This window comes from Saccoglossus kowalevskii, chromosome 3 (genome assembly GCF_978046115.1).
Source record: "Saccoglossus kowalevskii chromosome 3, keSacKowa6.1, whole genome shotgun sequence".
NCBI lineage: Eukaryota > Metazoa > Hemichordata > Enteropneusta > Harrimaniidae > Saccoglossus > Saccoglossus kowalevskii.
In genome coordinates this window covers 3,803,328-3,947,506 of record NC_140643.1, presented here as the reverse complement: position 1 = coordinate 3,947,506, position 144,179 = coordinate 3,803,328, and positions in this window count along the sequence as shown.

Genomic DNA, 144,179 nt, shown 5'->3' with positions numbered 1-144,179 from the left:
GAGAGTTTTTGCGCTCATTTGCAAACCTAAAATCCTAACAGAAAACAAGATGTCAGAAAATCAATATAGCACTCCTATGAATTGGGTGCCAAACGTTGATCAAACAAGATCTGAAGCTAATAAAAAATTTGTTTAGTCCAAAGTTATCAAATCAAAAACAATACATAAAAAATACATAAAAAGCAAAACGTTGCATCCACATTTTGAAAAGAAAATTGTACTCAAAAATAGGTATTCTGTATTTGACAAACAGTTCATTCGACAAATGAAAATTCACAGGAATTTGTTTAAGCTATTAGAACAGAATGATAGAGTTTTTATAATACTAATTTAAAAAGCACTTCAAAAATTGCAGTGTTTAAAGATGTAGATTCTCAGCCGCAACAGTACTGTTGACTTCTCTCTCCACTGGACACCGACTAACTGTTTAAGTTGATTTGCATACAAAGCAGAGCTTGCAACATGATAGCTATTCAATACAGTATAAATAATACAATAGTCACACAATGAATATAATAAGGCAGTTCATATTTGTCTCAGTGAATCATTAATTTTTGACATACACCTGTACAAAATACTTGGACTAAAGCCAGCTAAATTTTTCTGTTATCTTGCATGTTTTATGAATCTATTCTCATCTAAATGCAGCTTTTTTTTTCTGGGATGAGGCATTTGTTTTTATACTAAAATATCTGAATTACTTTGAATAAAGCTGGAAATTATGTCCCTGCAAATTAGGCACCAATGTTTTTGCAAGATATTTACATCTGTCAAGGACATTTGGTAGACTGCTTCTCCACTGTTGTTTCAACCCCAAAACCTGTTTGTATTCAAAATTAATTATGACAATGCATATTCATATTGAAACAAACTATGATTAAGGGAATAATATTATATATCAAAGGGCATGGTCACCAGAGTTCAACTATGTTGTATAATTAGCCAGTTTTTGTTTTTTTACACAGATATTCCAAATTATAATCACATTTCAATGAAACTTGCTACATAGATGGTTTGTGACATTTTGCAGCTCATATTAGTATCACATTAATTAATTAATTACTTGATTTACATAATAGTCAGTCTTCAGTTTTTCCATCAATATCAAGTCTTTTTTCAAGAATTAATCATCACATAATTAAACTTGGTACATACGTACCCTGGAACAATACATAGACTTTATTAGTTTTGAGTTGGAATATATGCATAACAATTAGCTAATTTGCATAATAGTTACCCAATTTCCAACCTATATCTCATAAACCAATTATTGCATTTCAATGAGAATTGGTATATGAAGTGCATGGGAACAATGCTAAAGACCAAATTAGTATTGGATTGAAATTTGAGTATACTAATTGCCTAATTTGCATAGTCATCACATTTCATTGAAATTTGTTTCATAGGTGCTCTGGGCTAATCCAAAGACGTGATTAGTTTAATGTTAAAAAATATGCATATTGATTATTAATTAGCTAATTTCTGATATCTCAAAAAAAAACACACAGATTTAAATCGAACTTGTAGTAAAGGTGAATAAATTAGACTGAAAACCACAGATGTGAAATGAAATCATTTTCTGTAAGTATTATAAACTTTGTGCACCCCAAATAGCAAGCAGAATTAGTTGCCAAGCTTCTTGCTTGAAAGGCAAGTCCTAGATTTTTAATTAATTTTTAATATTCTCCAAAACTCTCAAGCACAAACGGATGTCTTTCTAAGCTTTCTTTGATTCACATTTGGTGCTGTTGTTGGCAAACAGTCGTGTCACCATACTACGGAACAATTCGTTATGTGAGAGTTTATGAAAATGTTTTAGAGTAAACAATGGTGAACATATTCCTAGTGGGTAAATGCATGCACTCTAATTAAATTCAATAAAGGGAAAGGGAGACAACTGATAGTGTATCATCGGTATACAAATTAATGTTTGTAATTGTGTGTGTATACTACTAGAATTCGACTAGCGTCAACAACACGTATTTATGACGCAAATGGACTATATTAAAAGAGTAAATATACCCCAAAGCTATCATTTCTACTAGTATTACATTCATATGATAAAAGAAATGATAATAGAATCATTGTAAACTGTACGTCCGCTGGCAAATATGATGTTTCGCTCACTAAAGCCACAACACATAATAAGAACCCGTTTATTCAGTCAGCCAGCAGTGGCGGATCCAGAGGGGGGGGGCATGCCCCCCCAAACGCATGACGATTCATATCATCTGGATTACGCATAGCTTCTCTGCGATTTTCGCTCCGTATATCTTAAGCGAAGCTTGCCCCCCCCCCCCCCATACATTTTGCTGGATCCGCCACTGTCAGCCAGCTAGGTGTCGAGTAGTCTGCTACTGCTCCAACAGAGTACACAATTTGCATAACTCTCATTGTAACTAAGTTGTTTACAAATGACTAAGAAAGAATATCATGGTTAGATTGTTGTCTGAGTAGAACACATTAAACAAAATAAATTAATAGTACATTTTTATGGAATGACATAAATGGCCTTGCTGGGCAAATGGATGATACAAATAACGTATGACCACATGGTCCATATTTTTCTCCCACTGTAAAATAATTGGGTAATTGTAAGGGTTCACTATATCGTATGGTTCACATTCACATCTGCTGCCGCACTGCCATTCAATATTGAAACCCACATTTCTAATACATAACTAATCAGGAGAACTGTGGTAAATTTAAAAATGCTAATGTGTACGTAGTAATTCAGTTTAACACCTTTATTGCATTTCATAAACCAAAATAGATATGTAATTCGTTCTATAAGGTTGTAATAAAGAATTATCTTATCTTATCTTATCTATCTATCTATATATATATATATATATATATATATATATATATATATATATATATATATATATATATATATATATATATATATATATATATATATATATATATATATATATGTATAAACCCTTAAGCAATAGAGCGCTTAAAATCATGGTCCGTGACACTTTGGACTTCTATGTAACGAGCGGAGTATGTAACTGGCGTTTTAATTGATCGAGTTGTTTCAGTCTGATTAAAACTTCCTTTATTAATCGATTGATTCATTCGATATTATGCAATTATTGACGCATGCACATTCTAGTGTGCAAGCTGTATTTAGTATTTCATGGTAAGTAAAAAAAAAAACACACTACAGAATGATTTGGAAAAAGATAATTATACTATTTGCATACTTTAGGTCTATTGTGCTGTTATTGAGATAATATCTAACATGCTTCATCAAAAGGTTGAAGGCAATGATAGAAATATTTGCTAATATTTACTACCTTGTTTTTTTATAAAATGATGAGTTCGGACCATCAATGCCAGGTGTGATACTTCCTATTTACACTAGAGTTTCCACATTACACACCCTTACTATTTTGGTTTAGATTAGACAATTTCTCCCAGGGGAGATTGTTTTTATTCTTTTACTACTCCCTCCAAATTTGATAAAGGTGTCTGACAATAATTCCCGTTTTTTGCCGCTGAAATAAAAGATGATATGTAAATGTGAACATCATTAAGAAGTAAAACAATAACAACTGTTAATTAAGAGAATATTATGTTTAAGGTAAAAATCGATAGGGGTTGGCTAAATGCAAATGATATCACATAATTTGCCACCAATAGTGGTTAGCAACATTTCTAGCGATATTAATGTAAATGAAATTCTGTCACGTCTGAAACAATTCTGACAAAATTAAAATTATAACAAATATACTATTTAACTTTTAAATATCCGAACTTGCCGAATCCATAATTTTATTCTCATAGCTGAGTTGTCCTCATTCCCTCAATGTAACTATGTCTCAATTATAATGGCGTAACGGTTGTATATGTGTGTAAACTATAACACGAAACCATCTACTAGATGGTTGAAACAGCACCACCCGCGAATCAGCTGATAATCTATACAATGAGTAGTGTAATTTCATTCGTGTTTTGGGCGATATAAGGCCATCGCTCATTCTCGATAGAATACAAGGAAAGCAGCAGCAATACTGAGTTTCGTGTACCCAAACTGACCTCAGTAGATGGTGTTCCAAGAACACAGAATTACCATATCAAGTGGTTTGTGGTTATCGGCACATGAATACTAAAACAATCTTAAACTGCAATAGAGGTTTGAATTATAAATGGTCCATAGTGTCAAAGATAATTATGATGTAATAAAGATGATGTAATAATAAACAAGATTGGCAACTATATTCGTAATGCATTTCAATCAAGAAATAAAAATGCCATTTGATATGTAACACTTGCTTTATCTTTTTTTTTTAACAACTAACTTTCTTTTTGTAGTAGTAGTTATCACAACTAATCTTTATTGCTATTAACTGATAGAAACATTGTATTTCTAAGGATGCAATAAAGTTATTATTATTATTATTATTATTATTATAAGATGGTTTCCGGAGTAGAGTATTGGGGGGGGGGGGTTACTTACTTTATATCAGAGTCACGTGTATTCAGAAATGACTTTTTTGCACACAATTCTATGTGGTTTTTATAATGAACTGGATGTATTTTATTAAGGTTTATATCTATATTCAGTGGAGTCTGATAGAAATCGAGTCACTATGTTTGTAATAGTAAAACTGACGAGTGTATTGTATTATTAAAATATTGTGCTGTGTTTCCGGTATAAGTGCATATTACGTTGTTTATACCCCTAGCCAAAAACGAAGTCATCGCGCTAGTTTGACCACATATATAAACATTATGTATTCAAGCAGTCAAAATTCATATATATAATGGCTACATCACTTCACACAATTTGTTTATTTGTGACAACACTATACTGACTATCATTCATTAGTCAAATGCCTGTAGTCTTTCAGTCTAGTGATAAAGACGAGTAACACTTATTATATATTATCCACACCACGACAACAGTTGTGAAAGTTATACTTCATATCACCACTATCAAGTACCCAGATATTTTACACAGACTTGTCTGCTGTATGTTGCCTCCCGCGGATAATTATCTTACAAAATGACAACTTGAATATGATAGGAATTGTATTTTGCCAAACTTTAACGTGTGTTTGAATAAAAAAACACGTGGTGCATATTCACACCCCGTCATGTACGTATGACAACAGCTTAGCAACACAAGCCGTAACTACATATTCGTTCAATTAGTCAACGTAAATATTTGTCCGTATTTAATGTTCCAAGATACAATACAACAATAGTGCAAGTAGTAATATATTCTGCGATCTCAGCGTAAAGTTGCTGATAACCTATTATTCCATAATTAAAACATTGTCGCGCCTCCAGTTAAGTATGAAATCCCACTATTTTGACGTCACAGTAGAGGTTGGGAAGGAAAGAGTCAAGTTCCCGTGGAAACGGTTGTCAGCCAAATATTATTGAGATTGGATTGAACGTATGGTTGATTGAGTGCGCATGTTCAGTTCGTCGAAGACAAGATATATCTATTAAGCGTGAGTTTTCTCAATGTTGAGATTAGAAGGAACTGTTGAGCAAGCTGACAAAATCACACCATCGTCGCTTAACGGCTGTTTTACCAAATGTGAGTTATGCAACGGTCATTCATAATAATTTCAAACTCTTGTCGATATATCGATTCATTCTATACGCGCCTTTCCTGGCTTCGTCGATTCGTTAAAATTGAGATCGTAATATGATGATACCTAGATAGTTTTCCCGACTGTAAACACCGCGTTTGACTTTATTGTTCGTTATTTGTGAATTTCTTTCTAGAAGACCCGGCTAATTTAATTGTGATCATATCAGCTAAGTATGGCAGGTTTTGTATCGCCATACAACTTGTTACAGTATCTGCAGACTTTGTTCATTGTGTTGGCGTCTATCTCACATCTTATTGAACCACGACTTGTATGTCCAACAAACTGCCGTTGTGTCAACGGCCAGCATGAAACTGGAAAAACTGTCGAATGCACGAATTTGTATTCGAAGGAAGATATTGTGGAGCTCTTTCAAAGTTTACCAACTGACACATACACCCTGTAAGTAAGAATCATCTAAATTTTATTTGGAGTTTATTATTACGCAATATTGTTAGTTTCGTTTTGGTTCTGCGATATGCCATACTATCGGTGGTTTTACGTATTCACAATCAGCTATAGAGAGTGAGACAGGGCAACGCGAAATGTAATCTTTTCTCTCAACTCAAACAAATTGTAGGAACTTGAATAACAAGTGATGCAAGAATACAATAGTTCAGTATAACCCCGGCACACCGCACGAAGTGGGAATATAAAACCCAGTGTGTTGAATAACATGGCATAGTATTTTCGAACTAGTCAATATTTAAGTTCAGTTTAATATGTTAGAATAATCAATGAAATATGCCTACGCTAACTACATTGATTGTCTCCATTCTTGTAACAGGCATATTTAATATCAGTGAACGATGCAATAATAAAAGTGTTCAAAAGATAATACTGACAACTTAATAATGTAAAAACAAATAACGTCATACAGTCACAAATACACTAAATAACACTGGTGAACGTTCACCCTGATAGATAAACACATTTACAATTGTATTCATTTAAATACATTCACATGCTTTGCTGCAAATACATACTATAAGCTGTGTGTGTATGGGGGGGGGGGGTAGTACTCTTCTCGTAAGTATGGTTGTGTCTAGTTGACAGCCGCTGCTGTAGATGTCCTACATCAAACATACAATGCACGAGTTCAGCTAAATTACGGAAACACAGAAATGAGTTGTCTGTGACTGCTACTCAAAGTAAGAGCGCATTTCCGACTTGATGGATTTGATTGCTATTAAATACTGTTGGCATTGCTATCTTTGTATAATGGCCGTAGATTGACCATCATCAAACCCATTTGTTTGCTAATAAAACTCTACATTTTAAATTGACTTCTATTTCGAGGCAACTAAATACTAATTGCAAGCTGACTTTTAATCACCGTGACGATGGCTTTTCCGTTCCCCGCAGGTTATATTTGGACGTATTGTTCTATTTGTGTATAGATATCAAAAAAAGAAACATAAGTTAGCAATAAAAGAATTTCTCAGTAATTATAATATTAGTTGTGTTCAGGTAACACTGTAGTACAGGTTAAGGTTAAAGCTAATATTTACATATCGACTAGACCCTGTTGCATTTATGCACGGCCGGGGACAATAATTAGTACGGACTAAGTGACGACCAAACTTACTAAGAATATACAATTTTCCGGTCTCGTTGATTTCTCATTACAGTAGCTCAGGTGGTATAAATTATAAAACAATAACAATGCAAAAGCCGGAAGTACAAGTTACAGAACAACAGGAAGTATAGTAGTCTCAACATTTTTTTCTTGAGAACAAGATACACTGACGTTGCTTGTCATGTTGGAAACAATGTAGCGAAATAAATGTTTATAACAGTATTAGTTTTAAACGAACAACGAATACAGCGCTATTTTGTTGCCATGTTTCGTGTCAGTGGACGCTTACATCGTTAGCCCGAACTGGTCTTAAATGTCAGTCAGATTTACATTTTCATGTGATCTCTACACAAGAGACAGAAAAAAACAGCTGTTATCACCCCACATTTAGCAAAAAATAAAGAAAAACTACAATATGTTTTAAATAATAAAAATGAGAAAACAATAGTACAAATAGAAAACTACATAGAAAACTGTTTCAAAACAAAAGAGAAAAAAATCAAAACAATATAGTCAGCTATCTCAATATAAGGTCATATACCAAACATTCACCGACACAAACATGGAAAGCCATCCAATTTACTTTACCATTATTTTTTTCCCTACTTTTATTTGCTTGTCATTTTATTTTCCTGTGTGTATTTTTATTCTCACTTTAATTGTTTGTTTTTCTTAATTCACATCTGTATTGCATTTTAGTCAAAATCCCAATGGGGATACGAACGCAATAAAATATTATTAATAATAATAATAATAATTATTATTATTATTACATTTGCGGTTTTTTAGCCCGTACTAATGCACGTTTTCTTAGCCCGTACTAATGCACGTTTTCTTAGCCCGTACCAATGCACGTTTTCTGAGCCCGTACTATTGCACGTTTTCTTAGCCCGTACTATTGCACGTTTTCTTAGCCCGTACTAATGCACGTTTTCTTAGCCCGTACTAATGCACGTTTTCTTAGCCCGTACTAATGCACGTTTTCTTAGCCCGTACTATTGCACGTTTTCTTAGCCCGTACTAATGCACGTTTTCTTAGCCCGTACTAATGCACGATTTCTTAGCCCGTACTAATGCACGTTTTCTTAGCCCGTACTAATGCACGTTTTCTTAGCCCGTACCAATGCACGTTTTCTTAGCCCGTACTAATGCACGTTTTCTTGGCCCGTACTAATGCACGTTTTCTTAGCCCGTACTAATGCACGTTTTCTTAGCCCGTACTAATGCACTTTTCTTAGCCCGTACTAATGCCCGTACTAATGCACGTTTTCTTAGCCCGTACTAATGCACGTTTTCTTAGCCCGTACTAATGCACGTTTTCTTAGCCCGTACTAATGTCCGTATTAATGCACGTTTTCTTAGCCCTACTAATGCACGTTTTCTTAGCCCGTACTAATGCACGTTTTCTTAGCCCGTACTAATGCACGTTTTCTTAGCCCGTACTAATGCACGTTTTCTTAGCCCGTACTAATGCACGTTTTCTTAGCACGAGCTAACGTTTCTGACCGATTAACCCGTGTAAAGTAGCTGTGCACGAACGCAGCTATTCTCTTAATATACGACGCATTAGTTTAGTTTAAGATACGCGTTTGAAATAAACATGAGTATAGTGCAGTGTTGCACGTTTGTTTGATTCAATTTCAATCATTTTAAACGATATTTGATGTCATGAATCGAATATGACATGCTTATCAAATGGAGGATGTACTTGCAAATATATAGACATATTACTCATGTACGATGTTATCAGTAATATCGTCACACTGGGATACCCTGATGAATTAGACTTGTATTCATCTCACGTTTGTTTGTATATACAACTAAAAATCTCGAATAAAAAAAAACCTATTTCATTAATTACAATCCAAGATTAATTTGCGTAAAAGTTCAGACCCACAGTGCAATGGTTACAACTGTCAACCGTGTTTCTAATAGTGAGTTTCATTGTACTCTGGTACTCTCAGTATTATATTTCAATGAATCAAACTACTTAGCAAAAATATACGAGATCAGCCAGACGCCGTAATGTAAAGTGCAATTCACATTGAATAAATTGATGTGACGTCACATGCTTCGTCTTACCGGCTCCACGTATAGTTGGCATGTGTGATTGATATATTTCACTATTTCACGTTGTTGAAACAATACACTAAGTCAAAATGTGTTTTAGAAATAGTTATCTTAACTTTCCAATGGCACCAATTTTAGAACTTGTTTTAATATGCTCTTTCAATATTAGGGGCTATCTAAAACGACGCCAAGATAAATAGAATGCAGTACATATCCAGTATGTTGATTGTTAATTGCGGGTGCCATTCAGTATTGAGAGACCTTTGATTTGTTTTTAAAATAGTGTCATTTGTTTTGCATTACATCAATTAGTGACTTTACCAAGTAGGGACGTGTTCGTCAGCGAACAGTCAGAACGTATAACGTTGATGTAAATTAGAAAAAGCAGAAAGTTCAAGATGGAAACCTTGTGGGAGTCTGCATAAAATAGGTTGGCGATCTGACAGGCATCAATTTAAACAAACGTAATTGTAAATTGGATTGAAATTATTTCAAAATAGCATCTCGAAAATCGTAGTATTCAAGTTTGTAAAACTAGGTACACTGGTTGATGATATGCAAGGCTTTCTTCAAAGTGGTACATTGTGCATATACTCAGCTATATACGCAAAGTGGTACATTGTACATATACTCAGCTATTTACGCAAAGTGGTACATTGTACATATACTCAGCTATATACGCAAAGTGGTACATTGTACATATACTCAGCTATATACGCAAAGTGGTACATTGTGCATATACTCAGCTATATACGCAAAGTGGTACATTGTGCATATACTCAGCTATATACGCAAAGTGGTACATTGTGCATATACTCAGCTATATACGCAAAGTGGTACATTGTGCATATACTCAGCTATATACGCAAAGTGGTACATTGTGCATATACTCAGCTATATACGCAAAGTGGTACATTGTGCATATACTCAGCTATATACGCAAAGTGGTACATTGTGCATATACTCAGCTATATACGCAAAGTGGTACATTGTACATATACTCAGCTATATACGCAAAGTGGTACATTGTGCATATACTCAGCTATATACGCAAAGTGGTACATTGTGCATATACTCAGCTATATACGCAAAGTGGTACATTGTGCATATACTCAGCTATATACGCAAAGTAGTACATTGTGCATATACTCAGCTATATACGCAAAGTGGTACATTGTACATATACTCAGCTATATACGCAAAGTGGTACATTGTACATATACTCAGCTATATACGCAAAGTAGTACATTGTGCATATACTCAGCTATATACGCAAAGTGGTACATTGTACATATACTCAGCAATATACGCAAAGTGGTACATTGTACATATACTCAGCTATATACGCAAAGTGGTACATTGTGCATATACATGTACTCAGCTATATACGCAAAGTGGTACATTGTACATCTACTCAGCTATATACGCAAAGTGGTACATTGTGCATATACTCAGCTATATACGCAAAGTGGTACATTGTACATATACTCAGCTATATACGCAAAGTGGTACATTGTACATATACTCAGCTATATACGCAAAGTGGTACATTGTGCATATACTCAGCTATATACGCAAAGTGGTACATTGTGCATATACTCAGCTATATACGCAAAGTGGTACATTGTGCATATACTCAGCTATATACGCAAAGTGGTACATTGTGCATATACTCAGCTATATACGCAAAGTGGTACATTGTGCATATACTTAGCTATATACGCAAAGTGGTACATTGTGCATATACTCAGCTATATATGCAAAGTAGTACATTGTGCATATACTCAGCTATATACGCAAAGTGGTACATTGTGCATATACTCAGCTATATACGCAAAGTGGTACATTGTGCATATACTCAGCTATATACGCAAAGTGGTACATTGTGCATATACTCAGCTATATACGCAAAGTGGTACATTGTGCATATACTCAGCTATATACGCAAAGTGGTACATTGTGCATATACTCAGCTATATACGCAAAGTGGTACATTGTACATATACTCAGCTATATACGCAAAGTGGTACATTGTGCATATACTTAGCTATATACGCAAAGTGGTACATTGTGCATATACTCAGCTATATATGCAAAGTAGTACATTGTGCATATACTCAGCTATATACGCAAAGTGGTACATTGTGCATATACTCAGCTATATACGCAAAGTGGTACATTGTGCATATACTCAGCTATATACGCAAAGTGGTACATTGTACATATACTCAGCTATATACGCAAAGTGGTACATTGTGCATATACTCAGCTATATACGCAAAGTGGTACATTGTACATATACTCAGCTATATACGCAAAGTGGTACATTGTGCATATACTCAGCTATATACGCAAAGTGGTACATTGTACATATACTCAGCTATATACGCAAAGTGGTACATTGTACATATACTCAGTTATATACGCAAAGTGGTACATTGTGCATATACTCAGCTATATACGCAAAGTGGTACATTGTACATATACTCAGCTATATACGCAAAGTGGTACATTGTACATATACTCAGCTATATACGCAAAGTGGTACATTGTACATATACTCAGCTATATACACAATGTGGTACATTGTGCATATACTCAGCTATATACGCAAAGTGGTACATTGTGCATATACTCAGCTATATACGCAAAGTGGTACATTGTGCATATACTCAGCTATATACGCAAAGTGGTACATTGTGCATATACTCAGCTATATACGCAAAGCGGTACATTGTGCATATACTCAGCTATATACGCAAAGTGGTACATTGTGCATATACTCAGCTATATACGCAAAGTGGTACATTGTACATATACTCAGCTATATACGCAAAGTGGTACATTGTGCATATACTCAGCTATATACGCAAAGTGGTACATTGTGCATATACTCAGCTATATACGCAAAGTGGTACATTGTACATATACTCAGCTATATGCAAAGTGGTACATTGTGCATATACTCAGCTATATACGCAAAGTGGTACATTGTACATATACTCAGCTATATACGCAAAGTGGTACACTGTACATATACTCAGCTATATACGCAAAGTGGTACATTGTGCATATACTCAGCTATATACGCAAAGTGGTACATTGTACATATACTCAGCTATATACGCAAAGTGGTACATTGTACATATACTCAGCTATATACACAAAGTGGTACATTGTGCATATACTCAGCTATATACGCAAAGTGGTACATTGTGCATATACTCAGCTATATACGCAAAGTGGTACATTGTGCATATACTCAGCTATATACGCAAAGTGGTACATTGTGCATATACTCAGCTATATACGCAAAGTGGTACATTGTGCATATACTTAGCTATATACGCAAAGTGGTACATTGTGCATATACTCAGCTATATATGCAAAGTAGTACATTGTGCATATACTCAGCTATATACGCAAAGTGGTACATTGTACATATACTCAGCTATATACGCAAAGTGGTACATTGTACATATACTCAGCTATATATGCAAAGTGGTACATTGTACATATACTTAGCTATTTACGCAAAGTGGTACATTGTGCATATACTCAGCTATATACGCAAAGTGGTACATTGTGCATATACTCAGCTATATACGCAAAGTGGTACATTGTACATATACTCAGCTATATACGCAAAGTGGTACATTGTACATATACTCAGCTATATACGCAAATTGGTACATTGTACATATACTCAGCTATATACGCAAAGTGGTACATTGTGCATATACTCAGCTATATACGCAAAGTGGTACATTGTGCATATACTCAGCTATATACGCAAAGTGGTACATTGTGCATATACTCAGCTATATACGCAAAGTGGTACATTGTGCATACACTCAGCTATATACGCAAAGTGGTACATTGTGCATATACTCAGCTATATACGCAAAGTGGTACATTGTACATATACTCAGCTATATACGCAAAGTGGTACATTGTGCATATACTCAGCTATATACGCAAAGTGGTACATTGTACATATACTCAGCTATATACGCAAAGTGGTACATTGTACATATACTCAGCTATATACACAAAGTGGTACATTGTGCATATACTCAGCTATATACGCAAAGTGGTACATTGTGCATATACTCAGCTATATACGCAAAGTGGTACATTGTGCATATACTCAGCTATATACGCAAAGTGGTACATTGTGCATATACTCAGCTATATACGCAAAGTGGTACATTGTGCATATATTTAGCTATATACGCAAAGTGGTACATTGTGCATATACTCAGCTATATATGCAAAGTAGTACATTGTGCATATACTCAGCTATATACGCAAAGTGGTACATTGTACATATACTCAGCTATATACGCAAAGTGGTACATTGTACATATACTCAGCTATATATGCAAAGTGGTACATTGTACATATACTTAGCTATATACGCAAAGTGGTACATTGTGCATATACTCAGCTGTATACGCAAAGTGGTACATTGTGCATATACTCAGCTATATACGCAAAGTGGTACATTGTACATATACTCAGCTATATACGCAAAGTGGTACATTGTACATATACTCAGCTATATACGCAAAGTGGTACATTGTACATATACTCAGCTATATACGCAAAGTGGTACATTGTGCATATACTCAGCTATATACGCAAAGTGGTACATTGTGCATATACTCAGCTATATACGCAAAGTGGTACATTGTGCATATACTCAGCTATATACGCAAAGTGGTACATTGTGCATACACTCAGCTATATACGCAAAGTGGTACATTGTGCATATACTCAGCTATATATGCAAAGTAGTACATTGTGCATATACTCAGCTATATACGCAAAGTGGTACATTGTACATATACTCAGCTATATACGCAAAGTGGTACATTGTACATATACTCAGCTATATATGCAAAGTGGTACATTGTACATATACTTAGCTATTTACGCAAAGTGGTACATTGTGCATATACTCAGCTATATACGCAAAGTGGTACATTGTGCATATACTCAGCTATATACGCAAAGTGGTACATTGTACATATACTCAGCTATATACGCAAAGTGGTACATTGTACATATACTCAGCTATATACGCAAATTGGTACATTGTACATATACTCAGCTATATACGCAAAGTGGTACATTGTGCATATACTCAGCTATATACGCAAAGTGGTACATTGTGCATATACTCAGCTATATACGCAAAGTGGTACATTGTGCATATACTCAGCTATATACGCAAAGTGGTACATTGTGCATACACTCAGCTATATACGCAAAGTGGTACATTGTGCATATACTCAGCTATATACGCAAAGTGGTACATTGTACATATACTCAGCTATATACGCAAAGTGGTACATTGTGCATATACTCAGCTATATACGCAAAGTGGTACATTGTACATATACTCAGCTATATACGCAAAGTGGTACATTGTACATATACTCAGCTATATACACAAAGTGGTACATTGTGCATATACTCAGCTATATACGCAAAGTGGTACATTGTGCATATACTCAGCTATATACGCAAAGTGGTACATTGTGCATATACTCAGCTATATACGCAAAGTGGTACATTGTGCATATACTCAGCTATATACGCAAAGTGGTACATTGTGCATATATTTAGCTATATACGCAAAGTGGTACATTGTGCATATACTCAGCTATATATGCAAAGTAGTACATTGTGCATATACTCAGCTATATACGCAAAGTGGTACATTGTACATATACTCAGCTATATACGCAAAGTGGTACATTGTACATATACTCAGCTATATATGCAAAGTGGTACATTGTACATATACTTAGCTATATACGCAAAGTGGTACATTGTGCATATACTCAGCTGTATACGCAAAGTGGTACATTGTGCATATACTCAGCTATATACGCAAAGTGGTACATTGTACATATACTCAGCTATATACGCAAAGTGGTACATTGTACATATACTCAGCTATATACGCAAAGTGGTACATTGTACATATACTCAGCTATATACGCAAAGTGGTACATTGTGCATATACTCAGCTATATACGCAAAGTGGTACATTGTGCATATACTCAGCTATATACGCAAAGTGGTACATTGTGCATATACTCAGCTATATACGCAAAGTGGTACATTGTGCATACACTCAGCTATATACGCAAAGTGGTACATTGTGCATATACTCAGCTATATACGCAAAGTGGTACATTGTGCATATACTCAGCTATATACGCAAAGTGGTACATTGTGCATATACTCAGCTATATACGCAAAGTGGTACATTGTGCATATACTCAGCTATATACGCAAAGTGGTACATTGTGCATATACTCAGCTATATACGCAAAGTGGTACATTGTGCATATACTCAGCTATATACGCAAAGTGGTACATTGTGCATATACTCAGCTATATACGCAAAGTGGAACATTGTGCATATACTCAGCTATATACGCAAAGTGGTACATTGTACATATACTCAGCTATATACGCAAAGTGGTACATTGTGCATATACTCAGCTATATACGCAAAGTGGTACATTGTGCATATACTCAGCTATATACGCAAAGTGGTACATTGTGCATATACTCAGCTATATACGCAAAGTGGTACATTGTGCATATACTCAGCTATATACGCAAAGTGGTACATTGTGCATATACTCAGCTATATACGCAAAGTGGTACATTGTGCATATACTCAGCTATATACGCAAAGTGGTACATTGAGCATATACTCAGTTATATACGCAAAGTGGTACATTGTGCATATACTCAGCTATATACGCAAAGTGGTACATTGTGCATATACTCAGCTATATACGCAAAGTGGTACATTGTACATATACTCAGCTATATACGCAAAGTGGTACATTGTGCATATACTCAGCTATATACGCAAAGTGGTACATTGTGCATATACTCAGCTATATACGCAAAGTGGTACATTGTGCATATACTCAGCTATATACGCAAAGTGGTACATTGTGCATATACTCAGCTATATACGCAAAGTGGTACATTGTGCATATACTCAGCTATATACGCAAAGTGGTACATTGTACATATACTCAGCTATATACGCAAAGTGGTACATTGTGCATATACTCAGCTATATACGCAAAGTGGTACATTGTACATATACTCAGCTATATACGCAAAGTGGTACATTGTACATATACTCAGCTATATACGCAAAGTGGTACATTGTGCATATACTCAGCTATATACGCAAAGTGGTACATTGTGCATATACTCAGCTATATACGCAAAGTGGTACATTGTACATATACTCAGCTATATACGCAAAGTGGTACATTGTGCATATACTCAGCTATATACGCAAAGTGGTACATTGTGCATATACTCAGCTATATACGCAAAGTGGTACATTGTGCATATACTCAGCTATATACGCAAAGTGGTACATTGTGCATATACTCAGCTATATACGCAAAGTGGTACATTGTGCATATACTCAGCTATATACGCAAAGTGGTACATTGTGCATATACTCAGCTATATACGCAAAGTGGTACATTGTACATATACTCAGCTATATACACAATGTGGTACATTGTGCATATACTCAGCTATATACGCAAAGTGGTACATTGTGCATATACTCAGCTATATACGCAAAGTGGTACATTGTGCATATACTCAGCTATATACGCAAAGCGGTATATTGTGCATATACTCAGCTATATACGCAAAGTGGTACATTGTACATATACTCAGCTATATACGCAAAGTGGTACATTGTACATATACTCAGCTATATACGCAAAGTGGTACATTGTGCATATACTCAGCTATATACGCAAAGTGGTACATTGTACATATACTCAGCTATATACGCAAAGTGGTACATTGTACATATACTCAGCTATATACGCAAAGTGGTACATTGTGCATATACTCAGCTATATACGCAAAGTGGTACATTGTGCATATACTCAGCTATATACGCAAAGTGGTACATTGTACATATACTCAGCTATATACGCAAAGTGGTACATTGTACATATACTCAGCTATATACGCAAAGTGGTACATTGTGCATATACTCAGCTATATACGCAAAGTGGTACATTGTACATATACTCAGCTATATACGCAAAGTGGTACATTGTGCATATACTCTGCTATATACGCAAAGTGGTACATTGTACATATACTCAGCTATATACGCAAAGTGGTACATTGTACATATACTCAGCTATATACGCAAAGTGGTACATTGTGCATATACTCAGCTATATACGCAAAGTGGTACATTGTGCATATACTCAGCTATATACGCAAAGTGGTACATTGTGCATATACTCAGCTATATACGCAAAGTGGTACATTGTGCATATACTCAGCTATATACGCAAAGTGGTACATTTTACATATACTCAGCTATATACGCAAAGTGGTACATTGTACATATACTCAGCTATATACGCAAAGTGGTACATTGTGCATATACTCAGCTATATACGCAAAGTGGTACATTGTACATATACTCAGCTATATACGCAAAGTGGTACATTGTACATATACTCAGCTATATACGCAAAGTGGTACATTGTACATATACTCAGCTATATACGCAAAGTGGTACATTGTACATATACTCAGCTATATACGCAAAGTGGTACATTGTACATATACTCAGCTATATACGCAAAGTGGTACATTGTACATATACTCAGCTATATACGCAAAGTGGTACATTGTACATATACTCAGCTATATACGCAAAGTGGTACATTGTGCATATACTCAGCTATATACGCAAAGTGGTACATTGTACATATACTCAGCTATATACGCAAAGTGGTACATTGTGCATATACTCAGCTATATACGCAAAGTGGTACATTGTACTTATACTCAGCTATATACGCAAAGTGGTACTATGTACATATACTCAGCTATATACGCAAAGTGGTACATTGTGCATATACTCAGCTATATACGCAAAGTGGTACATTGTGCATATACTCAGCTATATACGCAAACTGGTACATTGTGCATATACTCAGCTATATACGCAAAGTGGTACATTGTGCATATACTCAGCTATATACGCAAAGTGGTACATTGTGCATATACTCAGCTATATACGCAAAGTGGTACATTGAGCATATACTCAGCTATATACGCAAAGTGGTACATTGTACATATACTCAGCTATATACGCAAAGTGGTACATTGTGCATATACTCAGCTATATACGCAAAGTGGTACATTGTGCATATACTCAGCTATATACGCAAAGTGGTACATTGTACATATACTCAGCTATATACGCAAAGTGGTACATTGTACATATACTCAGCTATATACGCAAAGTGGTACATTGTGCATATACTCAGCTATATACGCAAAGTGGTACATTGTACATATACTCAGCTATATACGCAAAGTGGTACATTGTACATATACTCAGCTATATACGCAAAGTGGTACATTGTGCATATACTCAGCTATATACGCAAAGTGGTACATTGTGCATATACTCAGCTATATACGCAAAGTGGTACATTGTACATATACTCAGCTATATACGCAAAGTGGTACATTGTGCATATACTCAGCTATATACGCAAAGTGGTACATTGTACATATACTCAGCTATATACGCAAAGTGGTACATTGTACATATACTCAGCTATATACGCAAAGTGGTACATTGTACATATACTCAGCTATATACGCAAAGTGGTACATTGTGCATATACTCAGCTATATACGCAAAGTGGTACATTGTACATATACTCAGCTATATACGCAAAGTGGTACATTGTACATATACTCAGCTATATACGCAAAGTGGTACATTGTGCATATACTCAGCTATATACGCAAAGTGGTACATTGTGCATATACTCAGCTATATACGCAAAGTGGTACATTGTACATATACTCAGCTATATACGCAAAGTGGTACATTGTACATATACTCAGCTATATACGCAAAGTAGTACATTGTGCATATACTCAGCTATATACGCAAAGTGGTACATTGTACATATACTCAGCTATATACGCAAAGTGGTACATTGTGCATATACTCTGCTATATACGCAAAGTGGTACATTGTACATATACTCAGCTATATACGCAAAGTGGTACATTGTACATATACTCAGCTATATACGCAAAGTGGTACATTGTGCATATACTCAGCTATATACGCAAAGTGGTACATTGTGCATATACTCAGCTATATACGCAAAGTGGTACATTGTGCATATACTCAGCTATATACGCAAAGTGGTACATTGTGCATATACTCAGCTATATACGCAAAGTGGTACATTTTACATATACTCAGCTATATACGCAAAGTGGTACATTGTACATATACTCAGCTATATACGCAAAGTGGTACATTGTGCATATACTCAGCTATATACGCAAAGTGGTACATTGTGCATATACTCAGCTATATACGCAAAGTGGTACATTGTACATATACTCAGCTATATACGCAAAGTGGTACATTGTACATATACTCAGCTATATACGCAAAGTGGTACATTGTGCATATAATCAGCTATATACGCAAAGTGGAACATTGTGCATATACTCAGCTATATACGCAAAGTGGTACATTGTACATATACTCAGCTATATACGCAAAGTGGTACATTGTGCATATACTCAGCTATATACGCAAAGTGGTACATTGTGCATATACTCAGCTATATACGCAAAGTGGTACATTGTGCATATACTCAGCTATATACGCAAAGTGGTACATTGTGCATATACTCAGCTATATACGCAAAGTGGTACATTGTGCATATACTCAGCTATATACGCAAAGTGGTACATTGTGCATATACTCAGCTATATACGCAAAGTGGTACATTGTGCATATACTCAGCTATATACGCAAAGTGGTACATTGTGCATATACTCAGCTATATACGCAAAGTGGTACATTGTGCATATACTCAGCTATATACGCAAAGTGGTACATTGTGCATATACTCAGCTATATACGCAAAGTGGTACATTGTGCATATACTCAGCTATATACGCAAAGTGGTACATTGTGCATATACTCAGCTATATACGCAAAGTGGTACATTGTGCATATACTCAGTTATATACGCAAAGTGGTACATTGTGCATATACTCAGCTATATACGCAAAGTGGAACATTGTGCATATACTCAGCTATATACGCAAAGTGGTACATTGTACATATACTCAGCTATATACGCAAAGTGGTACATTGTGCATATACTCAGCTATATACGCAAAGTGGTACATTGTGCATATACTCAGCTATATACGCAAAGTGGAAGATTGTGCATATACTCAGCTATATACGCAAAGTGGTACATTGTACATATACTCAGCTATATACGCAAAGTGGTACATTGTGCATATACTCAGCTATATACGCAAAGTGGTACATTGTGCATATACTCAGCTATATACGCAAAGTGGTACATTGTGCATATACTCAGCTATATACGCAAAGTGGTACATTGTGCATATACTCAGCTATATACGCAAAGTGGTACATTGTGCATATACTCAGCTATATACGCAAAGTGGTACATTGTGCATATACTCAGCTATATACGCAAAGTGGTACATTGTGCATATACTCAGTTATATACGCAAAGTGGTACATTGTGCATATACTCAGCTATATACGCAAAGTGGTACATTGTGCATATACTCAGCTATATACGCAAAGTGGTACATTGTACATATACTCAGCTATATACGCAAAGTGGTACATTGTGCATATACTCAGCTATATACGCAAAGTGGTACATTGTGCATATACTCAGCTATATACGCAAAGTGGTACATTGTGCATATACTCAGCTATATACGCAAAGTGGTACATTGTGCATATACTCAGCTATATACGCAAAGTGGTACATTGTGCATATACTCAGCTATATACGCAAAGTGGTACATTGTACATATACTCAGCTATATACGCAAAGTGGTACATTGTGCATATACTCAGCTATATACGCAAAGTGGTACATTGTACATATACTCAGCTATATACGCAAAGTGGTACATTGTACATATACTCAGCTATATACGCAAAGTGGTACATTGTGCATATACTCAGCTATATACGCAAAGTGGTACATTGTGCATATACTCAGCTATATACGCAAAGTGGTACATTGTACATATACTCAGCTATATACGCAAAGTGGTACATTGTACATATACTCAGCTATATACGCAAAGTGGTACATTGTGCATATACTCAGCTATATACGCAAAGTGGTACATTGTGCATATACTCAGCTATATACGCAAAGTGGTACATTGTGCATATACTCAGCTATATACGCAAAGTGGTACATTGTGCATATACTCAGCTATATACGCAAAGTGGTACATTGTGCATATACTCAGCTATATACGCAAAGTGGTACATTGTACATATACTCAGCTATATACACAATGTGGTACATTGTGCATATACTCAGCTATATACGCAAAGTGGTACATTGTGCATATACTCAGCTATATACGCAAAGTGGTACATTGTGCATATACTCAGCTATATACGCAAAGTGGTACATTGTGCATATACTCAGCTATATACGCAAAGTGGTACATTGTGCATATACTCAGCTATATACGCAAAGTGGTACATTGTACATATACTCAGCTATATACACAATGTGGTACATTGTGCATATACTCAGCTATATACGCAAAGTGGTACATTGTGCATATACTCAGCTATATACGCAAAGTGGTACATTGTGCATATACTCAGCTATATACGCAAAGCGGTACATTGTGCATATACTCAGCTATATACGCAAAGTGGTACATTGTACATATACTCAGCTATATACGCAAAGTGGTACATTGTACATATACTCAGCTATATACGCAAAGTGGTACATTGTGCATATACTCAGCTATATACGCAAAGTGGTACATTGTACATATACTCAGCTATATACGCAAAGTGGTACATTGTACATATACTCAGCTATATACGCAAAGTGGTACATTGTGCATATACTCAGCTATATACGCAAAGTGGTACATTGTGCATATACTCAGCTATATACGCAAAGTGGTACATTGTACATATACTCAGCTATATACGCAAAGTGGTACATTGTACATATACTCAGCTATATACGCAAAGTGGTACATTGTGCATATACTCAGCTATATACGCAAAGTGGTACATTGTACATATACTCAGCTATATACGCAAAGTGGTACATTGTGCATATACTCAGCTATATACGCAAAGTGGTACATTGTGCATATACTCAGCTATATACGCAAAGTGGTACATTGTGCATATACTCAGCTATATACGCAAAGTGGTACATTGTGCATATACTCAGCTATATACGCAAAGTGGTACATTGTACATATACTCAGCTATATACGCAAAGTGGTACATTGTGCATATACTCAGCTATTTACGCAAAGTGGTACATTGTGCATATACTCAGCTATATACGCAAAGTGGTACATTGTGCATATACTCAGCTATATACGCAAAGTGGTACATTGTGCATATACTCAGCTATATACGCAAAGTGGTACATTGTGCATATACTCAGCTATATACGCAAAGTGGTACATTGTGCATATACTCAGCTATATACGCAAAGTGGTACATTGTACATATACTCAGCTATATACGCAAAGTGGTACATTGTGCATATACTCAGCTATATACGCAAAGTGGTACATTGTGCATATACTCAGCTATATACGCAAAGTGGTACATTGTGCATATACTCAGCTATATACGCAAAGTGGTACATTGTGCATATACTCAGCTATATACGCAAAGTGGTACATTGTGCATATACTCAGCTATATACGCAAAGTGGTACATTGTGCATATACTCAGCTATATACATCGTTAAGAGTACGAGGGCTAATCTTGTACTGTGTTTGGCACCAACACGAATCGGGTTTTGTAAAGCATGTCAAGTTTCTCTAGATAAGAACAGAGCTGCTTAATAATAAGCGATATGAATATTTTTGTAGATACACGTGTTATATATTGAGATAGGACGGTAGTTTCCGAATTATGACGCTGAGCTTTTTACATACAAATGAATTACATTTACAATTTTTAATTTTTCGGGAAATATCATTTTTAGTAATGAACAATTTAGTATATAGGATGAATGATCAGAGATGCAATCTGCGAAAGTTTTTTTTGAAAAGTTGACTTCAATGTATGTGAGAGAGTATGGTATGGATGTTGTTTTATGTCATTGTAAATAACAATTTACATATAAATAACAATAACATATAAAATAAGTGCATATTTTTGAATACATTGTATCATAAATAAATGTCTTCGTCGATGAATTCAAGCTAATATACAATTATCGTTACAATTGAATGGATCGATTGTACGTAGGTGTTGACACGTGCTCATGACACTGTCAACTAACAAAGTTTATTCAATACACGGACCACATGTAATTAACACCTATTTTATAACACAATGTTACTAAACTGATTGTTAATTTCAAAATCACTCTATAGTAAAGGATTCGGCTTTCATTTACGACAATTTTTGCAAATATCAAATAATTTGAGTAATTATTTTTAATTATCATGTCCAGAACGTATAAATTATACCCAGCAGTTTATTTTGCTCAAGATGGCAATACACTATTTCCACAGACGTTTTCTTTTTTCAAATCGCAGTGATAAAACCATTAAATTTGACTGTAATCATCTGTTAATGACGTCGTTAATCAGTCTCAAGGTACCCTGCATAAACCTTATAAGACGTATACATGATTCCAGTATTGTCAATTTACAGGATACGAAAAATTTGTGTCTGCTTATTGTAAGAGCAAAGACGGCGAGTACAGTAAAATCAATACTAATAACAATAGTTTTATTTTTATAAAAACGACAGTAGCAGTAGTGTTAGTCAACAAGTTAATCGAGCTTTGCACTCGTGACTCTAAAACTATGTACAGAGGCCTTTCATAATATAACTGTCATCGTGACGCAGATCAGGGAAAGAATTAGAATGGACGCGATTGATGATAGAGATTGTGGAACACTATTTTAGGGATCCAACACAAGACATGTTTTTCTTCGCTATCAATTGAGTTCGTGAAGCACGTGGCGCTCCTCGTCCCACAGACACGTGCATTATAAATACAATTGGTTGTCTATAGAATGAATTAGACACAGATGATGAGAAGTGGTATTTTATAACCCTTTATGTTTTTTATATTAAGCACAAAAGGGAAAATGTATACTAAAACAGAAAAAAGGGAAGGGAGTTTATACAAAGGGCAGAGATGTGTGCCTATTTGATATTTTTTATTGTTTATTTATTAATATTTAATAAAAAAGCCTTGTTGCTGCAATAACTCTAAGTATGATATTTTGTAACTGAAACATTTTATGTGTCTGTCAAGAAGTGTTTTAATATACCTGACATAGACCATATTAACCAAAACTATACCTTGACGTTGGGAATTCTCAAGTGAACATCACTACTCATATTATGTAGATGTTGATATTAACAACATTACTACTCATATCATGTCAATGTTGATATTAACAACATTACTACTCATAGTATGTCGATGTTGATATTAACAACATTACTACTCATAGTATGTCAATGTTGATATTAACAACATTACTACTCATATTATGTCGATGTTGATATTAACATTACTACTCATATTATGTCGATGTTGATATTAACAACATTACTACTCATATTATGTCGATGTTGATATTAACAACATAACTACACATATTATGTCGATGTTGATATTAACAACATTACTACTCATATTATGTCGATGTTGATATTAACAACATTACTACTCATATTATGTCGATGTTGATATTAACAACATTACTACTCATATTATGTCGATGTTGATATTAACAACATTACTACTCATATTATGTCGATGTTGATATTAACAACATTACTACTCATATTATGTAGATGTTGATATTGACAACATTACTACTCATATTATGTCGATGTTGATATTAACAACATTACTAATCATATTATGTAGATGTTGATATTAACAACGTTACTACTCATATTATGTCGATGTTGATATTAACAACATTACTACTCATATTATGTCGATGTTGATATTAACAACATTACTACTCATATTATGTCGATGTTGATATTAACAACATTACTACTCATATTATGTAGATGTTGATATTAACAACATTACTACTCATATTATGTAGATGTTGATATTGACAACATTACTACTCATATTATGTCGATGTTGATATTAACAACATTACTAATCATATTATGTAGATGTTGATATTAACAACGTTACTACTCATATTATGTCGATGTTGATATTAACAACATTACTACTCATATTATGTCGATGTTGATATTAACAACATTACTACTCATATTATGTAGATGTTGATATTAACAACATTACTACTCATATTATGTAGATGTTGATATTAACAACGTTACTACTCATATTATGTCGATGTTGATATTAACATTACTACTCATATTATGTAGATGTTGATATTAACAACAGTACTACTCATATTATGTCGATGTTGATATTAACAACATTACTACTCATATTATGTCGATGTTGATATTAACAACATCACTACTCATATTATGTCGATGTTGATATTAACAACATCACTACTCATATTATGTCGATGTTGATATTAACAACATTACTACTCATATTATGTCGATGTTGATATCAACAACATTACTACTCATATTATGTCGATGTTGATATTAACAACATTACTACTCATATTATGTCGATGTTGATATTAACAACATTACTACTCATATTATGTCGATGTTGATAGTAACAACATTACTACTCATATTATGTCGATGTTGATATTAACAACATTACTACTCATATTATGTCGATGTTTATATTAAGAACATCACTACTCATATTATGACGATGTTGATATTAACAACATTACTACTCATAGTATGTCGATCTTGATATTAACAACATTACTACTCATATTATGTAGATGTTGATATTAACAACATTACTACTCATATTATGTCAATGTTGATAGTAACAACATTACTACTCATATTATGTAGATGTTGATATTAACAACATTACTACTCATAGTATGTCGATCTTGATATTAACAACATTACTACTCATATTATGTCGACGTTGATATTAACAACATTACTACTCATATTATGTCGATATTGATATTAACAACATTACTACTCATATTATGTCGATGTTGATATTAACAACATTACTACTCGTATTATGTAGATGTTGATATTAACAACATTACTACTCATATTATGTCGATCTTGATATTAACAACATTACTACTCATATTATGTCGATGTTGATAGTAACAACATTACTACTCATATTATGTCGATGTTGATATTAACAACATTACTACTCATATTATGTCGACGTTGATATTAACAACATTACTACTCATATTATGTAGATGTTGATATTAACAACATTACTACTCATATTACGTCGATCTTGATATTAACAACATTACTACTCATATTATGTCGATCTTGATATTAACAACATTACTACTCATATTATGTAGATGTTGATATTAACAACATTACTACTCATAGTATGTCGATGTTGATATTAACAACATTACTACTCATTGTATGTCGATCTTGATATTAACAACATTACTACTCATAATATGTCGATCTTGATATTAACAACATTACTACTCATATTATGTCGATGTTGATATTAACAACATTACTATTCATATTATGTCGATGTTGATATTAACAACATTACTACTCATATTATGTCGATGTTGATATTAACAACATTACTACTCATATTATGTAGATGTTGATATTAACAACATTACTACTCATAGTATGTCGATGTTGATATTAACAACATTACTACTCATATTATGTAGATGTTGATATTAACAACATTACTACTCATATTATGTCAATGTTGATAGTAACAACATTACTACTCATATTATGTAGATGTTGATATTAACAACATTACTACTCATAGTATGTCGATCTTGATATTAACAACATTACTACTCATATTATGTCGACGTTGATATTAACAACATTACTACTCATATTATGTCGATATTGATATTAACAACATTACTACTCATATTATGTCGATGTTGATATTAACAACATTACTACTCGTATTATGTAGATGTTGATATTAACAACATTACTACTCATATTATGTCGATCTTGATATTAACAACATTACTACTCATATTATGTCGATGTTGATAGTAACAACATTACTACTCATATTATGTCGATGTTGATATTAACAACATTACTACACATATTATGTCGACGTTGATATTAACAACATTACTACTCATATTATGTAGATGTTGATATTAACAACATTACTACTCATATTACGTCGATCTTGATATTAACAACATTACTACTCATATTATGTCGATCTTGATATTAACAACATTACTACTCATATTATGTAGATGTTGATATTAACAACATTACTACTCATAGTATGTCGATGTTGATATTAACAACATTACTACTCATTGTATGTCGATCTTGATATTAACAACATTACTACTCATAATATGTCGATCTTGATATTAACAGCATTACTACTCATATTATGTCGATGTTGATATTAACAACATTACTATTCATATTATGTCGATGTTGATATTAACAACATTACTACTCATATTATGTCGATGTTGATATTAACAACATTACTACTCATATTATGTAGATGTTGATATTAACAACATTACTACTCATAGTATGTCGATGTTGATATTAACAACATTACTACTCATATTATGTAGATGTTGATATTAACAACATTACTACTCATAGTATGTCGATGTTGATGTTAACATTACTACTCATATTATGTCGATGTTGATATTAACAACATTACTACTCATATTATGTCGATGTTGATATTAACATTACTACTCATATTATGTAGATGTTGATATTAACAACATTACTAATCATATTATGTAGATGTTGATATTAACAACGTTACTACTCATATTATGTCGATGTTGATATTAACAACATTACTACTCATATTATGTCGATGTTGATATTAACAACATTACTACTCATATTATGTAGATGTTGATATTAACAACATTACTACTCATATTATGTAGATGTTGATATTAACAACGTTACTACTCATAGTATGTCGATGTTGATATTAACATTACTACTCATATTATGTAGATGTTGATATTAACAACAGTACTACTCATATTATGTCGATGTTGATATTAACAACATTACTACTCATATTATGTCGATGTTGATATTAACAACATTACTACTCATATTATGTAGATGTTGATATTAACAACATTACTACTCATATTATGTAGATGTTGATATTAACAACGTTACTACTCATATTATGTCGATGTTGATATTAACATTACTACTCATATTATGTAGATGTTGATATTAACAACAGTACTACTCATATTATGTCGATGTTGATATTAACAACATTACTACTCATATTATGTCGATGTTGATATTAACAACATCACTACTCATATTATGTCGATGTTGATATTAACAACATTACTACTCATAGTATGTCGATCTTGATATTAACAACATTACTACTCATATTATGTAGATGTTGATATTAACAACATCACTACTCATATTATGTCGATGTTGATATTAACAACATTACTACTCATATTATGTCGATGTTGATATCAACAACATTACTACTCATATTATGTCGATGTTGATATTAACAACATTACTACTCATATTATGTCGATGTTGATATTAACAACATTACTACTCATATTATGTCGATGTTGATAGTAACAACATTACTACTCATATTATGTCGATGTTGATATTAACAACATTACTACTCATGTTATGTCGATGTTTATATTAAGAACATCACTACTCATATTATGACGATGTTGATATTAACAACATTACTACTCATAGTATGTCGATCTTGATATTAACAACATTACTACTCATATTATGTAGATGTTGATATTAACAACATTACTACTCATATTATGTCAATGTTGATAGTAACAACATTACTACTCATATTATGTAGATGTTGATATTAACAACATTACTACTCATAGTATGTCGATCTTGATATTAACAACATTACTACTCATATTATGTCGACGTTGATATTAACAACATTACTACTCATATTATGTCGATATTGATATTAACAACATTACTACTCATATTATGTCGATGTTGATATTAACAACATTACTACTCGTATTATGTAGATGTTGATATTAACAACATTACTACTCATAATATGTCGATGTTGATATTAACAACATTACTACTCATATTATGTCGATCTTGATATTAACAACATTACTACTCATATTATGTCGATGTTGATAGTAACAACATTACTACTCATATTATGTCGATGTTGATATTAACAACATTACTACTCATAGTATGTCGATGTTGATATTAACAACATTACTACTCATAGTATGTCGATCTTGATATTAACAACATTACTACTCATAATATGACGATCTTGATATTAACAACATTACTACTCATATTATGTCGATGTTGATATTAACAACATTACTACTCATATTATGTAGATGTTGATATTAACAACATTACTACTCATATTATGTAGATGTTGATATTAACAACGTTACTACTCATAGTATGTCGATGTTGATATTAACATTACTACTCATATTATGTAGATGTTGATATTAACAACAGTACTACTCATATTATGTCGATGTTGATATTAACAACAGTACTACTCATATTATGTCGATGTTGATATTAACAACATTACTACTCATATTATGTCGATGTTGATATTAACAACATTACTACTCATATTATGTAGATGTTGATATTAACAACGTTACTACTCATATTATGTCGATGTTGATATTAACATTACTACTCATATTATGTAGATGTTGATATTAACAACAGTACTACTCATATTATGTCGATGTTGATATTAACAACATTACTACTCATATTATGTCGATGTTGATATTAACAACATCACTACTCATATTATGTCGATGTTGATATTAACAACATCACTACTCATATTATGTCGATGTTGATATTAACAACATTACTACTCATATTATGTCGATGTTGATATCAACAACATTACTACTCATATTATGTCGATGTTGATATTAACAACATTACTACTCATATTATGTCGATGTTGATATTAACAACATTACTACTCATATTATGTCGACGTTGATATTAACAACATTACTACTCATATTATGTCGATATTGATATTAACAACATTACTACTCATATTATGTCGATGTTGATATTAACAAATTACTACTCGTATTATGTAGATGTTGATATTAACAACATTACTACTCATAATATGTCGATGTTGATATTAACAACATTACTACTCATATTATGTCGATCTTGATATTAACAACATTACTACTCATATTATGTCGATGTTGATAGTAACAACATCACTACTCATATTATGTCGATGTTGATATTAACAACATTACTACTCATAGTATGTCGATGTTGATATTAACAACATTACTACTCATAGTATGTCGATCTTGATATTAACAACATTACTACTCATAATATGTCGATCTTGATATTAACAACATTACTACTCATATTATGTCGATGTTGATATTAACAACATTACTACTCATATTATGTCGATGTTGATATTAACAACATTACTACTCATATTATGTCGATGTTGATATTAACAACATTACTACTCATATTATGTAGATGTTGATATTAACAACATTACTACTCATAGTATGTCGATGTTGATATTAACAACATTACTACTCATATTATGTAGATGTTGATATTAACAACATTACTACTCATAGTATGTCGATGTTGATATTAACATTACTACTCATATTATGTCGATGTTGATATTAACAACATTACTACTCATATTATGTCGATGTTGATATTAACATTACTACTCATATTATGTAGATGTTGATATTAACAACATTACTAATCATATTATGTAGATGTTGATATTAACAACGTTACTACTCATATTATGTCGATGTTGATATTAACAACATTACTACTCATATTATGTCGATGTTGATATTAACAACATTACTACTCATATTATGTAGATGTTGATATTAACAACATTACTACTCATATTATGTAGATGTTGATATTAACAACGTTACTACTCATATTATGTCGATGTTGATATTAACATTACTACTCATATTATGTAGATGTTGATATTAACAACATTACTAATCATATTATGTAGATGTTGATATTAACAACGTTACTACTCATATTATGTCGATGTTGATATTAACAACATTACTACTCATATTATGTCGATGTTGATATTAACAACATTGCTACTCATATTATGTAGATGTTGATATTAACAACATTACTACTCATATTATGTAGATGTTGATATTAACAACGTTACTACTCATATTATGTCGATGTTGATATTAACATTACTACTCATATTATGTAGATGTTGATATTAACAACAGTACTACTCATATTATGTCGATGTTGATATTAACAACATTACTACTCATATTATGTCGATGTTGATATTAACAACATCACTACTCATATTATGTCGATGTTGATATTAACAACATCACTACTCATATTATGTCGATGTTGATATTAACAACATTACTACTCATATTATGTCGATGTTGATATCAACAACATTACTACTCATATTATGTCGATGTTGATATTAACAACATTACTACTCATATTATGTCGATGTTGATATTAACAACATTACTACTCATATTACGTCGATGTTGATAGTAACAACATTACTACTCATATTATGTCGATGTTGATATTAACAACATTACTACTCATATTATGTCGATGTTGATATTAAGAACATCACTACTCATATTATGACGATGTTGATATTAACAACATTACTACTCATAGTATGTCGATCTTGATATTAACAACATTACTACTCATATTGTGTAGATGTTGATATTAACAACATTACTACTCATATTATGTCGACGTTGATATTAACAACATTACTACTCATATTACGTCGATCTTGATATTAACAACATTACTACTCATATTATGTCGATCTTAATATTAACAACATTACTACTCATATTATGTAGATGTTGATATTAACAACATTACTACTCATAGTATGTCGATGTTGATATTAACAACATTACTACTCGTAGTATGTCGATCTTGATATTAACAACATTACTACTCATAATATGTCGATCTTGATATTAACAACATTACTACTCATATTATGTCGATGTTGATATTAACAACATTACTACTCATATTATGTCGATGTTGATATTAACAACATTACTACTCATATTATGTCGATGTTGATATTAACAACATAACTACTCATATTATGTAGATGTTGATATTAACAACATTACTTTTCATAGTATGTCGATGTTGATATTAACAACATTACTACTCATATTATGTAGATGTTGATATTAACAACATTACTACTCATAGTATGTCGATGTTGATATTAACATTACTACTCATATTATGTCGATGTTGATATTAACAACATTACTACTCATATTATGTCGATGTTGATATTAACATTACTACTCATATTATGTAGATGTTGATATTAACAACATTACTACTCATATTATGTCGATGTTGATATTAACAACATTACTACTCATATTATGTCGATGTTATTATTAACATTGCCACTCATATTATGTCGATGTTGATATTAACAACATTACTACTCATATTATGTCGATGTTGATATTAACAACATTACTACTCATATTATGTAGATGTTGATATTAACAACATTACTACTCATATTATGTAGATGTTGATATTAACAACATTACTACTCATATTATGTCGATGTTGATATTAACATTACTACTCATATTATGTCGATGTTGATATTAACAACATTACTACTCATATTATGTAGATGTTGATATTAACAACATTACTACTCATATTATGTCGATGTTGATATTAACATTACTACTCATATTATGTCGATCTTGATATTAACATCATTACTACTCATATTATGTCGATGTTGATATTAACAACATTACTACTCACATTATGTCGATGTTGATATTAACAACATCACTACTCATATTATGTAAATGTTGATATTAACAACATTACCACTCATATTATGTCGATGTTGATATTAACAACATCACTACTCATATTATGTCGATGTTGATATTAACATTACTACTCATATTATGTCGATGTTGATATTAACAACATTACTACTCATATTATGTCGATGTTGATATTAACAATATTACTACTCATATTATGTCGATGTTGATATTAACAACATTACTACTCATATTATGTCGATGTTGATATTAACATTACTACTCATAGTATGTCGATCTTGATATTAACAACATTACTACTCATATTATGTCGACGTTGATATTAACAACATTACTACTCATATTATGTCGATATTGATATTAACAACATTACTACTCATATTATGTCGATGTTGATATTAACAACATTACTACTCGTATTATGTAGATGTTGATATTAACAACATTACTACTCATAATATGTCGATGTTGATATTAACAACATTACTACTCATATTATGTCGATGTTGATATTAACAACATTACTACTCATATTATGTCGATGTTGATATTAACAACATTACTACTCATATTATGTAGATGTTGATATTAACAACATTACTACTCACATTATGTAGATGTTGATGTTAACAACATTACTACTCATATTATGTCGATGTTGATATTAACATTACTACTCATATTATGTCGATGTTGATATTAACAACATTACTACTCATATTATGTAGATGTTGATATTAACAACATTACTACTCATATTATGTCGATGTTGATATTAACATTACTACTCATATTATGTCGATCTTGATATTAACATCATTACTACTCATATTATGTCGATGTTGATATTAACAACATTACTACTCACATTATGTCGATGTTGATATTAACAACATCACTACTCATATTATGTAGATGTTGATATTAACAACATTACCACTCATATTATGTCGACGTTGATATTAACAACATCACTACTCATATTATGTCGATGTTGATATTAACATTACTACTCATATTATGTCGATGTTGATATTAACAACATTACTACTCATATTATGTCGATGTTGATATTAACAATATTACTACTCATATTATGTCGATGTTGATATTAACAACATTACTACTCATATTATGTCGATGTTGATATTAACATTACTACTCATATTATGTCGATGTTGATATTAACAACATTACTACTCATATTATGTCGATGTTGATATTAACAACATTACTACTCATATTATGTCGATGTTGATATTAACAACATTACCACTCATATTATGTCGATGTTATTATTAACATTACCACTCATATTATGTCGATGTTGATATTAACAACATTACTACTCATATTATGTCGATGTTGATATTAACATTACTACTCATATTATGTCGATGTTGATATTAACAACATTACTACTCATATTATGTCGATGTTGATATTAACATTACTACTCATATTATGTCGATGTTGATATTAACAACATTACTACTCATATTATGTCAATGTTGATAGTAACAACATTACTACTCATATTATGTAGATGTTGATATTAACAACATTACTACTCATATTATGTCGATGTTGATATTAACATTACTACTCATATTATGTAGATGTTGATATTAACAACATTACTACTCATATTATGTCGATGTTGATATTAACAACATTACTACTCATATTATGTCGATGTTATTATTAACATTGCCACTCATATTATGTCGATGTTGATATTAACAACATTACTACTCATATTATGTCGATGTTGATATTAACAACATTACTACTCATATTATGTAGATGTTGATATTAACAACATTACTACTCATATTATGTAGATGTTGATATTAACAACATTACTACTCATATTATGTCGATGTTGATATTAACATTACTACTCATATTATGTCGATGTTGATATTAACAACATTACTACTCATATTATGTAGATGTTGATATTAACAACATTATTACTCATATTATGTCGATGTTGATATTAACATTACTACTCATATTATGTCGATCTTGATATTAACATCATTACTACTCATATTATGTCGATGTTGATATTAACAACATTACTACTCACATTATGTCGATGTTGATATTAACAACATCACTACTCATATTATGTAAATGTTGATATTAACAACATTACCACTCATATTATGTCGATGTTGATATTAACAACATCACTACTCATATTATGTCGATGTTGATATTAACATTACTACTCATATTATGTCGATGTTGATATTAACAACATTACTACTCATATTATGTCGATGTTGATATTAACAATATTACTACTCATATTATGTCGATGTTGATATTAACATTACTACTCATAGTATGTCGATCTTGATATTAACAACATTACTACTCATATTATGTCGACGTTGATATTAACAACATTACTACTCATATTATGTCGATATTGATATTAACAACATTACTACTCATATTATGTCGATGTTGATATTAACAACATTACTACTCGTATTATGTAGATGTTGATATTAACAACATTACTACTCATAATATGTCGATGTCGATATTAACAACATTACTACTCATATTATGTCGATGTTGATATTAACAACATTACTACTCATATTATGTCGATGTTGATATTAACAACATTACTACTCATATTATGTAGATGTTGATATTAACAACATTACTACTCATATTATGTAGATGTTGATGTTAACAACATTACTACTCATATTATGTCGATGTTGATATTAACATTACTACTCATATTATGTCGATGTTGATATTAACAACATTACTACTCATATTATGTAGATGTTGATATTAACAACATTACTACTCATATTATGTCGATGTTGATATTAACATTACTACTCATATTATGTCGATCTTGATATTAACATCATTACTACTCATATTATGTCGATGTTGATATTAACAACATTACTACTCACATTATGTCGATGTTGATATTAACAACATCACTACTCATATTATGTAGATGTTGATATTAACAACATTACCACTCATATTATGTCGACGTTGATATTAACAACATCACTACTCATATTATGTCGATGTTGATATTAACATTACTACTCATATTATGTCGATGTTGATATTAACAACATTACTACTCATATTATGTCGATGTTGATATTAACAATATTACTACTCATATTATGTCGATGTTGATATTAACAACATTACTACTCATATTATGTCGATGTTGATATTAACATTACTACTCATATTATGTCGATGTTGATATTAACAACATTACTACTCATATTATGTCGATGTTGATATTAACAACATTACTACTCATATTATGTCGATGTTGATATTAACAACATTACCAGTCATATTATGTCGATGTTATTATTAACATTACCACTCATATTATGTCGATGTTGATATTAACAACATTACTACTCATATTATGTCGATGTTGATATTAACATTACTACTCATATTATGTCGATGTTGATATTAACAACATTACTACTCATATTATGTCGATGTTGATATTAACATTACTACTCATATTATGTCGATGTTGATATTAACAACATTACTACTCATATTATGTCGATCTTGATATTAACATCATTACTACTCATACTATGTAGATGTTGATATAAACAACATTACTACTCATAGTATGTCGATCTTGATATTAACAACATTACTACTCATATTGATATTAACATTACTACTCATATTATGTCGATGTTGATATTAACAACATTACTACTCATATTATGTCGATGTTGATATTAACAACAGTACTACTCATATTATGTCGATGTTGATATTAAGAACATCACTACTCATATTATGACGATGTTAATATTAACAACATTACTACTCATAGTATGACGATCTTGATATTAACAACATTACTACTCATATTATGTAGATGTTGATATTAACAACATTACTACTCATATTATGTCAATGTTGATAGTAACAACATTACTACTCATATTATGTAGATGTTGATATTAACAACATTACTACTCATAGTATGTCGATGTTGATATTAACAACATTACTACTCATATTATGTCGACGTTGATATTAACAACATTACTACTCATATTATGTCGATATTGATATTAACAACATTACTACTCATATTATGTCGATGTTGATATTAACAACATTACTACTCATAGTATGTCGATCTTGATATTAACAACATTACTACTCATATTGATATTAACATTACTACTCATATTATGTCGATGTTGATATTAACAACATAACTACTCTTATTATGTCGATGTTGATATTAACAACATACTGCTCATATTATGTCGATGTTGATATTAAGAACATCACTACTCATATTATGTTGATGTTGATATTAACAACATTACTACTCATATTATGTCGATGTTGATATTAACAACATTACTACTCATATTATGTAGATGTTGATATTAACAACATTACTACTCATATTATGTAGATGTTGATATTAACAACATTACTACTCATATTATATCGATGTTGATATTAACATTACTACTCATATTATGTCGATGTTGATATTAACAACATTACTACTCATATTATGTCGATGTTGATATTAACAACATTACTACTCATATTATGTCGATGTTGATATCAACAACATTACTACTCATATTATGTCGATGTTGATATTAACAACATTACTACTCATATTATGTCGATGTTGATATTAACATTACTACTCATAGTATGTCGATCTTGATATTAACAACATTACTACTCATATTATGTCGACGTTGATATTAACAACATTACTACTCATATTATGTCGATATTGATATTAACAACATTACTACTCATATTATGTCGATGTTGATATTAACAACATTACTACTCGTATTATGTAGATGTTGATATTAACAACATTACTACTCATAATATGTCGATGTCGATATTAACAACATTACTACTCATATTATGTCGATGTTGATATTAACAACATTACTACTCATATTATGTCGATGTTGATATTAACAACATTACTACTCATATTATGTAGATGTTGATATTAACAACATTACTACTCATATTATGTAGATGTTGATGTTAACAACATTACTACTCATATTATGTCGATGTTGATATTAACATTACTACTCATATTATGTCGATGTTGATATTAACAACATTACTACTCATATTATGTAGATGTTGATATTAACAACATTACTACTCATATTATGTCGATGTTGATATTAACAACATTACTACTCATATTATGTCGATGTTGATATTAACATTACTACTCATATTATGTCGATGTTGATATTAACAACATTACTACTCACATTATGTCGATGTTGATATTAACAACATCACTACTCATATTATGTAGATGTTGATATTAACAACATTACCACTCATATTATGTCGACGTTGATATTAACAACATCACTACTCATATTATGTCGATGTTGATATTAACATTACTACTCATATTATGTCGATGTTGATATTAACAACATTACTACTCATATTATGTCGATGTTGATATTAACAATATTACTACTCATATTATGTCGATGTTGATATTAACAACATTACTACTCATATTATGTCGATGTTGATATTAACATTACTACTCATATTATGTCGATGTTGATATTAACAACATTACTACTCATATTATGTCGATGTTGATATTAACAACATTACTACTCATATTATGTCGATGTTGATATTAACAACATTACCAGTCATATTATGTCGATGTTATTATTAACATTACCACTCATATTATGTCGATGTTGATATTAACAACATTACTACTCATATTATGTCGATGTTGATATTAACATTACTACTCATATTATGTCGATGTTGATATTAACAACATTACTACTCATATTATGTCGATGTTGATATTAACATTACTACTCATATTATGTCGATGTTGATATTAACAACATTACTACTCATATTATGTCGATCTTGATATTAACATCATTACTACTCATACTATGTAGATGTTGATATAAACAACATTACTACTCATAGTATGTCGATCTTGATATTAACAACATTACTACTCATATTGATATTAACATTACTACTCATATTATGTCGATGTTGATATTAACAACATTACTACTCATATTATGTCGATGTTGATATTAACAACAGTACTACTCATATTATGTCGATGTTGATATTAAGAACATCACTACTCATATTATGACGATGTTAATATTAACAACATTACTACTCATAGTATGACGATCTTGATATTAACAACATTACTACTCATATTATGTAGATGTTGATATTAACAACATTACTACTCATATTATGTCAATGTTGATAGTAACAACATTACTACTCATATTATGTAGATGTTGATATTAACAACATTACTACTCATAGTATGTCGATGTTGATATTAACAACATTACTACTCATATTATGTCGACGTTGATATTAACAACATTACTACTCATATTATGTCGATATTGATATTAACAACATTACTACTCATATTATGTCGATGTTGATATTAACAACATTACTACTCATAGTATGTCGATCTTGATATTAACAACATTACTACTCATATTACGTAGATCTTGATATTAACAACATTACTACTCATATTATGTAGATGTTGATATTAACAACATTACTACTCATAGTATGTCGATCTTGATATTAACAACATTACTACTCATATTGATATTAACATTACTACTCATATTATGTCGATGTTGATATTAACAACATAACTACTCTTATTATGTCGATGTTGATATTAACAACATACTGCTCATATTATGTCGATGTTGATATTAAGAACATCACTACTCATATTATGTTGATGTTGATATTAACAACATTACTACTCATATTATGTCGATGTTGATATTAACAACATTACTACTCATATTATGTAGATGTTGATATTAACAACATTACTACTCATATTATGTAGATGTTGATATTAACAACATTACTACTCATATTATGTCGATGTTGATATTAACATTACTACTCATATTATGTCGATGTTGATATTAACAACATCACTACTCATATTATGTCGATGTTGATATTAACAACATTACTACTCATATTATGTCGATGTTGATATTAACAACATTACTACTCATATTATGTCGATGTTGATATTAACAACATTACTACTCATATTATGTCGATGTTGATATTAACAACATTACTACTCATATTATGTCGATGTTGATATTAACATTACTACTCATATTCTGTCGATGTTGATATTAACATTACTACTCATATTATGTCGATCTTGATATTAACAACATTACTACTCATATTATGTCCATGTTGATAATAACAACATTACTACTCATATTATGTAGATGTTGATATTAACAACATTACTACTCATATTATGTCGATGTTGATATTAACATTACTACTCATATTATGTCGATGTTGATATTAACAACATTACTACTCATATTATGTCGATGTTGATATTAACAACATTACTACTCATATTATGTCGATGTTGATATTAACATTACTACTCATATTATGTCGATGTTGATATTAACAACATTACTACTAATATTATGTCGATGTTGATATTAACAACATTACTACTCATATTATGTCGATGTTGATATTAACATTACTACTCATATTATGTCGATCTTGATATTAACAACATCACTACTCATATTATGTAGATGTTGATATTAACAACATTACCACTCATATTATGTCGATGTTGATATTAACAACATCACTACTCATATTATGTCGATGTTGATATTAACATTACTACTCATATTATGTCGATGTTGATATTAACAACATTACTACTCATATTATGTCGATGTTGATATTAACAACATTACTACTCATATTATGTCGATGTTGATATTAACAACATTACTACTCATATTATGTCGATGTTGATATTAACAACATTACTACTCATATTATGTCGATGTTGATATTAACAACATTACTACTCATATTGATATTAACATTACTACTCATATTATGTCGATGTTGATATTAACAACATTACTACTCATATTATGTCGATGTTGATATTAACAACAGTACTACTCATATTATGTCGATGTTGATATTAAGAACATCACTACTCATATTATGACAATGTTGATATTAACAACATTACTACTCATAGTATGTCGATCTTGATATTAACAACATTACTACTCATATTATGTAGATGTTGATATTAACAACATTACTACTCATATTATGTCAATGTTGATAGTAACAACATTACTACTCATATTATGTCGACGTTGATATTAACAACATTACTACTCATATTATGTCGATATTGATATTAACAACATTACTACTCATATTATGTCGATGTTGATATTAACAACATTACTACTCGTATTATGTAGATGTTGATATTAACAACATTACTACTCATATTATGTCGATGTTGATATTAACAACATTACTACTCATATTATGTCGATCATGATATTAACAACATTACTACTCATATTATGTCGATGTTGATAGTAACAACATTACTACTCATATTATGTCGATGTTGATATTAACAACATTACTACTCATATTATGTCGATGTTGATATTAACAACATTACTACTCATATTATGTAGATGTTGATATTAACAACATTACTACTCATATTACGTCGATCTTGATATTAACAACATTACTACTCATATTATGTCGATCTTGATATTAACAACATTACTACTCATATTATGTAGATGTTGATATTAACAACATTACTACTCATAGTATGTCGATGTTGATATTAACAACATTACTACTCATAGTATGTCGATCTTGATATTAACAACATTACTACTCATATTATGTCGATGTTGATATTAACAACATTACTACTCATATTATGTCGATGTTGATATTAACAACATTACTACTCATATTATGTCGATGTTGATATTAACAACATTACTACTCATATTATGTCGATGTTGATATTAACATTACTACTCATATTCTGTCGATGTTGATATTAACATTACTACTCATATTATGTCGATCTTGATATTAACAACATTACTACTCATAGTATGTCCATGTTGATAATAACAACATTACTACTCATATTATGTAGATGTTGATATTAACAACATTACTACTCATATTATGTCGATGTTGATATTAACATTACTACTCATATTATGTCGATGTTGATATTAACAACATTACTACTAATATTATGTCGATGTTGATATTAACAACATTACTACTCATATTATGTCGATGTTGATATTAACATTACTACTCATATTATGTCGATCTTGATATTAACAACATCACTACTCATATTATGTAGATGTTGATATTAACAACATTACCACTCATATTATGTCGATGTTGATATTAACAACATCACTACTCATATTATGTCGATGTTGATATTAACATTACTACTCATATTATGTCGATGTTGATATTAACAACATCACTACTCATATTATGTCGATGTTGATATTAACAACATTACTACTCATATTATGTCGATGTTGATATTAACAACATTACTACTCATATTATGTCGATGTTGATATTAACAACATTACTACTCATATTATGTCGATGTTGATATTAACAACATTACTACTCATATTATGTCGATGTTGATATTAACATTACTACTCATATTCTGTCGATGTTGATATTAACATTACTACTCATATTATGTCGATCTTGATATTAACAACATTACTACTCATATTATGTCCATGTTGATAATAACAACATTACTACTCATATTATGTAGATGTTGATATTAACAACATTACTACTCATATTATGTCGATGTTGATATTAACATTACTACTCATATTATGTCGATGTTGATATTAACAACATTACTACTCATATTATGTCGATGTTGATATTAACAACATTACTACTCATATTATGTCGATGTTGATATTAACATTACTACTCATATTATGTCGATGTTGATATTAACAACATTACTACTAATATTATGTCGATGTTGATATTAACAACATTACTACTCATATTATGTCGATGTTGATATTAACATTACTACTCATATTATGTCGATCTTGATATTAACAACATCACTACTCATATTATGTAGATGTTGATATTAACAACATTACCACTCATATTATGTCGATGTTGATATTAACAACATCACTACTTATATTATGTCGATGTTGATATTAACATTACTACTCATATTATGTCGATGTTGATATTAACAACATTACTACTCATATTATGTCGATGTTGATATTAACAACATTACTACTCATATTATGTCGATGTTGATATTAACAACATTACTACTCATATTATGTCGATGTTGATATTAACAACATTACTACTCATATTATGTCGATGTTGATATTAACAACATTACTACTCATATTGATATTAACATTACTACTCATATTATGTCGATGTTGATATTAACAACATTACTACTCATATTATGTCGATGTTGATATTAACAACAGTACTACTCATATTATGTCGATGTTGATATTAAGAACATCACTACTCATATTATGACAATGTTGATATTAACAACATTACTACTCATAGTATGTCGATCTTGATATTAACAACAATACTACTCATATTATGTAGATGTTGATATTAACAACATTACTACTCATATTATGTCAATGTTGATAGTAACAACATTACTACTCATATTATGTCGACGTTGATATTAACAACATTACTACTCATATTATGTCGATATTGATATTAACAACATTACTACTCATATTATGTCGATGTTGATATTAACAACATTACTACTCGTATTATGTAGATGTTGATATTAACAACATTACTACTCATATTATGTCGATGTTGATATTAACAACATTACTACTCATATTATGTCGATCATGATATTAACAACATTACTACTCATATTATGTCGATGTTGATAGTAACAACATTACTACTCATATTATGTCGATGTTGATATTAACAACATTACTACTCATATTATGTCGATGTTGATATTAACAACATTACTACTCATATTATGTAGATGTTGATATTAACAACATTACTACTCATATTACGTCGATCTTGATATTAACAACATTACTACTCATATTATGTCGATCTTGATATTAACAACATTACTACTCATATTATGTAGATGTTGATATTAACAACATTACTACTCATAGTATGTCGATGTTGATATTAACAACATTACTACTCATAGTATGTCGATCTTGATATTAACAACATTACTACTCATATTATGTCGATCTTGATATTAACAACATTACTACTCATATTATGTCGATGTTGATATTAACAACATTACTACTCATATTATGTCGATGTTGATATTAACAACATTACTACTCATATTATGTCGATGTTGATATTAACAACATTACTACTCATATTATGAAGATGTTGATATTAACAACATTACTACTCATAGTATGTCGATGTTGATATTAACAACATTACTACTCATATTATGTAGATGTTGATATTAACAATATTACTACTCATAGTATGTCGATGTTGATATTAACATTACTACTCATATTATGTCGATGTTGATATTATCATTACTACTCATATTATGTAGATGTTGATATTAACAACATTACTACTCATATTATGTCGATGTTGATATTAACAACATTACTACTCATATTATGTAGATGTTGATATTAACAACATTACTACTCATATTATGTAGCTGTTGATATTAACAACATTACTACTCATATTATGTCGATGTTGATATTAACATTACTACTCATATTATGTCGATGTTGATATTAACAACATTACTACTCATATTATGTTGATGTTGATATTAACAACATTACTACTCATATTATGTGGATGTTGATATTAACAACATTACTACTCATATTATGTCGATGTTGATATTAACATTACTACTCATATTATGTCGATGTTGATATTAACAACATTACTACTCATATTATGTCGATGTTGATATTAACATTACTACTCATATTATGTCGATGTTGATATTAACAACATTACTACTCATATTATGTCGATGTTGATATTAACAACATTACTACTCATATTATGTCGATGTTGATATTAACATCATTACTACTCATATTATGTAGATGTTGATATTAACAACATTACTACTCATAGTATGTCGATCTTGATATTAACAACATTACTACTCATATTGATAATAACATTACTACTCATATTATGTCGATGTTGATATTAACAACATTACTACTCATATTATGTCGATGTTGATATTAACAACAGTACTACTCATATTATGTCGATGTTGATATTAAGAACATCACTACTCATATTATGACGATGTTGATATTAACAACATTACTACTCATAGTATGTCGATGTTGATATTAACAACATTACTACTCATATTATGTCGATGTTGATATTAACAACATTACTACTCATATTGATATTAACATTACTACTCATATTATGTCGATGTTGATATTAACAACATTACTACTCATATTATGTCGATGTTGATATTAACAACAGTACTACTCATATTATGTCGATGTTGATATTAAGAACATCACTACTCATATTATGACAATGTTGATATTAACAACATTACTACTCATAGTATGTCGATCTTGATATTAACAACATTACTACTCATATTATGTAGATGTTGATATTAACAACATTACTACTCATATTATGTCAATGTTGATAGTAACAACATTACTACTCATATTATGTCGACGTTGATATTAACAACATTACTACTCATATTATGTCGATATTGATATTAACAACATTACTACTCATATTATGTCGATGTTGATATTAACAACATTACTACTCGTATTATGTAGATGTTGATATTAACAACATTACTACTCATATTATGTCGATGTTGATATTAACAACATTACTACTCATATTATGTCGATCATGATATTAACAACATTACTACTCATATTATGTCGATGTTGATAGTAACAACATTACTACTCATATTATGTCGATGTTGATATTAACAACATTACTACTCATATTATGTCGATGTTGATATTAACAACATTACTACTCATATTATGTAGATGTTGATATTAACAACATTACTACTCATATTACGTCGATCTTGATATTAACAACATTACTACTCATATTATGTCGATCTTGATATTAACAACATTACTACTCATATTATGTAGATGTTGATATTAACAACATTACTACTCATAGTATGTCGATGTTGATATTAACAACATTACTACTCATAGTATGTCGATCTTGATATTAACAACATTACTACTCATATTATGTCGATCTTGATATTAACAACATTACTACTCATATTATGTCGATGTTGATATTAACAACATTACTACTCATATTATGTCGATGTTGATATTAACAACATTACTACTCATATTATGTCGATGTTGATATTAACAACATTACTACTCATATTATGAAGATGTTGATATTAACAACATTACTACTCATAGTATGTCGATGTTGATATTAACAACATTACTACTCATATTATGTAGATGTTGATATTAACAATATTACTACTCATAGTATGTCGATGTTGATATTAACATTACTACTCATATTATGTCGATGTTGATATTATCATTACTACTCATATTATGTAGATGTTGATATTAACAACATTACTACTCATATTATGTCGATGTTGATATTAACAACATTACTACTCATATTATGTAGATGTTGATATTAACAACATTACTACTCATATTATGTAGATGTTGATATTAACAACATTACTACTCATATTATGTCGATGTTGATATTAACATTACTACTCATATTATGTCGATGTTGATATTAACAACATTACTACTCATATTATGTTGATGTTGATATTAACAACATTACTACTCATATTATGTGGATGTTGATATTAACAACATTACTACTCATATTATGTCGATGTTGATATTAACATTACTACTCATATTATGTCGATGTTGATATTAACAACATTACTACTCATATTATGTCGATGTTGATATTAACATTACTACTCATATTATGTCGATGTTGATATTAACAACATTACTACTCATATTATGTCGATGTTGATATTAACAACATTACTACTCATATTATGTCGATGTTGATATTAACATCATTACTACTCATATTATGTAGATGTTGATATTAACAACATTACTACTCATAGTATGTCGATCTTGATATTAACAACATTACTACTCATATTGATAATAACATTACTACTCATATTATGTCGATGTTGATATTAACAACATTACTACCCATATTATGTCGATGTTGATATTAACAACAGTACTACTCATATTATGTCGATGTTGATATTAAGAACATCACTACTCATATTATGACGATGTTGATATTAACAACATTACTACTCATAGTATGTCGATGTTGATATTAACAAAATTACTACTCATATTATGTAGATGTTGATATTAACAACATTACTACTCATATTATGTCAATGTTGATAGTAACAACATTACTACTCATATTATGTCGATGTTGATATTAACAACATTACTACTCATATTATGTCGATGTTGATATTAACAACATTACTACTCATATTATGTCGATGTTGATATTAACAACAGTACTACTCATATTATGTCGATGTTGATATTAAGAACATCACTACTCATATTATGACGATGTTGATATTAACAACATTACTACTCATATTATGTCGATGTTGATATTAACAACATTACTACTCGTATTATGTAGATGTTGATATTAACAACATTACTACTCATATTATGTCGATGTTGATATTAACAACATTACTACTCATATTACGTCGATCTTGATATTAACAACATTACTACTCATATTATGTCGATGTTGATATTAACAACATTACTACTCATATTATGTAGATGTTGATATTAACAACATTACTACTCATAGTATGTCGATCTTGATATTAACAACATTACTACTCATATTGATATTAACATTACTACTCATATTATGTCGATGTTGATATTAACAACATAACTACTCTTATTATGTCGATGTTGATATTAACAACATACTGCTCATATTATGTCGATGTTGATATTAAGAACATCACTACTCATATTATGTTGATGTTGATATTAACAACATTACTACTCATATTATATCGATGTTGATATTAACAACATTACTACTCATATTATGTAGATGTTGATATTAACAACATTACTACTCATATTATGTGGATGTTGATATTAACAACATTACTACTTATATTATGTCGATGTTGATATTAACATTACTACTCATATTATGTCGATGTTGATATTAACAACATTACTACTCATATTATGTCGATGTTGATATTAACAACAGTACTACTCATATTATGTCGATGTTGATATTAAGAACATCACTACTCATATTATGACGATGTTGATATTAACAACATTACTACTCATATTATGTCGATGTTGATATTAACATTACTACTCATATTATGTCGATGTTGATATTAACAACATTACTACTCATATTATGTCGATGTTGATATTAAGAACATCACTACTCATATTATGACGATGTTGATATTAACAACATTACTACTCATAGTATGTCGATCTTGATATTAACAACATTACTGCTCATATTATGTAGATGTTGATATTAACATTACTACTCATATTATGTCGATGTTGATATTAACAACATTACTACTCATATTATGTCGATGTTGATATTAACATTACTACTCATATTATGTCGATGTTGATATTAACAACATTACTACTCATATTATGTCGATGTTGATATTAACAACATTACTACTCATATTATGTAGATGTTGATATTAACAACATTACTACTCATATTATGTCGATGTTGATATTAACAATATTAGTACTCATATTATGTCGATGTTGATATTAACATTACTACTCATATTATGTCGATGTTGATATTAACAACATTACTACTCATATTATGTCGATGTTGATATTAACATTACTACTCATATTATGTCGATGTTGATATTAACAACATTACTACTCATATTATGTCGATGTTGATATTAACAACATTACTACTCATATTATGTCGATCTTGATATTAACATCATTACTACTTATATTATGTAGATGTTGATATTAACAACATTACTACTCATAGTATGTCGATCTTGATATTAACAAGATTACTACTCATATTGATAATAACATTACTACTCATATTATGTCGATGTTGATATTAACAACATTACTACTCATATTATGTCGATGTTGATATTAACAACAGTACTACTCATATTATGTCGATGTTGATATTAACAACATCACTACTCATATTATGACGATGTTGATATTGACAACATTACTACTCATAGTATGTCGATCTTGATATTAACAACATTACTACTCATATTATGTAGATGTTGATATTAACAACATTACTACTCATATTATGTCGATGTTGATATTAACAACATTACTACTCATATTATGTCGATGTTGATATTAACATTACTACTCATATTATGTCGATGTTGATATTAACAACATTACTACTCATATTATGTCGATGTTGATATTAACAACATTACTACTCATATTATGTCGATGTTGATATTAACATTACTACTCATATTATGTCGATGTTGATATTAACAACATTACTACTCATATTATGTCGATGTTGATATTAACAACATTACTACTCATATTATGTAGATGTTGATATTAACAACATTACTACTCATATTATGTCGATGTTGATATTAACAATATTAGTACTCATATTATGTCGATGTTGATATTAACATTACTACTCATATTATGTCGATGTTGATATTAACAACATTACTACTCATATTATGTCGATGTTGATATTAACATTACTACTCATATTATGTCGATGTTGATATTAACAACATTACTACTCATATTATGTCGATGTTGATATTAACAACATTACTACTCATATTATGTCGATGTTGATATTAACAACATTACTACTCATATTATGTCGATCTTGATATTAACATCATTACTACTTATATTATGTAGATGTTGATATTAACAACATTACTACTCATAGTATGTCGATCTTGATATTAACAAGATTACTACTCATATTGATAATAACATTACTACTCATATTATGTCGATGTTGATATTAACAACATTACTACTCATATTATGTCGATGTTGATATTAACAACAGTACTACTCATATTATGTCGATGTTGATATTAACAACATCACTACTCATATTATGACGATGTTGATATTAACAACATTACTACTCATAGTATGTCGATCTTGATATTAACAACATTACTACTCATATTATGTAGATGTTGATATTAACAACATTACTACTCATATTATGTCGATGTTGATATTAACAACATTACTACTCATATTATGTCGATGTTGATATTAACAACATTACTACTCATATTATGTCGATGTTGATATTAACAACATTACTACTCATATTATGTCGACGTTGATATTAACAACATTACTACTCATATTATGTCGATATTGATATTAACAACATTACTACTCATATTATGTCGATGTTGATATTAACAACATTACTACTCGTATTATGTAGATGTTGATATTAACAACATTACTACTCATATTATGTCGATGTTGATATTAACAACATTACTACTCATATTATGTCGATCTTGATATTAACAACATTACTACTCATATTATGTCGATGTTGATAGTAACAACATTACTACTCATATTATGTCGATGTTGATATTAACAACATTACTACTCATATTATGTCGACGTTGATATTAACAACATTACTACTCATATTATGTAGATGTTGATATTAACAACATTACTACTCATATTACGTCGATCTTGATATTAACAACATTACTACTCATATTATGTCGATCTTGATATTAACAACATTACTACTCATATTATGTAGATGTTGATATTAACAACATTACTACTCATAGTATGTCGATCTTGATATTAACAACATTACTACTCATATTGATATTAACATTACTACTCATATTATGTCGATGTTGATATTAACAACATAACTACTCTTATTATGTCGATGTTGATATTAACAACATACTGCTCATAATATGTCGATGTTGATATTAAGAACATCACTACTCATATTATGTTGATGTTGATATTAACAACATTACTACTCATATTATGTCGATGTTGATATTAACAACATTACTACTCATATTATGTAGATGTTGATATTAACAACATTACTACTCATATTATGTAGATGTTGATATTAACAACATTACTACTCATATTATGTCGATGTTGATATTAACATTACTACTCATATTATGTCGATGTTGATATTAACAACATTACTACTCATATTATGTAGATGTTGATATTAACAACATTACTACTCATATTATGTCGATGTTGATATTAACATTACTACTCATATTATGTCGATGTTGATATTAACAACATTACTACTCATATTATGTCGATGTTGATATTAACAACATTACTACTCATATTATGTCGATGTTGATATTAACAACATTACTACTCATATTATGTCGATGTTGATATTAACATTACTACTCATAGTATGTCGATGTTGATATTAACAACATTACTACTCATATTATATCGATGTTGATATTAATATTACTACTCATAGTATGTCGATGTTGATATTAACAACATTACTACTCATATTATGTAGATGTTGATATTAACAACATTACTACTCATAGTATGTCGATGTTGATATTAACAACATTACTACTCATATTATGTCGATCTTGATATTAACAACATTACTACTCATATTATGTCGATGTTGATATTAACAACATTACTACTCATATTATGTCGATGTTGATATTAACAACATTACTACTCATATTATGTCGATGTTGATATTATCAACATTACTACTCATATTATGTAGATGTTGATATTAACAACATTACTACTCATAGTATGTCGATGTTTCTATTAACAACATTACTACTCATATTATGTAGATGTTGATATTAACAACATTACTACTCTTAGTATGTCGATGTTGATATTAACAACATTACTACTCATAGTATGTCGATGTTGATATTAACAACATTACTACTCATATTATGTCGATCTTGATATTAACAACATTACTACTCATATTATGTCGATGTTGATATTAACAACATTACTACTCATATTATGTCGATGTTGATATTAACAACATTACTACTCATATTATGTCGATGTTGATATTATCAACATTACTACTCATATTATGTAGATGTTGATATTAACAACATTACTACTCATAGTATGTCGATGTTGATATTAACAACATTACTACTCATATTATGTAGATGTTGATATTAACAACATTACTACTCTTAGTATGTCGATGTTGATATTAACATTACTACTCATATTATGTCGATGTTGATATTATCATTACTACTCATATTATGTAGATGTTGATATTAACAACATTACTACTCATATTATGTCGATGTTGATATTAACAACATTACTACTCATATTATGTAGATGTTGATATTAACAACATTACTACTCATATTATGTAGCTGTTGATATTAACAACATTACTACTCATATTATGTCGATGTTGATATTAACATTACTACTCATATTATGTCGATGTTGATATTAACAACATTACTACTCATATTATGTTGATGTTGATATTAACAACATTACTACTCATATTATGTGGATGTTGATATTAACAACATTACTACTCATATTATGTCGATGTTGATATTAACATTACTACTCATATTATGTCGATGTTGATATTAACAACATTACTACTCATATTATGTCGATGTTGATATTAACATTACTACTCATATTATGTCGATGTTGATATTAACAACATTACTACTCATATTATGTCGATGTTGATATTAACAACATTACTACTCATATTATGTCGATGTTGATATTAACATCATTACTACTCATATTATGTAGATGTTGATATTAACAACATTACTACTCATAGTATGTCGATCTTGATATTAACAACATTACTACTCATATTGATAATAACATTACTACTCATATTATGTCGATGTTGATATTAACAACATTACTACTCATATTATGTCGATGTTGATATTAACAACAGTACTACTCATATTATGTCGATGTTGATATTAAGAACATCACTACTCATATTATGACGATGTTGATATTAACAACATTACTACTCATAGTATGTCGATGTTGATATTAACAACATTACTACTCATATTATGTCGATGTTGATATTAACAACATTACTACTCATATTGATATTAACATTACTACTCATATTATGTCGATGTTGATATTAACAACATTACTACTCATATTATGTCGATGTTGATATTAACAACAGTACTACTCATATTATGTCGATGTTGATATTAAGAACATCACTACTCATATTATGACAATGTTGATATTAACAACATTACTACTCATAGTATGTCGATCTTGATATTAACAACATTACTACTCATATTATGTAGATGTTGATATTAACAACATTACTACTCATATTATGTCAATGTTGATAGTAACAACATTACTACTCATATTATGTCGACGTTGATATTAACAACATTACTACTCATATTATGTCGATATTGATATTAACAACATTACTACTCATATTATGTCGATGTTGATATTAACAACATTACTACTCGTATTATGTAGATGTTGATATTAACAACATTACTACTCATATTACGTCGATCTTGATATTAACAACATTACTACTCATATTATGTCGATCTTGATATTAACAACATTACTACTCATATTATGTAGATGTTGATATTAACAACATTACTACTCATAGTATGTCGATGTTGATATTAACAACATTACTACTCATAGTATGTCGATCTTGATATTAACAACATTACTACTCATATTATGTCGATCTTGATATTAACAACATTACTACTCATATTATGTCGATGTTGATATTAACAACATTACTACTCATATTATGTCGATGTTGATATTAACAACATTACTACTCATATTATGTCGATGTTGATATTAACAACATTACTACTCATATTATGAAGATGTTGATATTAACAACATTACTACTCATAGTATGTCGATGTTGATATTAACAACATTACTACTCATATTATGTAGATGTTGATATTAACAATATTACTACTCATAGTATGTCGATGTTGATATTAACATTACTACTCATATTATGTCGATGTTGATATTATCATTACTACTCATATTATGTAGATGTTGATATTAACAACATTACTACTCATATTATGTCGATGTTGATATTAACAACATTACTACTCATATTATGTAGATGTTGATATTAACAACATTACTACTCATATTATGTAGATGTTGATATTAACAACATTACTACTCATATTATGTCGATGTTGATATTAACATTACTACTCATATTATGTCGATGTTGATATTAACAACATTACTACTCATATTATGTTGATGTTGATATTAACAACATTACTACTCATATTATGTGGATGTTGATATTAACAACATTACTACTCATATTATGTCGATGTTGATATTAACATTACTACTCATATTATGTCGATGTTGATATTAACAACATTACTACTCATATTATGTCGATGTTGATATTAACATTACTACTCATATTATGTCGATGTTGATATTAACAACATTACTACTCATATTATGTCGACGTTGATATTAACAACATTACTACTCATATTATGTCGATATTGATATTAACAACATTACTACTCATATTATGTCGATGTTGATATTAACAACATTACTACTCGTATTATGTAGATGTTGATATTAACAACATTACTACTCATATTATGTCGATGTTGATATTAACAACATTACTACTCATATTACGTCGATCTTGATATTAACAACATTACTACTCATATTATGTCGATGTTGATATTAACAACATTACTACTCATATTATGTAGATGTTGATATTAACAACATTACTACTCATATTATGTCGATGTTGATATTAACAACATTACTACTCGTATTATGTAGATGTTGATATTAACAACATTACTACTCATATTATGTCGATGTTGATATTAACAACATTACTACTCATATTACGTCGATCTTGATATTAACAACATTACTACTCATATTATGTCGATGTTGATATTAACAACATTACTACTCATATTACGTCGATCTTGATATTAACAACATTACTACTCATAGTATGTCGATCTTGATATTAACAACATTACTACTCATATTATGTCGACGTTGATATTAACAACATTACTACTCATATTATGTCGATATTGATATTAACAACATTACTACTCATATTATGTCGATGTTGATATTAACAACATTACTACTCGTATTATGTAGATGTTGATATTAACAACATTACTACTCATATTATGTCGATGTTGATATTAACAACATTACTACTCATATTACGTCGATCTTGATATTAACAACATTACTACTCATATTATGTCGATGTTGATATTAACAACATTACTACTCATATTATGTAGATGTTGATATTAACAACATTACTACTCATAGTATGTCGATCTTGATATTAACAACATTACTACTCATATTGATATTAACATTACTACTCATATTATGTCGATGTTGATATTAACAACATAACTACTCTTATTATGTCGATGTTGATATTAACAACATACTGCTCATATTATGTCGATGTTGATATTAAGAACATCACTACTCATATTATGTTGATGTTGATATTAACAACATTACTACTCATATTATATCGATGTTGATATTAACAACATTACTACTCATATTATGTAGATGTTGATATTAACAACATTACTACTCATATTATGTGGATGTTGATATTAACAACATTACTACTCATATTATGTCGATGTTGATATTAACATTACTACTCATATTATGTCGATGTTGATATTAACAACATTACTACTCATATTATGTCGATGTTGATATTAACAACAGTACTACTCATATTATGTCGATGTTGATATTAAGAACATCACTACTCATATTATGACGATGTTGATATTAACAACATTACTACTCATATTATGTCGATGTTGATATTAACATTACTACTCATATTATGTCGATGTTGATATTAACAACATTACTACTCATATTATGTCGATGTTGATATTAAGAACATCACTACTCATATTATGACGATGTTGATATTAACAACATTACTACTCATAGTATGTCGATCTTGATATTAACAACATTACTACTCATATTATGTAGATGTTGATATTAACATTACTACTCATATTATGTCGATGTTGATATTAACAACATTACTACTCATATTATGTCGATGTTGATATTAACATTACTACTCATATTATGTCGATGTTGATATTAACAACATTACTACTCATATTATGTCGATGTTGATATTAACAACATTACTACTCATATTATGTCGATGTTGATATTAACAACATTACTACTCATATTATGTCGATGTTGATATTAACATTACTACTCATATTATGTCGATGTTGATATTAACAACATTACTACTCATATTATGTCGATGTTGATATTAACATTACTACTCATATTATGTCGATGTTGATATTAACAACATTACTACTCATATTATGTCGATGTTGATATTAACAACATTACTACTCATATTATGTCGATCTTGATATTAACATCATTACTACTTATATTATGTAGATGTTGATATTAACAACATTACTACTCATAGTATGTCGATCTTGATATTAACAAGATTACTACTCATATTGATAATAACATTACTACTCATATTATGTCGATGTTGATATTAACAACATTACTACTCATATTATGTCGATGTTGATATTAACAACAGTACTACTCATATTATGTCGATGTTGATATTAACAACATCACTACTCATATTATGACGATGTTGATATTAACAACATTACTACTCATAGTATGTCGATCTTGATATTAACAACATTACTACTCATATTATGTAGATGTTGATATTAACAACATTACTACTCATATTATGTCAATGTTGATAGTAACAACATTACTACTCATATTATGTCGATGTTGATATTAACAACAGTACTACTCATATTATGTCGATGTTGATATTAACAACATTACTACTCATATTATGTCGACGTTGATATTAACAACATTACTACTCATATTATGTCGATATTGATATTAACAACATTACTACTCATATTATGTCGATGTTGATATTAACAACATTACTACTCGTATTATGTAGATGTTGATATTAACAACATTACTACTCATATTATGTCGATGTTGATATTAACAACATTACTACTCATATTATGTCGATCTTGATATTAACAACATTACTACTCATATTATGTCGATGTTGATAGTAACAACATTACTACTCATATTATGTCGATGTTGATATTAACAACATTACTACTCATATTATGTCGACGTTGATATTAACAACATTACTACTCATATTATGTAGATGTTGATATTAACAACATTACTACTCATATTACGTCGATCTTGATATTAACAACATTACTACTCATATTATGTCGATCTTGATATTAACAACATTACTACTCATATTATGTAGATGTTGATATTAACAACATTACTACTCATAGTATGTCGATCTTGATATTAACAACATTACTACTCATATTGATATTAACATTACTACTCATATTATGTCGATGTTGATATTAACAACATAACTACTCTTATTATGTCGATGTTGATATTAACAACATACTGCTCATATTATGTCGATGTTGATATTAAGAACATCACTACTCATATTATGTTGATGTTGATATTAACAACATTACTACTCATATTATGTCGATGTTGATATTAACAACATTACTACTCATATTATGTAGATGTTGATATTAACAACATTACTACTCATATTATGTCGATGTTGATATTAACAACATTACTACTCATATTATGTCGATGTTGATATTAACATTACTACTCATATTATGTCGATGTTGATATTAACAACATTACTACTCATATTATGTAGATGTTGATATTAACAACATTACTACTCATATTATGTCGATGTTGATATTAACATTACTACTCATATTATGTCGATGTTGATATTAACAACATTACTACTCATATTATGTCGATGTTGATATTAACAACATTACTACTCATATTATGTCGATGTTGATATTAACAACATTACTACTCATATTATGTCGATGTTGATATTAACAACATTACTACTCATATTATGTCAATGTTGATAGTAACAACATTACTACTCATATTATGTCGATGTTGATATTAACAACATTACTACTCATATTATGTAGATGTTGATATTAACAACATTACTACTCATATTATGTCGATGTTGATATTAACAACATTACTACTCATATTATGTCGATGTTGATATTAATATTACTACTCATAGTATGTCGATGTTGATATTAACAACATTACTACTCATATTATGTAGATGTTGATATTAACAACATTACTACTCATAGTATGTCGATGTTGATATTAACAACATTACTACTCATATTATGTCGATCTTGATATTAACAACATTACTACTCATATTATGTCGATGTTGATATTAACAACATTACTACTCATATTATGTCGATGTTGATATTAACAACATTACTACTCATATTATGTCGATGTTGATATTAACAACATTACTACTCATATTATGTCGATGTTGATATTAACATTACTACTCATAGTATGTCGATGTTGATATTAACAACATTACTACTCATATTATGTCGATGTTGATATTAATATTACTACTCATAGTATGTCGATGTTGATATTAACAACATTACTACTCATATTATGTAGATGTTGATATTAACAACATTACTACTCATAGTATGTCGATGTTGATATTAACAACATTACTACTCATATTATGTCGATCTTGATATTAACAACATTACTACTCATATTATGTCGATGTTGATATTAACAACATTACTACTCATAGTATGTCGATGTTTCTATTAACAACATTACTACTCATATTATGTAGATGTTGATATTAACAACATTACTACTCTTAGTATGTCGATGTTGATATTAACAACATTACTACTCATAGTATGTCGATGTTGATATTAACAACATTACTACTCATATTATGTCGATGTTGATATTAACAACATTACTACTCATATTATGTCGATGTTGATATTAACAACATTACTACTCATATTATGTCGATGTTGATATTAACAACATTACTACTCATATTATGTCGATGTTGATATTATCAACATTACTACTCATATTATGTAGATGTTGATATTAACAACATTACTACTCATAGTATGTCGATGTTGATATTAACAACATTACTGCTCATATTATGTAGATGTTGATATTAACAACATTACTACTCTTAGTATGTCGATGTTGATATTAACAACATTACTACTCATATTATGTCGATCTTGATATTAACAACATTACTACTCATATTATGTCGATGTTGATATTAACAACATTACTACTCATATTATGTCGATGTTGATATTAACAACATTACTACTCATATTATGTCGATGTTGATATTATCAACATTACTACTCATATTATGTAGATGTTGATATTAACAACATTACTACTCATAGTATGTCGATGTTTCTATTAACAACATTACTACTCATATTATGTAGATGTTGATATTAACAACATTACTACTCTTAGTATGTCGATGTTGATATTAACAACATTACTACTCATAGTATGTCGATGTTGATATTAACAACATTACTACTCATATTATGTCGATCTTGATATTAACAACATTACTACTCATATTATGTCGATGTTGATATTAACAACATTACTACTCATATTATGTCGATGTTGATATTAACAACATTACTACTCATATTATGTCGATATTATCAACATTACTACTCATATTATGTAGATGTTGATATTAACAACATTACTACTCATAGTATGTCGATGTTGATATTAACAACATTACTACTCATATTATGTAGATGTTGATATTAACAACATTACTACTCTTAGTATGTCGATGTTGATATTAACAACATTACTACTCATATTATGTCGATCTTGATATTAACAACATTACTACTCATATTATGTCGATTTTGATATTAACAACATTACTACTCATATTATGTCGATGTTGATATTAACAACATTACTACTCATATTATGTCGATGTTGATATTAACAACATTACTACTCATATTATGTAGATGTTGATATTAACAACATTACTACTCATAGTATGTCGATGTTGATATTAACAACATTACTACTCATATTATGTAGATGTTGATATTAACAACATTACTACTCATAGTATGTCGATGTTGATATTAACATTACTACTCATATTATGTCGATGTTGATATTAACATTACTACTCATATTATGTAGATGTTGATATTAACAACATTACTACTCATATTATGTCGATGTTGATATTAACAACATTACTACTCATATTATGTCGATGTTATTATTAACATTGCCACTCATATTATGTCGATGTTGATATTAACAACATTACTACTCATATTATGTCGATGTTGATATTAACATTACTACTCATATTATGTCGATGTTGATATTAACAACATTACTACTCATATTATGTCGATGTTGATATTAACAACATTACTACTCATATTATGTCGATGTTGATATTAACAACATTACTACTCATATTATGTCGATGTTGATATTAACATTACTACTCATATTATGTCGATGTTGATATTAACAACATTACTACTCATATTATGTCGATGTTGATATTAACAACATTACTACTCATATTATGTAGATGTTGATATTAACAACATTACTACTCATATTACGTCGATGTTGATATTAACAATATTAGTACTCATATTATGTCGATGTTGATATTAACATTACTACTCATATTATGTCGATGTTGATATTAACAACATTACTACTCATATTATGTCGATGTTGATATTAACATTACTACTCATATTATGTCGATGTTGATATTAACAACATTACTACTCATATTATGTCGATGTTGATATTAACAACATTACTACTCATATTATGTCGATCTTGATATTAACATCATTACTACTTATATTATGTAGATGTTGATATTAACAACATTACTACTCATAGTATGTCGATCTTGATATTAACAAGATTACTACTCATATTGATAATAACATTACTACTCATATTATGTCGATGTTGATATTAACAACATTACTACTCATATTATGTCGATGTTGATATTAACAACAGTACTACTCATATTATGTCGATGTTGATATTAACAACATCACTACTCATATTATGACGATGTTGATATTAACAACATTACTACTCATAGTATGTTGATCTTGATATTAACAACATTACTACTCATATTATGTAGATGTTGATATTAACAACATTACTACTCATATTATGTCAATGTTGATAGTAACAACATTACTACTCATATTATGTCGATGTTGATATTAACAACAGTACTACTCATATTATGTCGACGTTGATATTAACAACATTACTACTCATATTATGTCGATATTGATATTAACAACATTACTACTCATATTATGTCGATGTTGATATTAACAACATTACTACTCGTATTATGTAGATGTTGATATTAACAACATTACTACTCATATTATGTCGATGTTGATATTAACAACATTACTACTCATATTATGTCGATCTTGATATTAACAACATTACTACTCATATTATGTCGATGTTGATAGTAACAACATTACTACTCATATTATGTCGATGTTGATATTAACAACATTACTACTCATATTATGTCGACGTTGATATTAACAACATTACTACTCATATTATGTAGATGTTGATATTAACAACATTACTACTCATATTACGTCGATCTTGATATTAACAACATTACTACTCATATTATGTCGATCTTGATATTAACAACATTACTACTCATATTATGTAGATGTTGATATTAACAACATTACTACTCATAGTATGTCGATCTTGATATTAACAACATTACTACTCATATTGATATTAACATTACTACTCATATTATGTCGATGTTGATATTAACAACATAACTACTCTTATTATGTCGATGTTGATATTAACAACATACTGCTCATATTATGTCGATGTTGATATTAAGAACATCACTACTCATATTATGTTGATGTTGATATTAACAACATTACTACTCATATTATGTCGATGTTGATATTAACAACATTACTACTCATATTATGTAGATGTTGATATTAACAACATTACTACTCATATTATGTAGATGTTGATATTAACAACATTACTACTCATATTATGTCGATGTTGATATTAACATTACTACTCATATTATGTCGATGTTGATATTAACAACATTACTACTCATATTATGTAGATGTTGATATTAACAACATTACTACTCATATTATGTCGATGTTGATATTAACAACATTACTACTCATATTATGTCGATGTTGATATTAACAACATTACTACTCATATTATGTCGATGTTGATATTAACATTACTACTCATATTATGTCGATGTTGATATTAACAACATTACTACTCATATTATGTCGATGTTGATATTAATATTACTACTCATAGTATGTCGATGTTGATATTAACAACATTACTACTCATATTATGTAGATGTTGATATTAACAACATTACTACTCATAGTATGTCGATGTTGATATTAACAACATTACTACTCATATTATGTCGATCTTGATATTAACAACATTACTACTCATATTATGTCGATGTTGATATTAACAACATTACTACTCATATTATGTCGATGTTGATATTAACAACATTACTACTCATATTATGTCGATGTTGATATTAACAACATTACTACTCATATTATGTCGATGTTGATATTATCAACATTACTACTCATATTATGTAGATGTTGATATTAACAACATTACTACTCATAGTATGTCGATGTTTCTATTAACAACATTACTACTCATATTATGTAGATGTTGATATTAACAACATTACTACTCTTAGTATGTCGATGTTGATATTAACAACATTACTACTCATAGTATGTCGATGTTGATATTAACAACATTACTACTCATATTATGTCGATCTTGATATTAACAACATTACTACTCATATTATGTCGATGTTGATATTAACAACATTACTACTCATATTATGTCGATGTTGATATTAACAACATTACTACTCATATTATGTCGATGTTGATATTATCAACATTACTACTCATATTATGTAGATGTTGATATTAACAACATTACTACTCATAGTATGTCGATGTTGATATTAACAACATTACTACTCATATTATGTAGATGTTGATATTAACAACATTACTACTCTTAGTATGTCGATGTTGATATTAACAACATTACTACTCATATTATGTCGATCTTGATATTAACAACATTACTACTCATATTATGTCGATTTTGATATTAACAACATTACTACTCATATTATGTCGATGTTGATATTAACAACATTACTACTCATATTATGTCGATGTTGATATTAACAACATTACTACTCATATTATGTAGATGTTGATATTAACAACATTACTACTCATAGTATGTCGATGTTGATATTAACAACATTACTACTCATATTATGTAGATGTTGATATTAACAACATTACTACTCATAGTATGTCGATGTTGATATTAACATTACTACTCATATTATGTCGATGTTGATATTAACATTACTACTCATATTATGTAGATGTTGATATTAACAACATTACTACTCATATTATGTCGATGTTGATATTAACAACATTACTACTCATATTATGTCGATGTTGATATTAACAACATTACTACTCATATTATGTCGATGTTGATATTATCAACATTACTACTCATATTATGTAGATGTTGATATTAACAACATTACTACTCATAGTATGTCCATGTTGATATTAACAACATTACTACTCATATTATGTAGATGTTGATATTAACAACATTACTACTCTTAGTATGTCGATGTTGATATTAACAACATTACTACTCATATTATGTAGATGTTGATATTAACAACATTACTACTCATAGTATGTCGATGTTTCTATTAACAACATTACTACTCATATTATGTAGATGTTGATATTAACAACATTACTACTCTTAGTATGTCGATGTTGATATTAACAACATTACTACTCATAGTATGTCGATGTTGATATTAACAACATTACTACTCATATTATGTCGATCTTGATATTAACAACATTACTACTCATATTATGTCGATGTTGATATTAACATTACTACTCATATTATGTCGATGTTGATATTAACAACATTACTACTCATATTATGTCGATGTTGATATTATCAACATTACTACTCATATTATGTAGATGTTGATATTAACAACATTACTACTCATAGTATGTCGATGTTGATATTAACAACATTACTACTCATATTATGTAGATGTTGATATTAACAACATTACTACTCTTAGTATGTCGATGTTGATATTAACAACATTACTACTCATATTATGTCGATCTTGATATTAACAACATTACTACTCATATTATGTCGATTTTGATATTAACAACATTACTACTCATATTATGTCGATGTTGATTTTAACAACATTACTACTCATATTATGTCGATGTTGATATTAACAACATTACTACTCATATTATGTAGATGTTGATATTAACAACATTACTACTCATAGTATGTCGATGTTGATATTAACAACATTACTACTCATATTATGTAGATGTTGATATTAACAACATTACTACTCATAGTATGTCGATGTTGATATTAACATTACTACTCATATTATGTCGATGTTGATATTAACATTACTACTCATATTATGTAGATGTTGATATTAACAACATTACTACTCATATTATGTCGATGTTGATATTAACAACATTACTACTCATATTATGTCGATGTTATTATTAACATTGCCACTCATATTATGTCGATGTTGATATTAACAACATTACTACTCATATTATGTCGATGTTGATATTAACATTACTACTCATATTATGTCGATGTTGATATTAACAACATTACTACTCATAGTATGTCGATGTTTCTATTAACAACATTACTACTCATATTATGTAGATGTTGATATTAACAACATTACTACTCTTAGTATGTCGATGTTGATATTAACAACATTACTACTCATAGTATGTCGATGTTGATATTAACAACATTACTACTCATATTATGTCGATCTTGATATTAACAACATTACTACTCATATTATGTCGATGTTGATATTAACAACATTACTACTCATATTATGTCGATGTTGATATTAACAACATTACTACTCATATTATGTCGATGTTGATATTATCAACATTACTACTCATATTATGTAGATGTTGATATTAACAACATTACTACTCATAGTATGTCGATGTTGATATTAACAACATTACTACTCATATTATGTAGATGTTGATATTAACAACATTACTACTCTTAGTATGTCGATGTTGATATTAACAACATTACTACTCATATTATGTCGATCTTGATATTAACAACATTACTACTCATATTATGTCGATTTTGATATTAACAACATTACTACTCATATTATGTCGATGTTGATATTAACAACATTACTACTCATATTATGTCGATGTTGATATTAACAACATTACTACTCATATTATGTAGATGTTGATATTAACAACATTACTACTCATAGTATGTCGATGTTGATATTAACAACATTACTACTCATATTATGTAGATGTTGATATTAACAACATTACTACTCATAGTATGTCGATGTTGATATTAACATTACTACTCATATTATGTCGATGTTGATATTAACATTACTACTCATATTATGTAGATGTTGATATTAACAACATTACTACTCATATTATGTCGATGTTGATATTAACAACATTACTACTCATATTATGTCGATGTTATTATTAACATTGCCACTCATATTATGTCGATGTTGATATTAACAACATTACTACTCATATTATGTCGATGTTGATATTAACAACATTACTACTCATATTATGTAGATGTTGATATTAACATTACTACTCATATTATGTAGATGTTGATATTAACAACATCACTACTCATATTATGACGATGTTGATATTAACAACATTACTACTCATAGTATGTTGATCTTGATATTAACAACATTACTACTCATATTATGTAGATGTTGATATTAACAACATTACTACTCATATTATGTCAATGTTGATAGTAACAACATTACTACTCATATTATGTCGATGTTGATATTAACAACAGTACTACTCGTATTATGTCGATGTTGATATTAACAACATTACTACTCATATTATGTCGATGTTGATATTAACAATATTAGTACTCATATTATGTCGATGTTGATATTAACATTACTACTCATATTATGTCGATGTTGATATTAACAACATTACTACTCATATTATGTCGATGTTGATATTAACATTACTACTCATATTATGTCGATGTTGATATTAACAACATTACTACTCATATTATGTCGATGTTGATATTAACAACATTACTACTCATATTATGTCGATCTTGATATTAACATCATTACTACTTATATTATGTAGATGTTGATATTAACAACATTACTACTCATAGTATGTCGATCTTGATATTAACAAGATTACTACTCATATTGATAATAACATTACTACTCATATTATGTCGATGTTGATATTAACAACATTACTACTCATATTATGTCGATGTTGATATTAACAACAGTACTACTCATATTATGTCGATGTTGATATTAACAACATCACTACTCATATTATGACGATGTTGATATTAACAACATTACTACTCATAGTATGTTGATCTTGATATTAACAACATTACTACTCATATTATGTAGATGTTGATATTAACAACATTACTACTCATATTATGTCGATGTTGATATTAACAACATTACTACTCATATTATGTCGATGTTGATATTAACAACATTACTACTCATATTATGTAGATGTTGATATTAACAACATTACTACTCATAGTATGTCGATGTTGATATTAACAACATTACTACTCATATTATGTAGATGTTGATATTAACAACATTACTACTCATAGTATGTCGATGTTGATATTAACATTACTACTCATATTATGTCGATGTTGATATTAACATTACTACTCATATTATGTAGATGTTGATATTAACAACATTACTACTCATATTATGTCGATGTTGATATTAACAACATTACTACTCATAGTATGTCGATGTTGATATTAACAACATTACTACTCATATTATGTCGATCTTGATATTAACAACATTACTACTCATATTATGTCGATGTTGATATTAACAACATTACTACTCATATTATGTCGATGTTGATATTAACAACATTACTACTCATATTATGTCGATGTTGATATTATCAACATTACTACTCATATTATGTAGATGTTGATATTAACAACATTACTACTCATAGTATGTCGATGTTGATATTAACAACATTACTACTCATATTATGTAGATGTTGATATTAACAACATTACTACTCTTAGTATGTCGATGTTGATATTAACAACATTACTACTCATATTATGTAGATGTTGATATTAACAACATTACTACTCATAGTATGTCGATGTTTCTATTAACAACATTACTATTCATATTATGTAGATGTTGATATTAACAACATTACTACTCTTAGTATGTCGATGTTGATATTAACAACATTACTACTCATAGTATGTCGATGTTGATATTAACAACATTACTACTCATATTATGTCGATCTTGATATTAACAACATTACTACTCATATTATGTCGATGTTGATATTAACAACATTACTACTCATATTATGTCGATGTTGATATTAACAACATTACTACTCATATTATGTCGATGTTGATATTATCAACATTACTACTCATATTATGTAGATGTTGATATTAACAACATTACTACTCATAGTATGTCGATGTTGATATTAACAACATTACTACTCATATTATGTAGATGTTGATATTAACAACATTACTACTCTTAGTATGTCGATGTTGATATTAACAACATTACTACTCATATTATGTCGATCTTGATATTAACAACATTACTACTCATATTATGTCGATTTTGATATTAACAACATTACTACTCATATTATGTCGATGTTGATATTAACAACATTACTACTCATATTATGTCGATGTTGATATTAACAACATTGTCACAGGGTGCTAGTTGGGTTGAGCTAAGGTTTCAAATTGTCCCAAACAAATGACACCCATAACACCCCTGTGAACTGGGTCCTTTAATAATTCGAAACTTAGGACAGTTATATAATTTATATGCGACATAAACAACAAGTACACGCTACACGTGTAAGGTTTAAACAACGTACTTTATTCCACACACCTAAAAGATGGGCAGGAAATGCCTGACCCGTTACAAGGGGTAGTGGGGTACACGTTGTTTTGTTACACAAAAAATATAACACTAGAAATATAATTCAGTAATAATATTGTAATATTTCTACACGGGAAAAGGGTAGTGGATTACGTTATACTATTACGAGGAAATGCCTAAATCGATAATGTAAATAATTGTCTAACATAGAATCTTGCATGCATGCATAAAACTAAGAGACAAACATACATAACAAACAACGGACGCAAATAATATACTGGCGATCGGACACAGCCCTACCTACATACAGTTTCTTCAAACTAGATGAAAACGGGTCTTTGCGTGATAACGGTGTATTTTCCAGCGAGTCTGTGCTAACGGTGGCGACGACGGTAATTACAAAACGCAGTCAGAAGCACTGTAGTCGTAGAATACACGCTGCACACTCAGTCGAGCACGATACCAATCAATTACAGAGTTTATCTGTCCAATATTCGTAACTTGTAGAAGGAGAGTGGTCCGGGTGGATTCCCTTGCACCGCAGTACACCTCCGTAGCCAGTAACATAAATTAGAAGGCGCATCCAGTTCAGAACCAAAATCGGGAATGTCATTCACTGGCGAGTTTCCCCACTCGTTAACTGCAGTAGGCCGGAATTGGCCAATAGAATTATCTTTATGATGCACATTCCGTAGATCACAATACATTAATTTGTATGACAATACACAATGTATTGTTCTAACGTTACTTGCAAACGCGTGATTAGTGGACACGTAAAAAATGGTATACTGCCAACAACGGCGAACCGACGTCCTCCAGAATAGATCACAAACTCCCATGATGCAATATTATTCAATGGCTTACTGTGGTACCTACAAGATCGGACATCCACATTTGATCACATGAACGTTCAGATCGGGTTCTATCAAAGTCCGCTTCCCTAGTGCTGACTAAAAGAAACATCTTGCCACTCTATATTTAACAATTATCTATCGCCAAAAACAACATTGCCTATCTATCGCCGTAAGACAAACACAAAACGCCACCATCACGACATACAACATAAACATGATTTAATGTTTGACATTCGTGACAAACATTACTACTCATATTATGTAGATGTTGATATTAACAACATTACTACTCATAGTATGTCGATGTTGATATTAACAACATTACTACTCATATTATGTAGATGTTGATATTAACAACATTACTACTCATAGTATGTCGATGTTGATATTAACATTACTACTCATATTATGTCGATGTTGATATTAACATTACTACTCATATTATGTAGATGTTGATATTAACAACATTACTACTCATATTATGTCGATGTTGATATTAACAACATTACTACTCATATTATGTCGATGTTATTATTAACATTGCCACTCATATTATGTCGATGTTGATATTAACAACATTACTACTCATATTATGTCGATGTTGATATTAACATTACTACTCATATTATGTCGATGTTGATATTAACAACATTACTACTCATAGTATGTCGATGTTTCTATTAACAACATTACTACTCATATTATGTAGATGTTGATATTAACAACATTACTACTCTTAGTATGTCGATGTTGATATTAACAACATTACTACTCATAGTATGTCGATGTTGATATTAACAACATTACTACTCATATTATGTCGATCTTGATATTAACAACATTACTACTCATATTATGTCGATGTTGATATTAACAACATTACTACTCATATTATGTCGATGTTGATATTAACAACATTACTACTCATATTATGTCGATGTTGATATTATCAACATTACTACTCATATTATGTAGATGTTGATATTAACAACATTACTACTCATAGTATGTCGATGTTGATATTAACAACATTACTACTCATATTATGTAGATGTTGATATTAACAACATTACTACTCTTAGTATGTCGATGTTGATATTAACAACATTACTACTCATATTATGTCGATCTTGATATTAACAACATTACTACTCATATTATGTCGATTTTGATATTAACAACATTACTACTCATATTATGTCGATGTTGATATTAACAACATTACTACTCATATTATGTCGATGTTGATATTAACAACATTACTACTCATATTATGTAGATGTTGATATTAACAACATTACTACTCATAGTATGTCGATGTTGATATTAACAACATTACTACTCATATTATGTAGATGTTGATATTAACAACATTACTACTCATAGTATGTCGATGTTGATATTAACATTACTACTCATATTATGTCGATGTTGATATTAACATTACTACTCATATTATGTAGATGTTGATATTAACAACATTACTACTCATATTATGTCGATGTTGATATTAACAACATTACTACTCATATTATGTCGATGTTATTATTAACATTGCCACTCATATTATGTCGATGTTGATATTAACAACATTACTACTCATATTATGTCGATGTTGATATTAACATTACTACTCATATTATGTCGATGTTGATATTAACAACATTACTACTCATAGTATGTCGATGTTGATATTAACAACATTACTACTCATATTATGTCGATGTTGATATTAACAACATTACTACTCATATTATGTCGATGTTGATATTAACAACATTACTACTCATATTATGTCGATGTTGATATTAACAACATTACTACTCATATTATGTCGATGTTGATATTAACATTACTACTCATATTATGTCGATGTTGATATTAACAACATTACTACTCATATTATGTTGATGTTGATATTAACAACATTACTACTCATATTATGTAGATGTTGATATTAACAACATTACTACTCATATTATGTCGATGTTGATATTAACAATATTAGTACTCATATTATGTCGATGTTGATATTAACATTACTACTCATATTATGTCGATGTTGATATTAACAACATTACTACTCATATTATGTCGATGTTGATATTAACATTACTACTCATATTATGTCGATGTTGATATTAACAACATTACTACTCATATTATGTCGATGTTGATATTAACAACATTACTACTCATATTATGTCGATCTTGATATTAACATCATTACTACTTATATTATGTAGATGTTGATATTAACAACATTACTACTCATAGTATGTCGATCTTGATATTAACAAGATTACTACTCATATTGATAATAACATTACTACTCATATTATGTCGATGTTGATATTAACAACATTACTACTCATATTATGTCGATGTTGATATTAACAACAGTACTACTCATATTATGTCGATGTTGATATTAACAACATCACTACTCATATTATGACGATGTTGATATTAACAACATTACTACTCATAGTATGTTGATCTTGATATTAACAACATTACTACTCATATTATGTAGATGTTGATATTAACAACATTACTACTCATATTATGTCAATGTTGATAGTAACAACATTACTACTCATATTATGTCGATGTTGATATTAACAACAGTACTACTCATATTATGTCGATGTTGATATTAACAACATTACTACTCATATTATGTCGACGTTGATATTAACAACATTACTACTCATATTATGTCGATATTGATATTAACAACATTACTACTCATATTATGTCGATGTTGATATTAACAACATTACTACTCGTATTATGTAGATGTTGATATTAACAACATTACTACTCATATTATGTCGATGTTGATATTAACAACATTACTACTCATATTATGTCGATCTTGATATTAACAACATTACTACTCATATTATGTCGATGTTGATAGTAACAACATTACTACTCATATTATGTCGATGTTGATATTAACAACATTACTACTCATATTATGTCGACGTTGATATTAACAACATTACTACTCATATTATGTAGATGTTGATATTAACAACATTACTACTCATATTACGTCGATCTTGATATTAACAACATTACTACTCATATTATGTCGATCTTGATATTAACAACATTACTACTCATATTATGTAGATGTTGATATTAACAACATTACTACTCATAGTATGTCGATCTTGATATTAACAACATTACTACTCATATTGATATTAACATTACTACTCATATTATGTCGATGTTGATATTAACAACATAACTACTCTTATTATGTCGATGTTGATATTAACAACATACTGCTCATATTATGTCGATGTTGATATTAAGAACATCACTACTCATATTATGTTGATGTTGATATTAACAACATTACTACTCATATTATGTCGATGTTGATATTAACAACATTACTACTCATATTATGTAGATGTTGATATTAACAACATTACTACTCATATTATGTAGATGTTGATATTAACAACATTACTACTCATATTATGTCGATGTTGATATTAACAACATTACTACTCATAGTATGTCGATGTTGATATTAACAACATTACTACTCATATTATGTAGATGTTGATATTAACAACATTACTACTCTTAGTATGTCGATGTTGATATTAACAACATTACTACTCATATTATGTCGATCTTGATATTAACAACATTACTACTCATATTATGTCGATTTTGATATTAACAACATTACTACTCATATTATGTCGATGTTGATATTAACAACATTACTACTCATATTATGTCGATGTTGATATTAACAACATTACTACTCATATTATGTCGATGTTGATATTAACAACATTACTACTCATATTATGTCGATGTTGATATTATCAACATTACTACTCATATTATGTAGATGTTGATATTAACAACATTACTACTCATAGTATGTCGATGTTGATATTAACAACATTACTACTCATATTATGTAGATGTTGATATTAACAACATTACTACTCTTAGTATGTCGATGTTGATATTAACAACATTACTACTCATATTATGTCGATCTTGATATTAACAACATTACTACTCATATTATGTCGATTTTGATATTAACAACATTACTACTCATATTATGTCGATGTTGATATTAACAACATTACTACTCATATTATGTCGATGTTGATATTAACAACATTACTACTCATATTATGTAGATGTTGATATTAACAACATTACTACTCATAGTATGTCGATGTTGATATTAACAACATTACTACTCATATTATGTAGATGTTGATATTAACAACATTACTACTCATAGTATGTCGATGTTGATATTAACATTACTACTCATATTATGTCGATGTTGATATTAACATTACTACTCATATTATGTAGATGTTGATATTAACAACATTACTACTCATATTATGTCGATGTTGATATTAACAACATTACTACTCATATTATGTCGATGTTATTATTAACATTGCCACTCATATTATGTCGATGTTGATATTAACAACATTACTACACATATTATGTCGATGTTGATATTAACAACATTACTACTCATATTATGTAGATGTTGATATTAACAACATTACTACTCATATTATGTCGATGTTGATATTAACATTACTACTCATATTATGTCGATGTTGATATTAACAACATTACTACTCATATTATGTAGATGTTGATATTAACAACATTACTACTCATATTATGTCGATCTTGATATTAACATTACTACTCATATTATGTCGATCTTGATATTAACAACATTACTACTCATATTATGTCGATGTTGATATTAACAACATTACTACTCACATTATGTCGATCTTGATATTAACAACATCACTACTCATATTATGTAGATGTTGATATTAACAACATTACCACTCATATTATGTCGATGTTGATATTAACAACATCTCTACTCATATTATGTCGATGTTGATATTAACATTACTACTCATATTATGTCGATGTTGATATTAACAACATTACTACTCATATTATGTCGATGTTGATATTAACATTACTACTCATATTATGTCGATGTTGATATTAACAACATTACTACTCATATTATGTCGATGTTGATATTAACAACATTACTACTCATATTATGTAGATGTTGATATTAACAACATTACTACTCATAGTATGTTGATGTTGATATTAACAACATTACTACTCATATTATGTAGATGTTGATATTAACAACATTACTACTCATAGTATGTCGATCTTGATATTAACAACATTACTACTCATATTATGTCGATCTTGATATTAACAACATTACTACTCATATTATGTCGATGTTGATATTAACAACATTACTACTCATATTATGTCGATGTTGATATTAACAACATTACTACTCATATTATGTCGATGTTGATATTAACAACATTACTACTCATATTATGTAGATGTTGATATTAACAACATTACTACTCATAGTATGTCGATGTTGATATAAACAACATTACTACTCATATTATGTAGATGTTGATATTAACAACATTACTACTCATAGTATGTCGATGTTGATATTAACATTACTACTCATATTATGTCGATGTTCATATTAACAACATTACTACTCATATTATGTAGATGTTGATATTAACAACATTACTACTCATATTATTTCGATGTTGATATTAACATTACTACTCATATTATGTAGATGTTGATATTAAAAACATTACTACTCATATTATGTCGATGTTGATATTAACAACATTACTACTCATATTATGTCGATGTTATTATTAACATTGCCACTCATATTATGTCGATGTTGATATTAACAACATTACTACTCATATTATGTAGATGTTGATATTAACAACATTACTACTCATAGTATGTCGATGTTGATATTAACAACATTACTACTCATATTATGTAGATGTTGATATTAACAACATTACTACTCATAGTATGTCGATGTTGATATTAACAACATTACTACTCATATTATGTAGATGTTGATATTAACAACATTACTACTCATATTGATATTAACATTACTACTCATATTATGTCGATGTTGATATTAACAACATTACTACTCATATTATGTCGATGTTGATATTATCAACATTACTACTCATATTATGTCGATGTTGATATTAACAACATTACTACTCGTATTATGTAGATGTTGATATTAACAACATTACTACTCGTATTATGTCGATGTTGATATTAACAACATCACTACTCATATTATGTCGATCGTGATATTAACAACATTATTACTCATATTATGTCGATGTTGATAGTAACAACATTACTACTCATATTGTGTCGATCTTGATATTAACAACATTACTACTCATATTATGTCGATGTTGATATTAACAACATCACTACTCATATTATGTCGATCTTGATATTAACATTACTACTCATATTATGTCGATCTTGATATTAACAACATTACTACTCATATTATGTCGATGTTGATATTAACAACATCACTACTCATATTATGTCGATGTTGATATTAACATTACTACTCATATTATGTCGATCTTGATATTAACAACATTACTACTCATATTATGTCGATCTTGATATTAACATTACTACTCATATTATGTAGATGTTGATATTAACAACATTACTACTCATATTATGTCGATGTTGATATTAACATTACTACTCATATTATGTCGATCTTGATATTAACAACATTATTACTCATATTATGTCGATGTTGATATTAACAACATTACTACTCATATTATGTCGATCTTGATATTAACAACATCACTACTCATATTATGTAGATGTTGATATTAACAACATTACTACTCATATTATGACGATGTTGATATTAACATTACTACTCATATTATGTCGATGTTGATATTAACAACATTACTACTCATATTATGTCGATGTTGATATTAACAACATTACTACTCATATTATGTAGATGTTGATATTAACAACATTACTACTCATATTATGTCGATGTTGATATTAACATTACTACTCATATTATGTCGATGTTGATACTAACAACATTACTACTCATATTATGTCGATGTTGATATGAACAACATTACTACTCATATTATGTAGATGTTGATATTAACAACATTACTACTCATAGTATGTCGATGTTGATATTAACAACATTACTACTCATATTATGTCGATGTTGATATTAACATTACTACTCATATTATGTCGATGTTGATATTAACAACATTACTACTCATATTATGTCGATGTTGATATTAACAACATTACTACTCATATTATGTCGATGTTGATATTAACAACATTACTACTCATATTATGTCGATGTTGATATTAACAACATTACTACTCATATTATGTAGATGTTGATATTAACAACATTACTACTCATAGTATGTCGATGTTGATATAAACAACATTACTACTCATATTATGTAGATGTTGATATTAACAACATTACTACTCATAGTATGTCGATGTTGATATTAACATTACTACTCATATTATGTCGATGTTCATATTAACAACATTACTACTCATATTATGTAGATGTTGATATTAACAACATTACTACTCATATTATTTCGATGTTGATATTAACATTACTACTCATATTATGTAGATGTTGATATTAAAAACATTACTACTCATATTATGTCGATGTTGATATTAACAACATTACTACTCATATTATGTCGATGTTATTATTAACATTGCCACTCATATTATGTCGATGTTGATATTAACAACATTACTACTCATATTATGTAGATGTTGATATTAACAACATTACTACTCATAGTATGTCGATGTTGATATTAACAACATTACTACTCATATTATGTAGATGTTGATATTAACAACATTACTACTCATAGTATGTCGATGTTGATATTAACAACATTACTACTCATATTATGTAGATGTTGATATTAACAACATTACTACTCATATTGATATTAACATTACTACTCATATTATGTCGATGTTGATATTAACAACATTACTACTCATATTATGTCGATGTTGATATTATCAACATTACTACTCATATTATGTCGATGTTGATATTAACAACATTACTACTCGTATTATGTAGATGTTGATATTAACAACATTACTACTCGTATTATGTCGATGTTGATATTAACAACATCACTACTCATATTATGTCGATCGTGATATTAACAACATTATTACTCATATTATGTCGATGTTGATAGTAACAACATTACTACTCATATTGTGTCGATCTTGATATTAACAACATTACTACTCATATTATGTCGATGTTGATATTAACAACATCACTACTCATATTATGTCGATCTTGATATTAACATTACTACTCATATTATGTCGATCTTGATATTAACAACATTACTACTCATATTATGTCGATGTTGATATTAACAACATCACTACTCATATTATGTCGATGTTGATATTAACATTACTACTCATATTATGTCGATCTTGATATTAACAACATTACTACTCATATTATGTCGATCTTGATATTAACATTACTACTCATATTATGTAGATGTTGATATTAACAACATTACTACTCATATTATGTCGATGTTGATATTAACATTACTACTCATATTATGTCGATCTTGATATTAACAACATTATTACTCATATTATGTCGATGTTGATATTAACAACATTACTACTCATATTATGTCGATCTTGATATTAACAACATCACTACTCATATTATGTAGATGTTGATATTAACAACATTACTACTCATATTATGACGATGTTGATATTAACATTACTACTCATATTATGTCGATGTTGATATTAACAACATTACTACTCATATTATGTCGATGTTGATATTAACAACATTACTACTCATATTATGTAGATGTTGATATTAACAACATTACTACTCATATTATGTCGATGTTGATATTAACATTACTACTCATATTATGTCGATGTTGATACTAACAACATTACTACTCATATTATGTCGATGTTGATATGAACAACATTACTACTCATATTATGTAGATGTTGATATTAACAACATTACTACTCATAGTATGTCGATGTTGATATTAACAACATTACTACTCATATTATGTCGATGTTGATATTAACATTACTACTCATATTATGTCGATGTTGATATTAACAACATTACTACTCATATTATGTCGATGTTGATATTAACAACATTACTACTCATATTATGTAGATGTTGATATTAACAACATTACTACTCACAGTATGTCGATGTTGATATTAACAACATTACTACTCATATTATGTAGATGTTGATATTAATAACATTACTACTCATAGTATGTCGATCTTGATATTAACAAAATTACTACTCATATTATGTCGATCTTGATATTAACAACATCACTACTCATATTATGTCGATGTTGATATTAACAACATTACTACTCATATTATGTTGATGTTGATATTAACAACATTACTACTCATATTATGTCGATGTTGATATTAACAACATTACTACTCATATTATGTAGATGTTGATATTAACAACATTACTACTCATATTATGTAGATGTTGATATTAACAACATTACTACTCATATTATGTCGATGTTATTATTAACATTACCACTCATATTATGTAGAAGTTGATATTAACAACATTACTACTCATATTATGTCGATCTTGATATTAACAACATTACTACTCATATTATGTCGATGTTGATATTAACAACATTACTACTCATATTATGTCGATATTGATATTAACAACATTACTATTCATATTATGTAGATGTTGATATTAACAACATTACTACTCATATTATGTCGATGTTGATATTAACATTACTACTCATATTATGTAGATGTTGATATTAACAACATTACTACTCATATTATGTCGATGTTGATATTAACAACATTACTACTCATATTATGTCGATGTTGATATTAACAACATTACTACTCATATTATGTATATGTTGATATTAACAACATTACTACTCATAGTATGTCAATGTTGATATTAACAACATTACTACTCATATTATGTCGATGTTGATATTAACAACATTACTACTCATATTATGTCGATGTTGATATTAACAACATTACTACTCATATTATGTCGATGTTGATATTAACAACATTACTACTCATATTATGTCGATGTTGATATTAACAACATTACTACTCATATTATGTCGATGTTGATATTAACAACATTACTACTCATATTATGTCGACGTTGATATTAACAACATTACTACTCATATTATGTAGATGTTGATATTAACAACATTACTACTCATATTATGTCGATCTTGATATTAACAACATTACTACTCATATTATGTCGATCTTGATATTAACAACATTACTACTAATATTATGTCGACGTTGATATTAACAACATTACTACTCATATTATGTCGATGTTGATATTAAAATATATGCTGATTGGGTATCGTACGAGTTGAGAAGGTTGTTAAGTATTTCATAAGCTCAATTTATGACAGAGCTTTGACATTTTTATAAAATAATACAATAGATGTATAAATTATAAAAATAATAAACAACATCCATTTTCTCACATAATTAAAACATCATAAATTTAAATATGTATTGCTTTCAGTTCACTGCCAGGAAACCACATCACAGAATTGCCAGAACACATTATGACTTTGCCAGACTTGTCCCGTTTGTAAGTACAACATCGTCACCACTATATATTATTATTATTATTATTATTATTATTATTATTATTATTATTATTATTATTATTATTATTATTATTATTATTATTATTATTATTATTATTATTATTATTATTATTTTATTTCCATTTCTCTAAAGAAATATACCCCACTAACCTGGGGGAACAGGTTACAATGCGAAAGTTACAGGCGTGACTTTAATCGCCTCAATAAAATAAAGTATTATATATATACACATACACACACATATACAACTCATCTATTGGAGAACTCACACTAACAAATTATATCTAATCTGAAAAGCTGTGTATACAAATCTTGCAATACTTTGGATGATTTCATGGTTATCCTGAGAAAAAATATATGTAAGTTTACGGATAGGCGAAAGGAACTCGAATTGTGGTTCAATGTGGTTAATTTGATCAAAAAGCGGTTTTCGAATATGGTTATATGCTTTTCGAATATGGTTATATGCTGGACATACTACCAGAAAGTGAGTTTCATCTTCAACAGCATCTATACATATTTGGCAGGTTCTATTTTCCACTGGAGTTCCATAATATCTACCGGTCTCAATGTGTAACTTATGATTAGAGCACCGGAGTTTAGTTAAAATGTCATATATACTACATATGACATACTTGAAATATGTCATCACTAAAATTCTAAACTTAATCATGTCATTCCTCTTCGCATTCATTTGAGAAAAATCCTAATAGTAGCACAATGCATCCTAGTAGTAGCACAATGCATCCTTGTAGTAGCACAATGCATCCTAGTAGTAGCACAATGCATCCTAGTAGTAGCACAATGCATCCCAGTAGTAGCACAATGCAGCCTAGTAGTAACAAAATGTATCCTAGTAGTAGGACAATGCATCCTTGTAGTAGCACAATGCATCGCAGTAGTAGCACAATGCATCCTAGTAGTAGCACAATGCATCCTAGTAGTAACACAATGCATCCTAGTAGTAGCAAAATGTATCCTAGTAGTAGGACAATGCATTCTTGTAGTAGCACAATGCATCCTAGTAGTAGGACAATGCATCCTAGTAGTAGGACAATGCATCCTTGTAGTAGCACAATGCATCCTAGTAGTAGCACAATACATCCTAGTAGTAGCACAATGCATCCTAGTAGTAGGACAATGCATTCTTGTAGTAGGACAATGCATCCTAGTAGTAGGACAATGCATCCTAGTAGTAGGACAATGCATCCTTGTAGTAGCACAATGCATCCTAGTAGTAGCACAATGCATCCTAGTAGTAGTAAAACGTATCCTATATAGTATCATAATGCATCCTAGTAGTAGCACAATGCATCCTAGTAGTAGCACAATGCATCCTAGTATTGGAGAACTCACACTAACAAATTATATCTAATCTGAAAAGCTGTGTATACAAATCTTGCAATACTTTGGATGATTTCATGGTTATCCTGAGAAAAAATATATGTAAGTTTACGGATAGGCGAATCGAACTCGAATTGTGGTTCAATGTGGTTAATTTGATCAAAAAGCGGTTTTCGAATATGGTTATATGCTGGACATACTACCAGAAAGTGAGTTTCATCTTCAACAGCATCTATACATATTTGGCAGGTTCTATTTTCCACTGGAGTTCCATAATATCTACCGGTCTCAATGTGTAACTTATGATTAGAGCACCGGAGTTTAGTTAAAATGTCATATATACTACATATGACATACTTGAAATATGTCATCACTAAAATTCTAAACTTAATCATGTCATTCCTCTTCACATTCATTTGAAAAAAATCCTAATAGTAGCACAATGCATCCTAGTAGTAGCAAAATGTATCCTAGTAGTAGGACAATGCATCCTTGTAGTAGCACAATGCATCCTAGTAGTAGCACAATGCATCCTAGTAGTAGCACAATGCATCCTAGTAGTAGCACAATGCAGCCTAGTAGTAACAAAATGTATCCTAGTAGTAGCACAATGCATCCTTGTAGTAGCACAATGCATCGCAGTAGTAGCACAATGCATCCTAGTAGTAGCACAATGCATCCTACTAGTAACACAATGCATCCTAGTAGTAGCAAAATGTATCCTAGTAGTAGGACAATGCATTCTTGTAGTAGCACAATGCATCCTAGTAGTAGGACAATGCATCCTAGTAGTAGCACAATGCATCCTAGTAGTAGGACAATGCATCCTTGTAGTAGCACAATGCATCCTAGTAGTAGCACAATGCATCCTAGTAGTAGCACAATACATCCTAGTAGTAGCACAATGCATCCTAGTAGTAGCAAAATGTATCCTAGTAGTAGTACAATGCATCCTTTTAGTAGCATAATGCATCCTAGTAGTAGCACAATGCATCCTAGTAGTAGCACAATGCATCCTAGTAGTAGCACAATACATCCTAGTAGTAGGACAATGCATCCTTGTAGTATCACAATGCATCCTAGTAGTAGCACAATGCATCCTAGTAGTAGCACAATACATCCTAGTAGTAGGACAATGCATCCTAGTAGTAGGACAATGCATCCTTGTAGTAGCACAATGCATCGCAGTAGTAGCACAATGCATCCTAGTAGTAGCACAATGCATCCTAGTAGTAACACAATGCATCCTAGTAGTAGCAAAATGTATCCTAGTAGTAGGACAATGCATTCTTGTAGTAGCACAATGCATCCTAGTAGTAGGACAATGCATCCTAGTAGTAGCACAATGCATCCTAGTAGTAGGACAATGCATCCTTGTAGTAGCACAATGCATCCTAGTAGTAGCACAATGCATCCTAGTAGTAGCACAATACATCCTAGTAGTAGCACAATACATCCTAGTAGTAGCACAATGCATCCTAGTAGTAGCAAAATGTATCCTAGTAGTAGTACAATGCATCCTTGTAGTAGCATAATGCATCATAGTAGTAGCACAATGCATCCTAGTAGTAGCACAATGCATCCTAGTAGTAGGACAATGCATCCTTGTAGTATTACAATGCATCCTAGTAGTAGCACAATGCATACTAGTAGTAGCACAATACATCCTAGTAGTAGCACAATGCATCCTAGTAGTAGCACAATGCATCCTAGTAGTAGCACAATGCATCCTAGTAGTAGCACAATGCAGCCTAAAAGTAGCACAGTGCAGCCTAGTAGTAGCACAGTGCAGCCTAATAGTAGCACAGTGCAGTTTCGTAGTAGCACAGTGCAGCCTAGTAGTAGCACATTGCAGGATAGTAGAAGCACATTACAGGATAGTAGTAGCACAATGCAGCATGTAGTAGCACAATGCATCCTAGTAGTAGCACAGTGCAGCCTAATAGTAGCACAGTGCAGTTTCCAAGTAGTACAGTGCAGCCTAGTAGTAGCACATTGCAGAATAGTAGTAGCACATTGCAGGATAGTAGTAGCACAATGCAGCATGTAGTAACACAATGCAGCATAGTAGTAGCACAGTGCAGCCTAGTAGTAGCACAATGCATCCTAGTATTAGCAGAAAGCACCCTAGTAGTAGCACAATGTATCCTAGTAGTAGCACAGTGCAACCTAGTAGTAGCACATTGTAGGATAGTAGTAGCACAGTGCAGCCTAGTAGTAGCTCAATGCAGCCTAATAGTAGCACAGTGCAGTTTCGTAGTAGCACAGTGCAGCCTAGTAGTAGAACATTGCAGGATAGTAGTAGCACAATGCATCCATCTAGTATTAGCACAATGCATCCTAGTAGTAGTACAATTCATCCTATATAGTATCATAATGCATCCTAGTAGTAGCACAATGCATCCTAGTAGTAGCACAATGCATCCTAGTAGTAGCACAATGCAGCCTAGTAGTAGCACAATGCAGCCTAGTAGTAGCACAATGCATCGTAGTAGTAACACAATGCATCCTAGTAGTAGCACAATGCATCCTAGTAGTAGCACAATGTATCCTAGTAGTAGCACAATGCATCCTAGTAGTAGCACAATGCATCCTAGTAGTGGCACAATGCATCCAAGTAATAGTACAATGCATCCTAGTAGTAGCACAGTGTATCCTAGTAGTAGCACAATGCATCCTAGTAGTAGCACAATGCATCCAAGTATTAGCACAATGCATCCTAGTAGTAGCACAATGTATCCTAGTAGTAGCACAATGCATCTTAGTAGTAGCACAATGCATCCAAGTATTAGCACAATGCATCCTAGTAGTAGCACAATGTATCCTAGTAGAAAGACAACGCATCCTAGTAGTAGCACAATGCATCCTAGTAGTAGTACAATGTAGCCTAGTAGTTGCACAATGCATTCTAGTAGTAGCACAATGCAGACCAGTAGAAGCACAGTGCAGCCTAGTAGTAGAACAATGCAGCCTAATAGTAGCACAGTGCAGTTTCGTAGTAGTACAGTGCAGCCTAATAATAGCACAGTGCAGTCTAGTAGTAGCACATTGCAGGATAGTAGTAGCACAATGCAGCATGTAGTAACACAATGCAGTCTAGTAGTAGCACAGTGCAGCCTAGTAGTAGCACAGTGCAGCCTAGCAGTAGCACAATGCAGTTTATTAGTAGCACAATGCAGCCTACTAAGGGCACAGTGCAATCTAGTAGTAGAACAGTGCAGTTTAGTAGTAGCACAGTGCAGCCTAGTAATTGCAAGTGTAGCTTACTAGTAGTACAGTGCAGCGTAGTAGTATCACAGTGCAGCCTAGTAGTAGCACAGTGCAGTTTAGCAGTAGCACAGTGCAGTTTAGTAGTAGCACAGAGCAGCCTAATAGTAGCACAGTGCAGCCTAGTAGTAGCACAGTGTAGTCTAGTAGTAGCACAGTGCAGTTTAGTAGTTGCACAGTGCAGCTTAGTAGTTGCACAATGCAGACTAGTAATAGCACAGTGCAGTTTAGTAGTAGCACAGTGCAGCCTAGTAGTATCACAGTGCAGGCTTGTAGTAGCACAGTACAGTTTAGTAGTTGCAGAATGCAGCCTAGTAGTAGCACAATGCAGCCTAGTAGTTGAACAGTGCAGTTTAGTCGTAGCACAATGTAGCCTACTAAGAGCACAGTGCAGTCTAGTAGTAGAACAGTGCAGCCTAATAATTGCACAGTGCAGTTTAGCAGTAGCACAGTGTAGTTTAGTAGTCGCACAGAACAGCCTAATAATAGCACAGGACAGCCTCGTAGTAGCACAGTGCAGCCTAGCAGTAGCACAGTGCAGTTTAGTAGTAGCACAGTGCAGTTTAGTAGTAGCACAGGGCAGTTTAATAGTAGCACAATGCAGCCTAGCAGTAGTACAATGCAACCTAGTAGTAGCACAATGCAGCCTGTAGTAACACAATGCCGCCTAGTAGTAGCACAGTGCAGTTTAGTAGTAGTACAGTGCAGTTTAGTGGTAGCACAGTGCATCCTAGTAGTAGCACAATACAGCCTAGTAGTAGCACAATGCAGCCTAGTAGTTGCACAGTGCAGTTTAGTAGTAGCACAGTGCAGTTTAGTAGTAGCACAGTGCAGTTTAATAGTAGCACAATGCAGCCTAGCAGTAGTACAATGCAACATAGAAGTAGCACAATGCAGCCTGTAGTAACACAATGCCGCCTAGTAGTAGCACAGTGCAGTTTAGTAGTAGCACAGTGCAGTTTAGTAGTAGCACAGGGCAGTTTAATAGTAGCACAATGCAGCCTAGCAGTAGTACAATGCAACCTAGTAGTAGCTCAATGCAGCCTGTAGTAACACAATGCAGCCTAGTAGTAGCAAAGTGCAGCCTAGTAGTGCCACAGTGCAGCCTAATAGTAGCACAGTGCAGTTTAGTAGTAGCACATTGCAGCCTAGTATTAGCACAATGCAGCCTAGTAGTAGCAAAGTGCAGCCTAGTAGTGCCACAGTGCAGCCTAATAGCAGCACAGTGCAGTTTAGTAGTAGCACATTGCAGCCTAGTAGTAGCACAATGCAGCCTAGTAGTAGCAAAGTGCAGCCTAGTAGTGCCACAGTGCAGCCTAATAGTAGCACACTGCAGTTTAGTAGTAGCACATTGCAGCCTAGTAGTAGCACAATGCAGCCTAGTAGTAGCAAAGTGCAGCCTAGTAGTGCCACAGTGCAGCCTAATAGTAGCACAGTGCTGTTTAGTTGTAGCACATTGCAGCCTAGTAGTAGCACAATGCAGCCTGTAGTAACACAATGCAGCCTAGTAGTAGCACAGTGCAGTTAAGCAGTAGCACAGTGCAGTTTAATAGTGCCACAGTGCAGCCTAATAGTAGCACAGTGCAGTTTCGTAGTAGAACAGTGCAGCCTAATAATAGCACAGTGCAGTCTAGTAGTAGCACATTGCAGGATAGTAGTAGCACAATGCAGCATGTAGTAACACAATGCAGTTTAGTAGTAGCACAGAGCAGTTTAATAGTAGCACAATGCAGCCTAGCAGTAGTACAATGCAACCTAGTAGTAGCACAATGCAGCCTGTAGTAACACAATGCCGCCTAGTAGTAGCACAGTGCAGTTTAGTAGTAGCACAGTGCAGTTTAGTGGTAGCACAGTGCATCCTAGTAGTAGCACAATACAGCCTAGTAGTAGCACAATGCAGCCTAGTAGTTGCACAGTGCAGTTTAGTAGTAGCACAGTGCAGTTTAGTAGTAGCACAGTGCAGTTTAATAGTAGCACAATGCAGCCTAGCAGTAGTATAATGCAACATAGTAGTAGCACAATGCAGCCTGTAGTAACACAATGCCGCCTAGTAGTAGCACAGTGCAGTTTAGTAGTAGCACAGTGCAGTTTAGTAGTAGCACAGTGCAGTTTAATAGTAGCACAATGCAGCCTAGCAGTAGTACAATGCAACCTAGTAGTAGCACAATGCAGCCTGTAGTAACACAATGCAGCCTAGTAGTAGCAAAATGCAGCCTAGTAGTGCCACAGTGCAGCCTAATAGTAGCACAGTGCAGCTTAGTAGTAGCACATTGCAGCCTAGTATTAGCACAATGCAGCCTAGTAGTAGCAAAGTGCAGCCTAGTAGTGCCACAGTGCAGCCTAATAGTATCACAGTGCAGTTTAGTAGTAGCACATTGCAGCCTAGTAGTAGCACAATGCAGCCCAGTAGTAGCAAAGTGCAGCCTAGTAGTGCCACAGTGCAGCCTAATAGTAGCACAGTGCAGTTTAGTAGTAGCACATTGCAGCCTAGTAGTAGCACAATGCAGCCTAGTAGTAGCAAAGTGCAGCCTAGTAGTGCCACAGTGCAGCCTAATAGTAGCACAGTGCAGTTTAGTAGTAGCACATTGCAGCCTAGTAGTAGCACAATGCAGCCTGTAGTAACACAATGCAGCCTAGTAGTAGCACAGTGCAGTTTAGCAGTAGCACAGTGCAGTTTAATAGTGCCACAGTGCAGCCTAATAGTAGCACAGTGCAGTTTCGTAGTAGAACAGTGCAGCCTAATAATAGCACAGTGCAGTCTAGTAGTAGCACATTGCAGGATAGTAGTAGCACAATGCAGCATGTAGTAACACAATGCAGCCTAGTAGTAGCACAGAGCAGCCTAATAATAGCACAGTGCAGCCTAGTAGTAGCACAGTGCAGCCTAGTAGTAGCACAGTGCAGCGTAGTAGTAACACAATGCATCCTAGTAGTAACACAGTGCAGCCTAGCAGTAGCACAGTGCAGTTTAGTAGTAGCATAGAGCAGCCTAATAATATCACAGTGCAGCCAAGTAGTAGAACGGTGCAGACTAGCAGTAGCACAGTGCAGTTTATTAGTAGCACAGTGCAGCCTAGTAGTAGCGCAGTGCAGGCTAGTAGTAGCACAGTGCAGTTTAGTAGTTGCATAATGCAGCCTTGTAGTAGCACAGTGCAGGCTAGTAGTAGCACAGTGCAGCCTGTAGTAACACAACGCAGCCTAGTAGTAGCAGAGTGCAGCCTAGTAGTAGCACAGTGCAGCCTAGTAGTCGAACAGTGCAGTTTAGTCGTAGCACAATGTAGCCTACTAAGAGCAGAGTGTAGTCTAGTAGTAGAACAGTGCTGTTTAGTAGTAGCACAGTGCAGCCTAGTAGTAGCGCAGTGCAGGCTAGTAGTAGCACAGTGCAGTTTAGTAGTTGCATAATGCAGCCAAGTAGTAGAACGGTGCAGACTAGCAGTAGCACAGTGCAGTTTATTAGTAGCACAGTGCAGCCTAGTAGTAGCGCAGTGCAGGCTAGTAGTAGCACAGTGCAGTTTAGTAGTTGCATAATGCAGCCTTGTAGTAGCACAGTGCAGGCTAGTAGTAGCACAGTGCAGCCTGTAGTAACACAACGCAGCCTAGTAGTAGCAGAGTGCAGCCTAGTAGTAGCACAGTGCAGCCTAGTAGTCGAACAGTGCAGTTTAGTCGTAGCACAATGTAGCCTACTAAGAGCAGAGTGTAGTCTAGTAGTAGAACAGTGCTGTTTAGTAGTAGCACAGTGCAGCCTAGTAATTGCACAGTGCAGCCTATTAGTAGCACAGTGCAGCCTAGTAGTAGCACAGTGCAGTATTAGCAGTAGCACAGTGCAGTTTAGTAGTGGCACAGAACAGCCTAATAATAGCACAGTGCAGCCTAGTAGTAGCACAGTGCAGCCTAGCAGTAGCACAGTGCAGTTTAGTAGTAGCACAGTGCAGCTCAGTAGTAGCACAGTGCAGCCTAGCAGTAGCACAGTGCAGTTTAGTAGTAGCACAGTGCAGCCTAGTAGTAGAACAGTGCAGGCTAGTAGTAGCACAGTGCAGTTTAATAGCAGAACAATGCAGCCTAGCAGTAGCACAATGCAGCCTAGTAGTAGCACAGTGCAGCGTAGTAATAACACAGTGCAGCCTAGTAGTAGCACAGTGCAGTTTAGCAGTAGCACAGTGCAGTTTAGTAGTGGCACAGAGCAGCCTACTAGTGCCACAGTGCAGCCTAATAGTAGCACAGTGCAGTTTAGTAGTAGCACATTGCAGCCTAGTAGTAGCACAATGCAGCCTAGTAGTAGCACAGTGCAGCCTAGTAGTAGCACAGTGCAGCCTAGTAGTAGCACAATGCAGCCAGGTTGTAGCAAAGTGCAGCCTAGTAGTAATACATTGCAGCCTAGTAGTAGCACAATGCAGCCTGTAGTAACACGACGCAGCCTAGTAGTAAAACAGTGCAGCCTAGTAGTGGCAAAGTGCAGCCTAATAGTAGCACATTGCAGTTTATTCGTAGTTCAATGCAGCCTACTAAGAGCACAGTGCAGTCTAGTAGTAGAACAGTGCTGTTTAGTAGTAGTACAGTGCAGCCTAGTAGTAGCACAGTGCAGCCCAGTAGTAGCAAAGTGCAGCCTAGTAGTAGCACAGTGCAGCCTAGTAGTGGCAAAGTGCAGCCTAATAGTAGCACATTGCAGTTTAGTCGTAGCACAATGCAGCCTACTAAGAGCACAGTGCAGTCTAGTAGTAGAACAGTGCTGTTTAGTAGTAGTACACTGCAGCCTAGTAGTAGCACGGTGCAGACTAGCAGTAGCACAGTGCAGTTTATTAGTAGCACAGTGCAGCCAAGTAGTAGCACAATGCAGGCTAGTAGTACACACAGTGCAGTTTAGTAGTTGCAAAATGCAGCCTAGTAGTAGAACAATGCAGCCTAGTAGTAGCACAGTGCAGTTGAGTAGTAGCACAGTGCAGTTAAGTAGTAGCACAGAACAGCCTAGTAGTAGCACAGTGCAGCCTAGTAGTCGAACAGTGCAGTTTAGTCGTAGCACAATGTAGCCTACTAAGAGCACAGTGCAGTCTAGTAGTAGAACAGTGCTGTTTAGTAGTAGCACAGTGCAGCCTAGTAATTGCACAGTGCAGCCTAGTAGTAGCACAGTGCAGTATTAGCAGTAGCACAGTGCAGTTTAGTAGTAGCATAGAACAACCTAATAATAGCACAGTGCAGCCTAGTAGTAGCACAGAGTAGCCTAGCAGTAGCACAGTGCAGCCTAGTAGTAGCACAGTGCAGCCTGGTTGTAGCACATTGCAGCCTAGTAGTAGGACAATGAAGCCTGTAGTAACACAATGCAGCCTAGTAGTAGCAGAGTGCAGCCTAGTAGTGGCACAGTGCAGGCTAGTAGTAGCACAGTGCAGCGTAGTAATAACACAGTGCAGCCTAGTAGTAGCACAGTGCAGTTTAGCAGTAGCACAGTGCAGTTTAGTAGTGGCACAGAGCAGCCTACTAGTGCCACAGTGCAGCCTAATAGTAGCACAGTGCAGTTTAGTAGTAGCACATTGCAGCCTAGTAGTAGCACAATGCAGCCTAGTAGTAGCACAGTGCAGCCTAGTAGTAGCACAGTGCAGCCTAGTAGTAGCACAATGCAGCCAGGTTGTAGCACAGTGCAGCCTAGTAGTAATACATTGCAGCCTAGTAGTAGCACAATGCAGCCTGTAGTAACACATCGCAGCCTAGTAGTAAAACAGTGCAGCCTAGTAGTGGCAAAGTGCAGCCTAATAGTAGCACATTGCAGTTTATTCGTAGTACAATGCAGCCTACTAAGAGCACAGTGCAGTCTAGTAGTAGAACAGTGCTGTTTAGTAGTAGTACAGTGCAGCCTAGTAGTAGCACAGTGCAGCCTAGTAGTAGCAAAGTGCAGCCTAGTAGTAGCACAGTGCAGCCTAGTAGTGGCAAAGTGCAGCCTAATAGTAGCACATTGCAGTTTAGTCGTAGCACAATGCAGCCTACTAAGAGCACAGTGCAGTCTAGTAGTAGAACAGTGCTGTTTAGTAGTAGTACACTGCAGCCTAGTAGTAGCACGGTGCAGACTAGCAGTAGCACAGTGCAGTTTATTAGTAGCACAGTGCAGCCAAGTAGTAGCACAATGCAGGCTAGTAGTACACACAGTGCAGTTTAGTAGTTGCAAAATGCAGCCTAGTAGTAGAACAATGCAGCCTAGTAGTAGCACAGTGCAGTTGAGTAGTAGCACAGTGCAGTTAAGTAGTAGCACAGAACAGCCTAGTAGTAGCACAGTGCAGCCTAGTAGTCGAACAGTGCAGTTTAGTCGCAGCACAATGTAGCCTACTAAGAGCACAGTGCAGTCTAGTAGTAGAACAGTGCTGTTTAGTAGTAGCACAGTGCAGCTTAGTAATTGCACAGTGCAGCCTAGTAGTAGCACAGTGCAGTATTAGCAGTAGCACAGTGCAGTTTAGTAGTAGCATAGAACAACCTAATAATAGCACAGTGCAGCCTAGTAGTAGCACAGTGTAGCCTAGCAGTAGCACAGTGCAGCCGAGTAGTAGCACAGTGCAGCCTGGTTGTAGCACATTGCAGCCTAGTAGTAGGACAATGCAGCCTGTAGTAACACAATGCAGCCTAGTAGTAGCAGAGTGCAGCCTAGTAGTAGCACAGTGCAGCCTAGTAGTCGAACAGTGCAGTTTAGTCGTAGCACAATGTAGCCTACTAAGAGCACAGTGCAGTCTAGTAGTAGAACAGTGCTGTTTAGTAGTAGCACAGTGCAGCCTAGTAATTACACAGTGCAGCCTAGTAGTAGCACGGTGCAGACTAGCAGTAGCACAGTGCAGTTTATTAGTAGCACAGTGCAGCCAAGTAGTAGCACAATGCAGGCTAGTAGTACACACAGTGCAGTTTAGTAGTTGCAAAATGCAGCCTAGTAGTAGAACAATGCAGCCTAGTAGTAGCACAGTGCAGTTGAGTAGTAGCACAGTGCAGTTAAGTAGTAGCACAGAACAGCCTAGTACTAGCACAGTGCAGCCTAGTAGTCGAACAGTGCAGTTTAGTCGCAGCACAATGTAGCCTACTAAGAGCACAGTGCAGTCTAGTAGTAGAACAGTGCTGTTTAGTAGTAGCACAGTGCAGCTTAGTAATTGCACAGTGCAGCCTAGTAGTAGCACAGTGCAGCCTAATAGTAGCACAGTGCAGCCTAGTAGTAGCACAGTGTAGCCTAGCAGTAGCACAGTGCAGCCGAGTAGTAGCACAGTGCAGCCTGGTTGTAGCACATTGCAGCCTAGTAGTAGGACAATGCAGCCTGTAGTAACACAATGCAGCCTAGTAGTAGCAGAGTGCAGCCTAGTAGTAGCACAGTGCAGCCTAGTAGTCGAACAGTGCAGTTTAGTCGTAGCACAATGTAGCCTACTAAGAGCACAGTGCAGTCTAGTAGTAGAACAGTGCTGTTTAGTAGTAGCACAGTGCAGCCTAGTAATTACACAGTGCAGCCTAGTAGTAGCACGGTGCAGACTAGCAGTAGCACAGTGCAGTTTATTAGTAGCACAGTGCAGCCAAGTAGTAGCACAATGCAGGCTAGTAGTACACACAGTGCAGTTTAGTAGTTGCAAAATGCAGCCTAGTAGTAGAACAATGCAGCCTAGTAGTAGCACAGTGCAGTTGAGTAGTAGCACAGTGCAGTTAAGTAGTAGCACAGAACAGCCTAGTACTAGCACAGTGCAGCCTAGTAGTCGAACAGTGCAGTTTAGTCGCAGCACAATGTAGCCTACTAAGAGCACAGTGCAGTCTAGTAGTAGAACAGTGCTGTTTAGTAGTAGCACAGTGCAGCTTAGTAATTGCACAGTGCAGCCTAGTAGTAGCACAGTGCAGCCTAATAGTAGCACAGTGCAGCCTAGTAGTAGCACAGTGTAGTCTAGTAGTAGCACAGTGCAGTTTAGTAGTTGCACAGTGCAGCTTAGTAGTTGCACAATGCAGACTAGTAATAGCACAGTGCAGTTTAGTAGTAGCACAGTGCAGCCTAGTAGTATCACAGTGCAGGCTTGTAGTAGCACAGTACAGTTTAGTAGTTGCAGAATGCAGCCTAGTAGTAGCACAATGCAGCCTAGTAGTTGAACAGTGCAGTTTAGTCGTAGCACAATGTAGCCTACTAAGAGCACAGTGCAGTCTAGTAGTAGAACAGTGCAGCCTAATACTTGCACAGTGCAGTTTAGCAGTAGCACAGTGCAGTTTAGTAGTCGCACAGAACAGCCTAATAATAGCACAGGACAGCCTCGTAGTAGCACAGTGCAGCCTAGCAGTAGCACAGTGCAGTTTAGTAGTAGCACAGTGCAGTTTAGTAGTAGCACAGGGCAGTTTAATAGTAGCACAATGCAGCCTAGCAGTAGTACAATGCAACCTAGTAGTAGCACAATGCAGCCTGTAGTAACACAATGCCGCCTAGTAGTAGCACAGTGCAGTTTAGTAGTAGTACAGTGCAGTTTAGTGGTAGCACAGTGCATCCTAGTAGTAGCACAATACAGCCTAGTAGTAGCACAATGCAGCCTAGTAGTTGCACAGTGCAGTTTAGTAGTAGCACAGTGCAGTTTAGTAGTAGCACAGTGCAGTTTAATAGTAGCACAATGCAGCCTAGCAGTAGTACAATGCAACATAGTAGTAGCACAATGCAGCCTGTAGTAACACAATGCCGCCTAGCAGTAGCACAGTGCAGTTTAGTAGTAGCACAGTGCAGTTTAGTAGTAGCACAGTGCAGTTTAATAGTAGCACAATGCAGCCTAGCAGTAGTACAATGCAACCTAGTAGTAGCTCAATGCAGCCTGTAGTAACACAATGCAGCCTAGTAGTAGCAAAGTGCAGCCTAGTAGTGCCACAGTGCAGCCTAATAGTAGCACAGTGCAGTTTAGTAGTAGCACATTGCAGCCTAGTATTAGCACAATGCAGCCTAGTAGTAGCAAAGTGCAGCCTAGTAGTGCCACAGTGCAGCCTAATAGCAGCACAGTGCAGTTTAGTAGTAGCACATTGCAGCCTAGTAGTAGCACAATGCAGCCTAGTAGTAGCAAAGTGCAGCCTAGTAGTGCCACAGTGCAGCCTAATAGTAGCACAGTGTAGTTTAGTAGTAGCACATTGCAGCCTAGTAGTAGCACAATGCAGCCTAGTAGTAGCAAAGTGCAGCCTAGTAGTGCCACAGTGCAGCCTAATAGTAGCACAGTGCTGTTTAGTTGTAGCACAGTGCAGTTTAATAGTGCCACAGTGCAGCCTAATAGTAGCACAGTGCAGTTTCGTAGTAGAACAGTGCAGCCTAATAATAGCACAGTGCAGTCTAGTAGTAGCACATTGCAGGATAGTAGTAGCACAATGCAGCATGTAGTAACACAATGCAGTTTAGTAGTAGCACAGAGCAGTTTAATAGTAGCACAATGCAGCCTAGCAGTAGTACAATGCAACCTAGTAGTAGCACAATGCAGCCTGTTGTAACACAATGCCGCCTAGTAGTAGCACAGTGCAGTTTAGTAGTAGCACAGTGCAGTTTAGTGGTAGCACAGTGCATCCTAGTAGTAGCACAATACAGCCTAGTAGTAGCACAATGCAGCCTAGTAGTTGCACAGTGCAGTTTAGTAGTAGCACAGTGCAGTTTAGTAGTAGCACAGTGCAGTTTAATAGTAGCACAATGCAGCCTAGCAGTAGTATAATGCAACATAGTAGTAGCACAATGCAGCCTGTAGTAACACAATGCCGCCTAGTAGTAGCACAGTGCAGTTTAGTAGTAGCACAGTGCAGTTTAGTAGTAGCACAGTGCAGTTTAATAGTAGCACAATGCAGCCTAGCAGTAGTACAATGCAACCTAGTAGTAGCACAATGCAGCCTGTAGTAACACAATGCAGCCTAGTAGTAGCAAAGTGCAGCCTAGTAGTGCCACAGTGCAGCCTAATAGTAGCACAGTGCAGCTTAGTAGTAGCACATTGCAGCCTAGTATTAGCACAATGCAGCCTAGTAGTAGCAAAGTGCAGCCTAGTAGTGCCACAGTGCAGCCTAATAGTAGCACAGTGCAGTTTAGTAGTAGCACATTGCAGCCTAGTAGTAGCACAATGCAGCCCAGTAGTAGCAAAGTGCAGCCTAGTAGTGCCACAGTGCAGCCTAATAGTAGCACAGTGCAGTTTAGTAGTAGCACATTGCAGCCTAGTAGTAGCACAATGCAGCCTAGTAGTAGCAAAGTGCAGCCTAGTAGTGCCACAGTGCAGCCTAATAGTAGCACAGTGCAGTTTAGTAGTAGCACATTGCAGCCTAGTAGTAGCACAATGCAGCCTGTAGTAACACAATGCAGGCTAGTAGTAGCACAGTGCAGTTTAGCAGTAGCACAGTGCAGTTTAATAGTGCCACAGTGCAGCCTAATAGTAGAACAGTGCAGTTTCGTAGTAGAACAGTGCAGCCTAATAATAGCACAGTGCAGTCTAGTAGTAGCACATTGCAGGATAGTAGTAGCACAATGCAGCATGTAGTAACACAATGCAGCCTAGTAGTAGCACAGAGCAGCCTAATAATAGCACAGTGCAGCCTAGTAGTAGCACAGTGCAGCCTAGTAGTAGCACAGTGCAGCGTAGTAGTAACACAATGCAGCCTAGTAGTAACACAGTGCAGCCTAGCAGTAGCACAGTGCAGTTTAGTAGTAGCATAGAGCAGCCTAATAATAGCACAGTGCAGCCAAGTAGTAGAACGGTGCAGACTAGCAGTAGCACAGTGCAGTTTATTAGTAGCACAGTGCAGCCTAGTAGTAGCGCAGTGCAGGCTAGTAGTAGCACAGTGCAGTTTAGTAGTTGCATAATGCAGCCTTGTAGTAGCACAGTGCAGGCTAGTAGTAGCACAGTGCAGCCTGTAGTAACACAGCGCAGCCTAGTAGTAGCAGAGTGCAGCCTAGTAGTAGCACAGTGTAGCCTAGTAGTCGAACAGTGCAGTTTAGTCGTAGCACATTGTAGCCTACTAAGAGCAGAGTGTAGTCTAGTAGTAGAACAGTGCTGTTTAGTAGTAGCACAGTGCAGCCTAGTAATTGCACAGTGCAGCCTATTAGTAGCACAGTGCAGCCTAGTAGTAGCACAGTGCAGTATTAGCAGTAGCACAGTGCAGTTTAGTAGTGGCACAGAACAGCCTAATAATAGCACAGTGCAGCCTAGTAGTAGCACAGTGCAGCCTAGCAGTAGCACAGTGCAGTTTAGTAGTAGCACAGTGCAGCTCAGTAGTAGCACAGTGCAGCCTAGTAGTAGCACAGTGCAGGCTAGTAGTAGCACAGTGCAGTTTAATAGCAGAACAATGCAGCCTAGCAGTAGCACAATGCAGCCTAGTAGTAGCACAGTGCAGCGTAGTAATAACACAGTGCAGCCTAGTAGTAGCACAGTGCAGTTTAGCAGTAGCACAGTGCAGTTTAGTAGTGGCACAGAGCAGCCTACTAGTGCCACAGTGCAGCCTAATAGTAGCACAGTGCAGTTTAGTAGTAGCACATTGCAGCCTAGTAGTAGCACAATGCAGCCTAGTAGTAGCACAGTGCAGCCTAGTAGTAGCACAGTGCAGCCTAGTAGTAGCACAATGCAGCCAGGTTGTAGCAAAGTGCAGCCTAGTAGTAATACATTGCAGCCTAGTAGTAGCACAATGCAGCCTGTAGTAACACGACGCAGCCTAGTAGTAAAACAGTGCAGCCTAGTAGTGGCAAAGTGCAGCTTAATAGTAGCACATTGCAGTTTATTCGTAGTTCAATGCAGCCTACTAAGAGCACAGTGCAGTCTAGTAGTAGAACAGTGCTGTTTAGTAGTAGTACAGTGCAGCCTAGTAGTAGCACAGTGCAGCCCAGTAGTAGCAAAGTGCAGCCTAGTAGTAGCACAGTGCAGCCTAGTAGTGGCAAAGTGCAGCCTAATAGTAGCACATTGCAGTTTAGTCGTAGCACAATGCAGCCTACTAAGAGCACAGTGCAGTCTAGTAGTAGAACAGTGCTGTTTAGTAGTAGTACACTGCAGCCTAGTAGTAGCACGGTGCAGAATAGCAGTGGCACAGTGCAGTTTATTAGTAGCACAGTGCAGCCAAGTAGTAGCACAATGCAGGCTAGTAGTACCCACAGTGCAGTTTAGTAGTTGCAAAATGCAGCCTAGTAGTAGAACAATGCAGCCTAGTAGTAGCACAGTGCAGTTGAGTAGTAGCACAGTGCAGTTAAGTAGTAGCACAGAACAGCCTAGTAGTAGCACAGTGCAGCCTAGTAGTCGAACAGTGCAGTTTAGTCGTAGCTCAGTGTAGCCTACTAAGAGCACAGTGCAGTCTAGTAGTAGAACAGTGCTGTTTAGTAGTAGCACAGTGCAGCCTAGTAATTGCACAGTGCAGCCTAGTAGTAGCACAGTGCAGTATTAGCAGTAGCACAGTGCAGTTTAGTAGTAGCATAGAACAACCTAATAATAGCACAGTGCAGCCTAGTAGTAGCACAGTGTAGCCTAGCAGTAGCACAGTGCAGCCTAGTAGTAGCACAGTGCAGCCTGGTTGTAGCACATTGCAGCCTAGTAGTAGGACAATGTAGCCTGTAGTAACACAATGCAGCCTAGTAGTAGCAGAGTGCAGCCTAGTAGTAGCACAGTGCAGGCTAGTAGTAGCACAGTGCAGTTTAATAGCAGAACAATGCAGCCTAGCAGTAGCACAATGCAGCCTAGTAGTAGCACAGTGCAGCGTAGTAATAACACAGTGCAGCCTAGTAGTAGCACAGTGCAGTTTAGCAGTACCACAGTGCAGTTTAGTAGTGGCACAGAGCAGCCTACTAGTGCCACAGTGCAGCCTAATAGTAGCACAGTGCAGTTTAGTAGTAGCACATTGCATCCTAGTAGTAGCACAATGCAGCCTAGTAGTAGCACAGTGCAGCCTAGTAGTAGCACAGTGCAGCCTAGTAGTAGCACAATGCAGCCAGGTTGTAGCAAAGTGCAGCCTAGTAGTAATACATTGCAGCCTAGTAGTAGCACAATGCAGCCTGTAGTAACACATCGCAGCCTAGTAGTAAAACAGTGCAGCCTAGTAGTGGCAAAGTGCAGCCTAATAGTAGCACATTGCAGTTTATTCGTAGTACAATGCAGCCTACTAAGAGCACAGTGCAGTCTAGTAGTAGAACAGTGCTGTTTAGTAGTAGTACAGTGCAGCCTAGTAGTAGCACAGTGCAGCCTAGTAGTAGCAAAGTGCAGCCTAGTAGTAGCACAGTGCAGCCTAGTAGTGGCAAAGTGCAGCCTAATAGTAGCACATTGCAGTTTAGTCGTAGCACAATGCAGCCTACTAAGAGCACAGTGCAGTCTAGTAGTAGAACAGTGCTGTTTAGTAGTAGTACACTGCAGCCTAGTAGTAGCACGGTGCAGACTAGCAGTAGCACAGTGCAGTTTATTAGTAGCACAGTGCAGCCAAGTAGTAGCACAATGCAAGCTAGTAGTACACACAGTGCAGTTTAGTAGTTGCAAAATGCAGCCTAGTAGTAGAACAATGCAGCCTAGTAGTAGCACAGTGCAGTTGAGTAGTAGCACAGTGCAGTTAAGTAGTAGCACAGAACAGCCTAGTAGTAGCACAGTGCAGCCTAGTAGTCGAACAGTGCAGTTTAGTCGCAGCACAATGTAGCCTACTAAGAGCACAGTGCAGTCTAGTAGTAGAACAGGCTGTTTAGTAGTAGCACAGTGCAGCTTAGTAATTGCACAGTGCAGCCTAGTAGTAGCACAGTGCAGTATTAGCAGTAGCACAGTGCAGTTTAGTAGTAACATAGAACAACCTAATAATAGCACAGTGCAGCCTAGTAGTAGCACAGTGTAGCCTAGCAGTAGCACAGTGCAGCCGAGTAGTAGCACAGTGCAGCCTGGTTGTAGCACATTGCAGCCTAGTAGTAGGACAATGCAGCCTGTAGTAACACAATGCAGCCTAGTAGTAGCAGAGTGCAGCCTAGTAGTAGCACAGTGCAGCCTAGTAGTCGAACAGTGCAGTTTAGTCGTAGCACAATGTAGCCTACTAAGAGCACAGTGCAGTCTAGTAGTAGAACAGTGCTGTTTAGTAGTAGCACAGTGCAGCCTAGTAATTACACAGTGCAGCCTAGTAGTAGCACGGTGCAGACTAGCAGTAGCACAGTGCAGTTTATTAGTAGCACAGTGCAGCCAAGTAGTAGCACAATGCAGGCTAGTAGTACACACAGTGCAGTTTAGTAGTTGCAAAATGCAGCCTAGTAGTAGAACAATGCAGCCTAGTAGTAGCACAGTGCAGTTGAGTAGTAGCACAGTGCAGTTAAGTAGTAGCACAGAACAGCCTAGTACTAGCACAGTGCAGCCTAGTAGTCGAACAGTGCAGTTTAGTCGCAGCACAATGTAGCCTACTATGAGCACAGTGCAGTCTAGTAGTAGAACAGTGCTGTTTAGTAGTAGCACAGTGCAGCTTAGTAATTGCACAGTGCAGCCTAGTAGTAGCACAGTGCAGTATTAGCAGTAGCACAGTGCAGTTTAGTAGTAGTATAGAACAACCTAATAATAGCACAGTGCAGCCTAGTAGTAGCACAGTGTAGCCTAGCAGTAGCACAGTGCAGCCGAGTAGTAGCACAGTGCAGCCTGGTTGTAGCACATTGCAGCCTAGTAGTAGGACAATGCAGCCTGTAGTAACACAATGCAGCCTAGTAGTTGCAGAGTGCAGCCTAGTAGTAGCACAGTGCAGCCTAGTAGTCGAACAGTGCAGTTTAGTCGTAGCACAATGTAGCCTACTAAGAGCACAGTGCAGTCTAGTAGTAGAACAGTGCTGTTTAGTAGTAGCACAGTGCAGCCTAGTAATTACAAAGTGCAGCCTAGTAGTAGCACAGTGCAGTACTAGCAGAAGCACAGTGCAGTTTAGTAGTGGCACAGAACAGCCTAATAATAGCACAGTGCAGCCTAGTAGTAGCACAGTGCAGCCTAGCACTAGCACAGTGCAGTTTAGTAGTGGCACAGAGCAGCCTACTAGTGCCACAGTGCAGCCTAATAGTAGCACAGTGCCGTTTAGTAGTAGCACATTGCAGCCTAGTAGTAGCACAATGCAGCCTAGTAGTAGCACAGTGCAGACTAATAGTAGCACAGTGCAGCCTAGTAGTAGCACAATGCAGCCAGGTTGTAGCAAAGTGCAGCCTAGTAGTAACACATTGCAGCCTAGTAGTAGCACAATGCAGCCTGTAGTAACACAACGCAGCCAAGTAGTAGAACAGTGCAGCCTAGTAGTGGCACAGAGCAGCCTAATAATAGCAAAGTGCAGCCTAATAGTAGCACATTGCAGTTTAGTCGTAGCACAATGCAGCCTACTAAGAACACAGTGCAGTCTAGTAGTAGAACAGTGCTGTTTAGTAGTAGTACAGTGCAGCCTAGTAGTAGCACAGTGCAGCCTAGTAGTAGCACAGTGCAGCCTAGTAGTAGCACGGTGCAGACTAGCAGTAGCACAGTGCAGTTTATTAGTAGCACAGTGCAGCCTAGTAGTAGCACAATGCAGGCTAGTAGTACACACAGTGCAGTTTAGTAGTTGCACAATGCAGCCTAGTAGTAGAACAATGCAGCCTAGCAGTAGCACAGTGCAGTTTAGTAGTAGCACAGTAAAGCCCAGTAGTAGCACAGTGCAGCCTAGCAGTAGCACAGTGCAGTTTAGTAGTAGCACAGTGCAGCCTAGTAGTAGCCCAGTGCAGGCTAGTAGTAGCATAGTGCAGTTTAATAGTACCACAATGCAGCCTAGCAGTAGCACAGTGCAGCCTAGTAGTAGCACAATGCAGCCTAGTAGTAACACAGTGCAGCCTAGTAGTAGCACAGTGCAGCGAAGTAGTAACACAGTGCAGCCTAGTAGTAGCACAGTGCAGTTTAGCAGTAGCGCAGTGCAGTTTAGTAGTGGCACAGAGCAGCCTACTAGTGCCACAGTGCATCCTAATAGTAGCACAGTGCAGTTTAGTAGTAGCACATTGCAGCCTAGTAGTAGCACATTGCAGCCTAGTAGTAGCACAATGCAGCCTAGTAGTAGCAAAGTGAAGCCTAGTTGTGCCACAGTGTAGCCTAGTAGTAGCACAGTGCAGCCTAGTAGTGACACATTGCAGCCTAGTAGTAGCACAATGCAGCCTGTAGTAACACAATGCAGCCTAGTAGTAGCGGAGTGCAGCTTAATAATAGCACAGTGCAGCCTAATAGTAGCACATTGCAGCCTAGTAGTAGAACAGTGCAGCCTAGTAGTAGCACAGTGCAGCCTAGTAGTAGCACAATGCAGCCTGGTTGTAGCGAAGTGCAGCCTAGTAGTAACACATTGCAACGTAGTAGTAGCACAATGCAGCCTGGTTGTAGCAAAGTGCAGCCTAGTAGTAACACATTGCAGCCTAGTAGTAGTACAATGCAGCTTGTAGTAACACAATGCAGCTTCGTAGTAGCAGAGTGCAGCCTAGTAGTAGCACAGTGCAGCCTAGTAGTGGCACAGAGCTGCCCAATAATAGCACAGTGCAGCCTAATAGTAACACAATGCAGCCTGTAGTAACACAATGCAGCCTGTAGTAACACAATGCAGTCTAGTAGTAGCAGAGTGCAGCCTAGTATTAGCACGGTGCAGTTTTGTCGTAACACAATGCAGCCTACTAAGAGCACAGTGCAGTCTAGTAGTAGAACAGTGCTGTTTAGTAGTAGTGCAGTGCAGCCTAGTAATTGCCCAGTGCAGCCTAGTAGTAGCACAGTGCAGCGTAGTAGTAGCACAGTGCAGCCTAGTAGTAGCACAGTGCAGTTTAGCAGTAGCACAGTGCAGTTTAGTAGTGGCATAAAGCAGCCTAATAATAGCACAGTGCATCCTAGTAGTAGCACAGTGCAGTTTAGCAGTAGCACAGTGCAGTTTAGTAGTGGCACAGAGCAGCCTAATAATATCACAGTGCAGCCTAGTAGTAGCACAATGCAACCTAATAGTAGCACAGTGCAGCCTATCACTAGCACAGTGCAGTTTAGTAGTAGCACAGTGCAGCCTAGTAGTAGCAGAGGGCAGGCTAGTAGTAGCACAGTGCAGTTTAGCAGTAGCACAGTGCAGTTTAGTAGTGGCACAGAGCAGCCTAATAATATCACAGTGCAGCCTAGTAGTAGCACAATGCAACCTAATAGTAGCACAGTGCAGCCTATCACTAGCACAGTGCAGTTTAGTAGTAGCACAGTGCAGCCTAGTAGTAGCAGAGGGCAGGCTAGTAGTAGCACAGTGCAGTTTAATAGTAGCACAATGTAGCCTAGCAGTAGCACAATGCAGCCTAATAGTAGCACAATGCAGCCTGTAGTAACACAATGCAGCCTAGTAGTAGCACAGTGCAGTTTAGTAGTAGCACAGTGCAGTTTAACAGTAGCACAGTGCAGTTTAGTAGTGGCACAGAGCAGCCTAATAATGTCACAATGCAGCCTAGTAATAGCACAGTGCAGCCTAATAGTAGCACAGTGCAGTCTAGTTAGGCACATTGCAGCCTAGCAGTAGCATAGTGCAGTTTAGTAGTATCACAGTGCAGCCTAGTAGTAGCACAGTACAGGCTAGTAGTAGCACAATGCAGTTTGATGGGAGCACAATGCAGCCTAGAAGTAGCACAATGCAGCCTGTAGTAACACAATGCAGCCTAGTAGTAGCACAGTGCAGTTGAGTAGTAGCACAGTGCAGTTAAGTAGTAGCACAGAACAGCCTAGCAGTAGCACAGTGCAGTTTAGCGGTAGCACAGTGCAGCCAAGTAGTAGCACTATGCAGCCTGGTTGTAGCACAGTGCAGCCTAGTAGTAGCACAATGCAGCCTAGTAGTAGCACAGTGCAGTTTAGTAGTAGCACAATGCAGCCTAGTAGATCATGATCACATCATATTATTTCTATTTCTTTGCTTTTGTTTATAGAATCTTGAAATACAATCGTATTTCGAATATTAATCATATTATGAGTGCTATAGTAGAAGAACTGCGAATACAAATGTTGAACATGTAAGTATCTATCGAGCCGATATCATTATGTAATTAACATCAAATTAGTTTTGTCTATTACACTGATATGTGCAGCGCAATACTGCAATATATACGTCATATTAACCCTTATATTACCCATAATACAGTACATACAACTCTCGATCATTAGATAATTGTCCAGTACAATACAATATCTACACACATCGATCGTTATATAATTACTCAGTGCAATACAGTGTATACAACAATCGATCGTTACATAATTACTCAGTGCAATACAGTGTATACAACAATCGATCGTTACATAATTACTCAGTGCAATACAGTGTCAACACAAATCGATCGTTACATAATTACGCAGTGCAATACAGTGTATACAACAATCGAACATTACATAATTACTCAGTGCAATACAGTGCATACAACAATCGATTGTTACATAATTACTCAGTTCAATACAGTGTATACAACAATCGATCGATACATAATTACTCAGTGCAATACAGTTTATACAACAATCGATCGTTACATAATTACTAAGTGCAACACAGTGTACACAACACTCAATTGTTAAATAATTACACAGTACAACACAGTGTATACAACACTCAATTGTTAAATAATAACTCAGTACAACACAGTGTATACAACACTCGATCATTGGATAATTACTCAATATAACACAGTGCATACAACACTCGATCGTTACATAAATACTCAGTAAAATACATTGTCAACACAAATCGATCGTTACATAATTACTCAGTACAACACAGTGCATACAACACTCGATCGTTACATAATTACTCAGTGCAATACAGTGCATACAACAATCGATCGTTACATAATTACTCAGTACAAGACAGTGTATACAACACTCGATCGTTACATAATTACTCAGTGCAATACAGTGCATACAACAATCGATCGTTACATAATTACTCAGTGCAATACAGTGTATACAACAATCGATCGTTACATAATTACTCAGTGCAATACAGTGTATACAACACTCGATCGTTACATAATTACTCAGTGCAATACAGTGTATACAACAATTGATCGATACATAATTACTCAGTGTAATACAGTGCATACAACAATCGATCGTTACATAATTACTCAGTGCAATACAGTGTATACAACAATCGATCGTTACATAATTACTCAGTGCAATACAGTGCATACAACGATCGATCGTTACATAATTACTCTGTGCAATACAGTGCATACAACAATCGATCGTTACATAATTACTCAGTGCAATACAGTGCATACAACAATCGATCGTTACATAATTACTCAGTGCAATACAGTGCATACAATAATCGATCGTTACATAATTACGCAGTGCAATACAGTGTATACAACAATCGATCGTTACATAATTACTCAGTGCAATACAGTGTATACAACAATCGATCGATACATAATTACGCAGTGCAATACAGTTTATACAACAATCGATCGTTACATAATTACTCAGTGCAACACAGTGAACACAACACTCAATTGTTAAATAATTACACAGTACAACACAGTGTATACAACACTCAATTGTTAAATAATTACTCAGTACAACACAGTGTATACATCACTCGATCATTGGATAATTACTCAGTATAACACAGTGCATACAACACTCGATCGTTACATAATTACTCAGTACAAGACAGTGTATACAACACTCGATCGTTACGTAAATATTCAGTGCAATACAGTGTATACAACACTCGATCGTTACATAATTACTCAGTACAAGACAGTGTACATGTATACAGCAATCGATCGTTACATAATTACTCAGTACAACACAGTGTCAACACAAATCTATCGTTACATAATTACTCAGTACAAGACAGTGTATACAACACTCGATCGTTACATAATTATTCAGTGCAATACAGTGTATACAACAATCAATTGATACATAATTACTCAGTGCAATACAGTGCATACAACAATCGATCGTTACATAATTAATCAGTGCAATACAGTGCATACAACGATCGATCGTTACATAATTACCCAGTGCAACACAGTGCATACAACAATCGATCGTTACATAATTACTCAGTTCAATACAGTGTATACAACAATCGATCGATACATAATTACTCAGTGCAATACAGTTTATACAACAATCGATCGTTACATAATTACTCAGTGCAACACAGTGTACACAACACTCAATTGTTAAATAATTACACAGTACAACACAGTGTATACAACACTCAATTGTTAAATAATAACTCAGTACAACACAGTGTATACAACACTCGATCATTGGATAATTACTCAATATAACACAGTGCATACAACACTCGATCGTTACATAATTACTCAGTAAAATACATTGTCAACACAAATCGATCGTTACATAATTACTCAGTACAACACAGTGCATACAACACTCGATCGTTACATAATTACTCAGTGCAATACAGTGCATACAACAATCGATCGTTACATAATTACTCAATGCAATACAGTGGATACAACACTCGATCGTTACATAATTACTCAGTGCAATACAGTGTATACAACAATTGATCGATACATAATTACTCAGTGTAATACAGTGCATACAACAATCGATCGTTACATAATTACTCAGTGCAATACAGTGTATACAACAATCGATCGTTACATAATTACTCAGTGCAATACAGTGCATACAACGATCGATCGTTACATAATCACTCTGTGCAATACAGTGCATACAACAATTGATCGTTACATAATTACTCAGTGCAATACAGTGCATACAACAATCGATCGTTACATAATTACTCAGTGCAATACAGTGCATACAATAATCGATCGTTACATAATTCCGCAGTGCAATACAGTGTATACAACAATCGATCGTTACATAATTACTCAGTGCAATACAGTGTATACAACAATCGATCGTTACATAATTACTCAGTTCAATACAGTGCATACAACAATCGATCGTTACATAATTGCTCAGTGCAATACAGTTTATACAACAATCGATCGTTACATAATTACTCAGTGCAATACAGTTTATACAACAATCGATCGTTACATAATTACTCAGTGCAACGCAGTGTCAACACAAATCGATCGTTACATAATTACGCAGTGCAATACAGTGTATACAACAATCGATCATTACATAATTACTCAGTGCAATACAGTGTCAACACAAATCGATCGTTACATAATTACTCAGTGCAATACAGTGTATACAACAATCGATCGTTACATAATTACTCAGTGCAATACAGTGTCAACACAAATCGATCGTTACATAATTACGCAGTGCAATACAGTGTATACAACAATCGAACATTACATAATTACTCAGTGCAATACAGTGCATACAACAATCGATTGTTACATAATTACTCAGTTCAATACAGTGTATACAACAATCGATCGATACATAATTACTCAGTGCAATACAGTTTATACAACAATCGATCGTTACATAATTACTAAGTGCAACACAGTGTACACAACACTCAATTGTTAAATAATTACACAGTACAACACAGTGTATACAACACTCAATTGTTAAATAATAACTCAGTACAACACAGTGTATACAACACTCGATCATTGGATAATTACTCAATATAACACAGTGCATACAACACTCGATCGTTACATAAATACTCAGTAAAATACATTGTCAACACAAATCGATCGTTACATAATTACTCAGTACAACACAGTGCATACAACACTCGATCGTTACATAATTACTCAGTGCAATACAGTGCATACAACAATCGATCGTTACATAATTACTCAGTACAAGACAGTGTATACAACACTCGATCGTTACATAATTACTCAGTGCAATACAGTGCATACAACAATCGATCGTTACATAATTACTCAGTGCAATACAGTGTATACAACAATCGATCGTTACATAATTACTCAGTGCAATACAGTGTATACAACACTCGATCGTTACATAATTACTCAGTGCAATACAGTGTATACAACAATTGATCGATACATAATTACTCAGTGTAATACAGTGCATACAACAATCGATCGTTACATAATTACTCAGTGCAATACAGTGTATACAACAATCGATCGTTACATAATTACTCAGTGCAATACAGTGCATACAACGATCGATCGTTACATAATTACTCTGTGCAATACAGTGCATACAACAATCGATCGTTACATAATTACTCAGTGCAATACAGTGCATACAACAATCGATCGTTACATAATTACTCAGTGCAATACAGTGCATACAATAATCGATCGTTACATAATTACGCAGTGCAATACAGTGTATACAACAATCGATCGTTACATAATTACTCAGTGCAATACAGTGTATACAACAATCGATCGATACATAATTACGCAGTGCAATACAGTTTATACAACAATCGATCGTTACATAATTACTCAGTGCAACACAGTGAACACAACACTCAATTGTTAAATAATTACACAGTACAACACAGTGTATACAACACTCAATTGTTAAATAATTACTCAGTACAACACAGTGTATACATCACTCGATCATTGGATAATTACTCAGTATAACACAGTGCATACAACACTCGATCGTTACATAATTACTCAGTACAAGACAGTGTATACAACACTCGATCGTTACGTAAATATTCAGTGCAATACAGTGTATACAACACTCGATCGTTACATAATTACTCAGTACAAGACAGTGTACATGTATACAGCAATCGATCGTTACATAATTACTCAGTACAACACAGTGTCAACACAAATCTATCGTTACATAATTACTCAGTACAAGACAGTGTATACAACACTCGATCGTTACATAATTATTCAGTGCAATACAGTGTATACAACAATCAATTGATACATAATTACTCAGTGCAATACAGTGCATACAACAATCGATCGTTACATAATTAATCAGTGCAATACAGTGCATACAACGATCGATCGTTACATAATTACCCAGTGCAACACAGTGCATACAACAATCGATCGTTACATAATTACTCAGTTCAATACAGTGTATACAACAATCGATCGATACATAATTACTCAGTGCAATACAGTTTATACAACAATCGATCGTTACATAATTACTCAGTGCAACACAGTGTACACAACACTCAATTGTTAAATAATTACACAGTACAACACAGTGTATACAACACTCAATTGTTAAATAATAACTCAGTACAACACAGTGTATACAACACTCGATCATTGGATAATTACTCAATATAACACAGTGCATACAACACTCGATCGTTACATAATTACTCAGTAAAATACATTGTCAACACAAATCGATCGTTACATAATTACTCAGTACAACACAGTGCATACAACACTCGATCGTTACATAATTACTCAGTGCAATACAGTGCATACAACAATCGATCGTTACATAATTACTCAATGCAATACAGTGGATACAACACTCGATCGTTACATAATTACTCAGTGCAATACAGTGTATACAACAATTGATCGATACATAATTACTCAGTGTAATACAGTGCATACAACAATCGATCGTTACATAATTACTCAGTGCAATACAGTGTATACAACAATCGATCGTTACATAATTACTCAGTGCAATACAGTGCATACAACGATCGATCGTTACATAATCACTCTGTGCAATACAGTGCATACAACAATTGATCGTTACATAATTACTCAGTGCAATACAGTGCATACAACAATCGATCGTTACATAATTACTCAGTGCAATACAGTGCATACAATAATCGATCGTTACATAATTCCGCAGTGCAATACAGTGTATACAACAATCGATCGTTACATAATTACTCAGTGCAATACAGTGTATACAACAATCGATCGTTACATAATTACTCAGTTCAATACAGTGCATACAACAATCGATCGTTACATAATTGCTCAGTGCAATACAGTTTATACAACAATCGATCGTTACATAATTACTCAGTGCAATACAGTTTATACAACAATCGATCGTTACATAATTACTCAGTGCAACGCAGTGTCAACACAAATCGATCGTTACATAATTACGCAGTGCAATACAGTGTATACAACAATCGATCATTACATAATTACTCAGTGCAATACAGTGTCAACACAAATCGATCGTTACATAATTACGCAGTGCAATACAGTGTATACAACAATCGATCATTACATAATTACTCAGTGCAATACAGTGTATACAACAATCGATCGTTACATAATTACTCAGTGCAATACAGTGTCAACACAAATCGATCGTTACATAATTACGCAGTGCAATACAGTGTATACAACAATCGATCATTACATAATTACTCAGTGCAATACAGTGTCAACACAAATCGATCGTTACATAATTACACAGTGCAATACAGTGTATACAACAATCGATCCTTACATAATTACTCAGTGCAATACAGTGTATACAACAATCGAACATTACATAATTACTCAGTGCAATACAGTGCATACAACAATCGATTGTTACATAATTACTCAGTTCAATACAGTGTATACAACAATCGATCGATACATAATTACTCAGTGCAATACAGTTTATACAACAATCGATCGTTACATAATTACTCAGTGCAACACAGTGTACACAACACTCAATTGTTAAATAATTACACAGTACAACACAGTGTATACAACACTCAATTGTTAAATAATAACTCAGTACAACACAGTGTATACAACATTTGATCATTGGATAATTACTCAATATAACACAGTGCATACAACACTCGATCGTTACATAATTACTCAGTAAAATACATTGTCAACACAAATCGATCGTTACATAATTACTCAGTACAACACAGTGCATACAACACTCGATCGTTACATAATTACTCAGTGCAATACAGTGCATACAACAATCGATCGTTACATAATTACTCAGTACAAGACAGTGTATACAACACTCGATCGTTACATAATTACTCAGTGCAATACAGTGCATACAACAATCGATCGTTACATAATTACTCAGTGCAATACAGTGTATACAACAATCGATCGTTACATAATTACTCAGTGCAATACAGTGTATACAACACTCGATCGTTACATAATTACTCAGTGCAATACAGTGTATACAACAATTGATCGATACATAATTACTCAGTGTAATACAGTGCATACAACAATCGATCGTTACATAATTACTCAGTGCAATACAGTGTATACAACAATCGATCGTTACATAATTACTCAGTGCAACACAGTGTACACAACACTCAATTGTTAAATAATTACACAGTACAACACAGTGTATACAACACTCAATTGTTAAATAATTACTCAGTACAACACAGTGTATACAACACTCGATCATTGGATAATTACTCAGTATAACACAGTGCATACAACACTCGATCGTTACATAATTACTCAGTACAAGACAGTGTATACAACACTCGATCGTTACGTAAATATTCAGTGCAATACAGTGTATACAACACTCGATCGTTACATAATTACTCAGTACAAGACAGTATATACAGCAATCGATCGTTACATAATTACTCAGTACAACACAGTGTCAACACAAATCTATCGTTACATAATTACTAAGTACAAGACAGTGTATACAACACTCGATCGTTACATAATTATTCAGTGCAATACAGTGTATACAACAATCAATTGATACATAATTACTCAGTTCAATACAGTGCATACAACAATCGATCGTTACATAATTGCTCAGTGCAATACAGTTTATACAACAATCGATCGTTACATAATTACTCAGTGCAATACAGTTTATACAACAATCGATCGTTACATAATTACTCAGTGCAACACAGTGTCAACACAAATCGATCGTTACATAATTACGCAGTGCAATACAGTGTATACAACAATCAATCATTACATAATTACTCAGTGCAATACAGTGTCAACACAAATCGATCGTTACATAATTACGCAGTGCAATACAGTGTATACAACAATCGATCATTACATAATTACTCAGTGCAATACAGTGTATACAACAATCGATCGTTACATAATTACTCAGTGCAATACAGTGTCAACACAAATCGATCGTTACATAATTACGCAGTGCAATACAGTGTATACAACAATCGATCATTACATAATTACTCAGTGCAATACAGTGTCAACACAAATCGATCGTTACATAATTACACAGTGCAATACAGTGTATACAACAATCGATCCTTACATAATTACTCAGTGCAATACAGTGTATACAACAATCGAACATTACATAATTACTCAGTGCAATACAGTGCATACAACAATCGATTGTTACATAATTACTCAGTTCAATACAGTGTATACAACAATCGATCGATACATAATTACTCAGTGCAATACAGTTTATACAACAATCGATCGTTAATTAATTACTCAGTGCAACACAGTGTACACAACACTCAATTGTTAAATAATTACACAGTACAACACAGTGTATACAACACTCAATTGTTAAATAATAACTCAGTACAACACAGTGTATACAACATTCGATCATTGGATAATTACTCAATATAACACAGTGCATACAACACTCGATCGTTACATAATTACTCAGTAAAATACATTGTCAACACAAATCGATCGTTACATAATTACTCAGTACAACACAGTGCATACAACACTCGATCGTTACATAATTACTCAGTGCAATACAGTGCATACAACAATCGATCGTTACATAATTACTCAGTACAAGACAGTGTATACAACACTCGATCGTTACATAATTACTCAGTGCAATACAGTGCATACAACAATCGATCGTTACATAATTACTCAGTGCAATACAGTGTATACAACAATCGATCGTTACATAATTACTCAGTGCAATACAGTGTATACAACACTCGATCGTTACATAATTACTCAGTGCAATACAGTGTATACAACAATTGATCGATACATAATTACTCAGTGTAATACAGTGCATACAACAATCGATCGTTACATAATTACTCAGTGCAATACAGTGTATACAACAATCGATCGTTACATAATTACTCAGTGCAACACAGTGTACACAACACTCAATTGTTAAATAATTACACAGTACAACACAGTGTATACAACACTCAATTGTTAAATAATTACTCAGTACAACACAGTGTATACAACACTCGATCATTGGATAATTACTCAGTATAACACAGTGCATACAACACTCGATCGTTACATAATTACTCAGTACAAGACAGTGTATACAACACTCGATCGTTACGTAAATATTCAGTGCAATACAGTGTATACAACACTCGATCGTTACATAATTACTCAGTACAAGACAGTATATACAGCAATCGATCGTTACATAATTACTCAGTACAACACAGTGTCAACACAAATCTATCGTTACATAATTACTAAGTACAAGACAGTGTATACAACACTCGATATTTACATAATTATTCAGTGCAATACAGTGTATACAACAATCAATTGATACATAATTACTCAGTGCAATACAGTGCATACAACAATCGATCGTTACATAATTACTCAGTGCAATACAGTGCATACAACGATCGATCGTTACATAATTACCCAGTGCAACACAGTGCATACAACAATCGATCGTTACATAATTACTCAGTTCAATACAGTGTATACAACAATCGATCGATACATAATTACTCAGTGCAATACAGTTTATACAACAATCGATCGTTACATAATTACTCAGTGCAACACAGTGTACACAACACTCAATTGTTAAATAATTACACAGTACAACACAGTGTATACAACACTCAATTGTTAAATAATAACTCAGTACAACACAGTGTATACAACACTCGATCATTGGATAATTACTCAATATAACACAGTGCATACAACACTCGATCGTTACATAATTACTCAGTAAAATACATTGTCAACACAAATCGATCGTTACATAATTACTCAGTACAACACAGTGCATACAACACTCGATCGTTACATAATTACTCAGTAAAAGACAGTGTATACAACACTCGATCGTTACATAATTACTCAGTGCAATACAGTGCATACAACAATCGATCGTTACATAATTACTCTATGCAATACAGTGTATACAACACTCGATCGTTACATAATTACTCAGTGCAATACAGTGTATACAACAATCGATCGATACATAATTACGCAGTGCAATACAGTTTATACAACAATCGATCGTTACATAATTACTCAGTGCAACACAGTGTACACAACACTCAATTGTTAAATAATTACACAGTACAACACAGTGTATACAACACTCAATTGTTAAATAATTACTCAGTACAACACAGTGTATACAACACTCGATCATTGGATAATTACTCAGTATAACACAGTGCATACAACACTCGATCGTTACATAATTACTCAGTACAAGACAGTGTATACAACACTCGATCGTTACGTAAATATTCAGTGCAATACAGTGTATACAACACTCGATCGTTACATAATTACTCAGTACAAGACAGTGTATACAGCAATCGATCGTTACATAATTACTCAGTACAACACAGTGTCAACACAAATCTATCGTTACATAATTACTCAGTACAAGACAGTGTATACAACACTCGATCGTTACATAATTATTCAGTGCAATACAGTGTATACAACAATCAATTGATACATAATTACTCAGTGCAATACAGTGCGTACAACATTCGATCGTTACATAATTACTCAGTGCAATACAGTGCATACAACGATCGATCGTTACATAATTACCCAGTGCAACACAGTGCATACAACAATCGATCGTTACATAATTACTCAGTTCAATACAGTGTATACAACAATCGATCGATACATAATTACTCAGTGCAATACAGTTTATACAACAATCGATCGTTACATAATTACTCAGTGCAACACAGTGTACACAACACTCAATTGTTAAATAATTACACAGTACAACACAGTGTATACAACACTCAATTGTTAAATAATAACTCAGTACAACACAGTGTATACAACACTCGATCATTGGATAATTACTCAATATAACACAGTGCATACAACACTCGATCGTTACATAATTACTCAGTAAAATACATTGTCAACACAAATCGATCGTTACATAATTACTCAGTACAACACAGTGCATACAACACTCGATCGTTACATAATTACTCAGTGCAATACAGTGCATACAGCAATCGATCGTTACATAATTACTCAATGCAATACAGTGGATACAACACTCGATCGTTACATAATTACTCAGTGCAATACAGTGTATACAACAATTGATCGATACATAATTACTCAGTGTAATACAGTGCATACAACAATCGATCGTTACATAATTACTCAGTGCAATACAGTGTATACAACAATCGATCGTTACATAATTACTCAGTGCAATACAGTGCATACAACGATCGATCGTTACATAATTACTCTGTGCAATACAGTGCATACAACAATTGATCGTTACATAATTACTCAGTGCAATACAGTGCATACAACAATCGATCGTTACATAATTACTCAGTGCAATACAGTTTATACAACAATCGATCGTTACATAATTACTCAGTGCAACGCAGTGTCAACACAAATCGATCGTTACATAATTACGCAGTGCAATACAGTGTATACAACAATCGATCATTACATAATTACTCAGTGCAGTACAGTGTCAACAGAAATCGATCGTTACATAATTACGCAGTGCAATACAGTGTATACAACAATCGATCATTACATAATTACTCAGTGCAATACAGTGTATACAACAATCGATCGTTACATAATTACTCAGTGCAATACAGTGTCAACACAAATCGATCGTTACATAATTACGCAGTGCAATACAGTGTATACAACAATCGATCATTACATAATTACTCAGTGCAATACAGTGTCAACACAAATCGATCGTTACATAATTACACAGTGCAATACAGTGTATACAACAATCGATCCTTACATAATTACTCAGTGCAATACAGTGTATACAACAATCGAACATTACATAATTACTCAGTGCAATACAGTGCATACAACAATCGATTGTTACATAATTACTCAGTTCAATACAGTGTATACAACAATCGATCGATACATAATTACTCAGTGCAATACAGTTTATACAACAATCGATCGTTACATAATTACTCAGTGCAACACAGTGTACACAACACTCAATTGTTAAATAATTACACAGTACAACACAGTGTATACAACACTCAATTGTTAAATAATAACTCAGTACAACACAGTGTATACAACATTCGATCATTGGATAATTACTCAATATAACACAGTGCATACAACACTCGATCGTTACATAATTACTCAGTAAAATACATTGTCAACACAAATCGATCGTTACATAATTACTCAGTACAACACAGTGCATACAACACTCGATCGTTACATAATTACTCAGTGCAATACAGTGCATACAACAATCGATCGTTACATAATTACTCAGTACAAGACAGTGTATACAACACTCGATCGTTACATAATTACTCAGTGCAATACAGTGCATACAACAATCGATCGTTACATAATTACTCAGTGCAATACAGTGTATACAACAATCGATCGTTACATAATTACTCAGTGCAATACAGTGTATACAACACTCGATCGTTACATAATTACTCAGTGCAATACAGTGTATACAACAATTGATCGATACATAATTACTCAGTGTAATACAGTGCATACAACAATCGATCGTTACATAATTACTCAGTGCAATACAGTGTATACAACAATCGATCGTTACATAATTACTCAGTGCAACACAGTGTACACAACACTCAATTGTTAAATAATTACACAGTACAACACAGTGTATACAACACTCAATTGTTAAATAATTACTCAGTACAACACAGTGTATACAACACTCGATCATTGGATAATTACTCAGTATAACACAGTGCATACAACACTCGATCGTTACATAATTACTCAGTACAAGACAGTGTATACAACACTCGATCGTTACGTAAATATTCAGTGCAATACAGTGTATACAACACTCGATCGTTACATAATTACTCAGTACAAGACAGTATATACAGCAATCGATCGTTACATAATTACTCAGTACAACACAGTGTCAACACAAATCTATCGTTACATAATTACTAAGTACAAGACAGTGTATACAACACTCGATCGTTACATAATTATTCAGTGCAATACAGTGTATACAACAATCAATTGATACATAATTACTCAGTTCAATACAGTGCATACAACAATCGATCGTTACATAATTGCTCAGTGCAATACAGTTTATACAACAATCGATCGTTACATAATTACTCAGTGCAATACAGTTTATACAACAATCGATCGTTACATAATTACTCAGTGCAACACAGTGTCAACACAAATCGATCGTTACATAATTACGCAGTGCAATACAGTGTATACAACAATCGATCATTACATAATTACTCAGTGCAATACAGTGTCAACACAAATCGATCGTTACATAATTACGCAGTGCAATACAGTGTATACAACAATCGATCATTACATAATTACTCAGTGCAATACAGTGTATACAACAATCGATCGTTACATAATTACTCAGTGCAATACAGTGTCAACACAAATCGATCGTTACATAATTACGCAGTGCAATACAGTGTATACAACAATCGATCATTACATAATTACTCAGTGCAATACAGTGTCAACACAAATCGATCGTTACATAATTACACAGTGCAATACAGTGTATACAACAATCGATCCTTACATAATTACTCAGTGCAATACAGTGTATACAACAATCGAACATTACATAATTACTCAGTGCAATACAGTGCATACAACAATCGATTGTTACATAATTACTCAGTTCAATACAGTGTATACAACAATCGATCGATACATAATTACTCAGTGCAATACAGTTTATACAACAATCGATCGTTACATAATTACTCAGTGCAACACAGTGTACACAACACTCAATTGTTAAATAATTACACAGTACAACACAGTGTATACAACACTCAATTGTTAAATAATAACTCAGTACAACACAGTGTATACAACATTCGATCATTGGATAATTACTCAATATAACACAGTGCATACAACACTCGATCGTTACATAATTACTCAGTACAAGACAGTGTATACAACACTCGATCGTTACGTAAATATTCAGTGCAATACAGTGTATACAACACTCGATCGTTACATAATTACTCAGTACAAGACAGTATATACAGCAATCGATCGTTACATAATTACTCAGTACAACACAGTGTCAACACAAATCTATCGTTACATAATTACTAAGTACAAGACAGTGTATACAACACTCGATCGTTACATAATTATTCAGTGCAATACAGTGTATACAACAATCAATTGATACATAATTACTCAGTGCAATACAGTGCATACAACAATCGATCGTTACATAATTACTCAGTGCAATACAGTGCATACAACGATCGATCGTTACATAATTACCCAGTGCAACACAGTGCATACAACAATCGATCGTTACATAATTACTCAGTTCAATACAGTGTATACAACAATCGATCGATACATAATTACTCAGTGCAATACAGTTTATACAACAATCGATCGTTACATAATTACTCAGTGCAACACAGTGTACACAACACTCAATTGTTAAATAATTACACAGTACAACACAGTGTATACAACACTCAATTGTTAAATAATAACTCAGTACAACACAGTGTATACAACACTCGATCATTGGATAATTACTCAATATAACACAGTGCATACAACACTCGATCGTTACATAATTACTCAGTAAAATACATTGTCAACACAAATCGATCGTTACATAATTACTCAGTACAACACAGTGCATACAACACTCGATCGTTACATAATTACTCAGTGCAATACAGTGCATACAGCAATCGATCGTTACATAATTACTCAATGCAATACAGTGGATACAACACTCGATCGTTACATAATTACTCAGTGCAATACAGTGTATACAACAATTGATCGATACATAATTACTCAGTGTAATACAGTGCATACAACAATCGATCGTTACATAATTACTCAGTGCAATACAGTGTATACAACAATCGATCGTTACATAATTACTCAGTGCAATACAGTGCACACAACGATCGATCGTTACATAATTACTCTGTGCAATACAGTGCATACAACAATTGATCGTTACATAATTACTCAGTGCAATACAGTGCATACAACAATCGATCGTTACATAATTACTCAGTGCAATACAGTTTATACAACAATCGATCGTTACATAATTACTCAGTGCAACGCAGTGTCAACACAAATCGATCGTTACATAATTACGCAGTGCAATACAGTGTATACAACAATCGATCATTACATAATTACTCAGTGCAGTACAGTGTCAACAGAAATCGATCGTTACATAATTACGCAGTGCAATACAGTGTATACAACAATCGATCATTACATAATTACTCAGTGCAATACAGTGTATACAACAATCGATCGTTACATAATTACTCAGTGCAATACAGTGTCAACACAAATCGATCGTTACATAATTACGCAGTGCAATACAGTGTATACAACAATCGATCATTACATAATTACTCAGTGCAATACAGTGTCAACACAAATCGATCGTTACATAATTACACAGTGCAATACAGTGTATACAACAATCGATCCTTACATAATTACTCAGTGCAATACAGTGTATACAACAATCGAACATTACATAATTACTCAGTGCAATACAGTGCATACAACAATCGATTGTTACATAATTACTCAGTTCAATACAGTGTATACAACAATCGATCGATACATAATTACTCAGTGCAATACAGTTTATACAACAATCGATCGTTACATAATTACTCAGTGCAACACAGTGTACACAACACTCAATTGTTAAATAATTACACAGTACAACACAGTGTATACAACACTCAGTTGTTAAATAATAACTCAGTACAACACAGTGTATACAACATTCGATCATTGGATAATTACTCAATATAACACAGTGCATACAACACTCGATCGTTACATAATTACTCAGTAAAATACATTGTCAACACAAATCGATCGTTACATAATTACTCAGTACAACACAGTGCATACAACACTCGATCGTTACATAATTACTCAGTGCAATACAGTGCATGCAACAATCGATCGTTACATAATTACTCAGTACAAGACAGTGTATACAACACTCGATCGTTACATAATTACTCAGTGCAATACAGTGCATACAACAATCGATCGTTACATAATTACTCAGTGCAATACAGTGTATACAACAATCGATCGTTACATAATTACTCAGTGCAATACAGTGTATACAACACTCGATCGTTACATAATTACTCAGTGCAATACAGTGTATACAACAATTGATCGATACATAATTACTCAGTGTAATACAGTGCATACAACAATCGATCGTTACATAATTACTCAGTGCAATACAGTGTATACAACAATCGATCGTTACATAATTACTCAGTGCAACACAGTGTACACAACACTCAATTGTTAAATAATTACACAGTACAACACAGTGTATACAACACTCAATTGTTAAATAATTACTCAGTACAACACAGTGTATACAACACTCGATCATTGGATAATTACTCAGTATAACACAGTGCATACAACACTCGATCGTTACATAATTACTCAGTACAAGACAGTGTATACAACACTCGATCGTTACGTAAATATTCAGTGCAATACAGTGTATACAACACTCGATCGTTACATAATTACTCAGTACAAGACAGTATATACAGCAATCGATCGTTACATAATTACTCAGTACAACACAGTGTCAACACAAATCTATCGTTACATAATTACTAAGTACAAGACAGTGTATACAACACTCGATCGTTACATAATTATTCAGTGCAATACAGTGTATACAACAATCAATTGATACATAATTACTCAGTTCAATACAGTGCATACAACAATCGATCGTTACATAATTGCTCAGTGCAATACAGTTTATACAACAATCGATCGTTACATAATTACTCAGTGCAATACAGTTTATACAACAATCGATCGTTACATAATTACTCAGTGCAACACAGTGTCAACACAAATCGATCGTTACATAATTACGCAGTGCAATACAGTGTATACAACAATCGATCATTACATAATTACTCAGTGCAATACAGTGTCAACACAAATCGATCGTTACATAATTACGCAGTGCAATACAGTGTATACAACAATCGATCATTACATAATTACTCAGTGCAATACAGTGTATACAACAATCGATCGTTACATAATTACTCAGTGCAATACAGTGTCAACACAAATCGATCGTTACATAATTACGCAGTGCAATACAGTGTATACAACAATCGATCATTACATAATTACTCAGTGCAATACAGTGTCAACACAAATCGATCGTTACATAATTACACAGTGCAATACAGTGTATACAACAATCGATCCTTACATAATTACTCAGTGCAATACAGTGTATACAACAATCGAACATTACATAATTACTCAGTGCAATACAGTGCATACAACAATCGATTGTTACATAATTACTCAGTTCAATACAGTGTATACAACAATCGATCGATACATAATTACTCAGTGCAATACAGTTTATACAACAATCGATCGTTACATAATTACTCAGTGCAACACAGTGTACACAACACTCAATTGTTAAATAATTACACAGTACAACACAGTGTATACAACACTCAATTGTTAAATAATAACTCAGTACAACACAGTGTATACAACATTCGATCATTGGATAATTACTCAATATAACACAGTGCATACAACACTCGATCGTTACATAATTACTCAGTACAAGACAGTGTATACAACACTCGATCGTTACGTAAATATTCAGTGCAATACAGTGTATACAACACTCGATCGTTACATAATTACTCAGTACAAGACAGTATATACAGCAATCGATCGTTACATAATTACTCAGTACAACACAGTGTCAACACAAATCTATCGTTACATAATTACTAAGTACAAGACAGTGTATACAACACTCGATCGTTACATAATTATTCAGTGCAATACAGTGTATACAACAATCAATTGATACATAATTACTCAGTGCAATACAGTGCATACAACAATCGATCGTTACATAATTACTCAGTGCAATACAGTGCATACAACGATCGATCGTTACATAATTACCCAGTGCAACACAGTGCATACAACAATCGATCGTTACATAATTACTCAGTTCAATACAGTGTATACAACAATCGATCGATACATAATTACTCAGTGCAATACAGTTTATACAACAATCGATCGTTACATAATTACTCAGTGCAACACAGTGTACACAACACTCAATTGTTAAATAATTACACAGTACAACACAGTGTATACAACACTCAATTGTTAAATAATAACTCAGTACAACACAGTGTATACAACACTCGATCATTGGATAATTACTCAATATAACACAGTGCATACAACACTCGATCGTTACATAATTACTCAGTAAAATACATTGTCAACACAAATCGATCGTTACATAATTACTCAGTACAACACAGTGCATACAACACTCGATCGTTACATAATTACTCAGTAAAAGACAGTGTATACAACACTCGATCGTTACATAATTACTCAGTGCAATACAGTGCATACAACAATCGATCGTTACATAATTACTCAATGCAATACAGTGTATACAACACTCGATCGTTACATAATTACTCAGTGCAATACAGTGTATACAACAATCGATCGTTACATAATTACTCAGTGCAATACAGTGCATACAACGATCGATCGTTACATAATTACTCTGTGCAATACAGTGCATACAACAATTGATCGTTACATAATTACCCAGTGCAACACAGTGCATACAACAATCGATCGTTACATAATTACTCAGTTCAATACAGTGTATACAACAATCGATCGATACATAATTACTCAGTGCAATACAGTTTATACAACAATCGATCGTTACATAATTACTCAGTGCAACACAGTGTACACAACACTCAATTGTTAAATAATTACACAGTACAACACAGTGTATACAACACTCAATTGTTAAATAATAACTCAGTACAACACAGTGTATACAACACTCGATCATTGGATAATTACTCAATATAACACAGTGCATACAACACTCGATCGTTACATAATTACTCAGTAAAATACATTGTCAACACAAATCGATCGTTACATAATTACTCAGTACAACACAGTGCATACAACACTCGATCGTTACATAATTACTCAGTGCAATACAGTGCATACAACAATCGATCGTTACATAATTACTCAGTAAAAGACAGTGTATACAACACTCGATCGTTACATAATTACTCAGTGCAATACAGTGCATACAACAATCGATCGTTACATAATTACTCAATGCAATACAGTGTATACAACACTCGATCGTTACATAATTACTCAGTGCAATACAGTGTATACAACAATTGATCGTTACATAATTACTCAGTGCAATACAGTGCATACAACGATCGATCGTTACATAATTACTCTGTGCAATACAGTGCATACAACAATTGATCGTTACATAATTACTCAGTGCAATACAGTGCATACAACAATCGATCGTTACATAATTACTCAGTGCAATACAGTGCATACAATAATCGATCGTTACATAATTCCGCAGTGCAATACAGTGTATACAACAATCGATCGTTACATAATTACTCAGTGCAATACAGTGTATACAACAATCGATCGTTACATAATTACTCAGTTCAATACAGTGCATACAACAATCGATCGTTACATAATTACTCAGTGCAATACAGTTTATACAACAATCGATCGTTACATATTTACGCAGTGCAATACAGTGTATACAACAATCGATCATTACATAATTACTCAGTGCAATACAGTGTCAACACAAATCGATCGTTACATAATTACGCAGTGCAATACAGTGTATACAACAATCGATCATTACATAATTACTCAGTGCAATACAGTGTATACAACAATCGATCGTTACATAATTACTCAGTGCAATACAGTGTCAACACAAATCGATCGTTACATAATTACGCAGTGCAATACAGTGTATACAACAATCGATCATTACATAATTACTCAGTGCAATACAGTGTCAACACAAATCGATCGTTACATAATTACGCAGTGCAATACAGTGTATACAACAATCGATCGTTACATAATTACTCAGTGCAATACAGTGTATACAACAATCGAACATTACATAATTACTCAGTGCAATACAGTGCATACAACAATCGATTGTTACATAATTACTCAGTTCAATACAGTGTATACAACAATCGATCGATACATAATTACTCAGTGCAATACAGTTTATACAACAATCGATCGTTACATAATTACTCAGTGCAACACAGTGTACACAACACTCAATTGTTAAATAATTACACAGTACAACACAGTGTATACAACACTCAATTGTTAAATAATAACTCAGTACAACACAGTGTATACAACATTCGATCATTGGATAATTACTCAATATAACACAGTGCATACAACACTCGATCGTTACATAATTACTCAGTAAAATACATTGTCAACACAAATCGATCGTTACATAATTACTCAGTACAACACAGTGCATACAACACTCGATCGTTACATAATTACTCAGTGCAATACAGTGCATACAACAATCGATCGTTACATAATTACTCAGTGCAATACAGTGTATACAACAATTGATCGATACATAATTACTCAGTGTAATACAGTGCATACAACAATCGATCGTTACATAATTACTCAGTGCAATACAGTGTATACAACAATCGATCGTTACATAATTACTCAGTGCAATACAGTGCATACAACGATCGATCGTTACATAATTACTCTGTGCAATACAGTGTATACAACAATCGATCGTTACATAATTACTCAGTGCAATACAGTGTATACAACAATCGATCGTTACATAATTACTCAGTTCAATACAGTGCATACAACAATCGATCGTTACATAATTACTCAGTGCAACACAGTGCATACAACAATCGATCGCTACATAATTACTCAGTGCAATACAGTTTATACAACAATCGATCGTTACATAATTACTCAGTGCAACACAGTGTACACAACACTCAATTGTTAAATAATTACACAGTACAACACAGTGTATACAACACTCAATTGTTAAATAATAACTCAGTACAACACAGTGTATACAACACTCGATCATTGGATAATTACTCAATATAACACAGTGCATACAACACTCGATCGTTACATAATTACTTAGTAAAATACATTGTCAACACAAATCGATCGTTACATAATTACTCAGTACAACACAGTGCATACAACACTCGATCGTTACATAATTACTCAGTAAAAGACAGTGTATACAACACTCGATCGTTACATAATTACTCAGTGCAATACAGTGCATACAACAATCGATCGTTACATAATTACTCAATGCAATACAGTGTATACAACACTCGATCGTTACATAATTACTCAGTGCAATACAGTGTATACAACAATTCTTCGATACATAATTACTCAGTGTAATACAGTGCATACAACAATCGATCGTTACATAATTACTCAGTGCAATACAGTGTATACAACAATCGATCGTTACATAATTACTCAGTGCAATACAGTGCATACAACGATCGATCGTTACATAATTACTCTGTGCAATACAGTGCATACAACAATTGATCGTTACATAATTACTCAGTGCAATACAGTGCATACAACAATCGATCGTTACATAATTACTCAGTGCAATACAGTGCATACAATAATCGATCGTTACATAATTCCGCAGTGCAATACAGTGTATACAACAATCGATCGTTACATAATTACTCAGTGCAATACAGTGTATACAACAATCGATCGTTACATAATTACTCAGTTCAATACAGTGCATACAACAATCGATCGTTACATAATTACTCAGTGCAATACAGTTTATACAACAATCGATCGTTACATAATTACTCAGTGCAATACAGTTTATACAACCATCGATCGTTACATAATTACTCAGTGCAACACAGTGTCAACACAAATCCATCGTTACATAATTACGCAGTGCAATACAGTGTATACAACAATCGATCATTACATAATTACCCAGTGCAATACAGTGTCAACACAAATCGATCGTTACATAATTACGCAGTGCAATACAGTGTATACAACAATCGATCATTACATAATTACTCAGTGCAATACAGTGTATACAACAATCGATCGTTACATAATTACTCAGTGCAATACAGTGTCAACACAAATCGATCGTTACATAATTACGCAGTGCAATACAGTGTATACAACAATCGATCATTACATAATTACTCAGTGCAATACAGTGTCAACACAAATCGATCGTTACATAATTACGCAGTGCAATACAGTGTATACAACAATCGATCGTTACATAATTACTCAGTGCAATACAGTGTCAACACAAATCGATCGTTACATAATTACGCAGTGCAATACAGTGTATACAACAATCGAACATTACATAATTACTCAGTGCAATACAGTGCATACAACAATCGATTGTTACATAATTACTCAGTTCAATACAGTGTATACAACACTCAATTGTTAAATAATTACACAGTACAACACAGTGTATACAACACTCAATTGTTAAATAATAACTCAGTACAACACAGTGTATACAACACTCGATCATTGGATAATTACTCAATATAACACAGTGCATACAATACTCGATCGTTACATAATTACTCAGTAAAATACATTGTCAACACAAATCGATAGTTACATAATTACTCAGTACAACACAGTGCATACAACACTCGATCGTTACATAATTACTCAGTGCAATACAGTGCATACAACAATCGATCGTTACATAATTACTCAGTACAAGACAGTGTATACAACACTCGATCGTTACATAATTACTCAGTGCAATACAGTGCATACAACAATCGATCGTTACATAATTACTCAGTGCAATACAGTGTATACAACAATCGATCGTTACATAATTACTCAGTGCAATACAGTGTATACAACACTCGATCGTTACATAATTACTCAGTGCAATACAGTGTATACAACAATTGATCGATACATAATTACTCAGTGTAATACAGTGCATACAACAATCGATCGTTACATAATTACTCAGTGTAATACAGTGTATACAACAATCGATCGTTACATAATTACTCAGTGCAATACAGTGCATACAACGACCGATCGTTACATAATTACGCAGTGCAATACAGTTTATACAACAATCGATCGTTACATAATTACTCAGTGCAACACAGTGTACACAACACTCAATTGTTAAATAATTACATTACAACACAGTGTATACAACACTCAATTGTTAAATAATTACTCAGTACAACACAGTGTATACAACACTCGATCATTGGATAATTACTCAGTATAACACAGTGCATACAACACTCGATCGTTACATAATTACTCAGTACAAGACAGTGTATACAACACTCGATCGTTACGTAAATATTCAGTGCAATACAGTGTATACAACACTCGATCGTTACATAATTACTCAGTACAAGACAGTGTATACAACACTCGATCGTTACATAATTATTCAGTTCAATACAGTGTATACAACAATCGATCGATACATAATTACTCAGTACAAGACAGTATATACAGCAATCGATCGTTACATAATTACTCAGTACAACACAGTGTCAACACAAATCTATCGTTACATAATTACTAAGTACAAGACAGTGTATACAACACTCGATCGTTACATAATTATTCAGTGCAATACAGTGTATACAACAATCAATTGATACATAATTACTCAGTGCAATACAGTGCATACAACAATCGATCGTTACATAATTACTCAGTGCAATACAGTGCATACAACGATCGATCGTTACATAATTACCCAGTGCAACACAGTGCATACAACAATCGATCGTTACATAATTACTCAGTTCAATACAGTGTATACAACAATCGATCGATACATAATTACTCAGTGCAATACAGTTTATACAACAATCGATCGTTACATAATTACTCAGTGCAACACAGTGTACACAACACTCAATTGTTAAATAATTACACAGTACAACACAGTGTATACAACACTCAATTGTTAAATAATAACTCAGTACAACACAGTGTATACAACACTCGATCATTGGATAATTACTCAATATAACACAGTGCATACAACACTCGATCGTTACATAATTACTCAGTAAAATACATTGTCAACACAAATCGATCGTTACATAATTACTCAGTACAACACAGTGCATACAACACTCGATCGTTACATAATTACTCAGTAAAAGACAGTGTATACAACACTCGATCGTTACATAATTACTCAGTGCAATACAGTGCATACAACAATCGATCGTTACATAATTACTCAATGCAATACAGTGTATACAACACTCGATCGTTACATAATTACTCAGTGCAATACAGTGTATACAACAATCGATCGTTACATAATTACTCAGTGCAATACAGTGCATACAACGATCGATCGTTACATAATTACTCTGTGCAATACAGTGCATACAACAATTGATCGTTACATAATTACCCAGTGCAACACAGTGCATACAACAATCGATCGTTACATAATTACTCAGTTCAATACAGTGTATACAACAATCGATCGATACATAATTACTCAGTGCAATACAGTTTATACAACAATCGATCGTTACATAATTACTCAGTGCAACACAGTGTACACAACACTCAATTGTTAAATAATTACACAGTACAACACAGTGTATACAACACTCAATTGTTAAATAATAACTCAGTACAACACAGTGTATACAACACTCGATCATTGGATAATTACTCAATATAACACAGTGCATACAACACTCGATCGTTACATAATTACTCAGTAAAATACATTGTCAACACAAATCGATCGTTACATAATTACTCAGTACAACACAGTGCATACAACACTCGATCGTTACATAATTACTCAGTGCAATACAGTGCATACAACAATCGATCGTTACATAATTACTCAGTAAAAGACAGTGTATACAACACTCGATCGTTACATAATTACTCAGTGCAATACAGTGCATACAACAATCGATCGTTACATAATTACTCAATGCAATACAGTGTATACAACACTCGATCGTTACATAATTACTCAGTGCAATACAGTGTATACAACAATTGATCGTTACATAATTACTCAGTGCAATACAGTGCATACAACGATCGATCGTTACATAATTACTCTGTGCAATACAGTGCATACAACAATTGATCGTTACATAATTACTCAGTGCAATACAGTGCATACAACAATCGATCGTTACATAATTACTCAGTGCAATACAGTGCATACAATAATCGATCGTTACATAATTCCGCAGTGCAATACAGTGTATACAACAATCGATCGTTACATAATTACTCAGTGCAATACAGTGTATACAACAATCGATCGTTACATAATTACTCAGTTCAATACAGTGCATACAACAATCGATCGTTACATAATTACTCAGTGCAATACAGTTTATACAACAATCGATCGTTACATATTTACGCAGTGCAATACAGTGTATACAACAATCGATCATTACATAATTACTCAGTGCAATACAGTGTCAACACAAATCGATCGTTACATAATTACGCAGTGCAATACAGTGTATACAACAATCGATCATTACATAATTACTCAGTGCAATACAGTGTATACAACAATCGATCGTTACATAATTACTCAGTGCAATACAGTGTCAACACAAATCGATCGTTACATAATTACGCAGTGCAATACAGTGTATACAACAATCGATCATTACATAATTACTCAGTGCAATACAGTGTCAACACAAATCGATCGTTACATAATTACGCAGTGCAATACAGTGTATACAACAATCGATCGTTACATAATTACTCAGTGCAATACAGTGTATACAACAATCGAACATTACATAATTACTCAGTGCAATACAGTGCATACAACAATCGATTGTTACATAATTACTCAGTTCAATACAGTGTATACAACAATCGATCGATACATAATTACTCAGTGCAATACAGTTTATACAACAATCGATCGTTACATAATTACTCAGTGCAACACAGTGTACACAACACTCAATTGTTAAATAATTACACAGTACAACACAGTGTATACAACACTCAATTGTTAAATAATAACTCAGTACAACACAGTGTATACAACATTCGATCATTGGATAATTACTCAATATAACACAGTGCATACAACACTCGATCGTTACATAATTACTCAGTAAAATACATTGTCAACACAAATCGATCGTTACATAATTACTCAGTACAACACAGTGCATACAACACTCGATCGTTACATAATTACTCAGTGCAATACAGTGCATACAACAATCGATCGTTACATAATTACTCAGTGCAATACAGTGTATACAACAATTGATCGATACATAATTACTCAGTGTAATACAGTGCATACAACAATCGATCGTTACATAATTACTCAGTGCAATACAGTGTATACAACAATCGATCGTTACATAATTACTCAGTGCAATACAGTGCATACAACGATCGATCGTTACATAATTACTCTGTGCAATACAGTGTATACAACAATCGATCGTTACATAATTACTCAGTGCAATACAGTGTATACAACAATCGATCGTTACATAATTACTCAGTTCAATACAGTGCATACAACAATCGATCGTTACATAATTACTCAGTGCAACACAGTGCATACAACAATCGATCGCTACATAATTACTCAGTGCAATACAGTTTATACAACAATCGATCGTTACATAATTACTCAGTGCAACACAGTGTACACAACACTCAATTGTTAAATAATTACACAGTACAACACAGTGTATACAACACTCAATTGTTAAATAATAACTCAGTACAACACAGTGTATACAACACTCGATCATTGGATAATTACTCAATATAACACAGTGCATACAACACTCGATCGTTACATAATTACTTAGTAAAATACATTGTCAACACAAATCGATCGTTACATAATTACTCAGTACAACACAGTGCATACAACACTCGATCGTTACATAATTACTCAGTAAAAGACAGTGTATACAACACTCGATCGTTACATAATTACTCAGTGCAATACAGTGCATACAACAATCGATCGTTACATAATTACTCAATGCAATACAGTGTATACAACACTCGATCGTTACATAATTACTCAGTGCAATACAGTGTATACAACAATTCTTCGATACATAATTACTCAGTGTAATACAGTGCATACAACAATCGATCGTTACATAATTACTCAGTGCAATACAGTGTATACAACAATCGATCGTTACATAATTACTCAGTGCAATACAGTGCATACAACGATCGATCGTTACATAATTACTCTGTGCAATACAGTGCATACAACAATTGATCGTTACATAATTACTCAGTGCAATACAGTGCATACAACAATCGATCGTTACATAATTACTCAGTGCAATACAGTGCATACAATAATCGATCGTTACATAATTCCGCAGTGCAATACAGTGTATACAACAATCGATCGTTACATAATTACTCAGTGCAATACAGTGTATACAACAATCGATCGTTACATAATTACTCAGTTCAATACAGTGCATACAACAATCGATCGTTACATAATTACTCAGTGCAATACAGTTTATACAACAATCGATCGTTACATAATTACTCAGTGCAATACAGTTTATACAACCATCGATCGTTACATAATTACTCAGTGCAACACAGTGTCAACACAAATCCATCGTTACATAATTACGCAGTGCAATACAGTGTATACAACAATCGATCATTACATAATTACCCAGTGCAATACAGTGTCAACACAAATCGATCGTTACATAATTACGCAGTGCAATACAGTGTATACAACAATCGATCATTACATAATTACTCAGTGCAATACAGTGTATACAACAATCGATCGTTACATAATTACTCAGTGCAATACAGTGTCAACACAAATCGATCGTTACATAATTACGCAGTGCAATACAGTGTATACAACAATCGATCATTACATAATTACTCAGTGCAATACAGTGTCAACACAAATCGATCGTTACATAATTACGCAGTGCAATACAGTGTATACAACAATCGATCGTTACATAATTACTCAGTGCAATACAGTGTCAACACAAATCGATCGTTACATAATTACGCAGTGCAATACAGTGTATACAACAATCGAACATTACATAATTACTCAGTGCAATACAGTGCATACAACAATCGATTGTTACATAATTACTCAGTTCAATACAGTGTATACAACACTCAATTGTTAAATAATTACACAGTACAACACAGTGTATACAACACTCAATTGTTAAATAATAACTCAGTACAACACAGTGTATACAACACTCGATCATTGGATAATTACTCAATATAACACAGTGCATACAATACTCGATCGTTACATAATTACTCAGTAAAATACATTGTCAACACAAATCGATAGTTACATAATTACTCAGTACAACACAGTGCATACAACACTCGATCGTTACATAATTACTCAGTGCAATACAGTGCATACAACAATCGATCGTTACATAATTACTCAGTACAAGACAGTGTATACAACACTCGATCGTTACATAATTACTCAGTGCAATACAGTGCATACAACAATCGATCGTTACATAATTACTCAGTGCAATACAGTGTATACAACAATCGATCGTTACATAATTACTCAGTGCAATACAGTGTATACAACACTCGATCGTTACATAATTACTCAGTGCAATACAGTGTATACAACAATTGATCGATACATAATTACTCAGTGTAATACAGTGCATACAACAATCGATCGTTACATAATTACTCAGTGTAATACAGTGTATACAACAATCGATCGTTACATAATTACTCAGTGCAATACAGTGCATACAACGACCGATCGTTACATAATTACGCAGTGCAATACAGTTTATACAACAATCGATCGTTACATAATTACTCAGTGCAACACAGTGTACACAACACTCAATTGTTAAATAATTACATTACAACACAGTGTATACAACACTCAATTGTTAAATAATTACTCAGTACAACACAGTGTATACAACACTCGATCATTGGATAATTACTCAGTATAACACAGTGCATACAACACTCGATCGTTACATAATTACTCAGTACAAGACAGTGTATACAACACTCGATCGTTACGTAAATATTCAGTGCAATACAGTGTATACAACACTCGATCGTTACATAATTACTCAGTACAAGACAGTGTATACAACACTCGATCGTTACATAATTATTCAGTTCAATACAGTGTATACAACAATCGATCGATACATAATTACTCAGTGCAATACAGTTTATACAACAATCGATCGTTACATAATTACTCAGTGCAACACAGTGTACACAACACTCAATTGTTAAATAATTACACAGTACAACACAGTGTATACAACACTCAATTGTTAAATAATAACTCAGTACAACACAGTGTATACAACACTCGATCATTGGATAATTACTCAATATAACACAGTGCATACAACACTCGATCGTTACATAATTACTCAGTAAAATACATTGTCAACACAAATCGATCGTTACATAATTACTCAGTACAACACAGTGCATACAACACTCGATCGTTACATAATTACTCAGTGCAATACAGTGCATACAAAAATCGATCGTTACATAATTACTCAGTACAAGACAGTGTATACAACACTCGATCGTTACATAATTACTCAGTGCAATACAGTGCATACAACAATCGATCGTTACATAATTACTCAGTGCAATACAGTGTATACAACAATCGATCGTTACATAATTACTCAGTGCAATACAGTGTATACAACACTCGATCTTTACATAATTACTCAGTGCAATACAGTGTATACAACAATTGATCGATACATAATTACTCAGTGTAATACAGTGCATACAACAATCGATCGTTACATAATTACTCAGTGCAATACAGTGTATACAACAATCGATCGTTACATAATTACTCAGTGCAATACAGTGCATACAACGATCGATCGTTACATAATTACTCTGTGCAATACAGTGCATACAACAATCGATCGTTACATAATTACTCAGTGCAATACAGTGCATACAACAATCGATCGTTACATAATTACTCAGTGCTATACAGTGCATACAATAATCGATCGTTACATAATTACGCAGTGCAATACAGTGTATACAACAATCGATCATTACATAATTACGGAGTGCAATACAGTTTATACAACAATCGATCGTTACATAATTACTCAGTGCAACACAGTGTACACAACACTCAATTGTTAAATAATTACACAGTACAACACAGTGTATACAACACTCAATTGTTAAATAATTACTCAGTACAACACAGTGTATACAACACTCGATCATTGGATAATTACTCAGTATAACACAGTGCATACAACATTCGATCGTTACATAATTACTCAGTACAAGACAGTGTATACAACACTCGATCGTTACGTAAATATTCAGTGCAATACAGTGTATACAACACTCGATCGTTACATAATTACTCAGTACAAGACAGTGTATACAGCAATCGATCGTTACATAATTACTCAGTACATCACAGTGTCAACACAAATCTATCGTTACATAATTACTCAGTACAAGACAGTGTATACAACACTCGATCGTTACATAATTATTCAGTGCAATACAGTGTATACAACAATCAATTGATACATAATTACTCAGTGCAATACAGTGCATACAACAATCGATCGTTACATAATTACTCAGTGCAATACAGTGCATACAACGATCGATCGTTACATAATTACCCAGTGCAACACAGTGCATACAACAATCGATCGTTACATAATTACTCAGTTCAATACAGTGTATACAACAATCGATCGATACATAATTACTCAGTGCAATACAGTTTATACAACAATCGATCGTTACATAATTACTCAGTGCAACACAGTGTACACAACACTCAATTGTTAAATAATTACACAGTACAACACAGTGTATACAACACTCAATTGTTAAATAATAACTCAGTACAACACAGTGTATACAACACTCGATCATTGGATAATTACTCAATATAACACAGTGCATACAACACTCGATCGTTACATAATTACTCAGTAAAATACATTGTCAACACAAATCGATCGTTACATAATTGCTCAGTACAACACAGTGCATACAACACTCGATCGTTACATAATTACTCAGTGCAATACAGTGCATACAACAATCGGTCGTTACATAATTACTCAGTACAAGACAGTGTATACAACACTCGATCGTTACATAATTACTCAGTGCAATACAGTGCATACAACAATCGATCGTTACATAATTACTCAATGCAATACAGTGTATACAACACTCGATCGTTACATAATTACTCAGTGCAATACAGTGTATACAACAATTGATCGATACATAATTACTCAGTGTAATACAGTGCATACAACAATCGATCGTTACATAATTACTCAGTGCAATACATTGTATACAACAATCGATCGTTACATAATTACTCAGTGCAATACAGTGCATACAACGATCGATCGTTACATAATTACTCTGTGCAATACAGTGCATACAACAATTGATCGTTACATAATTACTCAGTGCAATACAGTGCATACAACAATCGATCGTTACATAATTACTCAGTGCAATACAGTGCATACAATAATCGATCGTTACATAATTCCGCAGTGCAATACAGTGTATACAACAATCGATCGTTACATAATTACTCAGTGCAATACAGTGTATACAACAATCGATCATTACATAATTACTCAGTTCAATACAGTGCATACAACACTCGATCGTTACATAATTACTCAGTACAAGACAGTGTATACAACACTCGATCGTTACGTAATTATTCAGTGCAATACAGTGTATACAACACTCGATCGTTACATAATTACTCAGTACAAGACAGTGTAAACAACAATCGATCGTTACATAATTACTCAGTACAACACAGTGTCAACACAAATCTATCGTTACATAATTACTCAGTACAAGACAGTGTATACAACACTCGATCGTTACATAATTATTCAGTGCAATACAGTGTATACAACAATCAATTGATACATGATTACTCAGTGCAATACAGTGCATACAACAATCGATCGTTACATAATCACCCAGTGCAACACAGTGCATACAACAATCGATCGTTACATAATTACTCAGTGCAACACAGTGCGTACAACAATCGATCGTTACATACTTACTCAGTGCAACACAGTGCATACAACAATCGATCGTTATATAATTACTCAGTGCAATACAGTGCCTACAACAATCGATCGTTACATAATTACTCAGTGCAATACAGTGCATACAACAATCGATCGTTACATAATTACTCAGTACAAGACAGTGTATACAACGCTCGATCGTTACATAATTACTCAGTGCAATACAGTGCATGCAACAATCGATCGTTACATAATTACTCAGTGCAACACAGTGCATACAACAATTGATCGATACATAATTACTCAGTGTAATACAGTGCATACAACAATCGATCGTTACATAATTACTCAGTGCAATACAGTGTATACAACAATCGATCGTTACATAATTACTCAGTGCAATACAGTGCATACAACGATCGATCGTTACATAATTACTCTGTGCAATACAGTGCATACAACAATTGATCGTTACATAATTACTCAGTGCAATACAGTGCATACAACAATCGATCGTTACATAATTACTCAGTGCAATACAGTGCATACAATAATCGATCGTTACATAATTCCGCAGTGCAATACAGTGTATACAACAATCGATCGTTACATAATTACTCAGTGCAATACAGTGTACACAACAATCGATCATTACATAATTACTCAGTTCAATACAGTGCATACAACAATCGATCGTTACATAATTACTCAGTGCAATACAGTTTATACAACAATCGATCGTTACATAATTACTCAGTGCAATACAGTTTATACAACAATCGATCGTTACATAATTACTCAGTGCAACACAGTGTACACAACACTCAATTGTTAAATAATTACACAGTACAACACAGTGTATACAACACTCAATTGTTAAATAATTACTCAGTACAACACAGTGTATACAACACTCGATCATTGGATAATTACTCAGTATAACACAGTGCATACAACACTTGATCGTTACATAATTACTCAGTACAAGACAGTGTATACAACACTCGATCGTTACGTAATTATTCAGTGCAATACAGTGTATACAACATTCGACCGTTACATAATTACTCAGTACAAGACAGTGTAAACAACAATCGATCGTTACATAATTACTCAGTACAACACAGTGTCAACACAAATCTATCGTTACATAATTACTCAGTACAAGGCAGTGTATACAACACTCGATCGTTACATAATTATTCAGTGCAATACAGTGTATACAACAATCAATTGATACATAATTACTCAGTGCAATACAGTGCATACAACAATCGATCGTTACATAATTACTCAGTGCAATACAGTGCATACAACGATCGATCGTTACATAATTACCCAGTGCAACACAGTGCATACAACAATCGATCGTTACATAATTACTCAGTTCAATACAGTGTATACAACAATCGATCGATACATAATTACTCAGTGCAATACAGTTTATACAACAATCGATCGTTACATAATTACTCAGTGCAACACAGTGTACACAACACTCAATTGTTAAATAATTACACAGTACAACACAGTGTATACAACACTCAATTGTTAAATAATAACTCAGTACAACACAGTGTATACAACACTCGATCATTGGATAATTACTCAATATAACACAGTGCATACAACACTCGATCGTTACATAATTACTCAGTAAAATACATTGTCAACACAAATCGATCGTTACATAATTACTCAGTACAACACAGTGCATACAACACTCGATCGTTACATAATTACTCAGTGCAATACAGTGCATACAACAATCGGTCGTTACATAATTACTCAGTACAAGACAGTGTATACAACACTCGATCGTTACATAATTACTCAGTGCAATACAGTGCATACAACAATCGATCGTTACATAATTACTCAATGCAATACAGTGTATACAACACTCGATCGTTACATAATTACTCAGTGCAATACAGTGTATACAACAATTGATCGATACATAATTACTCAGTGTAATACAGTGCATACAACAATCGATCGTTACATAATTACTCAGTGCAATACATTGTATACAACAATCGATCGTTACATAATTACTCAGTGCAATACAGTGCATACAACGATCGATCGTTACATAATTACTCTGTGCAATACAGTGCATACAACAATTGATCGTTACATAATTACTCAGTGCAATACAGTGCATACAACAATCGATCGTTACATAATTACTCAGTGCAATACAGTGCATACAATAATCGATCGTTACATAATTCCGCAGTGCAATACAGTGTATACAACAATCGATCGTTACATAATTACTCAGTGCAATACAGTGTATACAACAATCGATCATTACATAATTACTCAGTTCAATACAGTGCATACAACACTCGATCGTTACATAATTACTCAGTACAAGACAGTGTATACAACACTCGATCGTTACGTAATTATTCAGTGAAATACAGTGTATACAACACTCGATCGTTACATAATTACTCAGTACAAGACAGTGTAAACAACAATCGATCGTTACATAATTACTCAGTACAACACAGTGTCAACACAAATCTATCGTTACATAATTACTCAGTACAAGACAGTGTATACAACACTCGATCGTTACATAATTATTCAGTGCAATACAGTGTATACAACAATCAATTGATACATGATTACTCAGTGCAATACAGTGCATACAACAATCGATCGTTACATAATCACCCAGTGCAACACAGTGCATACAACAATCGATCGTTACATAATTACTCAGTGCAACACAGTGCGTACAACAATCGATCGTTACATACTTACTCAGTGCAACACAGTGCATACAACAATCGATCGTTATATAATTACTCAGTGCAATACAGTGCCTACAACAATCGATCGTTACATAATTACTCAGTGCAATACAGTGCATACAACAATCGATCGTTACATAATTACTCAGTACAAGACAGTGTATACAACGCTCGATCGTTACATAATTACTCAGTGCAACACAGTGTACACAACACTCAATTGTTAAATAATTACACAGTACAACACAGTGTATACAACACTCAATTGTTAAATAATAACTCAGTACAACACAGTGTATACAACACTCGATCATTGGATAATTACTCAATATAACACAGTGCATACAACACTCGATCGTTACATAATTACTCAGTAAAATACATTGTCAACACAAATCGATCGTTACATAATTACTCAGTACAACACAGTGCATACAACACTCGATCGTTACATAATTACTCAGTGCAATACAGTGCATACAACAATCGATCGTTACATAATTACTCAGTAAAAGACAGTGTATACAACACTCGATCGTTACATAATTACTCAGTGCAATACAGTGCATACAACAATCGATCGTTACATAATTACTCAATGCAATACAGTGTATACAACACTCGATCGTTACATAATTACTCAGTGCAATACAGTGTATACAACAATTGATCGTTACATAATTACTCAGTGCAATACAGTGCATACAACGATCGATCGTTACATAATTACTCTGTGCAATACAGTGCATACAACAATTGATCGTTACATAATTACTCAGTGCAATACAGTGCATACAACAATCGATCGTTACATAATTACTCAGTGCAATACAGTGCATACAATAATCGATCGTTACATAATTCCGCAGTGCAATACAGTGTATACAACAATCGATCGTTACATAATTACTCAGTGCAATACAGTGTATACAACAATCGATCGTTACATAATTACTCAGTTCAATACAGTGCATACAACAATCGATCGTTACATAATTACTCAGTGCAATACAGTTTATACAACAATCGATCGTTACATATTTACGCAGTGCAATACAGTGTATACAACAATCGATCATTACATAATTACTCAGTGCAATACAGTGTCAACACAAATCGATCGTTACATAATTACGCAGTGCAATACAGTGTATACAACAATCGATCATTACATAATTACTCAGTGCAATACAGTGTATACAACAATCGATCGTTACATAATTACTCAGTGCAATACAGTGTCAACACAAATCGATCGTTACATAATTACGCAGTGCAATACAGTGTATACAACAATCGATCATTACATAATTACTCAGTGCAATACAGTGTCAACACAAATCGATCGTTACATAAATACGCAGTGCAATACAGTGTATACAACAATCGATCGTTACATAATTACTCAGTGCAATACAGTGTATACAACAATCGAACATTACATAATTACTCAGTGCAATACAGTGCATACAACAATCGATTGTTACATAATTACTCAGTTCAATACAGTGTATACAACAATCGATCGATACATAATTACTCAGTGCAATACAGTTTATACAACAATCGATCGTTACATAATTACTCAGTGCAACACAGTGTACACAACACTCAATTGTTAAATAATTACACAGTACAACACAGTGTATACAACACTCAATTGTTAAATAATAACTCAGTACAACACAGTGTATACAACATTCGATCATTGGATAATTACTCAATATAACACAGTGCATACAACACTCGATCGTTACATAATTACTCAGTAAAATACATTGTCAACACAAATCGATCGTTACATAATTACTCAGTACAACACAGTGCATACAACACTCGATCGTTACATAATTACTCAGTGCAATACAGTGCATACAACAATCGATCGTTACATAATTACTCAGTGCAATACAGTGTATACAACAATTGATCGATACATAATTACTCAGTGTAATACAGTGCATACAACAATCGATCGTTACATAATTACTCAGTGCAATACAGTGTATACAACAATCGATCGTTACATAATTACTCAGTGCAATACAGTGCATACAACGATCGATCGTTACATAATTACTCTGTGCAATACAGTGTATACAACAATCGATCGTTACATAATTACTCAGTGCAATACAGTGTATACAACAATCGATCGTTACATAATTACTCAGTTCAATACAGTGCATACAACAATCGATCGTTACATAATTACTCAGTGCAACACAGTGCATACAACAATCGATCGCTACATAATTACTCAGTGCAATACAGTTTATACAACAATCGATCGTTACATAATTACTCAGTGCAACACAGTGTACACAACACTCAATTGTTAAATAATTACACAGTACAACACAGTGTATACAACACTCAATTGTTAAATAATAACTCAGTACAACACAGTGTATACAACACTCGATCATTGGATAATTACTCAATATAACACAGTGCATACAACACTCGATCGTTACATAATTACTTAGTAAAATACATTGTCAACACAAATCGATCGTTACATAATTACTCAGTACAACACAGTGCATACAACACTCGATCGTTACATAATTACTCAGTAAAAGACAGTGTATACAACACTCGATCGTTACATAATTACTCAGTGCAATACAGTGCATACAACAATCGATCGTTACATAATTACTCAATGCAATACAGTGTATACAACACTCGATCGTTACATAATTACTCAGTGCAATACAGTGTATACAACAATTGATCGATACATAATTACTCAGTGTAATACAGTGCATACAACAATCGATCGTTACATAATTACTCAGTGCAATACAGTGTATACAACAATCGATCGTTACATAATTACTCAGTGCAATACAGTGCATACAACGATCGATCGTTACATAATTACTCTGTGCAATACAGTGCATACAACAATTGATCGTTACATAATTACTCAGTGCAATACAGTGCATACAACAATCGATCGTTACATAATTACTCAGTGCAATACAGTGCATACAATAATCGATCGTTACATAATTCCGCAGTGCAATACAGTGTATACAACAATCGATCGTTACATAATTACTCAGTGCAATACAGTGTATACAACAATCGATCGTTACATAATTACTCAGTTCAATACAGTGCATACAACAATCGATCGTTACATAATTACTCAGTGCAATACAGTTTATACAACAATCGATCGTTACATAATTACTCAGTGCAATACAGTTTATACAACCATCGATCGTTACATAATTACTCAGTGCAACACAGTGTCAACACAAATCCATCGTTACATAATTACGCAGTGCAATACAGTGTATACAACAATCGATCATTACATAATTACCCAGTGCAATACAGTGTCAACACAAATCGATCGTTACATAATTACGCAGTGCAATACAGTGTATACAACAATCGATCATTACATAATTACTCAGTGCAATACAGTGTATACAACAATCGATCGTTACATAATTACTCAGTGCAATACAGTGTCAACACAAATCGATCGTTACATAATTACGCAGTGCAATACAGTGTATACAACAATCGATCATTACATAATTACTCAGTGCAATACAGTGTCAACACAAATCGATCGTTACATAATTACGCAGTGCAATACAGTGTATACAACAATCGATCGTTACATAATTACTCAGTACAATACAGTGTCAACACAAATCGATCGTTACATAATTACGCAGTGCAATACAGTGTATACAACAATCGAACATTACATAATTACTCAGTGCAATACAGTGCATACAACAATCGATTGTTACATAATTACTCAGTTCAATACAGTGTATACAACACTCAATTGTTAAATAATTACACAGTACAACACAGTGTATACAACACTCAATTGTTAAATAATAACTCAGTACAACACAGTGTATACAACACTCGATCATTGGATAATTACTCAATATAACACAGTGCATACAATACTCGATCGTTACATAATTACTCAGTAAAATACATTGTCAACACAAATCGATAGTTACATAATTACTCAGTACAACACAGTGCATACAACACTCGATCGTTACATAATTACTCAGTGCAATACAGTGCATACAACAATCGATCGTTACATAATTACTCAGTACAAGACAGTGTATACAACACTCGATCGTTACATAATTACTCAGTGCAATACAGTGCATACAACAATCGATCGTTACATAATTACTCAGTGCAATACAGTGTATACAACAATCGATCGTTACATAATTACTCAGTGCAATACAGTGTATACAACACTCGATCGTTACATAATTACTCAGTGCAATACAGTGTATACAACAATTGATCGATACATAATTACTCAGTGTAATACAGTGCATACAACAATCGATCGTTACATAATTACTCAGTGTAATACAGTGTATACAACAATCGATCGTTACATAATTACTCAGTGCAATACAGTGCATACAACGACCGATCGTTACATAATTACGCAGTGCAATACAGTTTATACAACAATCGATCGTTACATAATTACTCAGTGCAACACAGTGTACACAACACTCAATTGTTAAATAATTACATTACAACACAGTGTATACAACACTCAATTGTTAAATAATTACTCAGTACAACACAGTGTATACAACACTCGATCATTGGATAATTACTCAGTATAACACAGTGCATACAACACTCGATCGTTACATAATTACTCAGTACAAGACAGTGTATACAACACTCGATCGTTACGTAAATATTCAGTGCAATACAGTGTATACAACACTCGATCGTTACATAATTACTCAGTACAAGACAGTGTATACAACACTCGATCGTTACATAATTATTCAGTTCAATACAGTGTATACAACAATCGATCGATACATAATTACTCAGTGCAATACAGTTTATACAACAATCGATCGTTACATAATTACTCAGTGCAACACAGTGTACACAACACTCAATTGTTAAATAATTACACAGTACAACACAGTGTATACAACACTCAATTGTTAAATAATAACTCAGTACAACACAGTGTATACAACACTCGATCATTGGATAATTACTCAATATAACACAGTGCATACAACACTCGATCGTTACATAATTACTCAGTAAAATACATTGTCAACACAAATCGATCGTTACATAATTACTCAGTACAACACAGTGCATACAACACTCGATCGTTACATAATTACTCAGTGCAATACAGTGCATACAAAAATCGATCGTTACATAATTACTCAGTACAAGACAGTGTATACAACACTCGATCGTTACATAATTACTCAGTGCAATACAGTGCATACAACAATCGATCGTTACATAATTACTCAGTGCAATACAGTGTATACAACAATCGATCGTTACATAATTACTCAGTGCAATACAGTGTATACAACACTCGATCTTTACATAATTACTCAGTGCAATACAGTGTATACAACAATTGATCGATACATAATTACTCAGTGTAATACAGTGCATACAACAATCGATCGTTACATAATTACTCAGTGCAATACAGTGTATACAACAATCGATCGTTACATAATTACTCAGTGCAATACAGTGCATACAACGATCGATCGTTACATAATTACTCTGTGCAATACAGTGCATACAACAATCGATCGTTACATAATTACTCAGTGCAATACAGTGCATACAACAATCGATCGTTACATAATTACTCAGTGCTATACAGTGCATACAATAATCGATCGTTACATAATTACGCAGTGCAATACAGTGTATACAACAATCGATCATTACATAATTACGGAGTGCAATACAGTTTATACAACAATCGATCGTTACATAATTACTCAGTGCAACACAGTGTACACAACACTCAATTGTTAAATAATTACACAGTACAACACAGTGTATACAACACTCAATTG